Source organism: Thamnophis sirtalis, unplaced genomic scaffold (genome assembly GCF_051295495.1).
Source record: "Thamnophis sirtalis isolate CommonGarterSnake01/CBP01778 unplaced genomic scaffold, rThaSir2_p1.2 scaffold_11, whole genome shotgun sequence".
NCBI lineage: Eukaryota > Metazoa > Chordata > Lepidosauria > Squamata > Natricidae > Thamnophis > Thamnophis sirtalis.
The window spans coordinates 23391033-23535211 of NW_028261391.1; the positions used below are offsets into that span (position 1 = coordinate 23391033).

At 39.2% G+C, this 144179-nt stretch overlaps 1 protein-coding gene and 1 long non-coding RNA gene across 6 annotated transcripts; one reads left to right on the forward strand and one right to left on the reverse strand.

Moving 5' to 3' along the window:
• Positions 1 to 26408: 26408 nt before the first annotated feature.
• LEKR1 (leucine, glutamate and lysine rich 1) lies at positions 26409 to 107357 on the reverse strand. 3 transcript variants are annotated; one of them, XM_087725330.1, is made up of 13 exons: positions 107149 to 107357; positions 71906 to 71998; positions 64017 to 64231; positions 57284 to 57403; positions 56394 to 56569; positions 54142 to 54327; positions 43525 to 43606; positions 40970 to 41047; positions 40333 to 40536; positions 37093 to 37186; positions 32445 to 32600; positions 31189 to 31488; positions 26409 to 28107 (listed from the first exon to the last, which is right to left on the reverse strand). In XM_087725330.1, exons 2-13 carry the CDS (start codon positions 71951 to 71953, stop codon positions 27724 to 27726), a joined length of 2043 nt encoding a protein of 680 aa, XP_087581456.1. In that variant the 5' UTR covers positions 71954 to 71998; positions 107149 to 107357; the 3' UTR covers positions 26409 to 27723. The 3 variants fall into 3 exon arrangements, with proteins under 3 accessions (XP_087581456.1, XP_013912625.2, XP_013912626.2); XM_014057150.2 differs by lacking the exon at positions 107149 to 107357 and adding an exon at positions 75252 to 75335; XM_014057151.2 differs by lacking the exon at positions 107149 to 107357 and adding an exon at positions 75252 to 75335 and having other exon boundaries at positions 27976 to 28107; positions 31171 to 31488.
• Positions 84582 to 92176, forward strand: LOC148043557 (uncharacterized). 3 transcript variants are annotated; one of them, XR_015697998.1, is made up of 4 exons: positions 84582 to 84649; positions 86216 to 86377; positions 86976 to 87227; positions 89882 to 92176. It is a non-coding gene; the product is annotated as an uncharacterized LOC148043557 (long non-coding RNA). The 3 variants fall into 3 exon arrangements; XR_015697997.1 differs by lacking the exon at positions 84582 to 84649 and having other exon boundaries at positions 86142 to 86377; XR_015697999.1 differs by lacking the exon at positions 84582 to 84649 and having other exon boundaries at positions 86142 to 86377; positions 87059 to 87227.
• Positions 107358 to 144179: the final 36822 nt, after the last annotated feature.

Here is a 144179-nt window from a genome sequence, read left to right on the forward strand (position 1 = left end):
TGACTTGGGCCTGAAAGCTTAGTGGAAGCAAATGGAGATTTTAGGGCAGACCAGGACTGCCAGGTGGCCCAGCTTCATCTGAGAACTGTCTCCAGCTAAACTCTTCCATTCCATTCTCCAGAGAGGAAGGGTAGTTATTTTTAGAACGGTGTGTGAAAGCTAAAATCAACAGCCACAATGATTAAACTGGCCATGGGCTGAATGTGAAAACTGCACGACTGTTCACCACACCTATGAAATTGGCCCAAGTTAGCTGACATTTAATGTTTTATTGGAAATTATGTGCTACTTAATGGAGTAGTGATGGCGAAACTTGTCGGCACTCAGTGCCGAAAAGGGAGAATGTGTGCATGTTTGTCAGGGACGCAACCCGGAAGAGGAGCTGTCAGGTGTGCATGCATATGCCAGAAACTGTATGCGCGCCAGGCAACTCCTATTCTGGTTTCTGTCCCACGTGCACAATGATCAGCTGGCCAGCGCACATGCACGCGCGGAAACCGGAAGACCAGCTCTTCCAGTATCTGGCAGTGCCGCACACGTGAAGGCCAGCTGATTGTCACACATGCACACCAGAAACTCGGAAGAGCAGCGGGCGAGGCTGCACATGGCGGGCAACATGGCTCTGTGTGCCACTTTGGGCACACATGCCATAGGTTCACCATCATGGTAATGAAGTGTCCAAATACATGCGTACTTGAAAGTGTCTCTTTGTTTGTTCAGATCTGGTAATTTGAACAAGCATTTCCACTGACAAAATGCCAGATCCATTTCAGTTATAAAGAAAACAATTCACTGCTCCATAAATGCAGATTCTCTAGAATATACTTATCATCCTTTTGGTTTTGTTGTTGTTGTTATCTGTTCTATTATATACTAAGATACTAGATACCAGGTTTGTAGATTTGTTTTGTTCATTTAGATCAGTCTTCCTCAATTTTTTGCCTTCTAAAAGTGTTGGAGCAACAGGATTAGAGTATTAGTACAACACATTTAGTTACAAACTTCTTAATCACATTTTAAGCCAACCATAATGATGTCAGGTACAAAGGATCAGGACTGTACATTAAGTTGAATCGCAGAGGTTTTATTCAAGTTTATGCACAAGAATCTAGTCAACTAAATTTAATATTAAATTGGCACCAGGTAAGGGTTAATGGAATTCAAGAGGGGTTGAAGTTGGATTGTTGATGGCAACATAAAGATTCTAAGCTAAAGACACATTTAACTCTGCCCATCTCCACTTCTGCCTGGTCTTGTCCTACAAATGATCTCACTTCAAAATGGGTAACCACTTTTCTTGTTAAAAAGAAAACTCAGAAACTCTTCTCCAGTTCTCCAAAATTATTAAGTGTTTTCTTCTTCTTCCTTCTCCCCTCCTTCCTCCTCCTCTTCCTTTCTTGGAACAAGCTTAGACTGTAAGAAAAGCATCACCACAAGCACAGGCAAGCAAAATAGTGTTCTGTCATACTCATGGCTTAGAAAGAAGGAAGATGATATACAGTGGCTATATATAAAGAGAGAGAAAACTCTTCTCCCTTCTAGCACTGTAGATGTTACCTAGTTGGGTATTGAAATGACTGGCTAACCTTATACCAATTTAGGAATTCTGATCCCAGTGAGCACACCAACTGCAATGAACAGAATGTTTTTCTTTGTTTGGATCCTAAAGTACAAAGTTTATGAGTGACTCATTCACCTTATGTGGATTGTAGCTCATTCTCCCTTCTCCAGTTCTTAGCTGTATCACATGCATTGCTCATATTAGTATGGGCCTTACATTAGTTATTTTCCTGGATTTACCAATTCTTCAAATAAGATTATACACATAAGGAAAAAAATTAGCATACTTTTGGAGTATAAGATGCACCCTTTTCCCTCAAAAAAGAGGCTGAAAATCTGGGTGCATCTTATACACTGAATACAGCATTTTTGCCTCCCCAAACTCCGCCCCTTTACTAAAATGGCCGTGCAGAGCCTTTAGGAGGCTTCCAGAGTGCTCTTAAAGCCTCCTAAAGGCTATGCATGCCCTTTTTTTGACAAAAAACAGGCCACTTTTTTGCTCGTTTTTGCCCCCCCCCCCCGGAGTACTCTATAAGCCTCCTAAAAGATATTCATGCCCTTTAAAAAAAGGGCCCTTTTTTGCGAAAAGCGGGTCATTTTTGGGAGGTCTACAAAATGCAAAAAAAAATTAAAAAATTTGTCTCTTCAAAATCTTGGTGCGTCTTGAGAGGGAGGAGCCACGTTGCGATGTTACAACATGCGGTCTCGATACTCTGAGACCACCATTGACACTTTTGCCACTGGGGGGTCCATTGAGACCTAAACCGTCCCATAGAGACAGTGATCAGGAAGACAAAGCCTTGCTGGTCTCAGGGATATCGCAAAATCCCTGATAGACCCAAGGGCACTTCAAGCCCGCGGTAAACAGGCAGCCCCTAGGCTGATGAAGTTGGGACACTCCGGAAGGAAGGAAGTGAAAAGAGAAAGTGAGTCCATCTGGTGAGGTATTTTTTCTATTTTGCTAAAGACTGCCCAAAGAAATGTTTCTTTAAAGCCAAATTGATCCTTAAAAAAAAGAACTGAGTGGCGAAAATAATCCTAATGAGATTGCTGTGGAAAGTTTTTTTCCCCTCTATCATTGTAACTATTTTTTGTGGTTTGAAATGCTTGTCACGTTCTCCATTTCTCCTCTTAAAGTGAACGAATTTGTTTTTTTTTCTTCTGCTTCTTGTTGCTTTATTTTTTGACTTCTGGATTAAAACCTTCATTTTTATTTTAACAATTCTTCCTACTACTTGTTATTAATTCACACTAAAAGCAATCTAAAGAACTTTGTTTCCTACAGAAGGTGAAAATTAACTGCCAGTGGGAGTTTTTTTAAACAATGTATTTCTTTCTTTATTTGACTTCACTAACTTTGCAGCTGAAGGGTTTGCAACTGGTTTACAGAAACTGATAAAAAACCAAGGGCACAAACTGTTTTCACAGGTGCCTCTGAGAATTATTTTGGCAGAGAGAGAGAGAGAGAGAGAGAGAGAGAGAGAGAGAGAGAGAGAGAAAGAAAGAAAGAAAGAAAGAAAGAAAGAAAGAAAGAAAGAAAGAAAGAAGAAAGGGAGGAGAACAGAACCCTTCCCCTTTGAAGAGCATAAAAGAACTTGTGTTTAAGTCAATTTAAAATAAAAGCTAAGAGAGGCCTGAAAAACAAGACTGGCAGTCATTATTAGTTTTTTTTCTTTTTCTTTCTCTCTTCTGTTTTGGAAACATGGGTCAATACTTAGATGAAGAAACCTTAAAATTCCAAAATATCTTGGCTGGAATTCAAAATCTATTGAAAGGATATGGGAGAATTGAGAAGAAGCTGGAAAGACCAGTCTTCCTCACAGCAAAAGATGATGGAGTTGGAGCCCCCAAAATTAAAGGGGAGAATGAAGATATAGAAGATAAAAATAAGACAATAGATGAATTTATTAATGGAGCAAATGTGGGTAAAAACGGAAAGGAAACGTGGAAAAGGGAATTCAACGAATTGGAACTCTACCCCAGATTCCAGGACACAGAAGAGAAAAAAATACTAATGATGATAGGCGTAAGAAGGGAAAATTTTTCAGAAGCAAGATTGACAAACAAAGACAAGTTAACTTTAGTAGTAACTGGTGGGCAAGGAGATTATCTGAGAGACCCTTCAAGCAACAAAGTGAGGATAAAACCTATAAAAGTGATAAAAAGAAGACTGACTCCACAATTGGCAAGAGAGGTAACTGTTTTGTTACTGGAAAGATACAGGTTGACAATGAAAGTTGGTAATAAAAAAATAGTGTTTTTATTATTGGTAATTAATAAGTAGGAACTTTGTAACTCCTAGATTGTTTTAGATTGTTATTAAATGTTTACTCGCTAACAATTAATTAACCATAAATAATAATAATGAAATGATAATGGATACAGTGTAATGATATATACATGTATTGACAATTTAGTAAAAGAAATTTGGATATAAATTGTAAATTGTGACTTGGGAAAAAGACCTATAAATTTTATTAACAAATTTTCATTTAGATCTTGTTATAAAGGTGTAAGGTTTTTTGGGGGGTGGGGGCCCTGATGAGAGGAGATGGGGCATAAATAGTAAATGATTTTTAGCCAATTATAATAACAACAAGGAAATGTTAATGGACATTGTTTAACAATATATACATGCTATGGTATTGGCTAAAGTAACTTGGATATAAATTTTAGTCAGTGAGTTGGAAAAAAAAGGGACGGAAAGGCTTAGAAACTTTATTTATTGAATTTTACTTAAAAGATGCTATAAAGGTGTAATGTTATTGGAGGATTTTTTTGAAATAGCTAATGAATGCCATTATGTAGTTGTGTCTTTAAGTATGAATGATTTGAGGTAAAAGCATGTTCAAATAATTGTAGTCAAATGAGAACTGTGGTACATTGATAGTAAGATATACAAAGATTTTTGACTTAAAGTGTATAATCTAATATGAACTATAAGTAATGACTGGGGAAGAAATGCATGAAAGTTATCTGTAACCAATCGACATGCTTTCTATAAGATGTAATGAAGTATGATTCTTTTTTTGTGTTTTTGTTTAATTAAAATACTAAAAAAAATCTTGGTGCATCTTATACTCCAGTGCATCTTATACTCCGAAAAATATGGTATATTCTTGAGCTTCCTAATTGTTTCTACTCAGGAATGATTAAAATAGTAGAGTCTTTACGGTAATTTACCCAACAGAATCCATAGACAGAGGTCAAAATCTGCAAGAGAGTGAATTGCATACTATTATGCAAGTCTTACCCCTTTTTAACATTTATGCATGCCACGTCAATGCACACAAAATAGGTGGGGTTTGCATTGATTGATATTCAATTTACACCTAGGTATCTGTGTAAAAACAGCTGTTGGCTAGTTATGCTCCTCACCAATTGAAATGAAAGCCAGTGGGATGATGTTAGGAACTAGGTATTTTATTGGAGATAAAGTTGACTGACGAGCTAACCCTTCTCCCTCTGTCTTCTTGTACTTTTCAGGTGGGGACAATTGCTGGACCGTGGCAAGCAGTTTTTTAATCTGATTATGTGAATTAATACAATGTTACTCCATTACCTCCAGGCAGAAAATATGCCATAATATTCTTTAGTAAAGTATATATTTACTGATGGTCTATCTCATTATGAAGCACACTTTTCATTATCAGAACTGAGCATTAAGACAATTTGTTCTTACTCAGTTCAGACTTGTTTGTTAAGCATGATTGAAAGGATTCTAAATAACATTGGCAACCTGCTTGCTTGGCTAGTTTATGATTCACGGTCTTGAATGAACCCAGAAAATGGATTGATCCAGCACCAAGTTAAGTATGTCATGTAAATTCAGCAAATCATCCTGTATTGGTTTAGGGCAGTGGTTCTCAACCTTCCCAATGCCGCAACCCTTTAATACAGTTCAGTGGTGGGTTTCAAAAATTTTTGGAACCTCTTCTGTAGGTGTGGCCTGCTTTCCGGGTCCACTGGTGGAAGCTCTTCTAACCGGTTCAGTAGATTTGATGAACCGGTTCTACCGAATAGGTGCGAACTGGTAGGAACCCACCTCTGATGCAGTTCCTCATGTTGTGATGACCCCCAGCCATAAAATTGGTGTCTTGGTTCCCAAGACCATCAAAAATATGTGTTTTCCAATGGTTTTAGGTGACCCCTGTGAAAGGGGTCCCGACCCACAGGTTGAGAACCACTGGTTTTGGGTGTTTCCCCTCCATCAATTTAGAAATATGGAGAAGGATGCAGACTAAATGAATTAAAAAGAGGGAGAAAAGACATCAGTCTTATTTTAACCTTACATGGTTATTTATAGTTTAGAAGTATTTCCCAAATGTATACCAAAATTGAAAGCTAATTTAATTATTTTTATTTTTCCCTAACTTCTTTGGAAGTTAGGTTTGAAAATTTACCAGTGTGCTTTGAACTGTGATAGATATTAATGGCATTAGAGTTGTTTGGGTATAGTCCACAAACATTTTTAACATGGAAGTGTGGAATTTGCAATGTGTGCGGGGTTTTTTGCATGAATAAAGCACTTGAATTCTAACTGCAACCTGATGGCTAAAATGTAGAAGTTGGTGGACCTAGTTGCAATACTTAAAACAACTCACAGTTTGTGGTATTCTGTGCATGCAAGTTTCCACTTTTATTTCACGACATGGATTTTTTTTTTCATATCAGAATTTTGAATTAGGTAGTAAAGTCATACTATAATTATACATAAAAGGCAGCCAGGATTTCTGGAATGCAACCTTTCTAGCAGGCTTACAGTAGGTCGATAATGATAAAACAAGAAGCTAATAAACTTGTTACTAATGAATTTTGTCCTGTCTATTTAACCATGCAGGGTGGGAGGAGACACAGAAAATGTCAGTGTTTTATAAGAAAATGTCTCCTAATATGTTCCCCTCATTACAACAAATTAGATGTTAAGACTAGGAGATAAACAGAAGCAAATAAGTCCAATACTTATTTTAGAAACTGAGAAATGATGGAAAGTATTCTAGGAGATTTAATTCTCCGGCTTGCCAACCTACAAAGGTTTATTAGAGAATATTTTCCATTGATTCATTTTTCTGCCCAGTTTAAACTGGGAGTGTTTCCAACATACCCTTTTGAATATAGCCTTGGATAAAAGTATACCCAAACTTTCCTTTGCAACTGGTTATCTGCATTCTTGAATCAACTAATTTTTCTTTTCCATTTATCTGTCCTGTGCCTTTCCCTATACCTTTACTATTGGTTTCTTCATTTTTTAATGCACATACTACTGGGGGGAGGGAATCAAATATCTTATTGCTCGAGCACATCATGTTACCACCTATGTATAAAGAACACTTTAAAAATAAGTACTGTAATCCCTTCATTGAAAATAGTGCAATCAAGAAAGAAATGGTCTTCTGCCTCCATAAATTTTCATGAACAGAGTAGCAATTTTTCAGTTCATGTACAAAATGTATATTTGACTCTTCTTTGTTCCCTGGCTAAGCATTATATTAAGGACCTCCTCATAGTTCAAGGCTTTGTTTGATTCCTTGGTTTGATTTGGCCATAGAATTCTTCAGCCCAACTTGGAAGAATGTGAAGCTTTACCTTAGTCAAGAATCAGAGGCATCCACACAATTCAGTGGCTTCACCAAAATGATGAAAAGACATGTTGTGGTCTGCCGCCAGCCTGTGGAGCTGGCAGAAGAGTTGGACAGTGAGGAGATTGGAGAGGAACATGGGCCAGTTCTGGAGTCTGGGAAAGGCTCAGACGAGGGTTCTGCATCGGAGGCAGAGAGGGGGCCAGGACCATCTGGTAGTTATGTGCTGCCTCCAGAGCCTCCAAAGTTTGACATCAGTGAGGCAGAAGAAATGTGTGAGCCTGTTCCCAGTGCACGCTTGCGCAGAGCTACCAGAAGGCAAGAGCAGTTAAGACAAAAGGGGCAACTCGGGAGTAAGGCTTGAGGATGATTGGTCCTTCCCATAAGACATAAAAGAGGAGCAAACGGATGTGAGGCTTTGCAGGAAGCAACTTGGTTCATGCTGGTCGGTTTAAACACTGAAGTTCAGTTTGACTCTGTGCTTCATTTGGCCTTGCAAAAGTAATTGGTCTTTGGCAGCATTTTAAGGGAGATAAAGGTGGGTGCTTATCAGCATTATCCTGAAAGACTGTTTGTGAATCATTATGGGCTGTGAATGAACATAATTCCCAGCCATTTAAATAAAAAGAGGGATTTTGGGAATAAGCGTGCAATTTTTACTGTCTCAGGAAACCTAGATCAGAACACTATGTAAACCCATGCAACATCACAACATATGTGCAAAAAGAGCAATGTTTGCCTTATTCTCTATTCTGACCGGCAATAATTCATTGTCATAGGAGCTATGAAATCATTGAGCACATATAATTTTTAAAAAGATTTAAACCTTGACTCAAGCACAGCACTTCTTGGCTCCTAATAAAAGCAGGCATGTCCTTTTTCAGACTTCTATTCCAAGCAAAAAGAAAAAGAAAAGATGTTACCCCTTTTATAAGATTGACTCATTAAAGCAACTAATTTATTTAGTTTGTTTCAAAGGGAAATAGATATATTCTTTTATGTTAATTGAATAAGTCATATGAGGATTGATATATACTAGCTATGAAGAATAATATGAGCCAAGCTTAGTCTCCCCTAATTTAGTTCTGGCTGGCTATGAATTTATATGAGATGAGCATCATAATGATTTGTATAAATACAATTTATAAAATGCTTTTTAACTGTTACAGAAAATACTATAACAATATTATAATTCCTATAATAATGCCAATTGTTTTGAGTTCAGCATAGCCACATCAGAATGGCATTCCTACAAGAAATGAAACAGACTTGTATTAATTATCTTTCTTATAATGCACATTGTAATAAATTTCACACCTAAGTGTGGTAAATGTATATACATACATATATTCTTGTTCTCAGGGCATTTCCCAGATGCTCATTATTTCCCCCTTTGCATCATTTTAGTGTAACACCTGCCACAAGGAGGCAATTTTGTGGTCTATATAAAACAAAGAGCTCAATCAGAATCAGCATCCTGTTTGTTGCAAACCCACAAAAGAGTAATTTTGCTGGTAGCTGCACGAGCTTCTCAAAAATCAGGAAGGAGCTGGTGATTTATGCCTTCAGTGGATACAGTTTATGGCTTTCTTGTAACAAGGTTCTCATCCATGATCTCATAAGTCCTGGCAGATTTTACTGAGTTCTGGATGGGCATGTCTTTATGTGGCTCATAGAAATGTACTTATCCGGGTTTCAAGTGTGGCATCAGCCTTGACCCCAAGACAGGGAGTGAGATGGATTGATGCCTCTTGTTATCTGGGTGTCTCTTGTGGCTTTCAGAGACACTGTTTTGCAGAGAACATTATGTGAGATCCTGTTTAGGAAGTTGGGCTTAAGAGGACAAGTGGTAATGTTGCTCTGTACCTCCCTGCTGCACAGCAACTTTACTGCTTAGATGTTCAGTGGTGTGACTGAATTGATAGTGCAACTTCCTAGATTTATGGAACTGAAAGACTTCAATCTTCTTCCCTAAGTACAGAGTTGAAGTGGCTCAGGAGTTCATGGCCAACAAGGCAATCATGAATCTGACACAAATCATCAAGTCCCTGAAGCATGGGGTATGTTTATGTTCTGACCTATGTTTATGTCCTTGCCCCGACAAAAACCTTTTTTATTAATTTACTGTGAATTCTGCTCATTGACATCCAGCAAAGTCTTTCAAGGGAGGATTTACAGTCACCGACCTTATCTGGCTTGGAGAGCTGACCGGCCCATATCTGCAAAACTTGGCAAGGAGTCGCGGAGAGTCATCAACCAATTAAGTGACCTAATTGTCTCCTACAAACTCCACTCCCCTTTCGCTCCTCTTTTATTTCCTCTGGGAGGGGCCATTTGTTGTCCACCTGTGGTCTTACTCCCAAGTCGACCCCTGTTCTTTAGCTGTTCCCTTCATCTGGCAACTCTGCACATGCGCACACTGGGAACAGGCTCCAGCTGTTTTTCTGCCTCACTGAAGTCTGCCTCTGAAGGCAACTGATTACTGGCATACGGCTCTGGACCCCTTTCTGCCTCCGACACAGAGCTCTCATCAGAGCCTTCCCCAGATTCCAGGACTGGCCTATGTTCTTTCCCAACCTTCTCACTGTCCGAATCTGCTGCCAGCTCTGCTGGCTGCTGGTGGGCCACAACACTTTATGGGTTACACTTTGGATCTGTTTTTGTTTGTATGTTTGCTTCAGGCCAGGCGTGATGTGATCTTGGGAAGGATATGATTTTATTTGTTCCTTGTCATGAACAGATCATTCTTCGATTGCTTTGGCACTTGCCATCTCAGTTCTGCTTGCAGGGACATAAGGCAAGGCATGCAAATAATCATCGATTTGATTAGTGCACTGCAGATGCCCGATGGACAAAAGGTGGCTAAAGAGACCAGTGTAAGAGTGGTTCATGTAAATTATGTGATTACATCATGGCTAGCAGTGGCAAACACTCTATATGTTGAAGAGAGAGACTTCTCTCTGCAATACCCAACTCTAAAGGTGCTTGGAGAAAGTCATTGTTCAATCTTCCTGCATCTCCAACGAGTGTGTGCAAATTGTTTTACTCTCACATGTAATGAATGATGAAAATCCATACTCAGGTAACTATGGAAACTTTTTGCCATCTAATTAAGTAACACTTGGCAGCTTTAGTTTATATAAGACTTCAGCAATTAAAGAGTTCAAGACAGGTATAATATGATGTAATGTAATAGTTGTTACCTTTTTGGACAGCTTTCAAAGGAGTTAAGGTGAAAGGAATTCATGTAGAGAAAGTCCTATTGGTGATTACTGTTGATTACTGCTATGTAAAGAGACGGAAACCTAGAAAACATTGAAGAAAAAATGGGAGACATTTTCCATTCAGGTGGCTCAGTGGTTAAATGCAGCACTGCAGGCTACTTCAGCTGACTGCAGTTCTGCAGTTCGGCTATTCAAATCTCACCGGCTCAGGGTTGACTCAGCCTTCCATCCTTCCGAGGTGGGTAAAATGAGGACCCGGATTGTTGTTGGGGGCAATTTGCTGACTCTGTAAACCGCTTAGAGAGGGCTGAAAGCCCTATGAAGCGGTATATAAGTCTAACTGCTATTGCTATTGCTATTCTGCCCCTTCCCCCAAAAAAACCACTAGAGATGAGGGCAGGAAAAGTTATTTTTCCTAAATTGCCCTATTTGTTTCAGAATTACTGAAACATCTTTACAGCAGTTATTCTTGAAAAGCACTTGATTTGCATGAAACTGATGCAAAATGGAATGGGCTGTTTATTAATTATTGCAGTAATTGCTGACTACCAGGAACATTTTAAATATTGCTGTTGACATTTAAAACCCTTAACAGTTTAGGACCTCAACAGTAGTGGCGAACCCATGGCACACATGCCAGAAGCGGCTCACAGAGCCATCCCACGCAGGACACACAGCCTTGCTGGCTCCTCTTTCACGTTCCTGTGTACACACACACACACACACACACACACACACACACACACACACACACACTGGCCAGCTGCCCTTTGCGCGTGGGAATGCACCAAAACCCGGAAGAGCAGTGTTCCAGCACATATGCACACAGCGCCATCCGAACTTCCGGGTTTCCATCCCGCGCATGCACGATAGCCAGCTGTTCATCAGGTGTGCACCTGCGCTGGAAATCAGAGGTTCAGGTGCCTGCACGGGCCTGTGCACCAGAACGCTGCTCTTCTGGGTTTCGGTGCTCCCGCATGCTCAAAAACCAGTGAGGCCACACAGTTCAGGCGGGATGGTTTTACGCGCCATTTCCAGCAAGCAAATCGGTACGCAGTTAGCCATTACTGGTTTAGGGCTTATCTGAGTGGCTGTTCTATTTGCTGTAGAGACACTTCAAAACCTCAAGAGAGGCCTTTTCAAAGATGTCTTTGTTGCTAGAATACACATATTTTAGACATGCCTGGATAATAGGAAATAGAATCCTTCATATTTTTGTAATCCAGATGTAACACACTTAAGTGGAAAGGCATGAAGTATCAGGCTGGTAAAAACCAGAAAGCATAGCTGTAAAATGGAATAAAAACAGCAGTGGTAGCCCTGAGTAACAACAAAATAAAGAACTAGTATATTTGTGTCTAGGAAAGCCAGTTTTGGTATAATGCTAAAAGCACCAGGATAGAAACCTGGAGACCATGATTCCAGTCCTCCTTTAGGCAGAAAGTTAGTTGAGTGACCATTTGGACCATTCATTTTCAGCCCTAGAATGGAGGCAATGGCAAACCACTTCTGAAATTTTGCCAAAAAAAACCCTGCAGGGATTTGTCTAGGGGCCAAACTTGGCAACTTTAAGACTTGCAGACTTTAACTCCCAGAATTCTCCAGCCAGCTCCCAGAATTCTGGGAGTTGAAGTCCGCAAGTCTTAAAGTTGCCAAGTTTGGGGACCTCTAGGCCAGGTATGTCAAACTCAATTTGATTGAAGGCCACATCAGGGTTGTATTTGACCTCGGGGGATGGGTAGGGCTAGCTGGGATGGGCATGGCCAGCTCGACATCACTCGTTTCGGTACCTGTAGTGCCCAGAGCAGCGCTGGGGGGGGGGGATCCATTGTCTCCAGCAGAGGAAGGTAAAACCAGTGAGAGCGACAAACCCTTGCTGTGTGCTGGTGGCCAAGTGTTACGGCAGAACTCCCAATCGATTGCTGATGTCCATTTTGCTCTCCAAAATCATGGAGACCTAACCCTAACTCCAACTGGATTTTCCACAAATGGGATTTTCCCATGCATTTTGCCAGCAAATGTAGATAAGGCAGGATTGAAAAGTATGCACTCCCCCAACCTTACCCATGGGCTCCGAATCCATTGGTGATGTCCATTTTGCTCTATGAATTCATAGAGACCTAACCCTAAGTAGATGTTCCAGATTTCCCCATGTATTTTTCCAGGAAATATATCTAAGGCAGGCTCAAAAACTACACACCCGGGGATTAGCCTGAGGATTTTCTAGCATTAGGCCACTTTATAAAGCAGCAGAAGGTGAATCTTTCCCCTGCCATTTCTTCTCTTCTCTTGAAAAGGATTTGGAGATTTTGGACAAAAGCTGAGCATCTGTGTAGGAAAGAGTTCGCTTTTCACAGTAATAGCTGGAAAGAAATCCTGACCCATCTTCAGGTTGTTGTCCTCCAATGGTGGTACGTGCCAGGCCTCATAACCGGGACAGGTGGTGACTTTTTAAAATCTGTCCTTTTTTTAGTTCACGCTGACTTTCCTACTCAGTTCTCCAATTGAAAAGCCTAGCAGAGAAAAAAAATGACATAAATGCGGAAGACCTTTTTCAGCACCGCAGCTGGCCTTTTCATTTTGAATGGGTTTAATGTAATCAAATGCCTATTTACACGAAATTGTCCTTCAACTTTTGCTGCAATTGAGACATTCGCATCTTTGAAAAGTCTCCAGCTGTAAATATGGATCCTGCCCCACACCTTGGTGTCTGGAATAAATATGTGTTTCTCGCATCTGCGAGAACGAAACAAGACATTTTTGACCCGTAATACCCCCCCAAAAAGCCAGACTGTGTTATATTTTTTCTTTTCTTTTTGGACTATAGCCAGTGAAGACCTACAGAGCCTGCATATCTGACATGTTTATGGATCCATCGTGTCACCCTGGTTTTATACACGCTTCCAGCAACTCAAGTAACACATTGGTTTTTTTTTAAATTAATTGATTTACAAATGACCTTCTGTTATAATTTTTTAAAACATCAGACTGAAGGCACACTAGAGAACCTAGCAGACTGACATGATTTAAAAAGACAATGCTCCTTCTCTGATTTTCTATCAGATTCTGTGTTTTTGACTCAAATCCCAAAGGCCTGCTTTTAAGAATGATTGGGGTACATGTAGATCCGTGATGGAGAACCTATGGCACACGTGGCCAAAGTAGCACACGGAGACATGTTGCCTGACACGCATGGCGTCACCTGTTCCTCTTCCAGGTTTCTGGTCCACGTGTGTGCGTGGTGATCAGCTGGCCTTTCTGTGTATGGCAGTGCCGGAAACTGGAAGACCTGATCTTCCATTTTGAATGGGTTTAATGTAATCAAATGCAGCATGAGTATGTGCGCCGGCCAGCTGATTGCCGCGTGCATGCGCGCCAGTAACCGGAAGACTAGTTGGCCAGCACACATGCCCCCTGGCAGCTCTTCTTCCGGGTTGTGGCCCCGAAAAGGTTCACCATCACTGATATAGATGGATGCCACATTTATTTTATTTACAGCATTCCTGTACTCTATAACAATGGTTTTCTTTGGATATCTTAAAACAATAAACAAAATTCAGTATCGTTACAGATAATCCTCAATTTAGAACCCTTCATTTAGCAACTGTGTGAAGTTACAACGGCACTGAAATAAATCCCTTACGACTTGTCCTCACACTTACAACTTGTGCAGTATGGTCTCTATGATCACAATTTGATCAAAATTTGGACTCTTGGCAACTGGCGTCTATTTACCATGGGTCATGTGATCACCTTCCCAGGCAGCTGCTGAAAAGTCAAGTCTATCGGAAAGGCCAGATTCACACTTAATCAAAGTGTGATTCATTTAACAACTAGGGCCAAAAAAGATAGTAAAATTAGATGTTTCACTTAAAAACCACCTTGCTTAGCAATGGAGATTCTGGCCCAATTGTGGTAATCACTCAAGGATTACTTTTATTCTATAAACAATTGATTGAACCATTGATTAACTATTAATTATTAATGAATTAAGTGATTAAACCGGCAAACAGTTTGGTGTAGTGGTTAGAGCAATAGCAGTTAGACTTATATACCGCTTCATAGGGCTTTCAGCCCTCTCTAAGCAGTTTACGGAATCAGCATATCGCCCCCACAGTCTGGGTCCTCATTTCACCCACTTCGGAAGGATGGAAGGCTGAGTCAACCTTGAGCCGGTGAGATTAGAACCGCTGAACTGCAGATAACAGTCAGCTGAAGTGGCCTGCAGTACTGCACCCTAACCACTGCGCCACCTCGGCTCTTTCTAGCACCAGGCTAGAAAGTGGGAGATTGAATTCAAGTCCTGCCATGAAGGTCAGCTGGGTGACCTTGGGCCAGTCACGCTATCTCAGCCCAACTGACCTCACAGAATTGCTGTTGTGGGGAAAATAGGAAGAGGAAGGAGGATTGGTATGTTCCCTGCCCTGGTTTTTGTCTGTGAAAATAATAAAGGCAGGATACAAATAAAATGCAAATAAAAACATCCATAAACAGGCACGTCTTCCCCCTTTTTTATGGGGCTTATGGGGCCAAGCAAACAAATCTTGGAGAAGCCTTGCAGAACTGGGATGGTGTTTCTAAGAAGTTCTCCTTCTCTCCGACAGAAAACTGCACATACTTTTGGGACTTTGAGCAGGGAGTTTTCAGATATTAACTTTGCTGAGCAAGTTGTGCTAAGCAGTCGTATATGTGACCCTGGGAAGTAGGCAGTGCAGCACAGATTCTGCTAGGTTAAAAATGGTAATATAGCAGCTTTCCACATGGTCTTTTGATGCAACTTTTTAAATTCAGAAGACCCTGCCTGAGGTTAACAGCATTGTTAATATACCTTGAACCAGTTTCAGATCAGGATTTAGAGTTGCAAAAGTTGGAGTATAATATTTCAAATAGAAGAAGCTCAGAGGTGATATTCAGCAGGTTCTGCCCAGTTCTGGAGAACCGGTAGCGGAAATTTTGAGTAGTTTGGAGAACCGATAAGTATCACCTCTGACTGGCCCCATCCTCATCTATTCTCTGCCTCCCAAGTCCCAGCTAATCGAGAGGAAATGAGGATTTTGCAGTATCCTTCCCCTGCCATGCCCACAAAGCCACACCCACCAAGCCACACCACGCTCACCAAGCCACGCCCACAGAACAGGTAGTAAAAAAAAATTAAATCTCACTACTGAAGAAGCTACATAATAAATGCTCAAAGGTTGATGCTTAATCATTTATACAGCAAATAACAGAATGATGACGACAATTTCTTGGGCATGTTCAATATGGATCACTCCATGCATTTCTCTGTGAAGGAAAATTCATAATTATACATATTTTTAAAAAAACACGTTAAAGTCTTTAAAAAAAAAAATACAGGCACTCCAAAACTAACAGGATGTTCAAAACTAGTGCCTAAAGAGGAAAATTGTAAGAATAACTCAACCCTTCAATCTTCTTAATCCCCTGCAAGATTTTGTAGCCAACTCTTGTCGGCATTTTTATGTGTGAAGCAATTTGCTTTAATAACGCAGTACGCTGTGATCTTCCTGCTGATAGAGTCCAGAACTAGGTGTCTTTGGATAGGTTGTGCTGTATTACTAACCCTGAGGGGTCAGGAGTTTAGACAGCCTAATGAACAAAAGCAGTCTGTCCTCTTCTGTTACATTTGGTTCATCAGCAACACTCGGTTTTCTTTCCGAGACATTTGTCACATTCAGTCCATTTTCCATGAAGAAATTTCTTATGAGATCCCTGTGAAATATTTGTAACCTTACCACTCTTGTACCCTATTAAATTAATCAAATTAATATTTAATGGACAACTTAACTAAACCTTTGCGAAATAACATTACTGGGCTTTCGTTTGTATCCCTTTGCATTTTTTGTTCTGTTTGAATAATCAGGCAATTGTGTATCTGTTGGATATTCCAGCATGAAGAACTCTGTGTAATTTCTTGATAAGAGAATTTTTGCTGGTCTTTGGGTACAAAGAGAGGCTCCTGCTGTTCATTGGGAAGGCAAGGTCATTATATCCTGGTACCGAAATTAAATTTACAACAAAGGCAAAACTCTGGATGGAAAGCTCTTAATGACGGGAATGTTGGTCATTGAATTTATGCTCAGTGGGCAGAAGTTCTCTAGAGGGCCAAGAGGAATGAAAAGGTCCTTTGCCTTGTCAGGACAGTTTTATTTGCTTTAATAACCCTGGAGGAGTTTGTAACACACTGTCCAGCATGCAGATTAATCTTGCACAAATATCTCTAGCACACAGATATTTCAGACCAAATGACCATAGCAAAGAGTTTTCAACAAGGAAACTCTTAAGAAGATGTTTGAGTTTGAGTTTTATTTCATTTGTATGCCGCCCTTTTCCCTAAGGGGACTCAGGGCGGCTCACAACTCGAACAAGGGAAGGGGGATACAGACAATTTGACAACAACACAAAACAATACGTAGTTAAAAAGCGCAACAATCATACCATTCGAGATAGGGGCAAAGATTCTTTAGCCCCAGGCCTGTCGGAACAGCCAGGTTTTAAGGACTTTGCGGAAGGCCTGGAGGGTGGTGAGGGTACGAATCTCCACGGGGAGTTCGTTCCAGAGGGTCGGAGCAGCCACAGAGAAGGCTCTCCTCCGGGTAGTCGCCAGTCGACACTGGCCGGCGGATGGAATTCGGAGGAGGCCTAGTCTGTGGGATCTAATTGGTCTAGTGGAGGTAATTGGCAGCAGAAGAAGAAGATGGTGATGGTCGTAGTTTTATTGTCCTTCTAACATGAAGAAGAAAGCAAAAGTGGGCATGAATATACAGCCATAAAAAAATTGGCTTTTAGGACCTGGACAAAAATCTGAATTTGAAGCAAGTGTTACTTCTGAGCACATTCTTAGCAAAACCTCAAAACCTATTTAGAAAGAAAGAATTGAGACATCCTAGTATGACAGGCTTATTATCTATGACTTGTGGAATAATAAAAGGTTTGTTTGTGCAACTGTGCAAGATTTTATCCATGTATTTTTCAAATTCAATCCTTAGTATGCACAAAATTTGTCAAATAAAAGTAAAACAATAGAAATATTTTAAAAACAACTATTTAATCATTAACCCACCTTTAAAAGACTTTACTTTTACTTTACTTTATACTTTATTTGTATGCCGCCCTTTTCCCTGGGGGGACTCAGGGCGGCTCACAATTGGAGGGAGGGGAAAGACAGACAAGTTACAAACATAGAACCATACATCGTTAAAAACACAACAGTCATACCATTCGAGTGGGGTTACAAATCTCTAGCCCCAGGCCTGTTGGAACAGCCAGCATTTAAGGGCTATGCGGAAGGCCTGGAGGGTGGTGAGGGTGCGAATCCCCACGGGGAGTTCGTTCCAGAGGGTCGGAGCAGCCACCGAGAAGGCTCTCCTCCGGGTAGTTGCCAGTCGACATTGGCCGGCTGATGGAATTCGGAGGAGGCCTAATCTATGGGATCTTATTGGTCTAGAGGAGGTAATTGGCAGTAGGCGGTCTCTCAAGTACTCAGATCCAATACCATGCAGGGCTTTGTAGGTGACAACTAGCACCTTGAAGCGTACCCGGAGATCAACAGGCAGCCAGTGCAGCTCGTGGAGGATAGGTGTTACGTGGGTGAATCGAGGGGCACCCACGATCGCTCGCGCGGCTGCATTCTGGACCAGCTGAAGTCACCGAATACTCTTCAAGGGCAGGCCCATGTAGAGCACGTTGCAGTACTCCAGCCTAGAGGTCACAAGGGCACGAGTGGCTAAAAGGAGCTGTCAAAACTTTGGCTAAAAGGGGGAAGGTTATGGACTTACATGCTAAAAGCAACTCCCGGAAGAATAGATTGTACAGCTCAGGAATGGAGAAGGACATCTGTTTTGTCCCAACAAATGGGCATCTCAATGCAAGGGTGCCTTCAGAAGAGGCTTTCCTGCCCTTGCAGAGTTGTATCAAGAGCTCATGGGGTGGTGGGGTTGAGGATGGCATTCTTATCATTATTAGGATGAAAACTAAACCCTTGAATTGTGCTGAATCGTCAACTGAAAGGGCAGATGAAGCATGTTCCAGTTAGCAACTTATTTGCCACATTTTGCACAAATTAAAGGCTTCCTAAACTTGCCGAAGGCTACCTTGAGTGTGTTTCCTTAATTTGCTCATCAGAAGGTTTAAAACGGAAGTTAAAACCATATTGTTCTGTTCCCCCCATTGATCGCCAATAACCAGGTTAGTCAGAAAGCCCATCTGATTTGCATTTATGGTTTTCCACACTGAACGTGACTAATTTTGACCCTCCGTTTTTGCTATCAAACCAACTGGCTTATGAGTGCTCCTGAGTTGTGCTGTTGCAGGTGTGAATCTCAGAAACAAGTAAGGGAACATATGTCCCATGGAGCAAAGGACACTCTCCAACATATAATACAGGTTCTCTAGGAGCTGGCAGGAACCCACCCCTGCATCAGATGTTAAACAAGAACTTATTTGTCCTGTTCTTTAACAGGAACAGAACAATAACAGGATCTTCTTGGTTGTGTGAAGTACAACCAAAGCTAGTGCCACCTGCTGGCTAAATTATGTAATGGATAGGTATTGCCATACATTGACTGCAAGAAAACAGCTACTAAAGTCTATGAAGATTCTCAATTGTCCAGGTAATGGTTGTCCCAAAGATGCTTTTTCAAAAGGCAACTGGTCTTTTTTTGTTTTTTTCTCCTCGAAAATATTTCAGTTCTGAACTCAAGAAGCTTCTGGGATGAGAAGCAAAACGTTTTTTGGGGGGGGAGGGGCGAAATAAAGAAAGTCCAGTTTTCTTTTGAAAAAAAGCACTTTTTGAGACCTTTGGGGCAACTTTTGCTAAGCGAAGATTATTTCTGAGCAGATATTGGAGAATGATTTTAGCTACAGAAACAGGCACTGCAAGAACTCTACTTCCAGCTAATTGGAAAAAAAAGGGGGAAAGAAGAAAGGCTGCAGCAATGTTAAAAAGTCACAGAATGAAAGCAACTTTATGATAAATAGTTATCCCATGTTGGATTTTTTTTCATGAAATATGTAGTTAAGATGATTTCTTGTAACTAAATCCACTTACTGCCCAGAGTTGGGTTCCTACCAGTTCGCACCAGTTCGGTAGAACCGGTTCGTCAAATCTACCAAACCGGTTAGAAGAGGTTTCACCAGTGGACCCGGAAAGCAGGCCACACCTACAGAAGAGGTTCCAAATTTTTTTGAAACCCACCACTGACAGACACACACACAGAGAGAGTCTCACACAGAGAGAGAAAGAGAAAGAGAAAGAGAAAGAAAGGAAGAAATAAATAAATAAATAAAAGAAAGAAAGAAAAAGTGAGAGAGAGATGAAAGAGAAAAAGGAAAAAGGGACAGAAAGACAAAAGGAAGGAGAGAGAGAGAGAGAGAGAGAGAGAGAGAGAGAGAGAGAAAACACATGGCCGGCAAGCCACTCCCACGAGGTTACATGGCCGGCAAGCCACTCCCACAAAGGAGGTCACACCCACAGAGTAGGTTCGAAATTTTTTTGAAGCCCACCACTGGAATGTATATACTACCAGTGAGAGAATGATACAATGGATGAGATAAATATTTTGCTAGATTAGAAAACGTCATGTCAGTCAGTAGATATTAGTGATAGAATCTAGGTACGCAGTGCTTGGTGTTCGTCAGATATTCTGGTATGCACAGAGAGAGAAAGAGAAAGAAAGGAAGAAAGAAAAAAGAAAGAAAAAGAGAGAGAGATGAAAGAAAAAAAAGGAAAAATGGACAGAGAGACAAAAGGAAGGAAAGAGAGAGAGAGAGAGAGAGAGAGAGAGAGCTACTGATTGACATGTGCAATCTATGTAAAGCACGGCCTTCTTATACTTGTGCCATTCTCCAAGAAGGCTTGCAATGTTTTTGGAAGCCTCCTTAACAGCTTTACTTGTGCTGGCGGGTGAGGTGGGCAGTGGGGCTTTCTGAAAACCAAGGCAGTTTTGCTTGCACTGGTTGATTGGGTCGTTGACTGGGATCATGGGAGAAATTGGGGGGAGGGAGTTGCAGTGCCCCTGTGGCTGTAAGCGAAGGCAGGCTGCCAAGTGTTCAAATTAGCGCAGTGTAACAAGGGGGGGGGGGCGCATTACAACAGCCATAACTTCAGACATGAGTCATAAGTCCCCTTGTTCATAAATGGTTCTAAGTTGAGAACTTAGTCCAACTTAGTTCATATTGGTTTTTCAATGTAAATGTGTTTTTATTTTCCATTTTCATTTTCGTACAGTCACATATATACTGTGCATAACCGGGGCCATATAACATTAAACAATAAACAGAGCCATTCCTCTTATCAGCAGTACCCCCAAAAATAGAAACCCAATGTACCTCTTCGACCCTCCATACACCCTTTCTTTCGCCCCCCTCCAACTTTCCATCTTCCCTCCATCACACCCCTCTACCCTATTGGTTTTTAATCTGCGCTCCAAACTCAAAGTTTACAAGTGCTTGTTATCCACTTACAGCATTCAAATAAAAGGAAGTTTTCACATCAGCAAAGTTCGGGCTGAGCAAGATATTTTACTGAGCTTACAAAGTCTGATTAGTGGAAGGCACTTCACTAGGAACTTTGTGTACTCAGTAACTCAGCCTTTAGAATAAAAACATTGAATGATTTAAATGTGGGTTGAAATAGGTTGATGAAATAGGGGAGAGGATGACGTTTGATGGCTGCTAATCAACCCACATTTAAAGGCAACTCACATAACAAAATTGGTATTCTGAGGAACCTTGTCATGGAGAAACTTTACTCCATGATGAATGCTGCCCTACAGAAGAACCTTTCAGGGGCACAAGTCTGGAAAAAGAAGAGTCTAAATCAATGTTTGTCGAACACAGCAACTTTCATCTTGCTGGATGAAGAATTCTGAGAGTTGAAGTCCATGCAGCTTAAAGTTGCCAAGTTTGAAAAACATTGATCTAAATTAGCTCTGAACCACATCTCATAAAATCAGCTAATGATCTAACAAATATAGTGTACAATACCGCAAACCAAGACAAGGATAACTTTGACTAGTTTTTTTGTGCTTAACATATTGGGTGCCTGGCAAGTTAATGTTTTGATATATTACAAAAACCTAGAAAATGAGTAAATTCAAGGTTACAAATGTTATTTGAATATGGTTTTCATTATGAATATTATTCCAAAGCTATATAAATAAATGTGGTATATATAAGGATCGTGACCCGTCAAAACCGCGGTCCACAAAAGCGCGATCGACGAAAGCGCGCATTTGACGTCATCACAGCGCGATGAAAAAAATTAAAAATTGAAATAAAAATTAAATTAAAGCAAGCCGATTCACATAAAGGTAAGGGTTAGGTTTAGGGTTAGGGTTAGGGTTAGGTTAAGGGTTAGGGTTAGGTTTAGAGCGTTAGGGTTACGTTTAGCGTTAGGTTAAGGGTTAGCGTTAGGTTTAGCGTTACGTTAACAGTTAGGTTTAGGGTTAGATTTAGGGTTAGGTTAAGGGTTAGGTTTAGGGTTAGGTTTGGGGGGGTTAGGGTAAGGTTTTCGCTTTATTTTTACATTTTTCGATCACAGCGCGATGTTTTCGTCGCGCTGTGATGACGTCAAATGCGCGCTTTCGTCAACCGCGATTTTGTCGTCCGCGGTTTTGTGGTGGAACCTATAAGGATTGGGTCAAGATGCCCAGAGCAGAGACAATCATGAACAGAATCGTACCATAGAAAATCAAATTAATACTTTGCAGTGTTTGATTCTTCAGTTTCAGAATATTATAGATACTTATTCCATCCCTGTACTCTCAAACAATATGGAACAAGTCAACCTTCTATGACATTCCTTCAGGTACTTGAAAAGTGCATGTCCACTGTCATTTCTTCTTCAAGAAAAAACATATCCATTTTCCTCAGACTTAATTTCCTGTCACCTGATCATCCTGGCTATCTGCACCAGCCTTAGCTTTCCTTACTTCATCTTTACAGGCTGGGGCTATTTGCTGATATTCTGCCTTAGTTATGTTCCCCTCTTTCCACTTTTCATACTTATCTTTTTTGTCTTTCAATTTGTCAGAGAGTTCTTTATGCAGCCATGCTGGTTTCTTTTGGGAGCTGTTATTTTTCTTCTTCATTGGTATTGTGCTAGACTGAGCTTTTTTAATCTCATTTTTCTAAATTTCTCAAGCTTCTTGAGTTGTTTTCCCCTTGAGGATTCTCATTCATGGAATTCTTCCCAAGATCTAAGTTTATTGAAATTAGCTCTCTTAAAGTCCAAGACTCTAGTGTGACTTTGTTCTACTACTTGTGTTTGCATAATGTTGAAATCCAATATTGCATGGTCACTTGCCCCCAGGGTTCCTATGGTTTTAACACTTTCTATCATTTCCTCTCTGTTGGTGAGAATTAAGGCCAATATGGCTGATCCCCTTGTTCCCTTCTCTACTTTTTGGGAAACAAAGTTGTCTGCTAGGTTCGTTAGGAACCTGTTGGATCTTCCACTTGGTGCAGAGATTGTTTCCCAGTTGATGTCAGGGTAGTTAAAATCCCCCATTACTATTGTGGTGCGCTTCCTATATACCTTAGTTAACTGACTAGCAAAAAGTTCATCTACATTCTCTGCTTGGTTGGGTGGCCTTTATGGAAATGTCATTTCCCCCCCAACCTTTAATATTAACCCAAATGCATTCAAGATAGTTTTCATCATTGTTGTGCTCTATTTCTGTAGAGATGTAGTTATTTCTTATATATAGTGCAATTCCACCTCCTCTTTTATTTGGTCTATTTCTTTTAAATAATTTAAACCCTTCTAGCTGAATGTTCCATTTGTGGGTTTCATCCCACCAACTTTCTGTAATGGCAACAATATCGTATCTGCCCTCATTTACTTGAATTTCTAATTCACCCTGTTTATTCCTCATACTCTGTGCATTGGTGTATAGACATTTGAGTCCATTTTGATTGACCCTGTGTTTACTGTCTACATAATCTGCGTTATGCCTGACTGCCCCTATTTTCTTGCCACTTATATGATTCATGCACATGGTATGGCACTCACTATTAAATGCTTGGATTTGCTTGACAGCAGGAGTGATAATCTTACCCGTAAAAACATCTATGTTACATGCACTGATAACCCTATGAGTTTTAGATTGCTGGGGGCAGAAATGTTCTGAATCAATTAATTCTCTGTCCCTGCTGTTCAGTTTAAATGTTTATCCAGGAAATCTGTGAATTTAATGCCAAGTAACTCAGTCCCTTTCTTGGATGGGTGCAAACCCTCTCTTTTGTACAGTTTTTCATTGGACCAGCTGCAGGCATCATGACTAATAAAACCAAAGCCTTCCCTTTTACACCACTCCTTTAGCCACACATTAAACTCTGCTACATGCTGGGCCTTCCCTTTTTGTCCCTTATATACTGGTAAAACCTCTGAAAAGATAAGCCTACAACCTACACTACTAAGTTCATACCCCAAGCTCTGGAAATCATTCTTCACAGAAAGTACATCTTTTTGGGACAGATCATTTGTGCCAAGATGTATAATAGAATCAACATCACAGTCCTTACTTGCATTCTTGACTATCTTAAGAATACGCCTCTTGTCTCTGGTGGCAGTAGCACCTGGCAGACACCTGACCTCTTTTAAAACTTCCATATCCTGTCCTAAATTTACATCCCTTATGATTGAATCACCAACCAGGTGACTTCTCTTTTTGCATACCTTGATCTTCTTGTGAGATTGATACCTAGGTCCCCATTTCGCCTTTTCAAAGAACGTTCTTCATTTTGGACCATGATCCCCTGTTTATTTGAGTCATCATTATCACAACTACCCTGACCTGTCTCTTTAGTGTCCCCATTAAAGTCAGCAAGGGTGCTATATCTGTTATGCTGGGTCACAGCAAAAGCTTTGTGTTTATGGTTCACAGCTCTCACCCTTCCAGATCCCACGGTTGTCCAGACTGCTCTTTTCCTGCAGGATTTTGCGGTAGAGGGGGCTGATAGTGTGGCATCTCCATAGTGTGGAATGGCAGAATTGGGCACCTAATTTCTGCTTGGAGAGCACAGATTAGAGATTCTAGATAGGTAATCTGTCTATGTAGACTATGATCAGTGCAGAGTACAGCAGAACCATTATCTCCCACGGTTTAGAAAGTCAGCTATGCTTTTCCAAACAGCACCATATGGACATTTTTAAGTATATTATATTGGAGAGCTCTTTTCCCTATTGCTTCTGTTTGGGGGCAAACTCCATCCTTCAGTTGTTCTGTTGCAATTAGGAAAATCATCCCACTTTGTCTGTCATACCTGTGAAATAGTATTTGCCTAATAGTTTGAGGTCATTCTCTTTATTTTCCTGATTGGGAGCCACCTAGAGTTCAATATAAGATGGGTGGCTATATAAATGCTTTAAATAAATATACACAAATATGTTGAATGTACACTGTGACGATCACTAACTTTAAAATAACAGTGGACAGGTCCTAGCCTTCTTTTGCATTAGAGTACAGCCTTGTTGATGGGAGGCGATGGCTCAGTGGCTAAGACACTAAGCTTGTCAATCAGAAGGGTCGCCAGTTTGAAAGTGAGTGAGCTCCCATTACTTGTCCCAGCTTCTGCCAACCTAGCAGTTCGAAAGCATGTAAAAATGCAAGTAGAAAAATAGGGACTGCCTTTGGTGGGAAGATAACAGCGTTCCTTGCACCTTCGGCGTTTAGTCATGCTGGTCACATGACCAAGGAGATGTCTTTGGACAGCACTAGCTCTTTGGCTTTGAAGCAGAGATGAGCACCGCCTCCTAGAATCAGGAACGACTAGCACATATGTGCAAGGGGAACCTTTACCTTTATCACCTTGTTGATCCTTGAAAATGCCATTATAATCCTTTTTTCAAGATATCCATTTAAAGAGTTGACAGTTTTCCAAAGTTTTCACTGAGTGTAGAGGTGGGTTCCTACCAGTTTGCACCTATTCGGTAGAACCGATTCGTCAAATCTACCGAACCGGTTAGAAGAGGTTCCATCAGTGGACCCGGAAAGCAGGCCACACCTACAGAAGAGGTTCCAAAATTTTTTGAAACCCACCACTGGTCCTTGGATATGATTATTCTACACTATCATGCTCATATTTATAAAATTCAGTGCCTCCGTGAAAGGTAAGGATGACTACTGCGTTTGTGGTGCAATCAGAACATTGCGTGTGTTGAAGTTGTTTTAACGCAGACCAAAGATGCCTTTTAAAAAACAAGTTTACATCATATTCTTATGCATGCCAGTACTGTGTGCGAGGTAATTTAAGGTGGTTCTGACAAGTGTCGTCGGCATCTTAGAAAGAGCTGTGGGTTCTATGCTGAAGAATAGTTAAAATATGAAGAACAAAATAGACCTTTAGACAATTTATGAGCTTGATAGTGAATTGCTATCAATAGTAGGTGATTTAGTTCCATATAGCCTGCTTATGACATATGTAATTTGCTTTGCTTCCTATACATTTGCTGCTTTTTAAGGGGAAAAAAAATCAGTGCTTTTCTTCATGCTGTATTATTTTGCAATTTATATATCAGCTGGGTTTTTGCCTAAAACAACAACCAAAAGTAATAGCACTTCATGATTTTATACATTGGAAGTTAGCAGTTAACAAAACAATCCTCAATATCAATCTGGCTTATTGGGGGCATGGTTGTTATGCAGTTAACTACCCATTATGTCCAAAGTAACAACTGTGTACCTATTGCAGCCTAGGTGAGTGGAAGTGGATGGCTTTTGAGGGAGGGGAATCCCCACTCCCATCATTAAACCATTGCCATAGTTTGTGAACCTGATCCAAGTAACCTGGAGGTTACACCCCATTTCTGATGCAAATATGCGATGATCCATCTAGGCCCTCTTCTCAACCCAAATACTGTGGCTGAAAGTAATCCCTGGGGAAGATATATTCCCATAGAGCTTCACGCAGGAATATCATTGGCTGCTGGGCAAACATACCACTCTAGCTGAGACACGTTTGCTCTTCATCTGCCATAGCTGGCTTCTCTCTGCGGTTTTAGAAGAAAACTGGCAATTGTACAAACAATTCAGCAAGGTTTTTATTATCATCTTAATAATGGAGACAAGTGAATAAAAATACCATTCCAAAATTAAAATACCATTGTGTTTGTTGTGTGTGTTCAGGTGAGTCTTTGTCCAAGGGGTGGGGAAAGGGGAAAGGGAAAAAAGAAACAAAATCACTTAATTTGTTGTATTCCATACACACATGATGCATACTATATATTAATTTACATTGGCGATTCTCCTCTGACATTTCTCCTCAGCTGGCAGGCCCCAACCATTCACCCTGGACAACCCTCCACATGCTTCGACGCAGCCCATTACCCGAAGGAGGGTTTGTCCTGGGTTTTTCACCACCCAGGACAATTAGCCATCAACTAGCTGCCAATGCCAGCAGAAGGGCTGCAGCCAAATGGCTTTAGGAAAGCCAAATGCTTATTAGGAGAAGAAACAGGAGGGGGTGGAAACTCCCCTGTACCTGATTGTGCCTCCCTGATAAAGAACAGGAAAAATGGGGGCGGGGCAGTAAGTACGTCAGCTTCATCCAAAGGAAAGGGCGGGAGAGAAAGAGAGAAGGGAGATAAGAAAGAAAAGAAAGAAAAAGAAAGAAAGACAGACAGACAGACAGACAGAAAGAAAGAAAGAAAGAAAGAAAGAAAGAAAGAAAGAAAGAAAGAAAGAAAGAAAGAAAGAAAGAGGGAAAAGTGCCAAAGTGCATGGGATGGAGTGGCCGTGGCCCATTGTCCAGGGTGAATGGGTGGGGGCGTCAGCTGAGGAGCAAAATCAGAGGAGAATAGCCCAATGCTGGCAGAGAAGGAGGCGCAGCCAAGAGTAGGAGACGAAAAGTCCCATTCCGTCCCATTGCACGTAGAGGCTCTCATAATCATATGTAGCTAGGGAGGCAATCACAAGAAAATTTCTAGCTTAGTCTTGATGACAACCTATTTTAATTAGGTATTACAAAGTTAGACTGGGATGTTTCTCTATGACTTTTACTTTGCTAGATTAAGTGAATGTCTAACAGGAAGGAAGATATATGAGCTGGATCTTGCAGCCTGCAGTGGCAAGGCAGACGTTCCCTATTCTGAAGTCACCACCATTTTCTGATTGAAGTGAGGAATCATGATTATATAATAAAATTCAAATAGTTTGGTAAGCAAAAGCATGGCCTTACAGCTTAATAGCATGCTGTCAGCATAAAAAAAACGTTCATCCCTAAAAACATGTTTATTCCCAGAAATATATTTTCTTGTAACATTACCGCCTGAAGACTCACTTTAAGAAACTTAGATAATGTGCCAAGGTTGTTGAACCTGGGTAGCAATTCTTTTCTCATCATAGTTGACTCATTTGTCTTTTTATAACTGCTGAGATCCTTCTCCTGGATTCATCTAGAGATGTTCTCCTTTGAGGTGACTGCAATGTACGTATAGCAGGCAAGCTAACACTGAAGCTGTTTTGGTTCCTACCACAGACTACTGCTTTAGTGGTCCTTGAAATCTCAGATGTTATCCCTTTTGAAGCCTTTGGGCGCCTTTGACTGTTGATCAAAGTGGAGGAGGAAGCTGAACTGCCCTGACCAAGGGAACACTGTGTCAACGGAAAGTTTCCACCAAGTTTTTTTCGTTCCATGACTTGTTCTTTAGCTTGAACCAAAGCCTCAGTAAGCTCATAGCGTTCCTCACACTCCCTGCGTACAGTGTCCTGGAGAAGGGCATTCTATGAGAATAAAGAAAGACATATTTCATAAAACATTATTGAGATGACAACAAAAGATATATAAATATTGGGTGTTTCTTAGCATCTCAAAACATAGTGTACTCAGAACAGTGTGTGCAGACAACACATTGTGTTCTGAAACGCTTACAGCCATACCACAGATAACCAGCATATCCATGTGACAATTATTCTTATTAGTGACTGTGTTTTTCATCATGGGTGTGGTAAAAAATATATTGTGCCTGACATCTAAAGTGTTACTTTATTTTAGATATACTAAGCAGCTTTAAAAGTATAATTAGAATACCATTGCTTTATGTCATATCAGAAATCAATTTGCTATTTGGCAGTGCTCATATACCCAGTTCTTTAGATATGAAGGTAAAATGCTCTATTCACAATTACAATGACATAAGAATAGAAGATCACCATCGCATCAAAGCACATAGAAACATTATCTTTATGTTTACAGAGAGAAACACCCATTAAAACAAACTGGTTGAATAAGCCACTTGGCATTCTTCTTTAAATGAACAATGTGCAGCATGAAGGAATAATTCTTTTTTCTTGAAAAAAGGTTCATTTCATTGGGTGATCTAATTTGGATCTCTTATTCGATGTTTCTATTCCAATCTCTTTGAAAACTACACTGCTTTTTTAATTTCATAAACATACCTACATTTTGTCTCTCAAATTGCCTGTTTTATTTTCAACAGTTTTCCTCAACAAAGTATCTCAAAGATAGCTTTTTCCAATCTGATTCTTGCCAGATTGCTGGACTTCCCTTGCCAATTCCATGTCAGCTGGAAATTGTTGCAGTGAAAGTCTAATAATGTATGTAGAAGGCACCAGTTTGGGAAATTGGATTAAGTGAAAAAAGCAAAAATGTTATAGGAAACTATTCATAATTTCATTCATAAAATATTTCTCTTGCACTCACGGTGCAAAACTCAATAGAAAACATACTTTGTTTTATCTCAATAAAATGACACCTTGCTTTTCCATGACGGACAATGGCTTCAATGATTAGCTAACTATGAAAGTACTTCAGAGGTTGAATTCATTTAGGAATAGTCACTTTGCTTCCCGGGAAAACCACAGTGACCTGACATGTCTTTAGCACTGTGCTTCCTTCAAGCCTTAGGATGGAAAATTGGAAAAATAAATCAAGGTATCCTCATGGTAGCAGGCCTTCAGGGCAGAAGCCTAGACCAAATTTGAATATACCCACTAAAACTATTAAATCTGCCACTGAAATATTAATCATTTTAATTAAAAGTCCAAATTTATCTATGCACACTATTAGTGAACCACTTTAAAGGATTTAAATGCTTTGCATTTTAGAATGTTTTTAAAAAACTTATCAAGGGCAATTGTAAAGGCTCAAAAACAATGTGAACCCAATTTGACTAATGATTAATTCAAAAGAAACCTTATTAAGTAAGACATAACATCATTTCTTTTTTTAATGAAAGTAAAGGAAGTCATATCCAATATAAAGGGGTATGTAGCATAGAGGGTATATAAATTGACTGTATGTAGTCAATATAAAGATTACAATAATGAATGTATCATTGACAGATAAAAACTGAACTACATCCAGTGCTACAAAACAAAACAATGTCCATTTTTCAATTGTTTCTATTCATCTATATGCACAGCTTACTGTCAAAAAGATATAAGGCATGATTGCTATGACAAATGCATCTATTTTAAGATGCAATTCAATCTTAGAAAATAATATTCCAGAGGCAGATAACTAATTAGATTTTTCTTTCCCAAAAATCTTTTGAATCAGAGGGATATATCATGAGAAGTCTAGAGTTAGATTTGCTGTCCCTCTTTCCTTCCAATGTCAAAAAGTGCCTGAGGGCCTAGCCAGGGATGGTTGACTAAGGTCTAACTCCCAATGTACCAAAATTTTAGACCAGATTTCCAGATATTCTGAACGTATTTCCTTCTACTGAAAGGAAATCAACGAAAGTTAAAAAACAAATCAACAAATCAACAAAGCCAGGAGACTGTTCTCATTCTGTCCTGACAGTTTTCAGATAGTGGCGTTCTAGAAATATGTTACATATGGTTCCGAGGTTGGAGTTTTGCTACTGAAGAACAGGATTGCTTTTTCCACTACAGAATTTTCATTGAAGAAGCAACTGCTAAGATTTTTTTTTAATGGATAGGATAAAAATAATGCAAACAAACAAAGGAACAACTACATGTGTTAATTTTTAATAATTTTAACCACTCAGATGCAAATCCTCTTTGCACTTTTTTTCCATTAAAAAAAAGGTTTCACTTCCTCTTTTACATCTTTAAAAAGGTTACATTTTTTATTTTTCTTGATTGTTTTTCTTTAAGCTTTTTTGGTTTAATTTCTCAAATGCCTTTTGATTAAATGTGTTCCTATTCAGTTGCAGCTCTCTATTTTTCTGTTTTTTTTTCCTTTTGCCTTCATGCTCACTTACAGGGTAATTTATGGAACAAATTCTGTATGTTGCTTTGGAAATTTTAAATACTTGTATTGCACTGGGCATGGGGATCCAACCACTGAAAAAGTAATAGATATTTTATTATATTACATAAACAACTTGACAGGAGTGGCATTGTGTACACTCTGACTATTCCTAACTTTATATTCAAATCAGTTGCCTGTCTGTATGAAATATGTGGCCCATAAGATTCTCTTTCCCAGCAAAATTCCCATTTATGGAGAAGAGAATAGGGAGAAAACCCTACATATGCAGTACAGCATATATTTACAGAAAATGGTTTCGATGCAGAAAAATTAATTTGTTTATCACAATTCTCTCTTCCATGCCTCGACGAGAATAGCTTGCTTTAGACTTAATAATCTTAGACATAGAATGTGGTTTATTCAGCAGGCACTAGACCATGGTTTGATATCCTTGTTTGTAATGGGAAAGAGAGAACAACTGAAATGGTATTTGGACTTATATTTTCCTTCCTTGTCCAAATATCCACCATTCATTAGGTTGGATTTTTGTATCTCAAACAAACCAAAATATAAAAATGGGTATCACATAATGAACCAGGTCTGACCTTTGGCTGAGTTCATACCTCCTCTTGAACTTGATTCATTGTCTGAATCAATTGTTTTTGTTCCTCGCTTAGTTTTTCCAGTTCATGGGTCTTCTTTTTAATTTCTTCTTTCATGTCTTCTGTCACTGAATTATGAATGCTCTGTTCTTCCTTCAGCTGGAACTCAAGCTCAGTTATTTGTCTTCTGAGGATTTGCCATTCTTTTTCCCTCTTGTGATCTTTCTCATTAACCTTCCTCTCCGCTTCACGGAGTTTCTTTTCAAGTGTCTCCATTTCAACCTTCAGTTTATTAGTAGCATTACATATCAGTAGAGGTATCTGAAAACAAATTGGACATTCAATTCTTGTCAAAGAATCTTGGCAAACATACATTGATCAAGAAGATTTAAATAGGTTTAAGTGGTTTTGGAAAAAGACAAAGAGACATTACTCCATTCCATGTAAGACTTATAAAGAGCTTGTACTTAACATGAAATGAATATTAAAAAGTACTCTATAGTAATGGAATCCTTAGAGGACATAAGATTTGGAAGTGATTAAAAATGTTAGCTATGAATACATAAATGAAATAAATATTATAGTAAATCTCAACAAGGAGAGAACTTGCTTTTATAAATAAGTATTCTGGACAACTCTTAAAAAACCAAAACGAAACTTGACCCATGTTGGGATTTTTTAGTATGGAATAAATATAACTGCTACTTCTGTTTGATGGGGTTCTTAGTCCTATAAAAGATCTCTGAAGGACACATGAAATACCAGTAAGGAAAGATCTCTGTAATGTACTAAATAATAAACATCTAAAAAGAAATGGGACAACTCTGTGACCTTTTGTCATATGACATATAAGGTAAAAGTAAAGGTTACCCTTGCACATACGTGCTAGTCATTCCCGACTCTAGGGAGCAGTGCTCATCTCCATTTCAAAGCCGAAGAGCCAGCGCTGTCCAAAGACATCTCCGTGGTCATGTGGCTGGCATGACTAAACGCTGAAGGCGCACGGAGTGCTGTTACCTTCCCACCAAGGCAGTCCCTATTTTTCTAATTGCATTTTTACATGCTTTCGAACTGCTAAGTTGGCTGGGACAAGTTACAGGAGCTCACTCCGTAACATGGTGCTAGGGATTCAAACTGCTGAACTGCCAACCTTTCTGATCAACAAGCTCAGCATCTTAGACACTGAGCCACTGTCCCCCCACATATGACATACAGAGTAAAATTAAATGATTCTTGAGGCTATGCATTAAAAAAAGCTTGTTTTTAGTTGCTTAAACCTTTGTATGTAGCAACTCGTCCTGATCTTTCTGATATTTTGCAATTAATTCCTGATGCTTTTGTTTCTCAATATCTAGTTCCATTCTGGCTTCTTCTTTGAGTCTAACAATCTCATCTTTGTGACTGGTGTGCTCTTTCACTTTATCAGTTTCAACCTAGGAAGCAAACATTAGGAAATCAGTTAAGACTCTGTTCAATTTACATACACACAATGTTCAGTGGACATAGTGTACAATGTAACTTGTAGAAATAATGGGACTTAAGTTGGTCAAGACATGCAGCCTGATCCTTATATCTACAATTTTGGTGAAAATGTACAAATTACGCAAAGGTATACACGATTTCAATGATGGCTAACCTTTTTGGTGCTGAGTGCCCAAAATGCCCATGCCAAACCCCAAAATGCAATGCGAGCACCCCTGCCATGTATGTGCGCATGTCCCCTGTCCATACATTTTGCCCCCCCCCCCGCTCCTTGCCCATTTTTGCCTTTTAGATTGGTGCTGGAGGCTTTCCAGGCCCAAAACAGGACATGTGGGAGGGGGACTCATGCGGCATGCCCGCATCATGTTTTGGCTTGCAGATTGGTGCAGGAGGACTTCCAGGCCCAAAAGAGGGCACAGGGGTGCGCGAACCCATGTGAACCTCCAAAATACAATGTAAGCGTCCCCCATACGTGGTCCACCCCACGCATGCACAGCAGAGGCCCATAGAACAGCTGGACGGCAGGAGGCGCATGGTGGAGCTGGGCTGGGGCAACGGCTGGTGTGCCTGCAGAGAGGGCTCTCTGTGCCACCTGTTGCACGCGTGCCATAGTTCGCCATCACGGCACTATTTGATACTAATTACTTTGGAATACAAACCATAATAGTACAGAACACTATACAATTCATAAAAGCTTTAGAAAAAGAGGATTACCAGCAAAAGTGTTTCATTTTTAATGCATGAAACTCTCATCAATATATGTTATGTTCAATAAAGAAGAATATTTGTAGCTCAGGGTTGAAGTAAGAGATCCTTGGTGCTCTCTGGGCTTGGTTGTTTTTTTGCAGACGTTTCGTGACCCAAACTAGGTAACATCATCATCAATGCTAGTCAGCAGCATTGTCATAGTCAGTGGCACTGATGGTGTTGCCTCGTTTGGGTAATGAACTGTTTGCAGCAAAATAACCAAGCTCAGCGAACATGAAGGACCCCTCCAATAAGGTGAGGTCCAAATGCAGCCAGATAATTCGAAGTAAATGCATTATATCCAGAATCTAAAATTATTTAACAAGCCTACTGGTTTTCATTCTGCCTGTTCTTCTATCTTGTTCCCTACTGTGAGATTCTAAAATGTGATGTGATTCCTGAAATGGAAGCCTAGATGAAACAATCAACTTTCAGAGTACTTTACTGCACTTTTCCAACTTATTTTAAAGATGAATTTCTACAGTCGACTTGAAATAATGATTTCATTAATTGAGCTTTCAAACAAAGTGTCACACTTTGGGATTTTTAAATCTATGTATGAATCTCTGAACAGTTTAAAGAAAGTAAAGACATTATAACAAATAATGTTGTCTAATGTTGTTGTTGTTGTTTATTTGTTTTGTTGTTGTTTATTGGATTTATATGCCGCCCTTCTCCCAAGGACTCAGGGCGGCGTACAACATTTAAAAAGATACGTATTACAAAAGTTTAAAAAAAATTAGATAGAGTATCCAAAAAACAAACCCAATTAAGATTAAAAAAAACCCTTAGAAGTCTCTTCTTCGCATGCCACCTCTCAGGATCCCAAGATCCGTCATTAAGGAAGCGTCTTGATAGGCAAGAAGGCCATCCCCGGAAAGAGGGAGTTTCCAAAGGGAATAAAGTATAGCATAGAGGAGAGTGTGGCATCAACCAAACCGGGTGACATCACGGTTTGGTTGATGTATAGGGTTATTAATTATTTGCTTATCTTTTTTTCTAAATGTATAGTCCTCACTATAGTAGTTACAATTTTGTAAAAAAGCTTTCATAAAATGATAAAAGAAACTGTAAGTTCAGTTAAACCATATATCAATTATATTTAAATAATCACTCTCAATAAATATATAATCTGCATTGCAAAATGACATGGTTCAATGTACAATTCTGTCAGACACACACACACAAACCGAAAGAGATAAATGCTGTCTATCTAAACACCCCTAAAACACAACTGTTTGACAGCACTGCAATATTTACTAATTAATAAGGATAAGGATTTTTAATGATAGTTGAAGTATGAGTTCCTATCCAATAGAAAGAAGTCAAGTGATGCTCCAGTTGGGTTAAATGCCTCCTCCAGTTGTTTATCTTTCATTATTTTAGAAAATTAGAATATTTTTCTTTCATAAGAGAAAATAACTGCAAACCTGAATAGCTCTAAAATATTCAGAAAGAGCTTTAATATATTGTGGAAATTAATTATTACAACTCTCAATAGCTTCTAGTCATGATGGCTATACAGCTAATAGAACCGTGGTGGCGCAGTGGTTAGAATGCAGTACTGCAGGCTAAATTTGCTGCCTGCCAGCTGCCTGCAATTTGGCAGTTCGAATCTCACCAGGCTGAAGGTTGACTCAGCCTTCCATCCTTCCAAGGTGGGTAAAATGAGGACCCAGATTGTTGAGGGCAATAGGCTGACTCTGTAAACCAGTTAAAGTGGGCTGTGAAGCAGTTTATAAGTCTAAATGCTATTGCTATTCAATACATACAGTATTTCTTAATAATTGCTGATGGGTAGTTGTTAAGTCTTTATCCCATAAGCATTCAGAACCATGGTAAGAAAATGCTACTTTAGGTAACACAATCCATCATAGATGTTTCGTTCTTTTGTAGATACAGTCAGAGCATGTTCAATAGTGCTAGTCATCTCCTCAGGATGAGGGGAGAGGGATCAGCTAGAACATAATCTCTTGTGACTAGATCTGACCTTATGACATTGGGAAATTGGCATCTATTTAATGACACATTTCTTTCTGCTGCATGTTTTTCTACCCTGACCTCATTTTTAAGTACCTTAATCATCAATCATGACATGTGGCAAAAGTGTTTATTAAGCCTTGAGCACATAGATCATAAAGGGTCCTAAAGTACTCTCAAAACACTGTCAGCAGTGCTGACATAAGTGGATCTCAGAATGAAAATATTTCCCATTTAACCAACACACAAAATCCATGCAAAATCCATGCCATAATGAGCATTCTGAAAAATGTTTCTCAATTATCTTGACCACGTTGCCTAGCAACAATTTCTTTCTTCTTTTTTATGTAGTGTGTTTATAATCCAGGGAATTAAATGCCTAAACTCCACTTTAAGGAACTTAGTTTTGAAAGATATTTTTCCCTTCCATTTAGGGTATATATTATTTGATTCCCCTCCCCCCTTTTTAAAAGAACATTTTATTCCCATGTAGTGGCACAATGACCCAAGAACAAGACTACTCTGAGAAGAGCATTTCTGGAGCACTTGACATTCAGAACATGTTAATAGTTGTCAGCAAATATGTAAGTGCTGTATCTTATTCCTATTAGTTGGTTACCTATGTTGAAGGCCAAGCTGCATAACAGATACCACCTGTGCAAACAGACCAATTCATGATAAAATTATATCCTGTCTCTGAGAAACTATGCTGAAAGGAAAAACTGGGACATCTGAGAACCAAGTATTCACACCTGAGGTTTAGTGACCAAGCACAAGTAGAAATACATTTTTAAAGAAGCTAAACCAGGACAAAAAGACAAGAAGTAGGCAAGTACAACAAGTACCACTGGCTATATGAACTGCACTGTCGTCCTGCCTGCCTCTTCGGTGCAACTCCTTCTTCCCCCTCCCCCAATTCTCCTTGCCTCGCAATTGAGGGGGACATAATTGCGATATGGCCAGTTAGGATTAAGTAGGAATTTGGCAGGAAACTTTCTAGTGCAGATTGCCTTAGGTGCTAAATCCTTCCTGGCTCATCTTCTCAATGTAGGCAAGCTTCTGAGTCTAGATATGCATGTGAAGAAACCTTCAATGAAATGGCACAATTTTGCTGCTGACAACATCCCAGCTAAATAGTTTAACTGAAGAAAAGGAAGGGCAGTGATTATGGCACTGGACTAGGATGCAGGTTCGAGTTCATTCTCACCTGCTGAAATTCACTGGATAATTGAACTATTAATTCCATCTCAGCTTAATGCACCTTACAGGGTGGTTGTTGTAGAGATAAAATGAAGAAAGATCCCCACTTAAAGCACTTTGAGTTCTGAGAAAAGTGGGAAATAGATTAACTGATTAATCTATATTTTAGAATAAAATATATGAAATCTAGGAATGCCGTTATTTTTACATTATACAATGAAGAAAAATGAAATATACTTTCTATGTTTTATATAAATGATTGTTCTGTTTTTAAATATTTTAAATATTTTTTGTTTTAGAAATTTTAAAAGCTTTTAAAAATGTAAATATCCAGAGGATTCTGTGAAACAAAATGGAAGGAAGGAAACTCTGTTACAATATGTATTAATCCTAGCTTTGAGTAAAGAATACAAAAATAAAAGTATAAGAGAGCAAAAGCTTCAATGCATTGTCTGACAACTAAGTAAGTTACAGAAAACAGATAAACATGGTGATAATTAGAATACCTACTATTACCTTTTCTTGCCAATTTTTTTCATTCAGCACTTTCTGCCTTAATGTTTCCTGCAGCCGTTCTGTTATCTTCTGATGGGAAACCTGCACTGACTCCCTAATTATACAAAAAAAATTAATACATAAGATGTATTCTAGCCAAAGAGATTATAAAAACAGTTCTAAATGGGATTTCTTCTCTAACTTCTGATTCTGCTTGTTTTAAATTTGATTTTGCTGCTGGTGGGTCAATATTTCCCAAGGAGATGCTATAGGTACAGAAAATACTGATACAGTTTGATACTGATTCTCTTCAAATCAGGCATTCTCCTAACAGATTTCTGAAACAGTATAACACATTTATATCTAGAAATCCTCCCAAAATAAAAAAAAAATACACATCAAAAGGTACCCTAATTATACAACATCTGGAAGAATTTATAGCATTATGCTATTCCACAAAAAATATAAATGCAGTAATTTTGGAACATAGTCCTCAACTTACAGCAGTTCATTTAAGTGACTGTTCAGTTTCAACAGCACTGAAAAATGTGACATATGGCTGTTTTTCACAGTTATGACCTTTGCAACATCCCCATTATCATGGGATCAAAATTCAGATGCTTGGCAATTGGTTCATATTTATGACTGTTGCCGTGTCCCAAGGTCATATGATCAACTTTTGAAACCTTCTGATAAGCAAAATCAATGGAAAAGCCAGATTCACTTAACAACCATGTTACTAGCTTATCAACTGCAGTGATTCACTTAACAACTGTGGCAGGAAATGTTGTAAAATGGGGCAAAACTCAGTTAACAAATGTCTCTCTTAGCAACAGAAATTTGGGCTCACTTGTAGTCATAAGTTAACAACTACCTACGGTATATATAGTAATTACAGTAACTTTTTGCTGCATTTAATACACAATCAGAAGTAGTGCATAGCTGATCTAATTGTCCATAAAAATATTGTGTTAATGTGTATGCATTGCATGCTGTTTTCTTCCATAGCACCTTAAGGCAGCTTACAAAAGTATAATTAAAACAGAAATATGCAGTTCAAACAAATAAGAAAATATTACAAAAACCATGAATTTTTTAAAATTAAAGCTATTAAATACTTGTTAAAGCTTTATTTTTAGCAGTTAGCAGTTATACTTATATACCGCTTCCAGCCCTCTCTAAGCGGTTTACAGAGTCAGCATATTGCCCCCACAGTCTGGGTCCTCATTTCACCCACCTCGGAAGGATGGAAGGCTGAGTCAACCCTGAGCCAGTGAGATTTGAACAGCCGAACTGCAGAACTGCAGTCAGCTGAAGTAGCCTGCAGTGCTGCATTTAACCACTGCGCCACCTCGGCTTTTAAATAAAGGCAGCTACAAACAGAGATCTAAATTGGAGATCCAACTAAAAGAGAAGAAATAAACTGTTTCCATGCATTCCTAATCTACATTTCCTGCTTCAAAAATCAGAACACATTTACCCCAAAGGAAAACAACATATATGCAGGATCAGTTTAGAATGAGAAAAGAACACAGGTGATAAGATAAGCGCAGCCATTTGACTTTTGCCTATGCACCTGCTTTTAGAAAATAGTAGATATGGGAGAGTTATCTGATTGTACATATCATACCCTGCCCAATCTCCAATTAGTACACATTGTAATTTTATTTGGGAACACTTATGAAAGAAGATAATTATATTATTGAATCCCATCTATTGAAAAATAGCAATAATTATAAATCTTAAGAACCTATTTATGTTCTTGGATTAAAGAATATTGGAGACCAAGGCAAACCACACTAAGACCTATTAAAATTGTGGATAATGACATTTGATAAGTAATATACTGAAATACAAACATATGCATATTAGGATGGCATGCTACATAACATAACTGAATTAAGCAGAATCCCGATGCACTAATATTATTACATTAAGTTGCAATCTTAGGAAGCTGAACCTGTTGCATAGGTAATACAACTAAACTTAGCGGATTATGTTTGATATTTGTTTGCAAGCCTGTTTGATGATACCACTTACCAGAAAAAAGCAGCAAAGATCTCCCATAGGACAGCATATTTAGAAAAATACACAGAAAATTATTTTTATCATAAAATAATGATTTATTATGCCCCCCCAAAAAAATAGATAGGCATGCATTACTTTCAGAGGCATAATGTAGCAGAGAATTCATATAATGTGATGATTGTCTATAGTATGAAATAAGAACTACCATTTAAATCTCACAAAATCTCTCTCTAAGAGGTGATGCTCACCTCAATTTCTTAGCCTTGAGAGGCAGCCTTATCCAAAGACATTTTTGTGGTCATGTAGCCAACATGTAATATGCACTGAGGTTCATAGAAGACTGTTACCTTCCCACCAAAGTGATACCTATTTATCTACTCACATTTCCATGCTTTCAAACTGCTGAGTGGGCAGGAGCTGGGGCAAGTAATGAGAGCTCACCCAGTGCTTGGGTTTTGAACCCAGGCTGACAGCTTTCCACCTGACAATGTCAACATCTTTAAGCACTGAGCCATCACGCCCCAAGCTTAAATCTCATATTACTCTTGAATTCATATGAAATTCCATGTGAACTCCTTTCAATAGTACGGGAATCCAAATTAGTAAGGTAGGTAAGGAAATAAGTAAATAGCCACAGCTAAATAGCAAGTGAAATTGTGGGAAACCCAGTTTTGGTTCTTCAATGATTGCTCAGTCATCTGCCTGGGACAATTTGAACTCTACCTCTTGAACATTGCTGAGTAAAAGGCAGTGACAACATCTACTATACAGCCCTCTGTCAAATATTTGGGTAGAAGTTGAAATGTCAATGGAGATAACATATATTAAATGGTTTGGACATTTTCATTACTCCAATGTCCATAACAATAGCTAAGTATGCCATACCAGAGAACATTAATCATTCAGTCATCACAATAAAAATAAATGGAATTTTAAAAAATTGTTAACCTCTTCCATTGACCTGAATGGTACTGAAGCTTTATTAATTTCAATTAAAGCCACTATTTGTTATAACTCTTGGTTGGTAATGGGTTATGTATATACAATGCAGAGCTTGGAATTCAATGGAATCACTGATGAGTATAAGTATGCTTGAGATTGTACATTCTTTTATTGCACACTAACAACCTATGCAACTATTTATTTTGAGTGCGGAGTACTGCATGTGGAAAGAAAGCTTAGGGGAAACATCTACACCTGTATCTCTGGGTACGACAAGACAGTTCTAATTACCTGTCTTGCTTAAGCATGGCTATTTCTTCCTCTCGCTGTTTCAGAAGCTTGTTGATTGTTTCTAGTTCACTTTCCACAATCTTTATTCGTTTTTTAAAATTATCTTTCCTCTTTTCTTTCTCAATTGTTTCTTCCTGTAAACGTTGATACATTTGTTGGCAGGCAAGTAAAGATTGTTCTTTTTCTGTCACCATATGTGTAAACCTAAATGTAAAACAAATATATATATATATAATAACTGAAATATTCAGACACACATTCATTCTCTCTCTCTCTTTATAATTCAAATCCTTGTAATTAAAATAAACTTTTAAAAGTTGATTAAATGTACAAAGAGAAGATAGAGCTTTCTATAACAGATTTATAATCTGAATAAATTGAAAATTAGTAAAGGAAGTATAACAAACAGGTTAGGATCAGAGACTAGGAACCTAGTTTAAGAAAATTAGATAAACTTCTACAGTATGTTTAGCATTTTTTAACTATGTAAAAGCAGAGTAAAATGTAACAAATAAATAAAATTCATACAATATAAAACAATTATGAAAAGTGCTAGGAAACTGAACACAATTATTTAAGTAGAAGAAGTTATAAACGCCACCTGCATTTCATATATTTTAACCATTATGACTCATACCGAGATTTAGCTATTCCAATTTCAGATGACAACTTTTGAAATTCCATCTGATGGTCTTCACATTCTTTTGATTTCTTTCTACAATACAGAACTTTAAATTATTAACTTTATTTTTTTTAAAAAAAATAAAGAGAACTTTAGTAATAAAATGGGTTAACTTTTTATTGCTCGTTCTAAACCTCAGTAAAATAACAATAAATAAAGCTAATTATTATTTTAATATATACTTTCAGCATGAGAAAACTCACCATGTGTGCAAGCAAGCAGTATATCCTATATACTAACTAGGTGGTTTTCAAACCAAAATCCTACTATGTAAATAACTGAGTTTAGACAATATTAACATCCAAACAAAACAAAAATGCCAACTGCTTGTTTTCACTTTTGTTTGAACTGTGCAGAAGTATATAAAAGCTAAAATAGGGATAAGTATTAAACTATAAAAGCTTGAAAAGTATAGGCATAGTGGTTTTTGAAAAGAAGTTCTTTAATAAATTCCTCTCCTTTTTAGTGGGGAAAAACATAACATGTGATAGAGAATACCTCAGTAGATGTTATAACACTTCGAACAAGAAAGTTAACATATATAGTACCCTGTAATAGCTTATTCATGCTACAATAAAACAGCCCATCAATAAATCAGATAAAGAAGATACCAGTATAATCAGAAAATTATCTAAGATGTGTGTGTGTGTGTGTGTGTGTGTGTGTGTGTGTGTGTGTGTGTAAAGACTGGGATAGAGAGAGCCCTATTGGTTCTTTTTGTTATCTGATTCTATTTGTAGGTTCTTGACTCTTTTTTTCCAAACAACCTTTGGAGAACTGCTCCAGTTGCCAGTTGGACTCATGTTCTCATTCAATAGGAATCAGCTGATATTCTCCAATAAGCCAGAAAAGCCGATGCTTAGGACAGGTCCTTGACTTACAACCACAATTGGAACCAGAGTTTCCATTGTTAAACAAAGCAGTTAAGTGGGGAATGCCTGATTTCATGAACATTTTTGCCATGCTGCAATTCATGCAGTTGTAAAGCAAATCTGGATCTCCATCCCCCCCCAGGAACTGAAAAGGTCACATATGGTGATGTGACCCCAAGATGCTGCAACCATCATAAATACATGCAAGTTGCCAATTGCCCACTGTGACTATGGGATGCTGTAGCCATTGTAAGTACGAGATCATAAGTCACTTTTTTGAACAATGGCTAAGTGAAGTGAAGCGTAAGTGAAGGACTACCTGTATGCAATTTAGTAGTAGATTCTGGCCCAGGTGAATCGACATAGATATATACTATCTATACAAAAATGTTAATGAACCGTCCAAAGGATATTCTACAAATAGTTCTTGTTACACGACCATTCATCCAGTGATCATTCAAAGTTATGACAGCACTGAAGAAAGGGACCACCCAGTGATGGGTTCCTGATTCCGTTCCAACCGGTATGGTTGGAACGGCCCTGGTGTCATCCACATGGATGCATGCGGTGCATGCGCATCGTACTTGCCTGCGACGCTTCTGCAAGCCTCTGCAACGCTCCAGCTGCTCGGTGGAGTATCACGCAGGTGCCGTACGCACCATGCGCATGCGTGGAAGCGCAAATGTGCAAAAGGCTTAAAGCACAGGTAAGGAGCTCGGGCGGGCCCTCTGGAGCACCGTACCGGAACGGTACCCGGTGCTCCGGGCAGGCTTCGGTACGCCCGTACCAGGGCGTACTGCCTGCAACCCACCACTGTACCCATTCCTTGTAATTGCAACCCTCGCAGTGTTCCTGATTCAGGTGCTAGCAACTGGCTTGCAGTTAGGATAGTCACAGAATCTCGCTGTCACATGATCATCATTTGCAACCTTCACTTCTAACAAGCAAAATCAACGAAGAAGACAGCTGGAAGTCACAAATGGCGATGATGCGAGGATGGGACAGTCTGACCTTGTGTGGGTTTGTATAACAAAGGCAGATGGAATTGCCACTGCCATCATAAGTTGGCACTGTCATATTACATCACACTTTTACAACAGTGTTGCTTACCAATGGAGTTGCCAGCCCCAATTACCATTGTTAAGTGAGGATTACCTGTAAAGGCTTCTTTTAACCTTACCTGATCATGAGTACTATAATTTTCAAAATCCTCTACACTTTTCCCACTTTCACAGAAAAAATTGATTGGACTAGTCAATAATATTGTCACACTGTTCTCTCCACCAATGCATTACAGGGATCTTGTCTTTATTGCTTATCTGAAAACTATGGGGTTTCCCACTTATTGGGAAACAGTGATAAACAGATCTTAAGCCTTTAAGTCCTGTGAATGGACTATCTGGAACTATCCAGTTGGCCACTAAAGGAAACAGGCTGGGTCTTGGCTTGATTTGGTATTGGTATGTATATGTGTGAATACTTACACATGTGATACTTTTCAAACAAAAAAGCAGAATATAATAAATCATAAGATACACTCTGACTTTTTAATTACTGTATCATTCACTTAAATAAGTAATTACAAGCTGTTAAGCAAAAAAGAATGGTATTGTGTATGAATAAAATGAAGTGTCTTACATGACTAATTCTTTAAAATATGTAATTTCATCGGCAGCTTTCTGGAATTTGAGTTCAGTTGCCTGTATTTCATCTGTTAAATCTGTAACAACAAATTATTGTCTATCATTTTCATTAATTTAACCATGCCTTCTGCCTCAAGAGTTCAAGTCAGTTACAATATATTATAGCAGTTAATATTTTATAATATGAGTTATTTATAAAAATTATTTCCCATATTTGTGCTAATGTTGTAGTTATAAAATATTATAAGAAACAACATAAAATTTATTGTGAATGTACAATATAATAAAAATAATCCAAAATACTTCCTAAAGTTCTTGTAGGAGATAGAAGCAGATATTCAGTTGTATGGCATGGCTTTTACTTTCCTTCTCCATGTCTTCTCAAAATAATGCACCAGATGGTCTTCCAGATTTTGGGAACATTCTGGATTAATTTTATCAAGAGTTTTAAAATATAAGGAACGGTTTATTGTAATTTGTGGAACAGGTATGTCCCAGACCAATTTTTTATATTGATGCAATTTTCTAGAATTTCCAAGGCATTAAAAGTATTTTTGATACCATTAGGTAGTGATATCAGAAGAAAATGAATTACATAAAAGATAAACTCTGTAAACTGATTATCACTGGTTTTACAAATGGTTTTACACAAACATTTGACAATTACAGTGGGCTTCTGCAAGTATTTACTGAAAATTACTGTATACATACAGTAAATTGAGAAAATAAAATATCAGCACACATGGCTACATAGTGGTCTTACTTCTAGCTCCCTGCTGTGCATATAATGGGTGACCTGATAGCAGTGTTCCAATATCTAAGGGGCTGCTACAAAGAAGAGGGATCAACCTATTCTCCAAAGCACCTGAAGGCAGGACAAGAAGCAATGGATGGAAACTAATTAAGGAGAGAAGTAACCTAGAACTAAGGAAAAATTTCCGGACACTTAGAACAATTCATTAGTAGAATGACTTGCTTCTAGAAGTTGTGGGTGCTCCAACACTGGATGTTTTTAAGATGAAATTAGACAGTCATCGGTCTGAAATGGTATAGGTTTCCTTCCTGCAGGAAGTTGGGCTAGAAGACCTCCAAAGTCCTTCCAATTCTTTTATTCTGTAATCAATAGATTCTTCTGTAAGCCTTAGACTGCACATCTCTAAAACTTGCTGTTTCCCATGTTTGAGATCTTTCCAACTAATTGTGACTCAGCAAGTGGCAGTCCCTAGTTGTTCTTGGTGGATCTCAGAAAGGCTAAGCAATATTAGACCTAAAAAGCATTGGAATGGAAGACTGCCAAGAAATCCTTGGGTGTAAACCAAATGTAGGAGTTTAAAAAAAAACAAAAAGTCTGGATGGCAAATTACTGCTGCAATGATGCCAAAAGTTCTGCATGGATATATGTCCACGAAATCACCAGGAATTGAGCTTAAATGAAGACAATCTTTATTGCAAGAAAATATAAAAATATGTTGCAAGGTAAAATAAAAAATGCAAAACCATCCAAAATGTCAAGGCACAGTTCTAGGACATTTACAGAGAGAGTAAAAACACTTGAGAGCTGAATAGTCCAGAAATTAAGCAGCTTTCTTAGCAAACAATTTATATAGGCTTAAATACTTTGTTCTTGAATGGGAAAATATTTTACTTTTGGGTGGATTTTAATATATAGAACAGATTTTATAGAAAAAAATATTATAATAACTACATCAACAATAGTAGTAGAAAGACAAAGAAAATTACTGTGCAGAAAATGGCAACCAAAATAACTGGGAAGGATAAAGGATGCCTCTCCAAATGCAGGGAGATTCAGAACTGATAAACGAAGCATTTATTTTCAGAAATCATAACTATGGAATTCACTGCCAGCAAATTTGGTAATGGGCACCAATTTAGAAGACTTTATAAAGTCACTAGATAAATTGAGTAGCCTATCAATAAAGGTTAGTATTGATAAGTTCATTAACTTTAATCAGAGGTCACACACCTTAAATGGCGGTTTATGGGCCCAGTGTCTTACAGGTTTCATGTTCCAACTCTTTGATCTCAACCCTGGTATCGAGTCAGCTGACCCTCTGAAGAAAATCCCTTAAAGCTCACTTGTGCCAAGACAAGTAGTGGGAAACACAAGTAATTTGATAAGATGGCTCTGTTGTTTAAAACCTGATGCCTTCTCTTAGCCTTTTACAACAATATTAATTCTTTCTACTTTTGAATGTTTTGAACAACTTTATGATTGTTTTGTGTGCCACTCAGAGTCACATTGCATGAAATGGGTGGCCATATAAATATAATAAATAAATACTGAGAAGCAACAGAAAAAGCTTACCATCCTTCTATTCATGATTATGTCATGAACCAGTTCTGTAGAAATATCACTGCCCGAGAGCCAAAAGCAATAAGAAGAAACTTCCAGCTCTCGCCAAATTGCGGGTTTAAAATCAAAATGCAGTGGTGTATATTTTAAGATAATCTGATTCAGAACTGAAAGAAATTGGGTCTTCTTCAATAGTGGCGAATAGAAAAATCAATCTTCAATATTATTTGTCAGTTGGTGAAATATCACTATCACAATTCCGTTTCAATGAAGAAAATGTGGAAATCCCCCAAATCTGCTTGATTGGTCACTGAATAATCCAAAATACTGAACTAGATGTCTAATATCTACTTTAATAGAGATATTCTAGAATTATATTCTCACACATTGCCTGAAATCAAAACAAAAATGCTTTTTCAAGCAGTGCTTGCTGTTGTTATTCTAAACCAATTACCTTACTCTTGTGGATATTTACAAACTGTGACAATAAGCAACTGTGAAATCCTTTTTACAGAATAGGGAAATTTGGAACTGAGTTATAAGAGGATAAAGGGTTATACCTCTGTCATTATAATATTTTTTGCTCTACATTTCTCCACCACCATCCATATTATTCTTTTTTCCCCTTTGTTCCCTCCTTCTCCACCTTCTCCTCTTCCTACTCCTTCCTATTCAGGCTCTAATCTACATTCATCTGTCGTCTTCAAATCAAGGATGATTCCTGGTTCTTCATGGACATAATGGTAAAAGTTCCCCTCGCACATACGTGCTAGTCGTTCCCGATTCTAGGGGGAGGTGCTCATCTCCATTTCAAAGTTGAAGAGCCAGCACTGTCTGAAGACATCTCCGTGGTCATATGGCCGGCATGACTAAATGCCGAAGGTAAACAGAACGCTGATACCTTCCCACCAAAGGTGTACCTTATTTTTCTATTTGCATTTTTACGTGCTTTTGAATTGCTAGGTTGGCAGAAGCTGGGACAAGTAACAGGAGCTCATTCCATTACACAGCGCTAGGGATTCGAACTGCCAAACTGCCAACCTTTCTGATCGACAAGCTCAGCGTCCTAGCCACTGAGCTACCACATCCCTCTTCATGCACACATATCTGTTTAATTCTGAGCAACAGTCAGAAATGGATTTATTTATACATTCTTCAACAATGTTTTTTTTTAAACTTCTCAGTCTAGTCAACAGTCCTGACATTCTCTACCGGTAGTAGTTCCTATCCAAAAAATATTGAAGCCTGGCTTATTTAAGCACATTTTTATTATATAAAATAAACCTAGGTGGTCAACAACGCACAATAATAAAACCACAAGACTAAAACTCTACCAAACCATCAGTGCAATAACAGTACCATCTCTATAAAATAAAATAAAAAAACTGTTATGTTCACCTCCCATATTGACCCATACCCAAGGGAAGAACCATGTCTTCAATTACTTTTTACATATGTTAAAATGATTTTTATGTCTATACAGTGTATTAAGTTACATTAATTTAATCCCTCCTGGCATTCTTTATAGAGTACCTACCTAAAAGATCTGACAATGACAAAAAGCACAACTTTAGATCATGTCAAAAATGTACTGTCAACATCTATACCATAGCTGGTCACAGTGACCCTTTTGCTACAGGCATGGGAGAGTTATTACGGATGCCACACAATCACATCAAATGTAAAAATAATTTTAAAAGAACTCTTTTTACATCAAAATGCTGACCTCCTCGGTAAACCACATTTATGAAGAAATTGAATTCAACATGTAAAGAGCAGTTATATAAAAAAGATTTCCGTGCTCATTTCAATAATTGTTTCAATGTGACATAACAGATAATCCAAGTGGAAGAATTAATGTGTCATCAGATTTTGTCAAACATAAGAAAATTAAGTGTTTTAAGTTGTGCAATAAAAATACATTGATGACCTTTCTTAAAATTGCACAGTAATAAAATTTAAATAACCTAAAGCCTCTAGTATTGCAAATCCCACAAGCGCTTCTACGTTTGCTTATACTGACAGTTTCCACAAATTCTAACTTTGCCTAAAGTGATACTCTCCACATGTATTGGAATTCCAATGCCCATAATCCTCAGTGTCTTAGAGCTGTATCTACATAACTAGAAAGAGGCAGGTTGAGAAAGGCTATAATTATGCATCTATATTATTATGGCTCATCGTACAGTCAGCCAGATGTTCAGTCTCGATTTGGCAGTTTAATCCTTCTATCGAGTCCTTTCCAACGACCTGGCATAGACAGATTTAGATGTTTGATGGTGTTACAGATATTGTTGCAGGATGGAAGCTGTTCTGAGTAAAGCCACTTTTTGCAACTGACTGATGGTGACTTTGTCAATGCTGATGGAGTTCAAGTGATGTTCCAGTTGTTTTGGGATTGCACTCAAGGCACCTATTATTATTGGGACTACCTTTGCTTTCTTTTTAATAAATTTATTTGCCGCCTATCTTGCCATGGGGACACCCTAGATAGGTCACAACCATTAAACAATGAAGATATTAAAAGGAAGTTTAAACAAAGAGAAAATAAAATAGAACAAGAAAATAATCAAGGAAAAGAAAACAAAGAAAATACATGAATACGATTACTGGTAATTTTTTTAAAAAGATGAGTGGGGAGCAGAGAGCAGGGGGTGGGGAGGTGGAGTCTGCTATCGATTTAACAGCCACCTCCAGAGTTGAACTCTCCCTTTGGATCCGCAACCTCTTAGGATAGGAGGTTGGGAGCAGATCAGTGGCGGGTTTCAAAAAATTTTCGAACCTACTCTGTGGGTGTGGCCACCTTTGTGGGAGTGGCTTGCTGGCCATGTGACATGGTAGGAGTGGCTTGCCGGCCATGTGTTTTCTTTCTCTCTCTCTCTCTCTCTCTCTCTCTCTCTCTCTCTCTCTCTCTATCTCTCTTTTTCCTTCCTCTTGTCTCTCTCTCCCTTTTTCCTTTTTTTCTTTCATCTCTCACTTTTTCTTTCTTTTTTCTTTTTTTATTTATTTACTTCTTCCTTTCTTTCTCTTTCTCTCTATGTGTGAGTCTGTCTGTCTGTGTGTGTGTGTGTGTGTGTGTGTGTGTGTGTGTGTGTGAGTGGTGGGTTTCAAAAAATTTTGGAACCTCTTCTGTAAGTGTGGCCTGCTTTCCGGGTCCACTGGTGGAACCTCTTCTAACCGGTTCGGTAGATTTGACGAACCGGTTCTACCGAACTGGTGCGAACTGGTAGGAACCCACCTCTGGAGCAGATCTTACCCTGAAGGGCAGGATGGGTGGGTGCTATGGCAGAAAAGGTTCTTCTTTTGGATTCCGATAGTTGGAGTTCTTTGACCAATGGCATCTGCAGTAGACCCCCTTTACTGGCCCAGGTAGGATAGGCTAGACCAGGGGTGTCAAACTCAAGGCCTGGGGACCAGTTCTGGCCCACAGGGTGCTTAGACCTAGCCCCCGGGGCTGCCATAGAAATAGAACTGGCCCATGGTGTCTCTGCCAGCAGAAACAGAACTCGGAAGGGCTGCACACGGCTTTCTCGAGCTCCATTTTTGCTGTTAGAGCGTTGCAGGAGGCTGTCGCAGCAAAAAAATGGAGCTTGCAAGGGCCACATATGGCTCTCCTGAGCTCCATTTTCACTGGCAGCTGAAAATGGAGCTCAGGAGCCTGTTTTTGCTGGCAGAGTGCTCGGGCCACCACAGGCACCCCCGACATGAGTTACGTTGAAATGGCCCTGCACACCCTGGCCCCCTGAGGTCAAACACAACCCTGATGCAGCTCTCAATGAAATCGAGTTTGATACCCCTGGGCTAGACTAGGCAGGTCAATGTATTACATTAATGCTATTCTCTTAACTATTATAGAGATGCTGCAGACAAATGGAGGAAGATATATATCATCAAATCAGAAAAAGGAGGGCCCAAGAAGCCAGATAACAATTAGTCAAACAAGCATGCCAGAGGTGGGTTCCTACCAGTTCGCACCTATTCGGTAGAACCGGTTCGTCAAATCTACTGAACCGGTTAGAAGAGGTTCCACCAGTGGACCCGGAAAGCAGGCCACACCTACAGAAGAGGTTCCAAAAAATTTTGAAACCCACCACTGAAGCATGCTTACAATGTGCAAATACTTCGAAAATAGTGAATACTAGAAGTATTTGCTAAGGACATGTCTTAGACTAAACTTACTATATATATACTTCAACTCCCAAATAAAGAGGTAGAAGGATAATCTCAATGTTTAAGTCACAGAAACGTAGGTGAGACAATTTAAACATTAGCAGATGGTAACAAATTTCAACATGTTTTCAGTAATCTAGAAAGTGAAAAAATACCATTTCCTGAAAATAAGACCTCCCTGTATAATAAATCCTATCAGGGTTTTGAGCATTTGTGCTAAAATAAGCCCTCCCCAAAACTACTGCAACACAGCAGCAGCCATGATATGACTATGCTCCCGCCTTCTGCAACTCAAAAATAATAAGACCTCCCCGAAAATAAGGCCAAGCACTTATTTCGGGGATCAAAAGAAAATAAGACCCTGTCTTATTTTTGGGAAAACATGGTATAATAAAGTTTATTCGAAATAAATTTAAAAATCTCAACTCAAAAGCCAGTAAAGTCAGTTTGGTGTGGTGGTTAAGGCACCAGGCTAGGAAACAGAAGACTGAGTTCTAGTCCTGCCATAGTCATGGAGGCCCAGCTGGGTGATCTTGGGACAGTCACTATCTTTTAGTTCAACTTACTTCACAGGGTTGTTGTTGTGGGAAAAAGAGGAGGAAGAGGTGAATATGTTTACTGCCTTAAGTTATTTGTAAAAATAATAAAGGCAGAATATAAATACAACTATAATGTACAGCTCTGGGATGAGGAATTCTTGGCTTTGTAATAGAAAATGCAAAAAGGAACTTAGAACTGAAGTTGTTCATAACATAAACATAAGTCAACAGTGTGAAGGAAAATGCAATTTTTGGCTTTATCCAATTTGAAGCTTCCTTCGGAACCATGATAAAAATGTATTTTCAGCTGCATGGACCAACTAGGTCAAATAAAGGCAGTAAGAATAATCCAAAAAAGATTAAAATGAATTGGGAATGCTTAATTTTGAAAACAGTGCACTGAGTTTGGGCATGATAACATGTTTCAAATATCCGAAAAAGTATTCAGACTGACAGTCAAGATCTAATTTTCATCATTTCAGAATGATACAAAATTATACAAAAGAATTATCCATTGTCCATACAAAAGAATTATCCAATTATAACTAAATTGACTGAAATAGTGGGAGCACTTTTTTTTAACAAGGAATAATACTTCTTGTTCACATCTTTTAATTCTTCTAGCATCTCCAGTAGAAGCAAATCATTTTGAAGTTAAACTTCACTTTACAGACAAATTAAAATATATTTTGCCCATGAGTGGATAAAATACATTTGGGATTGTTGGCCCTTTTTTTCTTTTCAAAAGGTATTCTGTTTATTTTATTATTATTATTATTAATTGCTCCACTGCTGGTCATAGTATCTTTCTATTTACTGAAAATAGGAGAACATTGAGCTCTTTCTGAGGGAAAACAGAAATTCATTTTACTAATTTTCTGGTCATACTGACCTCAAAGAAGGGAGAGGCAGATTAGGAAAAAAAACAAGTTTTTTCATGCTTGAAATTTTAAAATTATTTCAGTGGGAACAAGTAGTACATCTTGATTTTCAGCTTGTCAGCCAAAACTCATAATGCAATGGCCTATTACTTAGTACATTGATAAGTTTAATGGAATGTAATTATTAGAATCTGCCTACAGAATTACTCATAGCTTTCATTCATTAAAATACAAGCTAGATTTTGGGATTTACTTCCTAGTTAACTGCTAAAACTTCAAAGAATAGTGGGATATCATAGGAATAAAAAAATGTGACAACCTTCAGTTAAATCCAAAATCTTTGAATTACTTGTTCCATAATGTCATAAGGCATTAATGAGAGCAGAACACATTTGGAACTGGACATGGGTTATGGAATACTTTTTTATGGTGCAATAATAAAATAGGTTGGGTGGGAAGTGGAGGAAACGGAATAACTTATCCATCTTTTCGTGTTTCTTTTATGTGGGGTGGAATTCTCCATATTTTTATGGGAACATTAACCACACAAGAAAACTGGAGAAGAAAAATACCATTCTGGAATGAAAAGAAGTCACAACACTTTAAGATGAAGTGTATTTATTTTATTACAAGATGACTCAGGTTTTTTTAAAAAGTGATCACCCAAGTATAGTTTGACTTTGTTCGAAACCTCAGCTTTCATTCTTTTTAAAATCTGGTCGCAATGTCCAAATGTTATGGGATTACATAGCTTTCTACTTAGGATTTTTTTTTTCAAAAAGTAGATATTCAGGAACATGGATCTGAATCTAGTCGCACACATTTTCTGTATGGAAGTACTGTCTCAAGGGCATTATTGCCATATTTGCAAACAAGTGGCAGCTTAAACTAAGCAGCAGGAAGATAAAGATTATCTTAAATTAAGCTCAAATTCTCACATGGACATTTGTGGTCACTAAGCTATTTACAGAAGAGTCTTTCTCCAATTGTTAATAAAATCTGAAGGAGTTGGCATTCTCCAGATCCTGTCAATAAAACAATGTCATCTGAAAGACCGAGGAGGTGTGCCTTCTCTGTGCCTGACCTTGTGAACAAAATCTCTCTCTCCTTAATATATAGTCTATTAAGTGATATAAGAATTTGCTATGTAATTAATGTAATTGACTAAGTTTGTTTTCCTCGGTAGGATTGTTCTTCTTCAATTTTTAAACTATTTTTAATTCTGAGTAAGTCACATGAGTTGATGGTGAGCAAGTAGCTTCACAAATTAAAAACATACATAAATAAAACCATAGTATTTCCCCATAATATTTCATTAGTTCCCCAGTCTAACCTACACACTTGATTGTCTCCTACCAAAGTACTGAACAGGTCTAACATGATTAGGGTTGGGGCAATTAGCCAAGGTCAATAGGTTTTGCCAATTCCTGTACTGCAGCAGCCCCCCCATAAAATAGAAAATGGTCAAAGTAAGGTTAAGGTTGCTGAAGGAGATGGTAGAATGATATTGCATAGATCTTTCATTTGGATTCATTTTATCTTCTATAATGTCAAGGACCCATTCAGTACACTAAAAACCAAAATAATGGGAAAGGTGATAATAATCTAGACACGAGGCTAGGGCAAAAAAAATGACTTGAACCCTAGAGTCCATGCTAGTGGGGAGGTGTTTTGGTCTTTGTTTCTTTTTTAACTTGTTGATTGTCTTTTTTGCACAGTATGTAGATGTTGTTTATGTCTATTGCTGGCCAATTTTTCAGAGTGCCAGGCTTCCAGGAATTATCTAAAGTTTTTAGACTTGGCTTGGTCTAGTACAGTCACAGGTTCCCAGTTGAAATTATGGTTAAGTCTGTCCATCTGTATTAAAATTAAAGAGTCTTCTGACTGCTAGTCGGTGTTCATGGATGTGTTTGTCAGTAGGAGCTGTTTCAGTCTTTACACTACTGTACACTTTTTTCATCTACTGCTTACTCTTTGCAAATAAATCATCTGAGATCCACAAAAATACAATACAAATATTATTTACATATCTCCTAAAAGAGGTTTTAGATCTCTTTATAATCCCTTTCAAGGCCCTACATCCCTTTTTTGAGAAATAAGATGAAGCGGGTGAGTGTATAAATATCATTTTGCAACTCTGGCATTTATTAAGGAAAAAACTGCCCACTAACTTTCAAAGGAAAGAAGCATATATGTGTACAACACAGAGAAATTAGTAAAAGACAAATATGAACTCAGCTTTAATGGTTGTTTGAGTGCCTTCAGATGTAATGAATGACCACGTTTTCCCACTTTATGCGGGAACTATTGGCTGGACTTTTCTTCTTTCCTCTTATATTGCTGTGAGAAAAGAAGCGTTAAGTTTCTGCTTTGGAGATTGCACTCTGGTGACAAGTTGGGAATTGTGATTTTAAAATAAGGCAGAATCTGAAAATATAATTCAACCATGGATTGTTCAAACTAGAAGAAACTATCGTTCATGTGGGGGTATAAATGTGAACTTTGGGTACTTTAAAAGTGAAAGTAACTGCTTTCATTAAAGCTATGCAAAAATATGTTGATGGAGAGATTGCGTGAATCAGTAGGTCATGTACATTTATGCACATAGTAGGAAATGTTACCCATTACTTCCATTATACAACGTCTACCACAATAATACATGTATTCAAAACATACTGTTCTTCACTTTAAAAAAATTAACATCTTACCTTGCATTTTCTTTTGTAATTCATTACATTTATTTTGTAATTCATTCTCCCGTGAAAGAGAAGCCTGAAGTTGCTTAGCTTCCAGTGCAGCTGCATCGGACTTTAGTCTTAGGTGTTCCATCTCTTTTTGAAGGATTAGATTTTTCCTTTGACACTCACCTAAGGTTTGGTTCAAACTGTACACTTCTGAAATGTGACAAAGGCCAGGATAAAAATATTGTTGTATCCATAACTACAACTTTTATAACATTTATGTACTCTGATTATATCATCCAAAAATATATTTATTTGTTGCTATACTAGTCTATAAGAAAACAGGGTGGGTATCTGTAGTTATTAAGATACTAGTATTATTTCAACTTGCTATCTAGTTAATTGATACAAACTAAAAGAATGGATTTACTCCTAGAAAAAAAAGAGACATTTTTTGACAGTGAGAACAATTAGTGGAATGGCTTCCCTTCAGAAGTTGTGGGAGCTTCATAACTACAGGTTTTAAGAAGGAGATGGACAGCCATTTGTCTGTAATGGTAGAGTGTCTCCTGTTTGAGCAGCAGGTTGGACTAGAAGACCTCCAAAGTCCCTTCCAACTCTGCTATTCTATTCTATTCTATTCTATCTCCAAGGTCTCTTCTAACTTGTTGTTCTGTTATTATTCAAATCTTTAATTCATAGTGAAAAGCTAAATATTACAAGCAATATACTGTTGATAAAATTCCTGTAAAGACTTTGCCAACTTGATTAATTCACCCTGCACTCTAATACCTAGGTAATGATCAAATGTATCTCCTAATAGTATTCACTTTATGCTAAAGTGTATGTTACTGTCTTGGGAAAAATGTAAGTTAACATTCACATATGTATATCCATTTTTCCCCCAGAAATACTATAAAATTAACTTTTCCTCAAGTCAAACTTGACTTTTATTGAGTAAAATGACTCCATACTGTTTTCTTGACAGTAACGTGATTTGTCATTGCTTTCTATTCAGATTGTTTGTTTTCAATATTTCATCATTTATTTTCACTAGTACTTTTTAGGAAATTATATAAATTATATATTTGAAAGACAGTTTTGTGTAGTAGTTGTAGTATCAGATTAGAAACCAGGGACCCGTAAGTTCTAGATCCAATTTTGCTTTTATTTACATTAATTGAGACAAGAGTGGATAATAATTTATCTGAACTTTGTTTCAAAACAGTCCTTTATACAGAGAGGCACACAATTGTGGATTCTTTAATGTGACTCAATATTCAGAACAAATCTCCTTTAAAACTGAAATGTGGAGGAAGTAAAGAGAAAACAGGTCTAAATTTATACCCTGTTAGCCCAAATGCTATTCAGTCTTTCCATACTAGTTTTTCAAATGTCAGAAAAATCCAAACACATTCCTATACTTTCCTAATTCCATGACCCTTCCTCTCTCTGACTTTAGGGGAAGGCTGGCAAGAGTGCTTCTGTAGCAGAAAATATTCTATGTTGGATATTATTTAAGTCATGTGACATTATAATACGCAGAAACAAATCAGTGGACAAACATTCAATGACTTTTAGCAAGTAGTATGGAGCAGTTGACTCCTGGACTTGGATTCTGGAAACTTTATGAAGCTCAGGAAGTGACATATTCTTTGAGGCTTCACTGATTTGCTAAACTGATTTGCTAAACTATTCTCTGGATGCTATGACCTTCAACATGTAAGGGGGATTTTAAATTCAGGCTTATCCAAGCAAAATACTCCACTCATATAGGAAAATCAATATCCAGAAGTGCATGTTCTAATTTTCTGTGAATAATTTTGTAAACATTATTTTGATATATATTTTTATGTACAGAAATATTCTATACTAGTTTCCCATTTTTCAGAACTTATATTTTATCCCTCTATCTCTACATCAATTTGCATCTTAAAAATCCACAGAAAAATATTTGGCACATTTATTTTTTTCAGGTTATTCTTAAAACAATTTTCCTATTAGGAATATATTATATATGTGATATTTCATTGTTATTTGCATTTTGTGGCACTTTACATAAGAAACATTTTTCTGTGCATATTAATGAAAAACTGTAGACCAAAATGAAATTATGTCCTGAATCATATACTGATGTGGATAAATTGCATCAACATGTGATCTGAAAATATTTTTCTAATACCTACACTATACAGTACCATAACCACAAATCTCAGTGAGAACAAGGTATCTATAAACAGTCTAAACCTGCTAGGAAAAGTTTTGCTTTGATAATCTACCTGCCAGTCGTATTTTATTAATGGTATTTAGTTGTAAAATTATTTCTCCTTTTAGTGAAATCCATTCTTTGAAAAAAACAGATGTTTCTTCTTTAAACTTCTTTAGCTCTTCCCTGATAAAGGGAATAATATTAAAGGCTATTCTTAGGATAAATTTATGTCGTTGCAATGTTTTCCTGCCAAAAAAGAAAGAAAAAATGGTTATGATTTTAAAATCAAAATAATATTTAGAAGAGATCCATTTGAAAGGTTAAATCAATATTTAAATCAATTTTAATGTAAGGAAAATAATTTTCTAATACAGTCAAAAACACAAGTTCAGATAAATACTTAAGTAGCAAAAGAAATGCCTGTTGTTAGAGTTTCAATGAAGACTTATCTCCTTTTCAAGTTGGCATAAAAGAGAAGAAAATACAATCATCTATGGCAGCGACCCCCAACCTTTTGGGCACCAGGGACCAATTCCATGGAGAAGTTTTTCCGCGGACCAAAGAGGGTGTGGTTTTGCATGCTGCCTGCATCCTGCAGATAAGGCTTCACTTGTTTCCACAGACCAGTTTCTGGCATGCCACGGACCAGAGCCAGTTCACCCCTGATCTATGAGATTCAGTGCGGTAAATACTTAGGGGGTATGCTTATGGTATGAACCATTAGAACTATTGCTAAGTCAAGGTCTTGCCTACACATTCTTAAAACATCAAGCCATTGATTTGGTCAATAAACCTGCATTTACACATTATTTCCTTAAACATACTACTATATTTTTTTAATACAGCTTTAAAACCTACCAAGAAAACAGATTTTTCAAGTAAATGACAGGGAGACAGAAATACAATTTTACTAGAAAATAAATCCACCCTCCCCAAACCACCTCATGTGGGAATTCTTACTGGACCAATTGTGATTGTCTCCATATATCTTCCTTTTCTTTGTGAAAGCTTCTCAACTGTTTGTTTAAATTCTCTATTGCAGTTTCCTTATTTTCAAGTTCTGTAACTAATTCTTTTATTCTGAAAGAAATAAAATATATAGTATTATCCTTTGCCTAAAAATATAATAATTAGTCTCATTAATTCCTGCCTTAGATCCCATATACCCTTCTGTTCAAGAAAAGCCTCTTTTTCATAGTTAAGACTACCTATCCTTAACAAGAGGGTCAGGGAATTCCTTCATCTTGCTAAATGAAGAAAATTGAGGGGGGTTTCATTTTGAGCATTTATTTGCACAGAATTGTTAACGTGCTTGTAAATTAAATATTTTACATATGTGCAAAGCATGTTATAAAAACTGGAGCATAACTAGTTCCTTATTGCAGGGTAAATCAAAATGACAGAATCATTTGCAGAGCACAACCAACTGGCTCAATTCCAATTTGTAGGTACTCCAGACATTAGAGATTGCTATGTAATATTGGTACATAGTTATTCATCCATTTCCAATTTCTGAGATTGTTAAAAGTATTTCATGGGATGAAGCCTGTTGACAGTTGACACCAGTTGACACCAGTCCTAGTAAATGAATACAGTATGTTCCTTGGATATATATTTGGCTCCATTATATTTAATAAGTTTTGTACCCCAAGATTTCAGAATTTCTTAATATATGCTTTACCATTTTTTTAAAAAAATATCACCAATTTAACTTGGTGTCCTATCCTATTAACATATTTTATTCTTAATACATTTAATCAATTATCAGCATTTTTAAATAATCAAATGATATGATAGCTTTTTATTCCTTTAGAAAAACATATGAATGCATAAAACAAGAGCTAGACAGCTTTTAATCTTTCACAACACAGGAACAGATTTAACCATAGTTTCACCTGGCAAAGTGTGAGTATCCTGGATCAAGCCAAATCCAAAATCACCCAAAAATTCTTCACTGCTATGGGACAGGTCCATTCCACCTATGCCGCCAGGAAAGGCATGCTGTAGATCTTGTCAATCAAGGAATTCTAACCAGTGGGATCCAGGAGAAGATCCTTCTCAGCTATGATCCCAGCCCTTTGGAACATCTTGCCCCCTGAGATCATGATTGGTTCAGCAGTACCTACAAAGCTAACTGAAAGATGCTTCAGGTTGAAAGGATTTTCTGGCAATAACACTGTTGCCTTTTCTATGGCATGCAGTCCAATTTAGATCTCCTCTCACTATTTCCTTCACCAACTTTCCAGTCACCAACCAAAAGTAGCACATTTTGCATTTATGTTCTGTCAATTCTTCCTTGAACTTGACATAAAAGTTCTCAATTGTTTCTTTTTATGCATCAATAATATAAATTTGAATAACCATAATTTTGTTTGCAAAATTTATTACTCAGTCACTGACCATTTTGTACCTACATACTGTCTTTGCTATATCTTTCCCATGAAAGATTTTTCTTTGACCTTTTTGTGATCTTCTGACTAACGGTATCCAATTTAAATCCTTTTCAATTTGATGATGCATAGGACACCAATATGCATTTAACTTATTTCATCTTTCACTCTGTTAAGTTTTCCTATGTACTTGCTTCTTACATTCTATGTTTCAACTGTAGCCTTTACAGCTTCAGATAACATCAGCAACTAATAGCCTGGAAACAAATATAACCATATCAAAAACATAATTAGCACTCTCAAAGAGTCTCACTCTTTCTTAGTAGTACATTGAGTGCCATCTGACTCAAGGGGCCCTTTATCTAGCAATATATTGACAATCACTTCATCTTGTCTATCCACATGGCTTCCTTGAAAAATAAGCTCTCCCCTAAAATATTTAAACACATGTGGAGACAGTCTCCGTCATTTCCTGGGGGGAAAGGAGGGGAACGTGCACCATGAGCCCCACATTCACCTACCATCCATGCGGAATGGCCTCATGGAAGCTGCCGCACCCCTTCCCTTAGTGCCAGCTGCAAAAAAAAGCGGCAGGGCCAGCGACATTAGTGCTGGCAAGAGTGTGCCAGAAACAGACAGAACTTCCAGTCCTCTCTGGATCAGCTGATCTGCGGGCCGCAGGCAGAAGTTAAGGGGCCTCCTGCACCTCAAAAATAATAAGATCTCCCTGAAAATAAGGCCAAGCTCTTATTTCAGGGGTTAAAAGAAAATAAGACCCTGTCTTATTTTCGGGGAAGCACAGGGTATATTTCTGCTGATTTTCATACCTTGGGTGTTCCTACTAAAAATATACTTCTGGTGTACTTCAGTCCTCCCTTCAGGAACATCCTCCTGCTACAATGAGGCATGTTTAAATACTTACTTATTAAATTTGAATTCATACTATGCTTCCTTATCTTTATTAGAATCTTTTTTTTCATTTAATATCTGCCTGCTCTGAGATAAGTTAAATCAGGATGGTCCAACTTCACCCAGCATTAGTGCAAATAGCCTGATAATTAAAGATTTAGCAAACCAAGCATTTCTAATTAATGCTGGGATTAGGAGAATAATATCTTAATACTACCCATCCTCAGCAGTAAACATTCTACTATTTCATAGGGTGTATATATATTATAGTGCCTTTGTCATCTTTTTAATCCTTAATAATCTCATGTATCACAATAGATATTACCAGAAACGATGTATAACTGATTGATAAAATTTAAAAAACCTAAGTCTACAACCTCATTTAACACTTTTCTTTCTCAATATACGACTCCTATTCAGTTCCGTTATCAAGATCCAGATACACAGACTCCTTCAAAGAACATTACGATGCTCAGAGCCCCCACTTCCCTTCTCCAATCCAATGTCACTTCCGCTAAGCATCTGAAATTATTAGATCTCCTCTTCAGGGGTGGATTCTGGCTGCTACTACTGCCAGTTCGCTCAGGGATGTGCTGTGTGTGTGTGCACACTTTGTGTGCCCATGTGTACGCTTGATGAACGCTGTGCATGCATGCACAGTGCAAAAAATGCTCTGCGCATGCACAGAAGGCAAAAACAATATGGTGGCGCCTATGGCGGTGTCAAGAAAACTGGTTCAGAGGTGTGGCAGGCCTGGGTCGCTGCCGGTTCCAGTGAAACTGACCACAACATGTTCACAATATGTCAACTACATCCACTGGCCTCTGTCCTAGATAAATTTGTGATCATATGCATGACCTCTTACCATGAGAGCCAAGCACTTTTCCAGGATCAGATACATCATGAGCACAGGTTGGTGGGAAACGCAATCAGAGTATTTATACTGTATTCATTTCCTGATTTCATAAGCATCTGTTTGGCCCCTGGACAAGCAGACTAGATTGTCTTTATTATTTAAGCGAGACTCTTTTGTTCCTAAGTCACAAAATGGCTAGAGAGAAAATGTGTAGATAACCTACATATATGCAGAGGATTACAATGCTTTAATGAAGCAGCATTAATTACAATGAATTATCCTTAAAATTTCCAACACAGCTAGTTTCTTTCGCTTGCAATTTTTTCGTCAAAATCTGAACTACAATCTTGGCTGCACTGATAATATTTAAAACGTGAAATCATGAAAACATCCTAAGCTCCACAGCTAATTAATTGCAGAAACTAAGAGGAAAAAAAGAAAGAACATGGTGATCTTTTCTGCACTTGTACATTTCACATAAACTGTGAAGCTGAATGTCTTGTTATCACAGCCAGAATATAGTTATTTGCTTAACAGAGGAAAAATCAAAGAGGGTGTGTGTGTGAGGGGAGACAAGAATAATGAATTGGAACATCAAAAAAGCCAATATGCATTCTAAACTCCTGTCCCCACTTTAACACTCTTAAAACATCACTTTGTAGCCCAGGCCCTATAACCGTGATGGCGAACCTATGACACACATTCCAGAAGTGGCATGCAGAGCCATCTCTCCGGGCACGCCATCCGTTACCCGTTGCTCTTCTGGGTTCGGTCTTTGTGCATGTGGGAGCACCAGAAAAAGGAAGAGCAGTTTCCGAAGCTTCTGGTTTTCGGTGGGCACATGCATGCCAACCAGCTGGTTTTAGCATGTGCATGTGTGCCAGAAACCAGAAGACGAGAACGCATGTGCACACCGGAAACTGGAAGCTAAGCTTCCTGCCGTATGTGCGCCTGGGAACTGCTCTTCCTGTTTCCAGTATTCCCACTCGTGTGCGCCAGGGACCTGCTCTTCTAGTTTCTAGCGCTTCTCTCCCCCCATGTGCACTCCCGTTTCGGCACCTGGTGCCAAAAAGGTTCACCAACACTGCCCTATAAGATTGTTTCAAGTTGATCCAGCCCACAACTAAATCAGTCTTAAATTGACTTTAGATGTATTAGTTTTAAATAATTATTTCAACCAAAAGCTGAACCTATCTCATTACAGCTTCAAGATATGCAAACTCAATTTGCCATGCCATCTAATCCAACTAATCCAACTATTGTGAGTTTAATCAGAGGTTTCTTTTAATAATGCTTGGAAGTACAAACAAACCTTCCATTGCTAGCCAGCTTCAACTACAGTTATTTTATCTCTTACCATCTGCCTTTCTTTCCCAAATTCTTTTTATACCCATCACCATTTCACCAAAATATTTTTGACACCAATTTCTCACCATGTTTCAGGTGCTATTTGCATCAAAGAATTGGAAAAAAGTCTATAGCTCATTTGTCAGGAAGCACTTGGAATCGAAATATTGAGTATTCAACAAAATTGACCAATAACCAATCTATGTATACAAAACTTATTCTTTTTAACTTTTTCTGTTTACATATTGATGCCCTACAATTTCTATTTTGCATGCACACAATAGTCAATTATATGCAAATTTATGCTATTTCTCCCTTGCTTCCTCAAAGATTTTTGATGGTATTATTTCTATAGATTATGATATCAAAGGAACTAAAAGTTTAAAACTCAGATAGCTACCTAACATACTCCAGGAAAAATAATAATTAGAATAGTTGTTTTACTCCCAATCAAGGTTAGAAAGGCAATCTGAGGAAATATTCATAATATAATCTTACTTTACAAACATGTTTAAGGAATAAAATGCTCTGCATATTGTGAACTTTGCTTATGGAATAGCACATCTTCTCTATCATCAAAAGATTGTTTTAAAATCTGATTTGTAACTGAGTTACATCCATATCTTATTATGATAAAAATATGGCTGTTCACATTAAGCCATGATTTACAGAATAAACTATGATGGCTTCATTATATATGATGCAAATCAGAGGTGGATTTCTCCTGGTCCTGTCTGGTACGCCAGAAGAGGTAGTGAAAATCTGGCGTACCGGACTGGTAGTAATGGTGGCTTGGACATGCCCCCAAACCTCGGTCAGAAGCTTTTTTTAAAGCCCTTTTACCCTGCTGGTTCAGGCAAGGGAAAAGAGGTTTTAAAAACTACAAGAGAGAGTGGGGAGAGAGAGAGAGGAAGGAAGGGAAAGGAGAAAGAAAAAGAAAGAAAAAGAAAGAAGGAATCTCACTTTTTAACCGGGATTCAGCAAAGTAGAAAAAAAATCTGTTGCTTTAAATCGGAACTGAGCATGCCTGGCTGTGGAATTCTGGGAGTTGAAGTCCACAAGTCTTAATGCTGCAAACTTTAAATTGAAACCTGCTTTAAATTGAAAAGCCCAATTTAAATTGAAAAGCTCAAAAGGAAATTTGCAAACATTCAGCAGTTTGTTTATGGGTCAACTGAACAACAAACTGGATAAAAGGTAGGATTCTTATATGGTTCTATGTTTTTGGGGTTTGTGCAATATGGGCTTTGTGTTTCTAAAAGGGTTTGGATCATACCCTGCTTGCGAATGGAACCAAACTTTCTATAGGCTCATTATCTCATTTTCTATCTGGCAGGCATATGGAATGAGCCTTTCTGGGAGTAATATTTTATTGGGGGGGGGTGCTTCCCACAGAGGGGAGAAAGAAAGAAAGAAAGAAAGAAAGAAAGAAAGAAAGAAAGAAAGAAAGAAAGAAAGAAAGAAAGAAAGAAAGAAAGAAAGAAAGAAAGAAAGAAAGAAAGAAAGAAAGAAAGAAAGAAAGAAAGAAAATCAGCATAGCAATTTAGGGCTAGAAGGCTATTCAGAGGTCATCTAGTCCAACCTCCCCTGCTGCAGCAGAAAACCTTACATTGTCTGGATTATTTTGGTACCTCTAACAGCGAGGAAAATTGCCAGAAAGGAGAAGGAGTTTACTAGGACAAGGCTGCCATGCAGAGGAAGGCAGAAATAGTCCTTGACTTATGACAATTGAGCCCAAAATTTTCGTTGCTAAGCAAGATCCTTGTTAAGTGAGCTTCACCGGATTTTACCCAATCCATGACATCTCCTGGTGAGTGACATCAAGTTGCCATGCCTACCCAGTCACATGACTGCAAAGCCACACTCACAGAATAGGTAATAAAAAATTTTGAAACCCACCCTTGATGCAAATTATAAAGCGTGTTTTATAAATTATAATTGCTTGGTTCATGCATCATATTAAGCTATCATTTCAGTACTAAAAATAACACCGCTTATATTACACTTGTTTCGTTAAGTAGTGAATAGTGGCTTCTAAATTGTACCTAAAACTATGACTGATTAACATGATTTCATCTGGAAATTATACCTGATGTAAGCTAAATCTGGCAAGACAGCTAAAGCATACTTGCTTCTGAATTATATTAACAGACATTAATTTGAAATACAAGAATGGCTAGTAAGTTCCAACCTTTCTGTTTTTGATTCATTAGCTGCTGTGCATTGTTCAAAATCTTGACTTAGACATTGTAGTTTTTCTTGCAGTATTTTCTCCCGTTCCACACTGCCCTCAAAAAACTTCATCTTCTTTTCCATTGCTTTTACTTTCTCATCCAGTAGCTTAAATTCATGAAGGATCAAATAACTGACTCCACAATATTTACACATTGTTTCATCTCGGGACATCTAAAAAATAAGCAACATGTACAGTGAAAAAAAACCTGATCCTTTTTAAAAAATTAATAAAAGCAACTTTTCATATGGCATCAGAACAGTGTCTCCATAGCACATTATTCCAGTGGTGGACAACAAATGTTCCAGCACAGAGTCTGAAGTTAGAATTCTATCATTCCTTATCATTACCAATGCTGGATGGAATTTCTAACATGTATAGTTCAATGTATCTGAAAGTACAAAATAACCTACCCCTGAATTATTCATACAATCATTTTTACCATTCTCCTTGGAAATTTAGACAAAATCTACATTCTCCAAATGGGCCAAATGGATATAAGGTTCTTAGGGGGCAAAATGAAAATCACAGTATTTACCTTGACATAGTGGAATATTTATCATTTTCAAAAAAATAGCTAGGTTAAGACCTGTATATAAATAGTTACCTGTTCTTATTAATAGCAAAGAATATTTGTGCAGAAATGTTTTTTTATAAAATTAAATAGGTTTATAGGTCTATTCTATTATTTTTATTACAAACTATGATAATCTACAGTTTAGTGGCGTATTAACAAGAATGCTGATGAGCTGGAATAGAAAAAGCAAATTCACTGAATACATAATCTAGTCTTCTCTCTACACCTGTGACTTGTCATAAAAAATAGAACTACAGAGACATTCCTAGAGTAAGGGGACAGAAGCAAATCTATAATCCTGGCTAAAAGTAATCAGAAATTATAGATTTTTTTCCATAATTTTTTCATTAAATAATGAAATAGTTTCATTTGATGACTCAGAATTATTTATTAAACATTTTATAGCATGACTCCTCTCAGTAACTGTAACTCAAAACTTAAAAATAATTTCTAATATAAAAAATTGCTATAACCACCAGTTTGAAAATGTGTTATCCTTAAAATAAACAGATTATACTGTTTGGAAAAAACATCACATGATGAAAAGCCACACAGAGTCATGATTCACAAAGAAACTATGAAATTTGGTCGATGTGAGATTATTAATCTACTGAAAACAAGATATATTTGAGGAAACAAATACATGTTTGAGTTAATGTGAATTGCATTGCAGAAAAAGAGGCAGACTTCATTCACAAGCTCTGTCAATTTCATACACAGTGCCCATTTTGTTAATTCCCTCCAATAAATCAAAATGCTTTGATTATTCCTACATGGGAGCATGTACAATAAAAATATGTTGAAATATTAATGAAGCACACAGGACTAATGGTAAGAATATCTGTGTCATAATTCTTGTGAACCAAGGACAGAAACCAAGCAGAAAAACAGGCATAATTTGTTATAATTGCCAAAAAGTTCCACTTGGGTTGTCATTTTCTTGCAACTTACTCTAAACAAACAAACAAATGCAGAGTGCCAGAAGCAGCTCAGGGAAGTCATAAGAAGAATTACAGTGAATGAAAATCAAATTCCAAAAAACAAAACAAAACCCAATTACAATGAAAAACTATTGCCCCATACAACACAAAAAAATTAAATCAACATTTTTCAAACTCTTAACAACGTTTCTGCAAACTATAGAATGCTGAAAATGGTCTAAAGATGAGTGTTACAACCGCCTTGCAAAAGGCTAAATTAAGCAGGATATAGCTGTGACCATTAGAATATCCCATGTATGGCAACTTGAATCACTCAATGGAATGAAGGCGAAACCTATAAAATAACCTACACAAAAAAGGTAAATTTAAATACTGTATTCTTAAAAGAAACTCAACCATACTATTAGATTAAATCTTTATTGTTAGTGAGATTCTTCTGGAAGTTTATAAACGTAACATAACTGTGGTCCTCTTCATATATTTTTCCACATGGACAGGTAGATATAAATAGTGGCTTGGTTATGATATGCCAATTTGAGGGTGAAGACTTTCTTGAATCCTACCTCTCAATATGACAAAGACCCCTGATGAGGGATGGAGCATGCTCCCATTGGACATAGAAGAACTTGGGGCCCGCGTGTACGTTTTTCACTTTAAGAAGTGAATAAAGTTGGTAATGATAACTGCTTTTTTGTCCCACATATGGCAAAGGTATGGCACAGGTAGATTCGTTTGAGCTAAAGTGGGTACAATAAGTGGGTGGGATATAATAAAATCATCGTAGTGAGCTTCTGCTGCCAAATATGACTAAAGTTTAATTCAAATTGCAATCAGTTAAGTGAAGGGCACTATGAAATATATAGTATAGAGGTGATAGAAAAAGCTACCTTAAATTGATAAAAAAGCCCAGTTATTAGATGTTAGGCATGAGACATAGGATAGCAACAGAAAAAAGCAAGATTCTTCTACAAAACAATCCAACTTGAGTTATTCTTGACTTTATGCATTATTTGCATAGCTGTCTTTTTTTCTAACATGAAGAGCAGCATAGCAATGCAAGTATTTGTAGGGGACTGGAGACTAAATCATATGACGAACAATTGCAGGAACTGGGTATGTCTAGTTTAATAGAAAGAAGGACTAGGGGGGAAGATAGCAGTGTTCCAATATCTCAGGGGTTCCCACAAAGAAGAGGGAGTCAAACTATTTTCCAAGGCACCTGAGGGTAGAACAAGAAGCAATGGGTGGAAACTAATCAAGGAAAGAAGCAACTTGGAACTGAGGAGAAATTTCCTGACAGTTATAACAATTAATCAGTGGAACAGCTTGCCTCCAGAAGTTGTGAATGCCCCAACACTGGAAGTCTTTAAGAAGATGTTGGATAGCCATTTCTCTGAAACGGTATAGGGTTTCCTGCCTAGGCAGGGGGTTGGACTAGAAGACCTCCAAGGTCCCTTCCAACTCTGCTATTGTATTGTATTTTAAATAAATGTATTTGTCTCTTTTGCTCTGAATTTTATCTTCCTAACAACTCTCGTCTCCTAAAGGAAGGATATATAGACTAAAACATAATATTAAATCCTGTCGCACAATCAGCTTAATGGCTATTTGAATATCTGCAGTTAAATTTCCCTACTCCTAGTTCAATACTGTAATCTATGCTGGCAGTTCTATGCCATATTCTTTTAAAATAACCAGTAGGCATCACAAGATAATCTAATCTGTCTAAATAAGTCACTGCACAACATTTTAAGACACCGGTGATTTACTAAAATGAAATAATGGTATTTGCTTTCCTTCAAAACATATTAAAAGTGCTTCTCATCAACCTATCAGTATTAGTATAGTCTTTATTGTCATTGTACAAAATAAATGCAACAAAATTGTTTGACGACACTCGGTGAGGCGCCAGGAACCCCTACTGCAGCCGTTATTGTGTGGATATACATCAAAATGTATATAAAAGAAAATATAGTAGATATCATGTTAAATTTACTTGCACAAATAAAAATGTTTATTGTACTACAATTGTGTTAATGTTATATTATACTGAAGACTTTAAACTATGAAACGAGTGAGACAAAATAACAAAAAAATGGGAATGGGTATGATGGATATTAAATAACAACCCTTCTTGAGAAAAGGAGAAGAAAAATATTCAAATATTACAAAAAGATTAAAAGGGGGGGGGAATCAAGTTGGTTTGAAAAAGACAAGCAATAAACACTAATCATATGTATTTATGAGACAAGCCATAATCTAACTAATTGGCATGTCTCACATGATATTCTAATTATTTTCTAATAAAAGTGTGTACCTGTGATATTGGGTACTGGTTTGCTACGCTTGCCTTTATTTTTCCTAACTCTTCTTTGCCTCATGAAGCCTGATCATAGTTACAGTGGCTCTGAAGGAAATGAAAAATTAATTCTATTTTTCCTGGCAGTAACAACCTGTGCCCAGAAATATGAAACCATCATTCAGAATAAATACCATAAGGTTCCAAAGTACTAAAATTACTTATTGAAAGAGGACAAACTGAACTGTAACATGAAGGAAAAGGAGAGACTGTTATCCTAAAAAGAACACGGTGATTTCTTGCAGCACCACCACTTTTGTATTTCAAAATAAACAATTTCAGACATTCCAATGTATGTATCCACTTTCACCAAGACACCGGACTGGATAGGGAGAAGGTTGGGATAGCGAGCAATTCTATTTGAAACCTATATAAATAATCTGAAAATACTAAATTCAATCCCGAGTAAGATACATTTTGTGTTACCAACCAGAGTAACTTTCAGCTAAGGAATAGAACCATGTGCTCATCTGTATTTCTTTCAAGAACTTATTTTGCCTTCTCTGGATGCTCACAAAATCACATAAAGCAAATGATATAGGATAATTGGAATACATTATTATCAAGATAATATTTTCCCATATATATTATATTATACTGAAGCAAAAGTGTATCACTGTGCTATATTGAAATGCTAATAAATGCTTTTAAAAAATAGAACACTTTGCCATAGCATTTAACTCTAGCTTCTTATGATTTCTGAATAAAACTCAGTAACCAGCATAGATAGACCCTTAGCTACATCACACACTAAACAGCAGCAGTCCAGCTTTGTCAGTGAACTGTCCCTAGAACAGTGCAGGAATCATGGTTACTTGACAAGTATCAGTATGATGCAAGGGTCTGTCTCATTGCCACATTATACAGGATGGAAATATATACAAATCTATAGAATCAAGGACAATGTCATTATTTTGATGACCTTCCACCTTGATTTTTTAAAATAATGCTTCCTTTTCCAAGTATTAAAATGTATCCCAATTAATTTCTTTTCTATCATCAATACATATCAATAAGTTTAAATTATTTGTCCATTTTCCTGCCTCTCCAACCAAAATAGGCTTACATGGGATGAAAACTGTTATTCAAGTTAAATAAAAATGCAATTGTGGAAATATTACTGACCTAAGGAAACATGGAACAGGAACGAGGGAGTGATTTCTTTAATTGCTGCACATCTGACAACTGATAAGTCAGAAGTATGTGATTGCTGTATAAGAGGGATGTCATTTCGGTACCATGGTAAATTACCATGAGTGATACATGTTAATAGATCAATCCTTTAGAATAGTAATATATTAAATATAATTTAAAACCACTATTATGTACTTTTACAAATTATTGTACTTTTACTCTATAAACTATTTTCAGAAGTCTATGTTGGCTTCCTCTGTACTTTAGATAAATGTTTATTCAGAATGGATTATATTATAAAAAAAGAGAATCACTGTGATATAGTGTTTAAGTTGCAAGGAGCACAGCGATCCAGATTCTAATCCTCTCTTATAAACTAGGTGACTTTGTGTCAATCATTCTCCCAAATCACCATAAGAAAGAAAGAAGTGCATTGATAAGAGCATCCAAGTATAACAACAAAATAATTAAATAATGCAGGCAACAGAGAAAGAAGACTGTGTCCTTTGTTCTTAAGGGTATCAGATGCATAGAAGTTTAATAAATAAAGAAAAAATAAAATTAATGGAAAGTCAAATGGGGGAGTCATGAGAAACCAAAGAAATATATCTACCTACATGAAACAACAGTGCAATAAAGAACAATACTAAAAACATCACATCATTTAATAACAATCTTTTATGTAGATTATATTGTGTATGGAGGAAGAAGATTATCAAACCTTTGTTACAATCTAAATTCTATAAGCTTATCGTTGTAAACCAGGGCTAACTTCAGAGATCTCGTGGCACTTAGCCTTGTGGCTGCTGTTGATTCTTTCACACTGTCACTAATGACTAAGCATTTCAAGCTGAAACAGGTTTACTTAGAAATAAAATTGCACTCCCTGAGTTTAGGATTTCATATAAAAGCACTATTGGGTCAATTAACCATTGTGAGCTATTTTTTTCAAAGAGATGCAGAAATTGAATAGGGAACCGAATTAAATATTATAAAGTCAAAAACCATCAAGGTTGCTCTTCTTAAAATATACAGCTTGCATATTTTGGCTGTCATTTTTGCCATTACTTATTCTCTAAGAATGTTATTTTCCTTTTTTTGGGGGGGAGGGGGGTATTCTCTACACTCAGCCACCTTATCTATTTGGACAACAATACTATATTTAAACTAAGTCCCACTGAAATGAAAGATAAATCTGAGTTCAAAGGAATGTTATTCACTAGTTAAGAATGCATGTGATTTGAGATTTAATTGTCTGCTCTCAGTTATCTAACAGGTTATTGTGAAAGACTTTTCAAAAACTTAGTAATGGACTCATGCCAAATAGAGTGTCATGCACTGTATATAGATAAATCTGATGGAACATCTGACAAACCCTGGGAAAGCAGAGGAAGAAACATGATTGTGGCATCTCAGCTCAACAGAAGGGGAAAGCAAGAGACTGAGATTAATTATGCCAGATATAAATTCAGTTTATATCTAGGCTTTCAAGATTTTGCTACATCCCACTCCCCCCAGTGCAATAACAATCTGTCCAAATATACAAATGATTCTTGTTTTCAGTTTCCCATCTGATTGCATGATAACATTTAATCTCATTATATGAATAGCACTTTCAGGATTCATTCAATAAATATGTATGTTGTATTATTAATGTGCTGGAGTAACAAACACTTTTCTGAGTAAGACTTGATCAGGTTGAAGAAATCTCATACATGACATGGTAGTAAAAGTGTAGTTGAGATTTTCATTTGGGAAACATCTAAAAGCACATACCTCATTACAATTAATGGTGTGGAAATGAGTTTACTACAGATTGTACATGGCAAACAAGGAGGAATTGGAAGCAATGGAACCAGACCCAATTTTGTCAAACCCATTTGCCTATCCTTTTTCAGGACCTAATGCTGTTGGAAAATCACAGCCATGAATGTGGTGTAACTTTTCACCAGTATAAATAGTATAAATAGAACCTCCAAAGCTGACACTTCTTCCCTAAACTAGCAGTGGTGGGAGATACTAAGCATCCAAAAGATTAGAATTTCTCTGTTTATATCTGTATAACATGTGAACATAATGTACTCTGACATCAATTGTATTAATTAACAGTAGTTTTAATGCAATTAATATAATTAAAGTCATGGCACACTATGTTCATTGACTCAGCTTCCATCCTTCTGAGGTCGGTAAAATGAGGACTCAGATTGCTGGGGGCAATATGCTAACTCTGTAAACTGCTTAGAGAGGGTTGTAAAGCACTGTGGTATATAAGTCTGCTATTACTAAGTGCTATATGCTTTCATAAAAGAGGCTTATAGATATATAAGTTATATATGCAGTTATAGGCCAGTTATTTTACACAAAATCTGTTGCAGTCTGTGCTGCATTCTGCAATCTGAAAACATTGAATGTTCTCTGAAAAAAACCTTCTCACACAATAAAAAAATATCATTCCTGTAATTTTATGGACATGACACCTATTCTACCCTAATCCTAATCCTAACCCTAACCTCCCTGTGTTATCAAGCCGTTTAATTTCATATTTTTCTTAGCAGAAGTTATATCTGTCCGTTTCAGAATTCCTCCCCTCCCAAGATTTTTTCATTTTTGTATGCACGTATGTATGTGTGCGTAAGTCTTTTATATAGGAAAATTCATTTTTCTAAAAAACCCAACTTTTTCAAGAATAGCAGCATGCGCCTGAGGAAAAACACACTAATATTAAAGTTAAGCAGAAAGAGGAAAAACATTAAATAAGAATGTATGTAAAATTGTGGCTTGATAATAGCTGCAAACAGTTTAGAAAACCGCATCACTTTTTCTTTCAAAATCATACCTTTCTTATTTCTTCTGGCAAAGGATACACAGGAATATGCCGATCCATTTCTTTCTATATTTTTAAAGAATTATCAGAAGACAGTCACAAAGCCTATTAACAAATAAACACACAAAATAAAAATGAATTAGGGGATTCAAGAATACTAAAAGTTTTTTGTTCATGTGATAAACCAGAAAAAATACCTTCTCATTATCTGCAGGGTTAAATGGCACATTTGTTTCCTTCCTGCATTACACATGCTACAAAGGCTGACTGTACAACTGTAAAAGAAAATAAAGGTAATAGAGGCATAATAGTCTATCTCCAGATTATCAGAGAAGGGAGGGATTTCTTAAATTGAACACAGAAAGTACTTCCTGAGGGAGAAGGGTATCAAAAACTATCCTAAAGATGCAAGAAAGCGAGGCAGACAAAGCACACTTTTTTTTACAAGTTAGGGATCCAATGTTCCCTCATGGCTCTTAGATTAATAGGTTTATTTCTGGAACCTTACATTCATTTATGTTAATATTTTTATTCACCTGGATTGCTATTCCCTCCTTATGTTAATTATGTTAATGGTTTTGCTTGGGTCAATTAGGACAGAGGACCTACTCAAGGAACATACTAAATTAACTAGAAATTGTGAAGCTCTTCTCTTTCTTGCTTCATATATTACTATCCTAAGATTTTCTGCAAGTAACATGCCCATCGTTTTCTTCCTTGGATCCTCTTTGTTCTTTGGGAAATCATGAAGAATGTGTAGAAGAGTAAAGAAAAGCAAATGGTTTTTTTTCCCCCTGCCTTTACACATAACTTTCCTCAAGCAGCAGAAAAGGGACGGTGTAACCTTGCTTGAACTTTGAAACAAATTTTTTAAACAGTTAGTTTGTCAGTGTTTTAAAAAGAACATATTGCTTTGCAAGGTTTATAAAGTGCATGCTGTGACAAATCAATTTGAATTCTTTTTCTGATATAATAACTTGTTTAGTTTAATATGGGAATGTACTGAACACAGTATACCTGGCTTAAGCAAAACATTTGACAAAGACTTCCATGAGTTTATTTGAAAAGATTGCAAATTATGAACTGGGTATGCTATTATTCATAGATCCACAACATTCTAGGTTACACACATATAAAGACAGAGAAACATCAAATGGAAGAAAGTATTAAGATTCAGTTGGAATAACAGTCAGAAACCAGCCATATAAATTTCAACAAAACATTTAAATGCTATTTATTTGAATAGGGGGGAAAAGCATGAATATAGGAAAGGCTGCATATGAATACATGCAAAAATAAATACATGGATAATAAGATAAGTAAACAGTGTATAAAAAGAAAAAGAGATGCAGTCTTTGGCTACATGAACAGATCTAGAGCAGTGTTTGTCAACCTTGGCAACTTGAAGATGTCCGAACTTCAATTCCCAGAATTCCCCAGCCAGCATTCGCTGGCTGGGGAATTCTGGGAATTGAAGTCCAGACATCTTCAAGTTGCCAAGGTTAACAAACACTGATCTAGAGTATCAGGTCAAGAGTTGTCATAATTTCTCCCAGTTCTACATTGGTCAGATAAAAATTAGAATATTGTATGCAGTCTACGCACTGCACTTTAGGAAAGACACTGGCAAATTAGATTATTACAGAAAACAGTAATCAAATGATAAGGAGCTTGGAATGAAAAATGAAAGATGAATAGTTAAAGTAGGTTGAGTAGAGGTTTTCTTTTACCCCAGTATTTCTTCAGAAAACAGAACAAGATACAACAGATGTAAATTACAGATTTTGTTAAGACATCAGGAAATTTTCCAAGTAGTCAGAAATATTCAACAATGGAACAAATTGCCTGGGGGGGAGAGGTGAATTCTCTTATGCTGCAAATGTTTAAACAGACTGGTTAGCCCTCTGTTAAGAATACTGCAATACTGGATTTCTGCGGAGGAGGTTGGACTAAATAATCTCCAAGATCTCTTTAAACTGTTACATTTTATGATTCATGAAATGTCATATTGTTTAGTAAAGCATACGCAATCCATAAGCACATTTCACAGGATTAAAATTAGGTGTAGAATTTCTCAACTCAGATCTATCTAAATAGGACAATTCATTGAAAAAGAACAAGCTTGCAAGAAGGGGAAAGAACTATGTAACTCAAATAAAATTCTGATGGGTGAAGAATTTCTCTTTAAAAATACAAATAAAAGGGGAAACAATGTTCTCTCAGGCAATTTTCCCCTTCTAACCCTTTTGTCCCAGATTCTGTATACAGCAGGAGGGATAAGTTATAGGAGTCTACCAATGTAACTTTGAGAGTTTGATGAAGATAAATCTCGGAATAATTTGCTATATTTGGGGAGGTTACCGACTGTTACTATTTGTTTAACATTTGAGGAATACTATCCCCACCCTTCTTAAGTTCAATTGCTGAACATGAGGACTAGGAAGATTAGAAGAAATTGAATGTTTGTGTAGGAAACATTCCTACACTTCTAGTAGCACCAATTCACCAATGAGGTCACTTCTAATAGCACCAATTCCTAGGCAGTTTGTGCAGGGAGCACTCGGCTCCTCCATTCCTTAGCATGAAATCTGATTAGGCCATTCTGTTATGTTTGGTCCTAATGATGAAGCCTTGCAGTTCAAGCCAAAGAGGCTATCAAGTTATTTCCCATGAAGCTGAAACGTGCCCTTTCCTTTTACAGAAATTCGGTCTTTGGCCATTCTGTTTTAAAAGATCTCAGAGTAGAAGAAGCAGGGAAGAATTCCCCCGTGGAAAGCTTTAACAGTCATAGGTGGGCTCAAAGGTGCTTTTTCAAAAGGCAAGTGAACTGTTTTTGTTTTTTTCAATAAACAGTAACAGAGTTGGAAGGAACCTTGGAGGTCATCTAGTCCAACCCCCTTCCCTTGAGGAAGATGACAATCCAATTGCCTTTTTGGGTGAGGGGGAAGCATCTTTGAGAGACAACGATGACACGGGTAAACATTAACAGAGTTGGAAGGGACCTTGAAGGTCATCTAGTCCAACCCCCTTCCCTTGAGGAAGAAGACAATCCAATTGCCTTTTTGGGTGGGGGGAAGCAACTTTGAGACAACGATGACACGGGTAAACATTAACAGAGTTGGAAGGGACCTTGAAGGTCATCTAGCCCAACGCCCTGCTCACGCAGGAGACCTGTACTAGCATCTCCACAGTCACGGTTGGAGAAATAATGATCTGACTCAAGGGAGGGTTCAAAAATGCACAAGGGAGCCAGACACACCGGGACCTCGTATATTCAGTCCAGGGGGTTGACGGATTAGGGTGCGGAGTTAAAGGCAACGGACACCAGCGGTAAAGGGACCCACACGAACTCACTCACCCCCCCAAGCACAGCTAGCAAAACACCGCGGGAAGCAACGACAGCCGCGCAATGTTGTCAACGCCCCACCCAGGAGTCTCTCCGCTTCTTCGTTTCCATAGCAACCAAGGAAGCATGCCCGGCAAAATCCCGGAAGTAGGGCAGGCGCGGAGACCGGAAGTTATTTCTTCGGGGCTCGGCGTTTCTCTTCCGGGTTCTTTTTTTTGAACTGACTTGACTTGACGGCTCAGTTCAGGCAGTCGCACGCGAGAGTTATGCGTGGAGGGGCTCCCTCCACCCCCACGGGTGCTTGGCGATACTTATGCGTTAGTAAGGGTATGCAATCGCTGATTTTTTTTTTATTTACAGTAATTGATTGCAGTGAGGTTTAGCTCACCATCTGAATAGGTTAGTGTGATGAAGTGTGTTGCTCAGTTTTGGAGAAATCGCTTTTTCAGTTGCCTATATCAATTTAATTAGTACAGGTAGCCCTCCCCTTAATAACAGTTCGTTTATGACTAGTTTATATTGCTATGAAAAAGCAAAAAGTTGTGGTTTGCTGATTTTTTAAAAATATATATTTTATTTTGATTCAAAATCATTTTCCATTAAACTGTGTCATCCGGGTATGTATATTTTGTGAAAATATTTTATACAATTACAATTTACAGCCATATTATTTTATCTATTTTTAACTTAATACTTATATATACCATACCTAATGCTATAACAAGCATTTTCTCTATTTCACTTCTCTGTTTTTTTCCACTTTTCATATTCTCTAACCACTAATGAAATAATTCCCATATGTTATAATAATCAGATTGTTCTTTCTCTGTTGTGGTTTGATATTAATGCCTTATTTAGCTTTTTTTTCCCTTTTTGCCAACTTTTCCACACTTCTCTTCCCCCCCTTCCCTCCCCTTCCTGCTTTCCTATTTACTCTTGTATTTTGTAACTTATAATCTAATAAAATGTTTAAAAGTTAAACCACGGTTTAGTAACCGAAGTTGCAATGGCACTGAAAAATGTGATTTATGACTTTTCACATGAACGTTGCAGCATCTCCATGGTCACTGTTCAAAATTTAGACAATTATATATAGCAATAGCAGTAGACTTATATACCGCTTCATAGGCCTTTCAGGCCTCTCTAAGCGGTTTACAGAGAGTCAGCATATTGCCCCCAACAATCTGGGTCCTCATTTTACCCACCTCGGAAGGATGGAAGGCTGAGTCAACCCTGAGCCGGTGAGATTTGAACCGCTGACCTGCTGATCTAGCAGTAGCCTGCAGTGCTGCTTTTAACCACTGCGCCACCTTGGCTCATATTGGCAACACACTCATATTTGTAACAGTTGCAATGTTCCTAGGGTCCTGTAATTCCCTTTTGCGACTTCCTGACAAAGTCAATGGGGAAGCCAGACTCAGTTAACCACTGTGTTAACTAGCTTAACAACTGCAACAACTCATTTAACTGTGGCACAAAGATCATAAAATGAGGCAGTTAACAAATATTTTGCTTAGCAACAAAGATTTGGGGCTCGATTGTGGTCGTAATACTCAACCTGTAGTAGAGTTCGCTGCGTTCGGTATTAATTAGGCAAATTACTAATACTGTCATTAGTATACCTCAATCATTGCATCATGCCATGATAAAAATACATATATGTTGTCCCATGTGCCATTTCAATTTTAGTAGCATGTGGAAAAAAATTAGAATGAAGAGTTTCATGATCCTTTAAAAGATGGTCTCCAAAACTACAAAAGTAACTCCCATGTTATATATTCCTACAAAGGACTGTTGGGATTGATCAAGCCTTACTAGAAAATACAGTCATAAGTCACTTTTTTCAATGCCGTAACTTTGAATGGTCACTAAGTGAACTGTTGTAAGTCGAGGACTACTTGAAGTGTGACAAATATATTCATTATAGGTGGTGAAAATGTGTGTCTCATCTGGTCTTGCTATGTAAATTATGGTATTATTCAGCTCTGAATAGCATTAAAATATTGCTAAATCTCTGATCTCTGTACTTGCATATACGGTGGGGCAAAAAAGTATTTAGTCAGCCACCAATTGTGCAAGTTCTCCCACTTAAAAAGATGAGAGGCCTGTAATTGACATCATAGGTAGACCTCAACTATGAGAGACAAAATGAGAAAACAAATCCAGACAATCACATTGTCTGATTTGGAAAGAATTTTTTTGCAAATTATGGTGGAAAATAAGTATTTGGTCACCTACCAACAAGCAAGATTTCTGACTCTCACAGACCTGTAACTTCTTCTTTAAGAGACTCCTCTGTCCTCCACTCATTACCTGTATTAATGGCACCTGTTTGAACTTTTTAGCAGTATAAAAGACACCTGTCCACAACCTCAAACAGTCACACTCCAAACTCCACTATGGTGAAGACCAAAGAGCTGTCGAAGGACACCAGAAGCAAAATTGTAGACCTGCACCAGGCTGGGAAGACTGAATCTGCAATAGGCAAGCAGCTTGGTGTGAAGAAATCAACTGTGGGAGCAATAATTAGAAAATGGAAGACATACAAGACCACTGAAAATCTCCCTCGATCTGGGGCTCCATGCAAGATCTCACCCCGTGAGGTCAAAATGATCACAAGAACGGTGCACAAAAATCCCAGAACCACACCGGGGGACTTAGTGAATGACCTGCAGAGAGCTGGGATCAACGTAACAAAGGCTACCATCAGTAACACACTACGCCGCCAGGAACTCAGATCCTGCAGTGCCAGACGTGTCCCACTGCTTAAGCCAGTACATGTCTGGGCCCATCTGAAGTTAGCTAGAGAGTGTTTGGATGATCCAGAAGAGGAGTGGGAGAATGTCATATGGTCAGATGAAACCAAAGTAGAACTGTTTGGTAGAAACACAACTCATCGTGTTTGAAGGAGAGAGAATGCTGAGTTGCATCCAAAGAACACCATATCTACTGTGAAGCACGGGGGTGGCAACATCATGCTTTGGGGCTGCTGTTTCTCTGAAAAGGGACCAGGACGACTGATCCGTGTACAGGAAAGAATGAATGGGGCCATGTATCGTGAGATTTTACCTTCGAGACCGCCTGCTGCCACATACCTCCCAGCGGCCAGTAAGATCCCACAGATTGGGCCTCCTTCAGATGCCGTCAGCCAAACAGTGTCAGCTGGTGGGCCCTCGGAGGAGAGCCTTCTCTGTGGCTGCTCCGACTCTCTGGAACCAGCTCCCCCCGGAAATCCGGACCATACCCACTCTCATGGCCTTCAGGAAAGCTGTAAACACTTGGCTGTTCTGGCAGGCCTGGGGCTGTTGACCTCACTGTTGAGGTCCAGTCCCGACTAGAATGAATGTATGAGGGTGTTTGTTGTTTTTAAATTGTTTTCTTTTATCATTATGTGTTTTTTATTTCTTATATTTTTTATAAGCCGCCCGGAGTCCTTCGGGATTGGGTGGCATATAAATATATTTAATAAAATAAAATAAATAAATAAATAAATAGATTTTGAGTGCAAATCTCCTTCCATCAGCAAGGGCATTGAAGATGAAACGTGGCTGGATCTTTCAGCATGACAATGATCCCAAACACACCGCCCGGGCAACGAAGAAGTGGCTTCGTAAGAAGCATGTCAAGGTCCTGGAGTGGCCTAGCCAGTCTCCAGATCTCAACCCCATAGAAAACCTTTGGAGGGAGTTGAAAGTCCGTGTTGCCCAGCAACAGCCCCCAAACATCACTGCTCTAGAGATCTGCATGGAGGAATGGGCCAACATACCAGCAACAGTGCCAACCTTGTGAAGACTTACAGAAAACGTTTGACCTCTGTCATTGCCAACAAAGGATATATAACAAAGTATTGAGATGAACTTTTGATATAGACCAAATACTTATTTTCCACCCTAATTTGCAAAAAAATTCTTTCCAAATCAGACAATGTCTGGATTTGTTTTCTCATTTTATCTCTCATAGTTGAGGTCTACCTATGATGTCAATTACAGGCCTCTCTCATCTTTTTAAGTGGGAGAACTTGCAAAATTGTGGCTGACTAAATACTTTTTTGCCCCACTGTACTTTCAGGTGTAGGGTAAGCAACTTGTTGCCTTCCACATGTTGTTGAACAACGCCCAACATTGTCATCCTTGGGCCTTTTGACTGGGTTTATGAGAGTTGTAGATAAACATTTAGAAGGACAAATATTGTTCACCCTTAGTGTGTAGTGCATGATTAATAACACTGATTCTGCCCTGAACTACTTTAACTGGTTCAAGTCAATTGTCTAGTAAAAAAACAAAATGGATCCCATAAAGCTGCTCACAATTGCTGCAGATCACATTTGCTTTGTCCACAATGTATTTGGAGATAATAACTGATTGGAAAGAGAAAAAAAATCAGGAACTGCATGCACTTATTATTTTTTGTTCTATTTAAGAGCTTCGGATAAGCCTTCAAAGAACATTCATTTCCCCTCAATTGCAATTTTAAAAAACCCTGTTTTGGGGTATTGTGTAATGAGAGTAAATGCAAGTAATACTTAATTTACACATAAGCTGTGGTCCACATAAGGCACAATTGGCTGAGTTCATGTAGCATATTATAAACCAGAATTTACAAGCCTATGTCTGGGCTCACAAATGTGTGAGGTACAGCATAATGAAAAGTGTATATCAGTTCTAGCTAGAGCTCTTGCCTTCCTTAATAGGAAAGTGCTTATCTAAAGGGGCTTATCAACATTGTAAAACCAAGTACATATTTGTTGTAGGCTTTTAAGATACTGGAATGTATTGTTGCTATTTATGTTGTATTTTATTTTGTTCTAACAGCTACTGTAATAAAAGGTTACAGCAACTAAGTGAATATTTTTCTCATCAAGTGCTAATAATTACTGGCACAGAAGAACCAGGAAATAGTCCTCAATTTACAACTACAATTGAACCCAAAATGTCTGTTGCTGAGACAGTTATCAAGTGAGCTTTGCCCCATTTTAACAAGCTTTCTTGCCACAATTGTTAAGTGAATCACTGCAGCTAAGTTAGTAACACGATTGTTAAGCGAATCTGGCTTCCCCATTGACTTTGCTTGTCAGAAGGTCATAAAAGGCGATCTCTTGTCCACGGGAAACTGTAACCATCAAAAATACAAATCAGTTGCCAGGCGTATGAATTTTGATCACATGACCATGAGGATACTGTAATGGTCATGTGATCTGTAAGTGAAAAACGATCATCACTTTTTTCAGTGCCGTTCTAACTTTGAATGGGCATTAAATGAACTGTTGTAAATCGAGGACTACTTGTAGTTGTTCCAAAAAAGGTCTTCAGGTCGGGGTCTCTTTTTATTCTTCATAGTAGCCATCTCCAGTCACAGAATACCACAACCATTGTTGCTCAGCTGCCATTCAAGTACTGAATTGCAATGAACCAAAAAGCCACCGAATGAGAATGAAGCCTAATTATAACATTTTTTTTAACTTGCTTTAATTTTTGGGCCAGGCATGCTGTCATCTCTCCTGGCTGTCAGGATATTCCGTGCAGTCGAATAGACCAGTGGTTCCCAAACTTGGCAACTTTAAGACTTGTGGACTTGAGTTGAAGTCCACAAGTCTTAAAGTTGCCAAGTTTGGGAACCATTGGAATAGACTGTAACATCCCAGTATGTACTTTTGGAATCCACAGCCTCTGCCATGTTTCCAGTTAAAATCGGTGATCTGGGCTTTAAGCAGGCACAGCACTTTCAGTTACAATAGGAGAAAAGGCCAGGAAAAGAGGCATCACCTGATTATTTGAGGTTACTGAAATCAACAAGCAAGCCTGATTTCACTAGAACTCTGTGACCCAGGAGCTGTCTGTTAGAGCTAGCTCAGTGCCTCTAAACTAGGACATCTGTTTACCCTGTACTTGAACTGCCTTTGCTCATCCAGCTCTGGCTGAAAGCTCACTCAGAACAAAATACAACACAGGGGATAATCCTGAGAATAAGCATTTCTGTTGTGACTCCTTCCCATGGAATTAATCCCCCCTCCCCCATGATTATGCTTTTCTTTCATCTGAATGAGTCTTTACTATCCTACCAAGAATAAGACTTGATGACATCCTGTTTTTTTGTTCAAGCCTGCCTTGCTCTTACAGCACCCTTTTAAACAAGGCTGTTTAATTACCAAAGAGATGGAAGTTGTCATAGGTTTCAGTGAAAAAAACTCATCTGGCTTGCCCCCACCCAACAACTTTTATGAGCAAAGAACTGGGTATGTGGTTTCGGTCTTTCTTTATAAACACCATCATAATGGTCAGTTGATTTCTGTAATCTTAAGGAATGGGAGCTCAGTCTGTGAATTGATTTCAAATGCACACAGTGCATTTCAATCAGATGATATGAAAATGCTGCCCCTGGTATGTTAGAAATGGCTTGAATATCCCACCTAGACTTGGAAATCACACTGACAATTGGTGTAGATAGCACTGATATACTCAATGGACCCACAGCCTGATTTAGTAGCTGGATTTGCACACTGTGCTAAGTGGATTAGTTTGGATTTCACTTAGCATATTATGCTAACTCAGCCACTGTTATTTGTGACCTTGGCCTAAGGCTTTATCCAGTTGTGTTTGTCAATATATCATGGTTAAACAAATCAGTTTGGCATGAATTGCCGATCTAATTGGAACAAGGCAAATTGCACTGTTCCTATAAGCATACTTCTGTAAAATAATTCCACAATGAATATACAGTGACCGTGGTAATTGTTTTTACAATGTTCAGTTTATATTATAAAGTCTCTTACTGATTTTCTTATTTTTAACAAATTGATTATATAAAACAACTCTTGATCAAACATCTGCTCCATTCAGAATTGCAAAAAGCCTTCAGCCGACATGAAGCAAGGGAAATTAAATATTTCACAGGGATTATATAATGCGGTCCTCAATACACAACACATGAGCAGACTTTTTTTAAAATTAGCCCTGTGTAGGACATAGAAAGAGAAGCCTCTGCTGAATAGTCCATACGTTCTAAAACATAGTGGGGGGGGAAACATTGTGTCCCATTTTTTCTAAATCATGACTCTAATATAAATACTTTAAAAAGTAAGATGAAACCCCATAGATTTATTTATTTTCTATTCTGCCTTCTTTAAGAAACAGCCATGATTTTCCCTTCCAGTCTCATCTTCCTTCTTCCATTCTCTCACTATAGTAACTCTATGAGGCTATGAGATAATCACTGGCTCAAAGTCTGTACAGATTCTCAGTCATCCAGGTCATGGTTGTCCCAAAGGTGCTTTTTCAGTAGGAAATTGGACTTTGTTTTTCTTTGAAAATGTTTTGCTTCTCATCCAAGCAGCTCAGACAGCGGAGAATGGAAGGATCCTGTCAGAACTGAAGAAGCTGCTTGCATGAGAAAGTCCAATTGCTTGCTGAAAACATACCTTTGGGACACTGGCTCAAAGTTCTTTAGATAAATGGGGATCTGAACCTGAACTGTTCCAGTTCTAGTCCAATATTACTGGATATATCTAATCCAACATCTAATTCCCACAGTAGCCAGTTGGATGCTTCCATTGTGATTTTAAGCAGGGGTCAAATAGCCTTCTGGTGGCATTCGCTATATACTATTAACTTATCTTTCCCCTATCTGGTGCCTATCAAATTCGAGCCATCAGTCTGTACAATTCTGGGAGTTGGCCTCAGCCCATTAGGTTGGGAAGCATCAAGTAGCTGATTAACTCTGTGACTAATTCATGGTTCACTGTTTCCAGCCAGTAAGTAGAACTCCATGATATTGTGGGGAAAAAAATGCTTAAGGCACTGATCCTTCCAAGGTGATTACAAGCCAAGCCAACCTGGTTTGAATGAACGTCATCAATAAATCACCGCAATGTACTTTTCCCAGACTTGACAAAGAACCACTAATGCCAAAGCAGATCCCTAGCAAAAAACCAAAGTGGGAAGGAAAAGAAGAGGAATGATGCCCACATTATTTTGTTACTTTTGTGCTTCTTTCTACTACAAAGCACTAGGCTAGCCCCAAGCATAGAGAACGCATGCAGATTATACAGACCATTTTCTGACCACAGCATCTTTAGACCTAAAATGTTGGTTTCTAGTGATATTGAAGTGGGGGGAGGAGAGGCAGCTTATTGGGGTTTGGGGGAGCCATATTGAAATCAAGAAATACTATGCCTAAAACATTTGTGGTTTCTGAGTGGTTTTCAAAGCAGGTCCATGCAGAATAGTTGCATTGTGCGCACACATTGTTTAGCATTCCAATGATATAGGCCTGTAATGGCGAACCTATAGCACACGGAGCCATATCTACTGGCACGTGAGACATCAGTTCCAGTGCGCATGTTGGGCTGGCCAGCAGATTTTCGGCCTTCCGGAAGGCCGGGGGAGGGCAAAAACGAGCCCAATGGACCAACCAGAAATTCTGAAACAATTCATTTCCAGCTTCTGGAGGGCCTCCTGGGGGCCCATAGGAGGACGTTTTCGCCCTCCTCAGGCTTCAGGAAAGCCTCTGGAGCCTGGGGAGGGCGAAAAACAGGCCCAACAGAGGCTTTCCTGGAGCCTGGGGTGGAAGAAAACGGACTCACACGGCTCCCCAGAGGAAATACCAAGTTCAGCTTGGAGGCGAGTAGTGTGGTGCAGGGGGGGGGGGGGCTTTTGCATGCATGTGCATGTAGGGGTATGCTTTGCATTGTGGGTGCTGGCGTATGTGCACCCTCACATTTTTGGCACCCAACCACAAAAAGGTTAGCCATCACTGATATAGGCTTCCATTTTATGAGAGAAATCCCTTTTGTGGAAGGAGGCAAAGTTCCTCTTTGAAGAAGGCATTTAATCCTGGAATAATTGTGTCCGTTTGTAATTCTGAAATATCCTGGGAGATAAAAGATAAAACAAATCTTGTAGTGACCTTTACAACTTCACGAATATCACAGGAAGGTTATATTTAAATAACAACAATAATAATAACAACAACCGAAGAACTACCAATGAAAAGCCTAGATTCTGTAGAGGCTCTCGGGGCGCCCATCTTTTTTACACGCTCACCCTTTGGGGCCAAAAGGGTATTTTATGCCGCCGCTTACGAGAGGTGAGATCCGGTCAAAACAACTCCGCCTTCCGATAAGCGCGGAGACTCCGCGTTCCAGTTTCTGCAGCGCTCCCAGGACGAACGTTCCCTGCTCGTCCCAAACTGCCCCGCCTTGGATTAGCAATTAGGCATCTCCTGCCAAGCGCGAAACCTGCAAAGCAGCTCCGCGATAGCAAAAGGAAGATGACGGCGGGGTCACTAGGACAGGGAGGGAGCCGCGGTGTGCGTGCGCGCTGCAGCGTCAACCCGCTGATCCCGTCGCAAGCACGCAAGCCCCGGCGCTTTGGAGGCAGGAGCAGCTGGTATTGCGTGCCAGTCGCACACGCGAGGTACTTGGAGGAGTCAAGGTCCAGCACGGAAACCGCGGGCGCTTTTGGCTCCGGCTCCGCCTTCCTTGTGCGTGTCAAGGCAGGCAAAGCGACTTGAGGGTTGCCTCTTCTCCCCCCCCCGGGGAGCTCCGGCGCGGCTTCGCACGGTGTGATTCAACCCAGGGAGGGAAGTGGCTGACGCTGCTGCAAGCGATCGTTGTCACGATCTTGCTTCCCTGGGAGACGCGGCCTCAAAAGCAGGGCGCACAGGACGCCCTGGGGGGAAAGGGAGCGCAGTTGTACCGCAGGGCACGACTCGAAAGTGGGAGGCGGCAGAGAGAACAGAGAAAGAAAGGGAAGGGAAGGAAGGAAGAGGTCATCCCAGTGATTACGGATCACGATCGAAGAGGACGCAGTTGATGTTGAAAAGGCTAAATTGTGACGAGGCTTTTTCGATCCACGGTGGTTGTGTATTATATAGAAATGTTAGATTATAGCAGAAGTCTCCAAACTTGGCAACTTTAAGACTTGTGGACTTCAACTCCCAGAATTCTCCAGCCATCTCTCTAGATTCTCCAGAGCTGCCTGGAGAATTCTGGGAGTTGAAGTCCACAAGTCTTAAAGTTGCCAAGTTTGGGGACCTCTGGGGTATAGTGTCAAAGGATGCACAGGCCTAGCTATCCTGATCTGACCTGGTTTAAATTTCTATCTTAGTTTTGTTTTTCTGACTGGCAAAACAACACTTTTAGCACAAAACAGACCATTTGTACATATTAATTAAGCTGACGAGTTCACACAATGCAGTCTCCATCCAGCTTGTTACACGTGCAAATCCAATCAAGAGTGTTTCCAGCCAGAGTCCTACAGTGACTAGGTTCACTGGCACTTTAATCATCATTTATTGAATAAGCCATAATCACACATCATGCATGACCAAACCAAAAAAGCTCACATTAAGGATGAAGTACAGCAGAAGAGCCGTGTTACTGTTATTTCCCACAATTCTTTTTTCTATTCCCCATGTTTAGTTATTCAAGAAAAATCAGGGAGCTATCACTTGCCTCTTCTTTCTGTGATGGTAGGCTGAAATTCAACATAGTTTCTTTTTCTTCTTTGTATTGTTGTAGCGTATCACTACATCTGTTGAACTTCTACCCAATTTTTTGGGGGGGTGGTATTTCATTTTTGACAATTCTACCTAAATGGAACACTCAATTAAACAAGAAAGTCCCACTTCGCTTGGTATGGGGACTAGATTTTATTATCTTGGAAAGAAAAACAAAGAGGCATCCCTCTTGCATTATTCTAACTGCCCTTGTTTAAATTGTTAGAAAAATGTTGGAATCTAAATAGAAAAAAACATAGGAAAGAATGTTGGAAGTTAAAAACCTCTCTCCATGGAGATTCTCAATCATCCAGGTCATGGTTGTCCCAAAGGTGCTTTTCAAAAGGCTTATTTTGCTGCTTATCCAAGAAACTTCTTCAGTTCCCTCTAGAGAAAGGGCAAGGGCCCTCCCCACCATTGGGATCATATCCTCCTGATATTGTAGGTGTTTTGGAGCAATTTCTTAATCAACCTTTTCTAAGCTTTATTAAGGTTTGTATGCCTCTCTTGATGTTCCCCTTCTTTGGTATCTCTTCTGCAAATATTTAAATGGAAACGATGCTGTGAGGCGAATACTAACAGAGGAATGAATCCAGGCAAAAGAGGAGAAAAAGTATGCTCAGGAACAAGTACCAGGATGGCTGGTAGGATATCTCATTGACCAATGTTGGCCCCCATGAGAATGGCCCAATTTGGTGGCTTCCCCAGCCGGACTGGAGGACCTATTGACTGAATCTTCGCAATCTCTCATGGAGGGAGAATATGGGGAGCGGGGAAGGAGGGTCGTTGACAAGTGGCCTCTATTGACTGTTGTAAAAAACCAAGCCTAAAGTTGAGAGGCAGAGGGGGTCTTTCCCCTCTTTGTGTGGAAAAGACCCAGGGGAAGCAACTGAGAACAACTGATGGAATATTATTCTTAATTTTTAGAGTACATGCTTTGTAGAAAGTTTATGACTGTTGGCTGTACGTGAATGGGATATGGGGAGGAGTGGAAGAAGGGTTGGTGCTGTGTGTGTTGTGGTTTGTTGTGTGTCAGGATCTGAGTGATTTATTTTTATTTTTATTTTATTGTTGCATTTTGGTTCTAGACAAAGGACCAAGGGCATAAAGTTTGATACGATTCTGTATAATACAACTTAAGGTCTAATAAAGCACGTGTACTTGGAACTTCCTGCTACTGCAAAAGAGGTGACAAGTTATTGTTAAATGTGTGTACTAAATGTGTTGTCCTTTTTCTTGAAGCCAGGGATAAGTTCCAGCAGGCACTACTGCCGGTTTGCTGGATGCGCGCGCACTGCAATTAAAATTGTTCTGCACATATACAGAACTGAAAAACAAGATGGCACCGCCCGAAGAACTGGTTTGGGGGCGTGGCCAGCCTGGGTCGCTGCCGGTTCCAACACCCCAGGCCGCCAAACCACTACCAGTTCGGCTGAACCGGTCTGAAACAGTAGGAACCCACCACCGCTTGGAGCCAAGTAAAGAAGGCAAAGGGTTAGCTGAGTTGTTTTTTTTTTAAGGAGAGCCAGTAATGGTTAAGACACCAGTCTAGAAAGCATGGGGCTCTGTGTTCAAGTTGTGCCCCAGCTATGAAAGCCAGCTGGATGTTTTTGGACTAGTCATCCTCCCTCAGCCCTAAGAAGGAGGCCCTGGCAGGCCACTTCTGAAAACGTTGCCAAGAAGACTGCAGGGACTGCTCCTAGTTCCTAGGAGTCAAGATGGACTTAATAACATAAAAAAACATCGGGAGAGAAACCCCAGCTGTTGTTGTTTTCCCCCCAGGAAAATGTTATGAAGAGTTTCCTATTTCCCTTATGGTTTGGGGGGGGGGGGGGTCATTTTCTCAAACCAAGAGTCCTGATGTAATTTTTTATTTCTTTTTAGTCTGCCAGACTTGGAGGAGTTGCAGGGAGCTTGCTTCCCACTCTAGTACAAAAACTGATTGTAGTAAATGAACTAGACTTTAAGCCCTTTTTTTCAAAATTAAACTCAGAGCCTTTTGCTAGAGCTGCTACAATAAGGAAAAGATAGTTGCTTCTATAAAAAGACTTAGCTGTGAGGGCAGGGAGGCATAGCTTTTGTCTTCCCAGCTGCCCTACTGCTTTACCTGCTGTGCTGCCCCACAAGAGTGATTTGCATATCATCTGCCTATATACAAAAGCATTCCAGAATTGTTGGCTTAATCCTGGCTGGTGAGGGGGGTAAAAGGGATGTGTGACTTTTTACCTGTGTTTTACCTTTATAGCCTTTCAGCTTTCTTGAGAATAACTTAACATTATATCTTTATCTCTTAACATTAAATCTGATAAGGGTGAAAAGTGGGGAGGAAAAACAAGGTTTGATAATGTTTGATAGAGCCTCCATGGACTGATATGATCTATATGAGAACATGGCTTGGGACATGCTAAGCAATAGCCAATACTAAGGAATTGCTTTCTGTTTCAATACAATGATCAGTCTCTTTCTCCCAAGAAAGCATCTTTCATAATGGAATTTGGGTGGCATTCTCAATATGTTCCTGCTTCCCTGCCCAATGCAATAGCAATAGCAATAGCAGTTAGACTTATATACCACTTCATAGGGCTTTCAGCCCTCTCTAAGCGGTTTACAGAGTCAGCATATTGCCCCCAACAACAATCCGGGTCCTCATTTTACCCACCTCGGAAGGATGGAAGGCTGAGTCAACCATGAGCCGGTGAGATTTGAACTGCAGAACTGCAGTCAGCTGAAGTAGCCTGCAGTGCTGCATTTAACCACTGTGCCACCTCGGCTCTTTTTAATGCACACCCACCTACCTAGGGCAGATCTGGGAATGTCTCCCATGCCATCAAAAAATGGAACACCACAAATCAAAGGCAACCCTCCCCCCCCTTATGACAATCCAAATTGATCAAAGTTATGGTAATCAGAATTTTTAGAAATCTTTTTATCAATGCATGGAATTCAATATCTTATCCCTGCACAAGGGGGGAATGTTAGAAAAAATGTTAGAATTTGAACAGAAAAAAATATAGAAAAGAAGATTGGAAGTTAAAAGCATCCGATTTGACTCCACTCCTCTTTATCAACCCTCTAAACTGCCGTCAAACCTCGGAATGAACATAACAATCCTAACATTTAGACTAGCACCTCACTAGCTCCATTAAAAAAAAAAACCACAGGCATCCCCTCAAGATAAGGGAAGATGCCAGACCCCTTATAATAATCCACACCTAGGGAGTATCTTCCTTCCCAGTCAAAGAAATATTCAATACACATATTAACTTACACCTCATGATCAAAGCAGGAGGCAGGGTACCTCAATCTGCATATCTAAACATCAAAGACCACTTGTCATGATATATACCTCTACTAGTAGACCCCTAATGATGTAGGCCACCTTCAACCATTGTACGTGGTTGAATGCATAAACTACTCTGCTTCTAGCAGCTGCCCATTTGTGTTTATTCGTGACCTGGCTCAGAAAATTGGACCAAGGAAATTCTTCTAACAAAATCAGAACTAAGCCCTTGAACATTTATGAATAGTAATGGCCAGCTGCCCAGATCTATCTGATACTTACAGACTTTTAGGTTAAAAGATTGAACATGCTTTAATCTTTTTGCTAGGCCATAAATTGTATTAATGCTAGGAAAGGTCTGTGTTTTTGCTAAATGAATTTCATTAAGCTGATTTGCATTGATTTTATGAACAACTTTGATTGTGCTCTGACTATGCAGTCTCCTCCCTTTGTGTTTTGTCAAGTGGAGATAAAAAAGGGGATGCATTTAGAGGCTGCAACTAATCTATAGGAGATTCAGCTCTGTGATTAGGAACAGAAGTTGAATCAGGGTATGAGGATGTGCGGAGAGGGGGGGAGGGAAACAATGTTAGCTGAATGTTCAAAGTATTAAGGGTTGTGGTTCTACCGTAATTGGATGGAATAGTATTTATCTAGTAATTTATATGTACTTATTTTTGCTTGCATTTTAAAGATAATTAATTTTCAGTAAAGCTGTGATTTTTATAAAGCTCTGTTTGTTTAAGTCCCCTTTTAATCAAATTGCACAGCAACCTATCAAGCTGTGAACTGCAGAAAGACAGAAAAGCTATTCAGCATAGTCAGACTCTTAATGTTTTCTTCTTGGATCTGTTCCCTCTGTTATCAGTTGGACTGCAGTTGCATAGAAATCCTCAGCTAGAGAATGATAAAACAAGTTTCCTGACAAGGGCACAACCTACAAACAATGAATTACGTACAGCTCTAAGGAACGAGGTTCCTGCCTGGATCCAGATGGCTCCCATTCTGCTGTTGTTTCGAAGAGCTGACTTTTCACCCAGGCCTTTGGCTTCATCACACTTGCCATCTTTTATTTATTTATTTTTTTTATCTTTCATTTAATTTGTTGTGAGCCTTCCTGTCTTGCTGAGAGTTGAGCAGCATACAAGTTTAACAAATTGCTATTACTATGGTTGGTTGCGCAGTCATCCAGATGTGTAAATTGGATGTGCATTTTGTCCATCAGTCGAGTCCTTCCCGACGATCTGGGACAGGCAGACATGGTTGTTTAATAATAATAAAGGAATCGTCACAGGACACAAGCTGTTCCAAACAAAACTGCATTTTACAATTGACTGATGGTGAGCTTGTCCATGCCGATGCTGTTCCAGTGGTGTTCCAGATGTTTGGGCATTGCGCCCAAGCTACCTATTAGTACAACCTTTGCTTTCTTTTGCCACAGTTATGCTGCTCCTATTTGCAGGTCTTTATACTTCATGATTTCCTCCAGTTCTTTCTTTTCATCAGATATCGCAATGTCAGCTATCTGGACTTTTTTCCTCTTTCTTTATAATAAGCTCATATTAATTCCGTGGATGAAATTGATCACGACTATCCAAAATTGCCCTGTGGCTTATGAGTTGCGTAAGGCGATGTATAAAGAGTTATTTCTCTCACTTCTAAAGAAAATGCAGATGTGTGTGCATTTAAATAATGTTGACAAAGCTGGCATGCAAAGCAGTAATGCCTCACCACTTAAAGAACTCCAAGTAATCCAAAGATGCTTTGGGAACCTGTGGAGTGAAACAGAGAGGGGAATGCCCCTTCAGCTTTTATGCAGGGAATATTTCCTTCATCCTCATTACTGGAAACTGGTTCTCATTCCTGTTTATTTCAAGTTTGAGGGAAACACTTTCTGATCAGTTGTGACTTCCAGCAGAGCCCTCCTTTTGGCTGCTAACATTCCCCTCTGCGGCCAAGATAACAACTTGCGCTTAAAGCCCCAGGCATTCCTCCAAGTCACACATGTTTCTTAATGCAGGGTGGCAATCCGATTCCTGCACCGGGTTCTCCCTTCAGCCATCCTGTGCCACTGTCCTTTTCCATTGTATTACTGCCCACATTATTTATTTTTCAGCTTTACTTTGCACATTCAGTCCAGATGACAGCACATATCCAACCCTCACCCCTCTCTCCCTCACCCAGCTTGGAGACAGGCTGCTGAGAGCTTTGCGTGCGGAACTAAAAGCTGGCCCTATGACTTGGTTAATCCTGAACTTGGCAAAAGTATTGTGGACCAAACCCCTTTGATCTCCCAAAGGGATTTGCAGCGGCAGGAGAAAGGAGGAGGCAGAGAGGAGGAGGAAGAAGCCCTTAGAGTCTGCTTTGCTGGAGGTGCCAAAATCCCTCCGATAGCTGGAGGCAATGTTTTCCTTTAAGCTCCTGCTTTCTCGCTGCATCCTGTATTGATGTAAGGTTTTCTTCTTCATTTTTTTTTAACCATTGAAGCCGACAACCCAGTAACTGGAGTGTGTATGGAAGCTCGCAATTTTGTTTCAGCCAATTAACTTTACTGTTTTGGGTAGAAACAATCCGAAATGAAGGGGGTCTCTTAATAAATCTCTTAATAAATTGGAACTTTGAGGAATCTTTTGCCTTGGACTCTGATTTACCTTTGGATGCCATTTGGAACCCTGACACTGCCTTCCATTGAAAACCTGTCTATTGCCCAAGTTAAAGAGAGGGCCATGAAAATATTTATAGACCCCCTTGCATCCTGGACATAAATTGCTTCAATTCCTACCCTCAAAATGACGCTATAGGGCACTGCACACTAAAACAACTAGACACAAGAACAGTTTTTTTTCCCGAACAGCGAATGCTGTTAAACAAATAATTCCCTCAACACTGTCAAACTATTCACTAAGGCTGCATTACTATTAGTCTTTTCATCATACCTATCACCCATGTCCTCCCACTTATGACTGCACGACTGTAACTTTGTTGCTTGTATCCTTAGGATCATATTGATTATTTCCTGGTGTGATTTGATTGCTTATTTGTACCCTATGATTATCATTAAGTGTTGTATCTTATGATTCGTGACAAATATATCTTTTCTTTTATGTATACTGAGAGCATATGCGCCAAAGATAAATTCCTTGTGTGTCCAATCACACTTGGCCAATAATTCTATTCTATGTCTTTTGTGCTAATTCAATTGCAGTCAGGCAAGGGCAATGATAGATTCTAACTCTGTGTCTTAAATTCAGTGACTTTTTGTTCAAGTTTTTTTATCAACATAATTAAGCAAAGCCAAACAAGGCTTTCACTGGTTCAGTGCTAAGTAAACCCAACCTCTGTAAAAAGAGTCTAAAATGAGAAATGGCACATTTTGTTTCATTCAGAAGGCTTTAAAAATGAATTTCACAGCAATAAAAACAAAATTCCCAGCTCAGTGCTATAAGCTTAGAGATCTCTCCATGGGGCAGCAAAGCAGATATTCCTGACATTATGAAATACATTACAAAACCGGAGGCCTCTAATCAAAGTCCCTCATATACTAACACTATTCATTGACTCCCCTGGTGCTCTTTTAACCTTTCGTCTATGTTACACTCGATCCTAGCACACTGTCCAGCTTTTGCATTCTTGTAATGCCAGCAGTGTTACTGGCTTCACAACAGCCTGCTGCCCAGATGACTTTTAATAACAACTTACAAAATCTGACCTGCACTGGTTCAACAGAGGAAGCTCCTTTGCTCTTGGAATGTTCCTATCAGCATTACTGTCCAGCACAGAAGAGAACAAACTGACTTCCACACTGGACGGATGGCACCTGGTTATTTGAGGAAGCCCCATCTGTTATGGTTCTGCCCGTCTCATAAAATCTGGCAAAGTCCAGGGTCCTTCAATTAATGCCATCTTTTCAGGACCTATGGGGCATGCCACCTGGAATAGTATTTACTCAAAAGATCTCTGGTTTAGGTTAGGTTTAGCTTTAGGTTTAGTTTAGTTTAGGTTTATTGTCACTGCACATCGTACGATGAAATTAAATGCCATCTTCAGTGTACATTATAACTATAAAAATAAAAAATCCTTCACATGCTATACAATTGAAATTGAAAACTTGATCTTCCATTAATATTGCACTATACTCTAGAATTCAATATAGTTACTGCCCTAGGATAGAAGTTGTTTTGCAGCCTATTTGTCCTTGTTTTTATTACCCTGTACTGTCTGCCAGCTGGTAATAGTTTAAAAAAAAAAAGGTGCCCAGGAGGAGGTGGATCTTTAAGAATGTTTTGAACTTTCTTAAGGCACCGGGAATTATAAAGGTCTTCCAAAGTGGGGAGAAGGCATCCAATGATCCCCTGGGCAATGACGTTAACACTCTGGAGGGCTGTCCTATCTGCCACTGTGCAATTGGCAAACCATGCACAGCAGTGGTGAGTTGCTAACTGGTTTACTACCTCTTTGCTCGTGCATGCGCAAGGCTTCTGCACATGCACAGAAGCGTTCGGGCGGGTGGGCAGAGCAGTGGTGGGTTTCAAACATTTTTAGAACCTCTTCTGTAAGGGTGGCCTGCTTTGTGGGAGTGGCTTGCCGGCCATGTGACTGGGTGGGAGTGGCTTGTCAGCCATGTGACTGAGTGGGAATGGCTTGGTAGCCATGTGACTAGGTGGGCATGGCCAACTTGTAAAATGTGGTGAAACTCACTTAATAACACTCTTGCTTAGCAACCAAAATGTTCGCTCAGAAACTCTGGCATTTGAAGCACGCAAGTTTTAAAGCTGTCAAGTTATAAGACCCTTGCACCTCTAACCCTTTAGAAAAAAACCCAGGGGTGTTCAAACTTGACAGGTTTAAGATTCCTGGACTTCAACTCCCAGAATTCCTCCTACAGTCATGTTGGCTCAGGAACTCTGGCATTTGAAGCATGCAAGTCTTAAAGCTGTCAAGTTACAAGATCCTTGCACCCCTAACCCTTTAGGAAAAAAACCCCAGGGGTGTTCAAACTTGACAGCTTTAAGACTTTAAGGTTTAGATAGGACTCTTAGAGGTGGGCGGGGCGATTGGTGAGCCAGCCAATCATTGAGCGGCAGGCGGGGCAAGCGTGGTGTGGACGGGCAGGGGGAGGGAGCTGGAACCGGTGGTAGATTTGTGGAACGTCTTCTATAGAAGAGGTTACAACTGGCAGGAACCCACCCCTGGGACAGAGCCTCCCACCACCATCACCACTACCAGTTCAGCCAATCTGGGCGCAGCCCACCTCTGATACAAATGTGCAGTAAATTAAAATACTCTCTATGGTGCAGCGGTAGAAGGTCACCAGCAGTTTTTCATTCCGTTGTTATTTCCTGAGAAGTCTCAGATAGTATAATCTCTGCTGGGCCCTTTTGACCAGTGCTGCAATGTGAGCACCCCAGGTCAGATCCTCTTTTATGATTACACCCAGAAACTTAAAACTGGCCACTTGCTCCATTGGCCTCCTTTGTAGGGCTCTACCCTGATATTAAAAGTTCCTTGATAACCTGACTGCTCCCTCAAATTGTGCAGTAGTGTGTATGCTGGCCTCCTGTAGAATTTTATTTTATTTATCTTTGTCTTATTCTACACATGCATGGCTTGGGTTTTTTTTAATTGTGTTTTCCTATTTGTAATAATATAAGCCACCCAGAATCTTGCAGAATTATAGAAATAAATCAATCGGGAATATTCCTGTAGTTTTCATTTTTTGCATTTCTGGATAAAATATAATTGAAGATACAGTAAAAAAATTTGCAGGCAGTACCTTTTTCGCTACTTTGCACAAGGAATAATGGTGCTTTTCTAAGGCAACCTTTTGTTTTAATTAAAAGTAAAAAAAAGTATTACGAACAATTCACTCCTACTGGTGCACGTCAACCTTTCTCATTGATCAGTTGGAGGGTTCAATGCTAGGGCCCCAGTGGCACTTGTACAACATCTGTTCCATAACTTTAACATCAGTTCCCAATGGAAAGCCAGAAGGTTTGCTGAATGCCCATAGAAAGACATATAAATGGCCCTACAAAAAAAAAAAAAAGGCTTTGAACTATCAAAGTTATGGACAATCCTGTGTAGGATTTTCACCTCAAATGGCATCTGCCAGGACTCTTTGTATAAATGGGGCACCGTATCCTCCCCTCAGTGTGACTGCAGTTTGACCCATGTCAAACTGTAAATCACATTGTGACAGGCTATAAGAATATATCTGATTTTTTTTTCATATACCCGACACTATGCTTCAATGGTCAGATGGCCTAGCCATTAGTATTTGGACATAGATCTTTTCAACTTTTATATTTTACTGTGTTCTACTAATCAAGGTGAAATGTTAATATATATTGCTAGTTCTTGTATGATATGACATATACTGAATAAATGTTTAATGTTATTTACATGCTTCATGTCAGATTTGGCCACTTTCCCATCTTTATTAGCATTCCAATACAGCTGATGTGACAATCAGAGTTTTCAACTAGAATTACATTTCTGTGGCTGTCAAAGGTTTGTACGCAATTTGGTTAACGCACCATGTATTTTACGGAATCGTATATTTTATCTACAGTGGCTAAGACTCTGAGCTTGTATATCAGAAAGGTTGGCAGTTTGGTGGTTCGAATCCCTAGCGCTGCGTAATGGAATGAGCTCCCATTACTTGTCTCAGCTTCTGCCAACCTAGCAGTTCGAAAGCATGTAAAAATGCAAGTAGAAAAATAGGAACCACCTTTGGTGGGAAGGTAACAGTGTTCCATGAGCCTTTGGTATTTGGTCATGCTGGCCACATGACCACAGAGATGTCTTCGGACAGTGCTGGCTCTTCGGCTTTGAAATGGAGATGAGCAGCGCCCCCTAGAGTTGGGAACAACTAGCACATATGTGCGAGGGGAACCTTTACCTTTACCTATATTTTATCCAGCAATATGATCCATTGAAGTCGGTGGGACCTATTGTGGATTAATTACAATAAGATTGAAATTTATATTTCTATAATTATTTAGGGGGAAGTCTAATGAGGTCAGTGAAATTTTCCTCCAGGCAGATGTGTATGGTTGCCGCATTAGTCCTACTTTTAAGCAAACTAAAATGCTCAATGTTAACAATGGATTTTCTGTAACAAGTAGTCCTTGACTCATGACTGTAATTGAACCTGGAACTATGGTCATAAGTCATCCTGATCATTAAGCTGGTTCTCACATGACCAAGCCAATTTTGCAACTTTTTTGTGGCAGTTAAGCAAACCATGGTCATTAAGTGAATCCAGTCATTAAGCGAACATAGCAGTTATTAAGCAAACCCATTGTCTGCAAGTAAGTTGTGGTCATGTGGCTGCAGAATTCTGCAAATAGTCGTAATTGTAAGCTGGGGAAACAACTTCAAATCCAGGTCATAAGTACCTTTTTTGAGTCTGTTGCTACTTTAAACAGTTGCTAAGCAATCGGTTGTAAGTCAAGGACTACGGCACTGGTTCAGCACATCTCAGGATATCAACATAGGGTGCCTTAACTTCTCATAATGTCCTTCTCATAAGGACATAGAATTAAAGATGATCCAAAACTGAAATATGGTTTTATGGAAAGCATCCATAGGTGAATGGACATATGATCTTAGCACGCATTACTGCAACACTGTAATTTTAGCTGAAAGATAAGGCCACCTGCTCCTGTTTTACACCCCCCCCCCTTATATGGTTATTACTTTAACTTACATAGCAACTAAAGGGAAACATGTAAGCTTTGTGTATGTATGCACACCTGTTGCTTTTATATGAGATTGGGAGATTGGTATCTGCCATTTAAAGCAAGATCAAATACACAGAAACAGCATATGGTCTATCATTCCTGCATTTCTGCCAGTGGAAATGTAAAGTGTTTACTGCCATGTAAAAACATAAAAAATGCCCGGACAACAGCGATAAAATCCTTTTGTTCAACTTCCCTTTTCTGCAGCGAAGTTGATTCAACCATATAACTCCTCCTAAAAGATATACATACTTATTGTAACATTTCAGTTTATTGAATGTGGATTGCCTAATGTTTCTGAACATTGATAGCAATCTGCACATTCTCCCACCAGAAGGTCCTAGGTAACATGACTAGATTATCTCATACCTCCTTCCCTGTTTTGCAGATCCCTTTAATAAATCATCACTTTTAAAGTGCTGCTTAGCACTTGTACAGTTTTACAAGGTGAAAGTTCATGTTCTATTACACAAGAAAGCTATATACACTCAAAAGGTTAACATCGACTGCTTGAAGCTTTAGAAAATGCTAACCCAGAAGGCAGGATTTGTCTGTCTCAAGATGGATAATATTCCTGGAATTCCTTTTAGAACAAGGGTGGAAAATCTTACGAATTCCAGATGCTTGTGGACTATCAGTCATACATGTGTCCATGTTGGTTTAAGCTGATATGTTTTGTAATCTTACCCCCCCCTGCCCCCCCAGGAAATCAATTTCTGGTTCTCTCCAACAACTAGGGCAGGGGTCGGCAACATTAAACACTCAAAAGTCCCAACCAGAAGCCCCCCCACCCATTCAATTCTGGAGCCAACCGGAAGTCCAGTTTTCCCACCAAAGTCTCCTCCTAGTGCGTTGTCCTTTTTCCTTTACCTGTCCTAACCAAAAGCCCCATCAATTGTGGAGCTGACGGGGAAAACCTGTCCCTTGCCATAGAGCAGTGTTTTTCAACCATTTTTGTGCAAAGGCACACTTTTTTCATGAAAAAAATCACGAGACACACCACCATTAGAAAATGTTAAAAAAATTTAACTCTGTGCCTATATTGACTATATATAAAGTAATTTTCCCACGGCACACCTTACACTATGTCACGGCACACTAGTGTGCCACGGCACAGTGGTTGAAAAACACTGCCATAGAGTATCCTCCTGGTGTGCTCTGCTTCCTTATCCCCTTCACTAGAAGTTCCTCTCAAAATTGTGATGCTGACTGATTGGCAACAGGGAGCCGCAGCACAGGGACGAGGGACGCATGTGGCTCTAGAACCGCAGGTTGCTGACCCTTGAACGAGGGGATGTGTTCAAAAAAGAAGGCACCTTAATGGGATAGGGGGTCCTCCTGGGCTGAAATGATTTATCCAAGCTGATTCTACTTGCTTTCTCGAGAATTGAAACAAACGAGATTCACTTCCCAACAGGCATGCTTTGGGTTGGCCTGCCAATTGGCAAGCGTTTAACCATGGCATAAAATTGCTGGGCGGGTAGAGGCGGCACTGAATGGCGAGTAGTGTTTAGGCAAGCAAGGGCGGGGCTGGAGTTGCAAACAGACGGTGCTTCCCGAATTAACTTGAGGGCAAACTTTCGCCGAAAGTTTCCGATTGCGGCAAGACGCCGGTAATTGCAAGCAGGCCCCGACGCCTGACATGCTGTTAGCCAGATGGCGTGCAAAGAAACCAGGTCACAAATTGAGCAGCATTACCATAATTATTTTGTTGTCCTTACCCCCCCCCCCACACCACCACTATTCCCCACCACCCCGGGAGGCTCCCTTAAAGCAATTCGGAGCCTTGAATGCATTACAAGAGAAGGGAGGAAGGGCGAGCAAAGAGAAGCGCCGGGCTCTTTGATCGGCATGGGGGAAACAAAGGCGCTCCTGCCATCTCTACGTTTGATGTTGCCCTTTGAACATATGTTCCTCTCCCGCGTGAGCCTCGCACGAGAAGCCGCTTTCGGGGAGGGAGAGGAGGAGGAGGAGGGGACCGAGGGCAGAGAGAGCACGGCTGGACGCGAGAGAGGGACGCTGGGGACAAGTCCCCTCCACGCAGCCTTGGCTCTTCTCACGCTATCGCCGTGCGGAGTTCAGGCGAAGGGTGTCGTGCAGCTCGGCAGCCAGATCGGTTTAAATAACCGCAGCGGTGGGGTGGTGAAATGGGCTTGTCACGCAGAAGCCAGCCGGCAGCGCTGCCGGATGAGAGGAGGAGGAGGAGGAGGAGAGCAGAACAAAAGCCCGCCCGCCCGCCTCTTCCCGCCGTCTAGGTCGGGCGAAATCGACTCATTACGCACGCGAGCGCCTTTCTTTTTTTCCCCCAAATTGAACCCAAAGGGGAACCACGCTCGCCTGGGGAACCTGGGAACGGTGACTCAAAGCGGTTGCGGATCGGTATAGAGCAGAGTGTAAAGCGTGAGAGGTTGCAAACTGGGGGGAGGGGGGGAGAGGAGGAGGTGGTGGTGGCGGCAGCCCGCAGAGCAACGTAGTGAGCGTGTGCAGTCGCACCAACACGCAGGTTGCAAGAAGCAGCTGCAAGCGCCTCTGTGCTGAACGCGAAATGTTTTCCCTCCTTTGCTTTCTCCCGTCTCCCCCTCCTCCCTTCCCGCGCCCCCTACCCCGTCTTTTATAATTCAGGCAACTCGCTGTGAGCATTGAATGAGAAAAGAGTTGCAGAAATAACCGCGACTTCGTCCCTCGGGACCCCCTGAGCTCCCCCTCAGTTCTGCAACATGTGGGCAACCACACTCCTTCCTTACCTAAAGCTCTTAACTGAATACTTAACAGTATCAGAATGACGCTGAATTTAGCAAGAAGTCTTATTACAATTTATCCAAACTACACAGCTCTAGAAAATAGGATTTTGCACTGAGGATACAAAAGGCTTGTTCCTAGGCAGGAACTGTAAGGGACCTCTACAGGTGAACTGCGTGAACAGGGGATTGGACTAGATGTCCTCCCAGGTCCCTTCCAACTCTGCTACTGTTTACTCTCATTGGTGGATCTTAGGGATACAAGAGTTTGACTTGAGTATTCTACATTATTCCCATTTTTAACCAAACTACAGATAAAACAGCAAAGCGGTTTTATTTTACATCCTCAAACCCCCATAACTTTAACCTTAAACTGTCTACTGTGGACCTCATCCCATTCCTAAGGGGGCGTGTATAAGCGCACCAATGTGCCTTCCCTCCCTGTCCTACTGTCACCATTTATTCGTGCCCATTTCTTGTGTGCATGTCCATGTTTATACTTATACCTGTTATATTGTACATGAATAAATAAATATAAATAAATAAATAAAACGGCTAGGAAAAACAGGTGCTGAAGAAAGGGAAGTATTCCAGATTATTCCCCTTTTTAACCAGGCTAAAGATAAAACACCAAAGCGGTTTCATTTTACAGTAATGCTATTTATTATGTTCTCAAAGAATACAATGTTCTGGATTAGGGATCATTTTTTTAAATTCAAGTTAATCTGTGTTTGGATTTGTGACAATATATATTGCAACATGACCCGGCTTCTGGAATTAATGTTGATGAAACATCTTTTTAATTATTGGAAACAGAAACTGTTTCTAAACTCTTAGCTGTTGACCATAATGGGATGAGAATAGCTTATCGTAACTGGGTGAAGAAACTGATGTTGTGAACGCCAGTAGTTACATACTACAGCTTCTGCAAAAAGAAAAAAAAATACATATATATAGCATAGTCTTCCCGGAGTTTTATATTACAGTCCTGTGCTAGCAAGATTCTTGGGAGTTATAGTCTCAAGATACATACAAGGTGCCATTTTGGGAAGGTGGCTCCAGCTACAAAACACTAATGGATGGTGCAGTTCCACTATACTCAGACTTTGCCAAAAAGTCCCAGTATTGATGTATCTGGATAACTTGCAAAACTTTCTCCCAAATTTGTTGTGTTATTATACAGTGGTGGCACTACAAAAAGCTGTCAACAACCTGATGCTCTTCAGATATAAGAATGGCTTCTTCAAATTGTACAGTGTATTTGGAGTGACAACGATAGAGCAGCGACTAACCGTTTCCAAATGTTGAGAACAATTACCTCAACAAATCCCAGCTAACTCGGTGAGAATGGCCAAATATCCATTACACAGAAAAAGGCAAGAGGAAAAAGGATAGAGTTTAGATCAGTGATAGCGAACCTTTTGGACACCGAGTGCCCAAACTCTGCGTGTGTGCAAGCACGCAGTTTGCACATGCACGCACAATCACACATGCGCAGCAGAAGCCCAAAGACCAGCTGGCCGGCAGGAGGCAGGGCATCCCAACACCAGAAGCTTGGCAACAGGTAAGATATTTTTCTTTCATGAGCTTCGATTTCATCGTTTGCAAGGAAATGAAGCTCACAAAAGAAACCCAATAAAGTTCTGAGCTGCAGCCGCCAAAACCAATGCAGTCCTAAACTGCATTAACAGAGGGAGAGAATCAAGATCACGTGAAGTGTTAATGACACTTTATAATGCATTGGTGAGATCACACTTGGGAGACTGCATCGAGTTTGGGTTGCCACAATACGAAAAAGATGTTGAGGCTCTACAAAGATTGCAGAGAAGAGCAACAAAGATGATTAGGGGGCTGGAGGATAAAAACTACGAAAATGGTTGGATGAATTAGGTATGGTTGTGTAACCAAAAACAAGGACTAGGAATGACATGTGTGCTAGTTGTTTCTGGCTCTAGGGGTGATGCTTATCTTTGTTTCAAAGCCAAAGAGCCAGCGCTGTCCAAAGATGTCTCCATGGTCATGTGGCTGGCATGATTAAATGCCAAAGGCGCACGGAAAGCTGTTGTCTTCCCATCAAAGTGGTCCCTATTTTTCTACTTGCATTTTTTAACGTGCTTTTTGAACGGCTAGGTTGGCAGAAGCTGGGAGCTCATTCCATTACATGGTGCTAGGAATTGGAACTGCTGAACTGCCGACCTTCTGATTGACAAGCTCAGCGTCCTAGCCACTGAGCCACCCTTTATCTTACAAAGCACTCGTCAATTAATTACTTTCTGTTGATTATACATATTGTGTGAAACCCAACTGTGACTTAACATGTTGTAATGTCTAAATTTCGCCTACTAATTGTTTCACGCTTTATGTAACAGCAAGTTGCTTCCAGAAACTTTCCCCAAAACCATAGCCAAACTAGATACTTTTGGTTATGTTCATATGGATCACTTCAACATTAAACCCACACAGTTTTATCGAAACTCTGTTTTTAAAAGTAATGTAAGACTCATTGTCAGGAGTCGCTGTTAGGCAATCTAAGAATCTGAAATGCATGCTACAACAATTCATTTTCTCACTTCTATTGTTTTCTCCTAAAGGAAGCTTTACTCTTGCTTAGCACTTAAACCCACACACAAGGTCTCCCACTGCATTTAAGGAATCACGACTCAGAGGGCAAGCGGTGCATTGGAGGAATTAAGGTAATAATGTATGAAATCATGGCCTGGGCGCCAAGAGACCTTTTTCAGAACTGCTTCCCATCAGCTACAGGATGTCTTTTTCTCATTATAAACGAAACTGTGTGCACAGAGCAGGTATCTCTCAGCTAATGTTTTCTCCTCTAGTACAAGATAAATTTGCGGTAGTGTGTTATTATCATATTACTCTCAGGAGAGTAAGACAAGAGAGTAAGAACATAACGAAGACAAAGAGGAAATTTTTTAAATCAAACCTATTTTATAAGGAGAAGATCGTGGAACCTTTTCAGTCCTATAAAGAAGGAATTTTTTAAAATTATTTTTATAGGATTTTTTTTTGCTTCTTGGAGACAGAACAACCTTTTATGCAAATATTCCTGCTATTTGTAAATTTTAGCAAAGATGATGTATGATAACTATTGTACTGCTACTATGTATCTTAGTGTCATATTGAGATGGGGATTTTTTTCCCCTTTAACAAAGCAGATTCAGTACATTTATTTTCAACAAGTTGCTGGGGCCTGAAATCAGGCTGTATTCGAATCTCACCTGTGAAGTTGTGTGTGTGTGTGTGTATGTGTGTTAAAAATGAATAGAAAAAAGAGAGTAGTACTTTGCATCAACAGTGTACTGTTACTGTTGGCAATACACTGTCACAAATTGTGTTTAGGTGTGGGATAGAATTTGAAAAAATTCAAATCAGATAAGTTAATTCAGATTAAATTGAATTTTGTCTCGTGTCACGAACTTCCTTGCCACAGATGTTACGTGAATTGCTACCGTTTTTAAGTTAATTATATGGTAATTAAGTGAATCTCACTTCCCCATTGACTTTGCTTGTCAGACAGTACACTGCAATCATTATAACTATGAGTCAGTTGCTAAGCGTCCACATCTTGATCATGTGACTAGAGATGCTGCAATGGTCATAAGTGTGAAAAATGGTCATAAGTCACTTCTTTCAGTACCGTTTTAACTGAACAGTCACTAAGAGAACTGTTGTAAGTCGAGGACTACCTATACTGCTTCTGTTCTTTCTTATCACCACTATGACTTGATCACTCCCAATAGTTTGCAGTTTAAATTTTTTCACTGGATTAAATGGCAGAAAATTACATCTTTTTTTTCCAGATTTTGGCAGCCCAGATACAATACCTTACTTAAAAAAACCCTCTTGGTTATCCTCTCTTTATTTCAAATTGTGAGAAACCATTCCTGCGTCTTTTGGGAACCTTCCGTGTAGTCGTGTAGTTCAAAAAATTTAACAACTGGTCCTCTGCCCTAATGGCCAGCTGGTTAGGTGTGGCTCGGTGGTCATGTGACTGGGTGGGCGTGGCCAACTCAATGTCACTCATGTTGATGGGCGCTTCGTCTTAGCTGTTACAATGTAATAGGGGTTAACCGGAGAGGCAGTTTCTGTAAGCAGGGCAATAAAGATTAGGCTAGAAACCACACCAGAATGTTTCCTTCCTGTCTTCCTTATAAGATTAAAGTGGAAAAAATCCAAAATGAGATTTCTTCCAACAACCGGTTCTCTGAACTGCTTAGAAAGTTAACAACCGATTCTCCCGAATAGGAGCGATCTGACTGAACGCCACCACTGTTTCATGCTTAGTGAAATCCTGAGCTTCTGCTCAATACAGTACCGCCATGGATGGTTGGGTTGGGTAAGGAATCACTGATGGAATGGAGAAGCCAAAATGCCCACTTATTTACTTGCTTTGAAATTGTTATAGCTGCCCAGTTCCAATGGATTCATTCAGTGCTGTTATTATTTTTTCTTTGTGGGGGGAGCCAAACCAATAAACCTACGGCTATGGGAAGAACATTTCCCTGGCCCCTCCATGTGCAGTGGGTAACCAGGGGTTAGTCAGTCAGATGGGGAAGAGCTTGCATGCTTTCAATTTGCAAAATGCAATCCTTAAAATTTTATGACAGGGTGCTGTTGGAAATCCTGGAGAAGTGCTCTTCATCTGTCCATCAAATGTAGGGTGGAAAGCACAACCCACAATGCACAGGCCACATCCACTCCCAAACTTTGTCTGTCCTTCTTCAGGATATGTTGCCAACACTCACAAAACTTTAGAGATGGAAGCAGCCAGTTTAAACTACTAAGTCCAGACTCTTGCTGTGCTCAAAAATTAAATCATGCTTTTAGCCTCTGCTTGAACATATACAGTGAAGGGGAGGTCACCACCTCTGCTTATAATTGGTTCAACTGTTGAACACCACCACCCCTCGCGCCCCTGTAATTTAAAGCATTGAAAGAATCTATAACCCAGCCAGCTACCCACCCACTCCAAAGGTGCTGGGGAAGTTATAACTGCTGAAGTTCTGCATCTGATGGCCAATTATTGAAACACACATACCAAAACAAATAAGTTTTCTTTTTCCCGAAGGAGGGGAAAGTTGTCTTTCTTTGGCATAGATTATACTGAGTTAGGAATACCTCCTAGTCTGAAGCAGATTTAATCATTTAAAAAACAGGGAGGGAAGTGTGAGAGAGAATGCTGAGCTGGGGAAAAAACTTTGGAACCTTCCCAGTGGCTGGGAGGAGGAGAGCATATGATTCAATTAACAAGATAAAAGATAATTTGAGCAGTGATTTTGATGAACTCAAAAGGAGATAAGATAGAAATTCTAAGAAAAGCCAAAAAGCTATTCTGAGTGGGATATGAGGTACAGGGCGGGGCATAACCTTTTCCTAGGGGGTCACAGCAACACTTGTAATAACAACACAAATAATTCATACACCATTCGAAAGCCCATCAAAAACTGAGTTTATTGACACGATTTAATAGTCAGTATGACCACCATTAGCCCTTCGAACAGCATTCAAACGAGGTGGATAAGAACACAACAAATCTTCAAACAGTTCCGTTCGATTTTCCAGATTTTTCAACACAGTTTCCAAATTCATTCTCAAAGTTTCAACCGAAACAAATTTAACATTTAATAGCTCATTCAATTCAGTTTTTTATGGGCTTTAAAATGAGGTGTCGCGGAAGTTGTAAACTGCTGTTGATCTTGCTGTGACCCCCTAGGAAAAGGTTATGCCCCGCCCTCTGGAAAATCGAACGGAACTGTTTGAAGATTTGTTGTGTTCTTATCCACCTCGTTTGAATGCTGTTCGAAGGGCTAATGGTGGTCATACTGACTATTAAATCGTGTCAATAAACTCAGTTTTTGATGGGCTTTCGAATGGTGTATGAATTATTTGTGTTGTTATTACAAGTGTTGCTGTGACCCCCTAGGAAAAGGTTATGCCCCGCCCTGTACATACAGGTAGGCCTTGGATTTTGAGCACAATTGAGACCAGAATTTTGATTGCTAAGCAATTCAGTCATTAAGCGACCCAATTGTATGGCCGTTTTACCATGATCATTAAATGAAGCATGATTCTTAAGTGATTTATGCAGTTGTTAACCAAACCCAGCTTTCCTGCTTGACTTTGTTGGAAACCAACTGGGACGGTTGCAAATCAAAATCATATGACTTGGGTTGAAAAATGCTGCAATCTTTGTAAATACAAAACTGGTTGGCAATCACCTGAATTAATTAATGATGTGATCACACGGGTGGTGCAACAGTTGTAACTTCATCAAGGAAAGATCATAACTCACTTTTTCCCCCCAAAGCTATCGTAACTTCAAACTGTTGTTAATGTTCTTACCTTGAGGATTACCTGAGACTCTTCAGAACATGTGGAGGAAGAAAACAATTGATGAGCACATTAACCCAAAAGAATTAATATCAAAATTTTTGAAAAGGGGGGGGGCTGCAGTACACAAAAAGTGGGTGAGAAAGAAAGATGGGAAGGGAAAGAAACCGACAGGAAGCACATATTTCTCCAGGTCATTCATTCATGATTTAATGATTGATTGATTAAATTTATTCACCACTCATCTTGCTGTCCTGCGATTGTTGGCGGCTTACAATAAAGCTATATTTTAAAAGATTAAAACAAGATAATAAATACATCGAAATTAACAAAAAAAAACCTAATATGCCAGAGGGTATAAAGTAGACTGCAGGTGGGATCTTCAATCCAATGCTATCTCCAGGATAATCCATTCCAATTGGCAGAGCCAGGTTTTAGTTATAGCATCTTATAACATCACCCAGCCATCATTTTATTTGTTTATTTGATTTTTATCCCATCTTTATTACTTTATAAGTAATTCAAGATGACAAACATACATAATACAGTTTTCTCCTATTTTCCCCATAACAATCTTGTGATGTAGATTGGGTTGAGAGAGGGACAAGCCCAAAGTCACCAGCTAGCTTTCATGCCTAAAGCAGGACTAGAACTCATAATCTCCTGGTTTCTAGGCCAACACATTAACCACTAGGCTAAACTGACAAAGTAAAGCTCTCTTTGTTTTTTAATAACTGGAAGATGCTGTAAAATGCTGTAAATCACAAGTGTGGGAACAACTGTAGAGTTCTTATTGCTATACTTCCAAAATATTAGATGACACCATATTCTACCAATGAAAAATCCATTGAAGCTTTATTTTCCATTAAAATAATTCTATGAAGCAATTTCTCTTCCATAAAAATCAATAGCACCTGGTATGGAAGCAATTGCATAATTGCTGTGCTCAGCAATGGTGGTAATTCATCTAGTTCATAATAAAAGAATAAAAATGATTTGAATCCATATTTTTTTATTTCCACAAGAGGTTTTCTGACAATATATCAATGGTCGACATCGAGATATGTTATAAATCGAGACAGTTATGAATTCAAGATTGAAAGACTCCAACTCAGTCTCAGAATACTGAATTCTGGGTCACACAATAATGATTTAGAAACTTACAGGGTGATACAACCTTATAATGCATGTACTCATTGCCTATTTCCTCATATGCCATCTATTCGAGTGGCTATTGCTTTTCATCAATAAATGTACATCTGGAATTTGACATGTGCATTATGTCATCTACTCAATCTCACCTTTGAGTCACATATTCAGATTTGACACGTTTGAGCCACATATTCAGAGTTGACACGTTTGAGTCACATTCAGATGAACATTTTTTTCAAATCTCATTCCTCTGCACTTAGGTTTCCCAATGCATTGTGTACTTGCCCCAATTTGCAATTGTCTTGTCCTTCCTGCTTGCCTTCCTTCCTTCCTTTTCACAATGGTCCCATATTTGGGGAGGGGGGTGTCCTGGGGGTACAATCAAAAAGTAAACCTCTACAATGGTGTGATAAAAACTTCATTTTTTTATGAGCAACTCTTGTGGCCACCTTTTTGACTTTTTTTTAAACTATACCCTGTGGTCAGCCACACCTGTTCAGCATTTGAACTGCAGATTCTACCTTTGCTTTCTGTTTAAATTTCTGAACTAGTGACCCATCTTTTAGTACTTAATCCTCAATTTACGTCCATTCATTCAGTGACTGTTCAGAGTTAAAACAATACAGAAAAAAATAACTTACCAGTCCTTAAAAGTTCCAAACATTTCAGCATCCCTGCATTCACATGTTCTCGATATGGATGCTTAGGTGCCTTGCTTGTGATTATGATGCCATAGCCGGCCATATCACATGATCATCATTTGCAAACTAAGAAAGATGGGAGTTCTGAGAGGTGATTCATGTATGCACACCTACCAGCAAATAAGTGGCACTGAATGTGTGAAATGACCATTAAGGATGAAATAGCACCAGCTAAGTTTTCATCATGATTTTTAATGGGTTTTTTAAAAAAAAAAAAATCAGAGGACATGGAAGATGAGAATAGTCACCTTAATAGATCTTCCCTTGCCTAATGAAGAGCCGAGGTGGCGCAGTGGTTAGGGTGCAGTACTGCAGGCCATTTCAGCTGACTGTTATCTGCAGTTCAGCGGTTCTAATCTCATCGGCTCAAGGTTGACTCAGACTTCCATCCTTCTGAGGTGGGTGAAATGAGGACCCAGACTGTGGGGGCAATAAGCTAACTCTGTAAACCGCTTAGAGAGGGCTGAAAGCCCTATGAAGCGGTATATAAGTCTAACTGCTATTGCTATTGCTATGATCCAGCCTGGCCTGAAATATAGAGAGGATCGAGCCTCTGCCATATCTTTATAATTTGCAACTTTGATCCCAGATCCTGAAACAACACTACAACCTCTGAATCTACAAAAGGAGCATCACCATGTTGAGGATTAGGATAAAGGAGGTCATCAGAATACATTTGATTGTATTTAATTGTTAAGCTGTTAATCCCTCTGATAGATCATTCATCCTCTCACTAGCCTAAGATAGATTTCTTTCATATCACACAATATTTTTTAAATCAATCATGCTTGGCAATATATATTGCCATCAAGCGTTATGTTACTCAGAATTGAATTATTGTGAATTCACACTCATGTGTATCAATCCTAAAGATCTGGCCAAGTATGGAAGATGATTTCCATCTTTCCTGTAATGCAAGTAGTCGAAACCATTGTAGAATGGTGATGTGCAATCCCTTTGTGATTCTCAAGAGCAGAAGTGCTGTAGCAAGTGCTTCCTGAAACCCTAGGATGCAGTCACCAGAGTCTATCCACAGTATTATAATTCTGAATGTGACAAAAAGGAAAGCAGATTTTTCAGATTTGTCATTTCACTGTTTGCGCTTAACCAGAGCACAATTGTTCCTTGAAAATGGCAATTCTCTAAACACTGCTTTCATGTTATCTCCAATCTCCAATGTTCCAGATGGATATGAGTGCAGTAGTTATGGTGCAGGCACTTCATTTCCTCTGGTTGTCTGGAAGTTGAGTCACTGTGACTGGACTTCCTTTTTTGTTCATCGACATATTTCCTCCGATCTCTGGCCAACCTCTTCCAGTTCCATTCTTCTGTCTACTCTCTAAGGAACTGTTTTAACTAACCATCACTTCCCTTCTGTTGCAAACAAAACTACATGTTCTTGTTTGCCCATTTCTTAATCTCACCGGAGATCCTTTTTAATGCATGCTGGAGTTTGGCACAGAGCATTTAACTTTTTCTGCGCTAGTTCTTGCATTGTGCATGCTTGACATTGTGCCTACTACATTGTGCAACAGCCCCTCAAACCTCTCTTTGAAGTATTACAAGTGATTCAGTCCCTTTTAGAAATCCTCACTGATGCTGCCGTAAATACTTCATAAATTGTGTATTTCGACTCAATAGGGTATGGGAGCAAGGCAGCACAAAGCAGCCTAAAGATTGGTATCTAACAGAGCCCTGGAGATTGGCAACTGCTTTTTTTTTTTAAACAACTGGTGTTAAACTAAAGAGGAGGAAAGTAAAAAACGAAAATGACCAACTGTTTTGTTTATCATGCATTGCACAGAACACTATTGTTCTATACTCAGCAATGACTAAGAACAGATACACTTACAATGTTAGGACTGGCAGTGGAACAATACATCTCACTGACAGGTATGGGTGGATAGCACTGAAACTCAGCAAGGGGAGAGGTACATGGGGATTAATGATGCTAGCTATATCTGATACACTTATATTAAATGAAACAGTTTTTTAGTTTGACTTCCAACTGAGGACCAAAAACCAGGGGTCTCTGAAGAGAAAGGAAAACTGGAGTATGTTGGCTGAGAAAATCCCCCCCCCCCACCAAGGTGTGACGATGAAGGAAATTCCTTGCTGGCAGTTCATATGCTGACTATTGCCACCTCTGTGCTGAAGGTCTTAAATCATATCCTAGTGCAATGATGGCTAACCTTTTCTGGACCAAGTACCTGTGCATGCACGCATGCCCCCTGCACACTCCTCCCACATGCGCATGTGGCACCCCACATGCACCCCGTCCATGTGCGGCACATACCTGAAGATCAGCTGGGAGGCGGGAGGTGCGTGTACATGCGCAGCAGAGCTGAACTGGGGCAACAGCTTGCCTGCCCACATAAAGGGCGCTACAGGCCACCTGTGGCACGTGGGCCATAGGTTCATCACCACAGTCCTAGGGCATCAGATACGAATATCAGAATGCAATATTTATTCCTTTAAAATGATTTAGTCTGCTTTGAATTTCAAAGTGCCACACAATTAAGATAGCCATTTTAATGAAGGAGTAAATCAGGGCTCCACTAAGACTCACGTTCTGTAGTTTTGAGTAGAAATGAATCAGCTCTCCTCTGCCTGCTGTCCTTGGAAATATGTTGGATGAACATAGTCCCATCACCCCAGAGCAGCATTGACTATTTCTCTGGGTGAGATATCACTTGCATACATGATACATTTAGAATCCAGATTGCAGACAGGTGATCAAAATCAATCACTCCTTTGTTTCATTGTTTTGCCTTGATATTCTTTGATTTGTTCCTGATGACAGAAAATAATGATTGCAGCCTTTTGATATAGTCAGGCAAATCTAAATAGGTGATAACCTGGTGCAGAAGGGCAGAACAGGGTGTGTTTTTTATTATGTGCTTTTACCGGAACTGTGACCTTCTGTGTCACAGCTAGAAATAAATATTACCCAATAAAAATGGACTTGTTTCAATTTGGCTTCCAATGTCCACTGATACTGTAGTGTTTAGCTGCAAATTCTTGTGCGTACTTTATCTGTATTCTAATTAACTGGGAATGTTAGTAGCCAAATGCAAGTGATTCCTACCAGAAGAGAGACAGAGTGAGAGATTCAGACACTTTCCAGATATACTACTGGTATAAACAATTAAGTCTATCTAGCAACCGTACTCCAAACAGCATAGCTGGAGTAGAAAACCCTATTTCTTTGATTTGTGGTAATTTCAGTGTGTAGGAAGTTATCACTCAGCCCTCTCCCAGAAAAATGAAATATCCTAGGAAATACTGAAAAGGCAGAATATTATGTTTCTCTGGATGTGAAAAGGAAGAAACATGTTTCAAAAAGACAAGGCAACTCTCCCTGCAGCTTCCTGCCCCCACCCACTTTGTCCATGAGCCATTAAAGCCTGAGCTAGTCCATTTACATAATAAAGAGTTCTCCCCTTCAGCTCCAAGGGGATGGGATTAAGGCATGATAATATTGGCTCTTTACTCAACTGACCACATGGCATCTGAGAACTCAACCAAACCTGGATTCAAAACTCAGCCTAGAGAGTTGCCCCTGCATGGCCCCATGTGAGTCTGACAACCAATCAGAACACATTTCTTGCACAGGAGCAGGAGGCAGATAGGTGGGGCCGAATAAATTATAAAAAGCCCTGCAAACCCCTCCCTCGATCCTTCTTCTTCACCCAACATCTGGAAGCATGTGATCACCTTTTTTCCCCAGGACCTCCAGCCATGCGGTCCTGTCCACCATTAAAACATTAAACCAGCTTTCTAAGCAGCCTCCATGCCTCCAGTGTCTTTTTCCCCACTTGGAACTGAACCCAGAAGGACATTTCTTCCAACAGTTGTTTGCCACTTAGCAATTACATTTTACACTGCCCAGAAATGAATAACTTACGGAAACTTGTAAAAAACACTTCAACATTTTCCTGAGGTGCTTGAAGGAAGTGTCAGAACCAACATTTTATTAAGAAAATGAAAGATGTAGGTTTTGATTTCTCAATTAAATCATCTTTAATTTTCCACATTGAAGAAGTAGCATATAACTTTTAGATTGATCAAATATTAATACATATTCCATCAAGTGTTTTCCACATAACTAATGCTAGCTCTTGTGGGTGATTCAGATCAGGTAAATAGCAATAGCACTTAGACTTATATACCGCTTTATAGTGCTTTAGAGCCCTCTCTAAGTGGTTTACAGAGTCAGCATTTTGTTCCCAACAATTTGGATCATCAGTTACCAATCTTGGAAGGATGGAAGGCTGAATCAACCTTGAGCCAGTGAGAATCAAACTGCTAGCAGTCAGCATGATTAGCCTGCAATATTTTATTCTAACCACTGTGCCACCACAGCTCTTGTTATTGTTAACTTTGATAAATGTTCATATTAAACTCATAATGAATCAACCAACAATATTAAGCACACCTGGTCAGAATATAGTTATAGTAAGTGTTAGAGAAAGATCGTATTAGTGGCCTGAAGAGCTAGAATGATACCAGTTGTACTTCTAAATTATAATTTTATAATGAGAATTTTTTGTGCTTGAACAGTCTCATACAGCTGACATTACTGAATAGTTAAAATGTGTTGGCTTTCACAAAGAGCATTCTGTACCTTGGTGTTAATTATTTTGCTTCAGCTTTATTTCAAAGGTAAAGAAAATTCATTATATCACTTTTCAAACTTCCTCATTATCTAAGTTTTCTAGCTCCTAAGGACCATCCTTTCTGCTTATTTAAAACATGCCACAAAATTGTTATATAATCACTCCTTTTGTCAACATGTGCTTAATTCTAGCCAGGGCCAAGAAAACAATGACTTCCTTGGCTTCTCCCATGGACAATAAGTCACAGCTACAAATACTTTACAGTGCCAATTTCATGCTCACTATAATTCCATTGTTTTAACTTCAGCAGAACACCAAAGGGGCAGATCCAGTCCATTGTCTCTTTCATGATTATGACATTACATCAGTGTGAAATTCAAGTTTTTACTACAGGTTCCAGAGGGGGTGGCAGGGGAAGGATATTGCAAAATCTCCATTCCTTCCCCACTCCTGGAGCCAGCCAGAGATGTTATTTGCCGGTTCTCTGAACTACTCAAAATTTCCACTACCGGTTCTCCAGAACCTGTCAGAACCTGCTGAATTTCCCCCCTGCATTACGTGATGGGTGGATTCACAGATGTAGCTAACTTAATATGTCTTTGCTACTTGAAGCAATTAAAGTGCTATAAATTTGTGACATTCAAATACGGTGTAAGATAAATTTCTTATCTCTGACTACCATATAATTTTCTAGATGGTTAACATCTAACTGTTGCCAAAACAAGTAGTTTATATCTGAAGCTAATAAGAATAGTATTGCACATGTACTTGGGGGGTGGGGGGAGAATCACAAATGAAATTTCTGTTTTGGGTGCGCAGCCAAGGGCTACATGTGACCAATAAAACACTATATTTGTTTATGTTTTGGCCCTGGAGCCTGGCCTGATCACCAGAATCCAGTGGCATAATTTGCTTCTATTGTGACATAAGAAACAATCAAAGATGTGTAATAGAAGCCTATGCATGCAGACTGCTCTGCTTCTAAACTGACTGAATCAATGTGCTGTCATCTTCCTAGGCAGCTGAACCACTGAGTCTTCATCACTGGAAGTTGGAGGCGATCACTTTTCCATTGATGGGAATTCTAGTATCTAGGCTTCATATTGTGCTTGAAAATAATAGTAATAAAAGTTAGAATTGGAGTTGGAGAACTGGTTTGCTGCATATTTTTGCAGGCTTCTCTTGGTCAGTTGGAGGGGAGCACTGTTAGCCCTACAAGCCCAGAGAATGGCAAGAGTGAGGGTACTTGCAGGATGTTCCGATAGTTTAGGGATAGGTGGAAGGTGGCTGATTGGAGATACTCATAGCTTTTCAAAGGCTCCAAACATTTTCAACAAACTCAAAGCTGAATATACTACCTTTGGACATCCCAAGTCGGGATGACATCTATTGCAGCCTCAACTCAAAATATAAAATTGAGATTCTCACATACACACAATAGCTTATATTGTATATATTTCTCCTTCCTTCCCATTATTTGGGATGCCTTTGGGGTGTCTGGGCATGTGCATTTTAAGATTTTGAATGGAACTCTCTGTCTTCACAGGTTCCTAATCGTGACACAGATTTGTTCCGGCATCCTCTTTTTGTGCCACAACAATTCCCCTTCCTCTGGCCCTCAATTAATTCCAGAGGCCAATCCCATAAGAGACAAGGGCTACAAAGGAAAATGGGAGAGAGGGTGCCACTTGTATGTCTGCTAATTCATGGCACAACCTTCCCAGATATGACAACCATCTTTGATTCTGCTTCTGAGTATTTGAGAGGGTGCTTCTCCCAGAGTTTCCACCCCTCACCTCCATGCTTCAATAAGGAGGGCACTCTCTAAGTCCCTTCCTTGAAACAGCGTCATCTTATGGGACTTAGAAAATGTATCTTCTGGGCAATGGTCCCAATTTTATGGATCAACCTTCCTCCTGAAATTATAGGTGTCCCCAATCCTGATGGCCTTCAAAAATATTGTCAAGACCTAACTCCTTGCTTGGGCCTTTATGATGAGTGGTGATGTGCTGGAGCCTTAATTGGATGATGGTGTTACTGTTATTTGGATTACCATTTTATTGGGTCATTATTATTTGTATGTATGAATTTTTTATATTCTGATTGAATTTTGCCCTTGATAAGCTGTCCAGAATCACCTTGGTTAACTTGGATGCCCGTGTTCTAAATAAATAAAAAGGTGTTGAACTGGCTTCTAAAATAGCACTGAACTCACATTAAAAAGCTGCCAAACTATTAGCTGATATCAGGCAATAGTCTGGAACACACCTGCACAAAACATTTGTGCAAAACCAGAATGATTTGTGACAGATGGTTAAACTCACTGCCTAATCATCTGCAAAAACTCACCTCCTCCCCAGCTCTGACCCACATTAAAGGAAAATAATAGATAGATGTTTTCCTGAAGGATCTTGATATTTTAGGGAGGGTGAAGAAAAAGGTGGGGTAACCCACCACCAACCTCCATTTCTTAACATGCAATGGCAGCAATTTTTGCTGGTGTTATTGGCGGAGCAGCAATCATTATGTTTTTATAATTTCATACTACTGAAGGACTGGTGGGTAGCTCTTTAATGTGCCTAGGAAGAAAAATCTTAAGCCATCTTGACTGCTGTTTTACCAAAAGGAAAATACAAGTGTTTTAAATAATTCAAATCAATAAATCAGTAGCTGACCGGCAATCAAAGTAAAGACAAACAGTTTTCTTCTGTTCAGGGGCTAGTGTGGTTGAATCCAGGTCACATTAAGATGCTTTTGGCTGGTTGCCCTGGATTTGAGGTCATTAAAGGGTCAACTGCATGCTTTAATTCTTTCATATGCTTAAGGCCCTCAACTTGTCTCTTAAAGGCCCTCCATGAGAAAATCAGCCCAAATATTTATGGAGGGGGGTGCTGAAAGTATTTTCAAGAGCTGACATATGAAACTTAAAACACTGGAACACACAAGGAAAATTTTTTGCGCCTTATCACCTCTCAACTCCAAATCCCAACCTCAAAAGCTGAACTAAAAAGTTCAGCGTATCCATTCCAAGCACACTAAAAACTGCAACATAATACAATACAATACAATAGCAGAGTTGGAAGGGATCTTGGAGGTCATCTAGTCCAACCCCATCTAGTCCAATTGTTCTAACTGTCAGGAAATTTCTCCTCAGTTCTAATTGCTTCTCTCCTTGATTAGTTTCCACCCATTGCTTCTTGTTCTACTCTCAAGTGCCTTGTAAAATATTGACTCCCTCTTCTTTGTGGCAGCCCCTGAGATATTGGAACACTGCTATCATGTCTCCCCTAGTCCTTCTTTTCATTAAACTAGATAGACCCAGTTCCTGCAATTGTTCTTCGGTGCTGAAATGGTTAACCCTAGGTCAACTATTTACAGCAACGGGAAGATTGGCCTAATGGCAGAGGGTGCTAAGAATCACCAAGTTAAATCAGACTGACTTTGGACATAGGGTGGGTCGACAACATCAACAAGTATTGGCGGGCTGAATTGGCAAAAAGAAAGCTCAGGGCCACGTTGGTTGGAAACATGCGGAAGAGGCCTTCATCCTGCAGTGGATAGACAATGGCTAAAATGATGATCATGATTCTAATTATTCATTTGTTTTTGACATTTCTGAATCACCCGTTTTCTCCAAAATATTTTTTTGAGGTTGCAAGATGTCCACCAGTGATCTGGTAATCTCATTAATCCAAATTTTAAAAGAAAAGAAAAATAAAATAGTCATCCCTCCCTCCAGTCAAAAAACTCAGTAATAAGAGATATGTGAAAAATGATTACAAACAGGTGCATACAAGGACAGGGAGTTTTAAATATAGAAGAAGAAGAAAAAAACCTTCATTTCCCTTCCACACACACCCAGTGTTACCAGAAGAGTTACGGTAGCTGAATTAACTGCCTGGAAATTGATTCAAAGTTGTCAAATGGGGAAGCCACAATCCTTCTGGACTGGCACGATATGGGTGGGTTCAATTTTCATGCCGAGTAGAGCAGGTCTATATTGGGAAATCAGTTACTTGCCGGGTGTAAGGTGGGCTGAAATCTGCTGGAGCTTTTCTTTTTCTGCCCCCAAACATTTGGCTGCTTTTCTGTTTCCAGTTCTCAGGCTCATGGATAATTTTAGAGATTGGCACATAGTGGTATAAATTTTATCAGCCTACTGAATGGCAGGCTTGTAAAAAGCAGTGAAGGAAGCCAGAAGGGGAAAATCTGAGAACATTTAAGACTATGGCACGTATTGTTTCTAAATTCACAACACTGCTCTCAGCAAGACATAGACAAGCACAGGCTCCTTCACAAAATGGGAGAAACTTGTTGTATTGGATGGTCCATCTCACTCAGGGTTCTCAAAATCAATGAAATTGCTTTCCTACTCCTGTGGTTTCAGAGTAGACTTTCCTAACTCTAGATTTTTATCTCCTTTCATAGTCACTCTTGCAGAAAGAATTGTAAAGTTACTCATCTGAGTCCGTCTCCTTTTTTCCCTAGATCTGCTTCAGGAAAGCATGAGATTAAAATAAAAATGGCAACAAAGGTATTTTCACGATACCAAAAGAAGAAAATATTTGTAGCTCAGCGTTGGACGGTGGGGTCCTTAGAATATAGAATAACAGAGTTGGAAGGGATCTTGGAGGTTTTCTAGTCCAACCCTCTGCCTAGACAAGAAATCCTATACCATTTCAGTTATCCAACATCTCCTTAAAAACTTCCAGTGTTGCAGCATTCACAACTTCTGGAGGCAAGTTGATACACTGATGTTCCACTTGATACTTACAGGTGTTTCATTATCCGATTTGGAAACATCATCATCAGTGCTGGTAGCTGTTCTCTAGTCAAATATTGAAACATCTGCAAGAAAACAACCAACCTCAGGGAACACCATGGACCCCATATTTTCATCAGCCCCTCTAGGAATCAATCTGTTAAGATTAGGGTTTTCTCCCGGGAAACTATTAGGAAAACACAACTGACTAAGGAAAAACATAACTGTCCCAAATGATTCTGGAGATTTGAGATCTAAAACTAATCCATTTAGGATAAGTTCATTGGATCGATTACTAGGGCTGGAGTGTTAATCTGACACAGACCCTTCATGATCAGCTACATGTGTTACAGGCATTTGAAGCATGTGTTTGTCATAGAAATAGGGCATTGCTTTATCTACCAATTTTTCCAAGAAATCACCCTGCTGTATAAATCTGGGAACATGATGCACACTTTTTCCTAACATTGCAGTATAATACGCTTTTGTTTGTCAACTTTGGTTCGCTTGTTCTGGGGAACAATGGCCTATGAGATTTCACCCACTTCTGAACTGAAATGCTGTACACCCATCTTTGAGTCACCAGAAAGTTATACTGGCATGAAATGGTTGTCCCTTTGATGAGAACTGCATTGTTCTCAATCACTATAGCGCCCTGACTTCCTTTCAAGATAATGGGTGTGGAGATAGAAACTTTGATAAAGAGATTAATTTAAGCAAGTTGTGAGCATAGGGTTATAGTGTCACTCTGAGACATTATTGGAGGTTATATTATGATTCCTTGCTTCCTATAATAATTTATCAAAACTAGTACTGTATGGAAGATGGGAAGAATGGATTTACTTTCAATATTCTATTCTAACTCCAAAATTCTAACCCCATTCCAAAATTCTATCCCACGATAAAAGGAACAGAAACTTGTTTTAGTGAAGAAATCATGAATTCCACCCAGTGGAGTTTGCCTTTAGTCTTGTGACCCAAAAAAGAAGAAATATGTATACGCAATAAACTAAGCCACATTTAAGTGTATACGTGTTAAGCAAAGACTTAAATGATATGACTGACTTTACAGATGGGTCTCAACGTACAATCACAATTGAGTCCAGGATTTCCCTTGTTAAGCAAGACAGTTGTTAAGGGAGTTTTGCCCCATTGGATGGATCTTTCTTGCCACATTTGTTAAGTGAATCACTGCAGTTGTTAAGTTAGTAACATAATTGTTAAGTGAATCTAGCTTCCCCATTGACTTTGCTTTTGCTTGAGTTTGCAAAAGTTGACCAGATGACCATCATAACCATGCCAGTTGAATTTTGATCGTGGGACCATGGGATGCTGCAATTATAAGTGTGAAAAACAGTCACAAGAAATTTTTTCCAGTGTCGTTGTAACTTAAAACAGTCACTAAACGAATGACTATAATTCAAGGATTACCTGTACTTTGTGAGAAGCTGACATCAGAAATAACTCCAAATAATATTAACAACTTGTTTATTTACTATGGAAAATCACAGGCTAAATGCAATAGGTAAGCCAATTTTTTAAATTAAATATTCTAATTAAATCCACCCCAGGAACCTTCTGGGTGGGAAAATTCAAAAGTAGTATCTGTGATTCTGAAAGTATCTTTGGAGGCTAATAAACACTTGGAGGCAAAACATTTCACTGTAATTTGTGTAACTTGATTTATTTGCTTGTGTAATAAAGCTTATATTATTTGCTTGTGTAATAAAGCTTATATTATATTATCATTTAGGTGCATCTAATCAGGTATACTTAAGAAGGAAGAAATGTTCCATGAAGAAAAAAGACAAAATGAAAACATCTGAAAGGAATCTTTTGAGGAAAAAATGCTATGGAACAAAATATCCTGATTTAGATATAAATCTGTTACACTCTGGTGGATAATGTATTGCTCAATAATTTTTACGCAAATTAAAAAATAAGAATCAAATCCCTTCCAAGCTTTGTAACAATGGATCATTTGTTAAAGCAACTAGCATGATAGTGAAATTTTAATAATAGTGTTACCTCCAAAACATGTTTTTGAGTGTCCAGTATCTGAAATTGGTGCCAGATTTTAAACAAATTAATATTAAGACGTATTATTTTTTGCTCTGTTTTGGGTTTAGTTTTATGTTTTTCTTTTCCTATAATGTTGTTTGTAAATCTTGATATATTGTTTCAATACAATGATATTTACTATGCAGTATTATAGTATACATAAATTCTATTGTTTAGATAACTCACGATTGAGTTCCAGCCCCGATCAGACTGGGTATATGTTGTGGTCTTTTTAATCAATGTTTTTTGTGTTTTTAACTTCTATTTTTAAATGTATTGTTGTAAGCCGCCCGGAGTCCTTTGGGATTGGGCGGCCTATAAATTTATTAAACATCAACATCAAGAGTATTTGAAGTTTAAAAAAAGAAAGAAATATTCTACCATTATTAATTATAACTCAGGCTATCAGTATTACAAGCATAAAGTGACTTTTCATACAAAATTGAATATGTATGACATTAGAAGAAAAGAAACTGCTGCAGATCACATCAAAGTATTTGTTATTCAATAAAGGACTTAAATTGGTAACTTAGTATTGATATCTCCAATATATAATTGTGTAATCTGTACTTTTTCTGTTTAGTTGTGTTTGATTCTTGGAGACTGTCTGCAATTTTCTTGGCAAGTCCCTGCGGTGTTCTTGGCAAGATGTTTCAGCAATGTGTGCTACATTGCTTCTTTCCTAGGGATTAGCAAATGAGATTGGCCCAAGGTCACCAGATGGCTTTGTGCCCATGCTGGGACTAGAACTCCCAGTTTCCCAGTTTCTAGTCTGGTACCTTAACCATTACACCCACTGTTAGGTTATAAGCCAGTGTTTCTCAACCTTGGCAACTTGAAGATGTCCGGACTTCAGCGGATGCTGGCTGGGGAATTCTGGGAATTGAAGTCCAGACATCTTCAAGTTGCCAAGGTTGAGAAACACTGTTATAAGCATTTACATTTGCCATACTGCGTAACATATTGTATTTATAGGATACAATAGAGTGGGAATCACTCTTGCTTATATTTGCTGGCATTATGATGTCAGTTTTGCCATTGCTACTTATGCTCCAAGTTTAGGTTGACAATTAAATATTGTCAAAATAGTATCTCTCTTCCAGAGTATTTGACATTTTAGACTGTGAGTAAACAAGCTTCTAATTTTCCAAATATCCTTTTTCAGGAAAACAAATCCTGAATGTTAGAATCGAATAACAGAGTTGGAAGGGATCTTGAAGGTCTTCTAGTCCAACCCCCTGCTTAGGTGAGCCAAGGTGGCGCAGTGGTTAAATGCAGCACTGCAGGCTACTGCTAGATCAGCAGGTCAGCGGTTCAAATCTCACCGGCTCAGGGTTGACTCAGCCTTCCATCCTTCCGAGGTGGGTAAAATGAGGACCCAGATTGTTGGGGGCAATATGCTGACTCTCTGTAAACCGCTTAGAGAGGCCTGAAAGGCCTATGAAGCGGTATATAAGTCTACTGCTATTGCTATTGCTATTGCTATTGCTTAGGCACGAAACCCTACACCACTTCAGATAAATGAATATCCAACATCTTCTTAAAAATGTCCAGTGTTGGAGCATTCACAACTTCTGGATGTAAGTTGTTCCATTGATTAATTAGTCTAACTGTCAGGAAATTTCTCCTTAGTTCTATGTTGCTTCTCTCCTTGATTGGTTTCCATCCATTGCTTCTTGTTCTGCCCTCAGGTGCTTTGAAGAATAGTTTGACTCCCTCTTCTTTGAGATATCGGAATACTATCATGTCTCCTCTAGTCCTTCTTTTTATTAAACTACACATACCCAGATATACCCGTTAAATGTGTCCCTCTCTTCCCCAGCAGTAAAAATGTTTTTGCATTGAAACCCTGTGGCAGATTTAAATACCTGCCTTATATAAAGGTAGAGATGTGAAGCCAGCAGCAGGTGTTCCTACAAGGCACAAGATCTTCTGTTCCTTATCAAATATGGGGCCCTACACATCCAATATTCTTCCAGCCAACTCATGGCTGATTCATGTATACACACACACACACACACACACCTAAGTTAACTTGCTTTTATTTTGGGATTTCTCATAGGTATCAAATTGTTACCAAGTCTAATAGCTGGATAATGGTGAAGGCTGGCCTTTGATCCTACCCACTGGATTATTTTATTTATTAGTCAAATTTAAAGGCTACCCAGTCATAACAACTCTGGGTCGCATACAAGCTAAACTCCTTTATAAAGTTAAAACCAACAACAACAATCCTACAGAAAGATTCCATGCCAACTGTCTCCTATTTTTGGAATTCCAATGAAGTTTCTAGCAGCAACTCTATTGCAACAAATATGTTTTTTCTGATCTGCTAAGCAATATGTTCCACCTAAATTGATTTTTAATTTAAAGCATTGGTGGGAAACTGACAGACCATGCCTGTCTTACCAACCATCTTATAGTTGACTATAATATGTTCTCCAAATTCCATATATGCCCACCAGGCTAAAAAGATTGGGGAGCTCCTTACTAAACAGTTGACTGTCATTTGCAGAATAAATAAGTTGTCCAATAGCTGTAACAATAAAAAAAGCATTAAGTACATAGTCTACAAAACAGCCTATGCTCTGGAGCGATTGGGGTAGATTGAAGTGACTCTGGAAGTGTTTGCATCCTCTTGGCAACAGCAGATATGGTGTGTTTAGCCAATGTCTGCCATTTTTGGAGGTGCACTGATTTAGTGGATGTCAAAAAGAAGAGAGGAGGATGAGGAGGAATTTGTACTATGATAGAACCCAACATGGGTTGACACAGAACTAGGACATGGTCAGGGACGTGCAGTCAGGGGAGGCAGGGGAGGCAGAGCCTCACCACTGTTATCATGAAAAAAAAAAAAGGTAAAAGGAAAAAGGCTGAGCTAGTTGCTGCCAGAGTCACCATGGATGACTCTGCTTAGTGCTTAACTGTTTAAAAAAGCCTCTAAAAAAGTGCCCTCTACAGGAGGCGGCAGGAGAACGAGATGCCTCATCTAGTCTGACTTTATGATCACTCGAGCAGAGCTAAGCAAGGGTTAAAAGTTGAAAAATTCCTGACGTAGATGAGGCACGTAGCTCGCCTGCCTACTGTAGAGGGCTTATTTTTTTGGAGGCTTTTTTAAACAGTTAAGCAGAGTCATCCACATGGTGACTCTGGCAGCAACTAGCTCAGCCTGACCTCAGTTCTTGCCTTTTTCCTTTTACATTTTTTTTCTTTTCATGATGGCAGGCAAGAGCAGAGTTGAAATCCTCTGTGAAACAGCTGGAAAAGGTACGTATACGTGTAGGTTGGAGGGTGGGGGAGGAATTCAAACTTCATCCTCCTGGTGCAACTTTGTGTTTGTGTGTGTGTGTGTGTGTGTGTGTTTGAGAGAGGGGGGAGGGAGCATATTGAGACAGTTCTTTATGCACTATGTAACACTCTAATACTATGCCTTTGGGTCTTCTGAGATTTTAATTATCCAATCATAAGCAAACACAATGTTTTCAGTAGAATGAATTTCCACTTCTACTTACACCTGCCAGCCAAAATGCTGCTAGTGGTATTGCTAACATGGACTGAGGATGAAAAGCTAAATTTTCTGAATCCTGGTGCAACTGTGTGTGTGTGTGTGTGTTTGAGAGAGGGGGGAGGGAGGGAGAGAGGGGGGAAGGAGGAAGGAGGGAAAGGGGGAAGAAAAAGAAAAAGAAAGAAACTTATTTAGCAAATAAGTTTAGAAAAACAAATGCTGTCACTTTAAATTGGAACTGAGAATGCCTGGCTGTGGAATTCTGGGAGTTGAAATCCACAAGTCTAAAAAAAAATGCTGCCTCACCAGCCATAACCCTCACCGCAAGTCACTGGACATGGTAATATGCCTTAATGCAGATTTAGGAAGGATCTCAAAAATACAATACAGCTCTGCAAACTGAGATGATGTATTGTCAAATAGCTACTGTAATGTGCCTGTTTAGTCGACTAAACCAGCAAGATTGGCTAAAATGTATAAAAATAGATTTGCTAAATGTTGGAAATGTAATCAACCATTAGGTTCATATTATCATATGTGGTGGACCTGCCCAAAAGCTTAAAAAAAAATTGGATGAAAATACATACTTGGTTGGAAAAAATGATAAAGCAGCATATTGACCTGAAACCCAAGATATTCTTGTTGGGCATTCTACCAGAAAAATATGACCAAAAGGCTATATTTTCCATATATTAACTGCAGCTAGAATTGTGTTTGCACAACAATGGAAAAATAATGAAATACCATCAGATGAGAGTGCAATTAAGAAAATATTAGAATGCGCAGAAATGGACAGATTAACTCTCATTATTAAGGATAAAGAAGAAACTGAATATTTCTTGATGTGGGATGTATTTTACTAATAGTTAGACAATAGAAACAGAAGTTAAAAAGGAGTAGATATTTTAAAAAGAGGAAATGTTAATGTGGAGAGAATTTGAGGATGAAGATGTTATGTACTATTGTAATTATATTGATATATAGCCGTATATGGCGAGCTTATGGCACGAATGCCACAGGTGGCACGCGAAGCCATTTCTGAGGGCATACAAGGTGTTGCCCTGTCAGTTCCAGCTGATTTTCAGCCTTGCTTTTCGGCTGTTTTTCAAAAAAAAATGGCCCAACGGGCAACCCAGAAGTCCGTTCCTGAACTTCCAGTTTGCGTGTTGGGCTGTTTTTCGCCCTTCCCAGGTTCCTAAAATGCCTCTGGAGCGTGGGGAGGTTGATAAATGGACCTATTGCCCCCCCCCCCCCCAGGAGGCCATTTTTGCCCTCCTGAGGCTCCAAGAAAGCCGTTCGTGCTTTTGGCACCCGAGGCGAAAAAGGTTCGCCATCACTGATATATAGTTATATTATTAATATTATTGTGATGAATATTATAACAAATATGTGCATTTTGATTGTCTAAAACCCAGGTCGCACACTGTTCGGTGGAAATGGAGAGTAATATAAATAAAATAAAGAAAACATGAAAAAAATACAATATAGCTCTGCAAACTGAGATGATGTATTGTCAGATAGCTGCTGTAATGTGCCTGTTTAGTCTGCTATCCATGTAATTGCTGGTGATGGAGTACTTCAAGATACTTGATGCTCTTCTCCTATAGTTTAAAAAATGGTCATTGACTGAAGATCTTACAAAGATCTCCAGATAAAAAGCTGTCTTCTAACAACCCTTCAAGCAGAGAGAAGACTGCTACACTGTATATTCTCCTGAAAATGCTAGGAATAGGAGGTTTTTTTAGTTCCTGACTCTACAAATAGAAAGCATAGCTTGGAGCATTGAACATTTCCCTTCATTTTTCAGCTGCAGTCCCTAAAGCACACTCAAACAATCCTCAGGTTGTATTTTTCATGAAATGTCAGAAATAAATGGGCATCAATAAGCCACGTTAAGGAAGAAGTGCAGTTCTTGAAACTTTTGAAAGATGTTTAAGCACCTCGTGGGAAGTCTATTTTTCTATTGCTTTCAGTACTATTATCACACGTCAATAGGTCTTACATTTTTCAGTTTTCTGTAGAAGTTTTCAGTTTCGGTCATGGTTCAAATGTAATTTTATTTTTGTAAGAACACTGGATTTTTTTTTCAGTGCCACTGAAATGAAACACTTTTTTCCGGCTTTTTAAAAACATAACGGTGCATTTAAATATTCTCTTTAATTTGGGCCCAGGTACGTCCCAGCAGTCAAAAGAGTAAGAGCTTGACTGCAAAAAGAAATGAAGAATTTACTTTCAATAATTAAAAATTTCCCAGTGAAAAAGCACAGGGAATTGCTAACCCAAAGTAAAGTTTGTACAATTGAAAAAAGTAATCAGGATTACTCTCAATAAATTTTGTTACTCACAACATGTATCACAATATAGGTAGTCACTGACTTATGATTACAATAAGGGCTGGAACTTATGTCACTAAGTGAAGTGGTTGGTAAGTGAGTGCCACCCAATTTTATAATCTTTTTTGCTCAGTTGTTAAGTGAATCATATGGTTGTTAAGTGAACCTGGCCTCCCCAGTTGACTTTGCTTGTCGGAACCCAGCTCAGAAAGTTGTAAATGGTGATTATATGATCCCAGGATACTTCAACAATCATAACTATGTGCCAGTTGCAAAGCATTTGAATTTTGATCCTGTACCTGCGGAGATGCTTTATAAATGTGAGGACCAGATGTAAATTGGGGTTTTTTTTGGCTAAATGAATGATTACAAATTGAAGACTACCTGCATCAACAAGAAATATAAATTCACATCATTATCCATTTTTAAAAACCAATTAATTGTAGGGGACACAGCAAAGCATGTTTCAAATAAAGTCAAAGTTTACATGAATCAAACTGTATTGATTCAGTAATATCCATTATATCAGTATAAAAATATACTGATAGCATAAATACAGTGGGTGAACAAAAGTCAAGGCACATATAGAAATTTTTATATAAATTCAAACTGGCTATTTTTTATAAACACTTCTTTGCCCATTTGACACATGACCTTTAACATGCCTAAGTACAGTACCCTTTTTTTCTGAAAAAAATGTTAATAGAATTACACATGGTGATTGCCCTGTGGGCCTGACTTTTGGCACACTCTGTATTTATTCCAATATTGAAAACTGTTGATCCAGTATCTACATAGGGGCAAATTATTGTAACCCAATGCTGTTAGCAGCCCTCATGCTTTTTCCCCCAGCAGCTCCCAGTTTGGATGGTTGATGGTTGTAGGAGATAACATGAACCAAATCACCCATTTTACTCTTCAAAACTCTAGAGCTTCCCTCTCCATGTGGGCCCTGTCCCAATCTGTTTTGTAATGTGGTCCTCTGTTGCACGCAGCCTTGGGAACCGATGTTTTTTTTTTTAATAAGTTTATTTATAGGCCGCCCTTTTCCCTGAGGGGACTCAGGGCGGCTTACAACTTATGTAGGAGGGGGATACATACAATGACATATAGGACAATACATAATTAAAAGAATAAAGCAACATTCATCATTCGGGCGGGGATGGATTATAATCTTTAATCCCAGGCCTGACGGGATAGCCAGGTCTTGAGGGCTGTGCGGAAGGTCTGGAGGGTGGTGAGGGTACGAATCTCCACGGGGAGATCGTTCCAAAGGGTCGGAGCTGCTACTGAAAAGGCTCTCCTCCGCGTAGTTGCCAGTCGGCACTGACTGGCAGATGGAACTCGGAGGAGGCCCAATCTATGCGATCTGATGGGTCGCGAGGAGGTAATTGGCAGGAGGCGGTCTCTCAAGTACCCAGATCCACTACCATGAAGGGCTTTGTGGGTGGTAAGTAGCACCTTGAAGCGCACCCGGAGATCAACAGGTAGCCAGCGCAGCTCGCGGAGGATAGGTGTTATGTGGGCGAACCGAGGTGCACCCACAATCACTTGCGCGGCCACATTCTGGACTAGCTGAAGTCGCCGGATGCTCTTCAAGGGCAGCCCCATGTAGAGCACATTGCAGTATTCCAGCCTAGAGGTCACAAGGGCACGAGTGACTGTTGTGAGAGCCTCCCGGTTCAGGTAGGGTCGCAACTGGCGCACCAGGCGAACCTGGGCAAACGCCCCCCTGGTCACAGCCGACAGATGGTAGTCAAAGGTCAGCTGTGGATGTTACTAATTCACTCACATTTTTTCCCCTTCCTAAACTGAAAAGTTAATTCCTTTGGTCTCAGATGTAAACCTCAATGCATTCAGACAATACAACCTTACTCCTAAGAAAAAGATGCATTAGGTTACAAGCAGAGGTGGGTTGCTCCTGGTTCGGCCCGGTTCAGCCGAACCAGTAATGGAATTCAGGCCTGGGTTGCAGAACCGGCAGCGGCTCAGGTCTGCCACGCCCCGAACCGGTTCCCTCGCCGCCACTGGGTCGTCACCATTTTGGTTTTTAGTGCTGCGCGTGCGCAGTTCACTGTAAATTATTCTGTGCATGCACACACAGGGGTTGCGAGCCAGTAGTAAAACCAGCAGCAACCCACCCCTGGTTACAAGTACTGGTAAAGTTCTTCCTTCAGTTTCCAACCTAAATTAATGAAAAAGGAAAAAGACCTAAATATAATTCAAGATGTCCCATTTTTCTGAACAACTTGTGAAATGTGGGTATGGGAAATGACATCGGTTGACTTATATTTCCTGCTCAAAAGAAGGAACCTTTAATTATGATGTCCAGAGGGTGGTGGTTTCTTTCCATTTTAGGTTAGGAAATGTACATTCTTCAGTTGGCATGTTGCTTTCAGAGTGACATAATTCATCCATGCACAACCATGAGTGGTCTAATTGCACGTAGAGGGAAAGAGGCTGCTGCAGCAGTCCTTCCTGTTTGTGGAAACTACATTTTCTGTTTTTGATCCTTCCCGTGAAACAGCAAAAAGTGAGGAATTCTTGGGAAAGCTCCAAAGTGCTTTTCCAAAGATCCTTTATTGAAACCTGCCTTATGCCTCAACTTGAAATAAGCAGTTTATTGGCTATAGACCTAACCCTCTTTCTGAAGTTCAACAACTGCTTTGATCACATTAAATTTGTCTTACATGGGAGGTACAGGGACATGGTGGCTCAGTGGTTAAGACGCTGAGCTTGTCGATCAGAAATATTTAAATCCCTAGCACCGTGTAACAAACAGAGTGAGCTCCCATTACTTGTCCCAGCTTCTGTCAACCTAGCAGTTCAAAAGCATGTAAAAATGCAAGTAGAAAAATAGAAACCACCTTTGGTGGGGAGGTAACAGCGTTCTGTGGCCTTCAGGGTTTAGTCATGCCGGCCACATGACCATGAGGACATATTTGGACGTCTTTGGCTTTGAAATGGAGATGAGCACTGCCCCCTAGAGTCGGGAACAACTACCACATGCAAGGGGAAACTTTACCTTTATATGGAAGGAACTACTCCAAGAACTGAATGAAAAATATATTTCAGAAAGCTCTACTTAGGGTGGTTCTAACCCCAGGTAATTTTTTCTTACAAGTTCAAAATGTTAGGCATTCTTCATTCATGTTTTTTTCTTTCTTTTTTTACCATACTAAACTTATCAATCAAAAAGCGAAGTAGCAATAGAATATCAATGTAATCTCAAATATGTATAGCAAGGAAAAAAAGACATAGAAATATTACGTATATATTGAACAACAACAAACACTTGGATCATAATGTTTGAGATTTTTCTTGCTTCTTGTGGTGGAAAAAAACTAATTCAAATGTTGACAAATAATGCATTACAATAACACCTCGTAACTCTTCTAATTCATCTATGGCTCTTCGACATCTTGGTGGGATTCAAATACTGGGGATATAATCAAGATGAACATGTGCGTATTTCACATGTAATAGGGTATCTAAAGTGGTATTAACAAATCTATAACGTTAGTCCCAGATAGCACAATAATTGAATAAGAACAAACATGTCAACTCAGAAGTAAGTAATCCCAATTTATTTTGGAGCGTAGCCTCCCTAGGTTAATTTCTGCTTACAACAGGCCAACATGTCTGCTCTATACAAACCAGAAACAGGTTCAAGTTAGAAGAGCCCACTGGCAAATAACCTCCTAGATCAGGGAGTGAGATCCATAGTGGTGTTTCCCTCATTTACTTTCTCACTAATCCATTTGCTTCTGGCTTTAGCAGTTGGCAATAGCTGGACATACAAAGCTTGTTTGATAACTTTAGTACCTATAACATGCTGGAAAATTATTACATCTGATCCAAGTCCCCAGGGAAATTGAAATTTCAATTTTTAGTTATCGCCAATGCAACCAGATAATCTCATGGTCAGAGAGCTGGTTGGATGGATGAGTCAGTAGCTAGAGCTGTCACATACGTCTGCTGCTCTCAGATGCCTGATGGAACTGTTTCTGCTGTCAGACTTGCACTGCATAATAGCTAGATTGGAATTTAACTCCTAGGTCATCTAAGGTCAAATCTGTCTCCTGCTTCACACTGAGTTCTATATTTATTTTCCATCTGTGTTGGCGTTAAATGGATGTGGAGCGCTGTTCAGTTCAATGGTTCAAACTCTTCTATGGGATAACACACCAATAAACTGAAGAGAGATATTTTAGAGGGAAAGTATTTAGTACATTCTCCAGGATATGGCATATTATACTGTATTATGAATAGGGAGAGAGGATAATTTTAAACCACACTGGTTGATGTCTTCTTCCAACGGTTTGATGTCTTCTTCCAACGGTTTGATGTCTTCTTCCAACGGTTTGCTTAAAATTGTGATTATTGCTAAAAACTGTCGGCCAAATCTCCTGACGGAAAATTCTTAGCTGTTATACCAAGGATTTCTTCCTTTAGCCCAGCTGTAGAAAAATATAAAGGAGGGTGTTCTGGAGCCACTATTTAGAATTAACTGAGAAAGCCTTCTTTGTTCTTCCTTCCTTCCATTCTCCCCCCTCTTTTTTCCTCTTTAGGGGAACAGAATTCATAATTTTGTATGATGTGGATCCCCCCCCTTCCTGATTGGTGGGGTGGAGGGCTGAGAGACATGAGTAAAAATTGTTGTTGTTGTTGTTAGTTGCAAAGTCATGTCCGACCCATCAAGACCCCATGGACAATGTTCTTCAAGGCCTTCCTGTCCTCTACCATCCTCTGGAGTCCATTTAAGCTCACGCCTACTGCTACAATGACTCCATCCAGTCACCTCATTTTCTGTTGTCCCCTTCTTCTTTTGCCCTCAATCTTTCCAGGCATTCTACTCTTCTCCAGTGAGTCCTTCTTTCTCATTTGGTGGCCAAAGTATTTAAGTTTCATCTTCAGGATCTGGCCTTCTAAAGAGCAGTCAGGGTTGATCTCCTCTAGAACTGACCAGTTTGATCGCTTTGCAGTCCAAGGGACTCACAGGAGTCTTCTCCAGCACCAGAGTTCAAAGGCCTCAGTTCTTTGATGCTCAGCCTTTCTTATGGTCCAACTTTCACAGCCATACATTGCAACTGGAAAAATCATAGCCCTGACTATACACCCTTTCTTGGCTGCAGTTTCTATCTGTGGTGATCTTGGAGCCCAGGAAAATAAAATCTGCCACTACCTCCATTTCTTCTCCTCCTAGAATGACCTAGGAGGAGTATATACTCCTCCTAGGGTGACCTAAAGTATAAAGGCTATTTCAGTTGCCCAACTAAAGGAAGCAGATACCTGTAATAAGCAGCATCAATATAGGAAGATACTGGAGGCAGGTAATCACCTTAATGAAAGCAACATAAGCATCATTCCATACTGTGTGGGAGAAGTCAACCGTAAACCATTCCTGTATATTACTCAGAAAACCATATGGGTAGACGAGATAAAGTGATTGATGATAGGGGCCCTCAATTTCAATGATACTCAACCTGCTTCTAGTGTTTATAATGTGACTAGATTAAAACCTTCCAGGCATCTAGTTGCTGATATTACCATCCAGGTAAATAAAACCTGAAACTCCAAAGCAGAGTTTTAGTGGGAACGTGGAATATAAAAAGCAATAAAGATGAGAAAGCTCAATGCATAGATGAAATTAATTTTGTTGACATCTTGAGTATAAACAAATTCAAGTTGATTGAAGTGGGACACTTTCAGTCAAAAAATCATGTATACTACTCAGGATATGAAAAATAAAGAATGAACAACCCTGCTTTCATAGTACAGAACAACACAACAGAGACAGCTCTTGAGTTATACAGTAAATGGCTAAACAATATCAATTAGATTTTGCAGACAACTTGTTTCTACATGGAAACCACTTCTGGACTTTGTGCTTGAGGTAGGAAAAAATGAAAATTTAATTTTGGGCTTTATTGATTAAATAGATGTGGTTAGTTAGAAATGGCTAGTTTAAAGTGCTATGTAAAACTAAAAAGGTGTGGTTTGATACCCTATTCTACTGCTCCAAAGGGAGTCGGAAGTCAATGTCTTTTCTTTCTTCCCCACCCTTCTTTTCCCCATTTTCCGTTCCCCTTTTCCTTCCCTATTTCTCCTTCGTTTTGCTTTTGTATATATTTTTTGTATGTTATATCATAATGAAATAAACATTAAAAAATAGATTTTTGCAGACAACCCTTTAATATTATGACTATTTGAGTTTATGCCACAGTCATTAGTGTGGGGAAAAATATTGATGAGTTTTATGACCAAATTCAATCTGAAATGGATAAAACAAGCAAAATTGTATTACCTCTAGTTGGAAACTGGAATGCCAATGTGGGAAATAGTAAGAAGAAGCAATTGTGTTGTATGGATTATAAAACAGAAATGAAGCAAAAAAAAAAAAACAACTTACCAACTTGCCAGCCTGATAATTTCTTCATTGATAACACATTTTTCAGTCAAGCCAAACCGTACCTGCCTTCTTGGAGCACATAGGAGTCAAATTGATTGTATTTTGGTAAAAGGTAAAGGTTCCCCTCAGACATATGTGCTAGTTGTTCCCGACTTTAGGGGGCGGTGTTCATCTCCATTTCAAAGCTGAAGAGCCAGCACTGTCCAAAGATGTCTCCATGGTCATGTGGCCGACATGACTAAAAAGCGCACGGAACTCTGTTACCGTCTTTCTATAAATCTTGGTGTGTGTGTGTGGAGTGCTGGCTTTGTTTCAGTAAGTCGATTGATTGGATATGTGGCTGTATCATGATTGGTAGATTGATGCTGATTGGTGCTGGCTGTGGGTCCGTTGTTGTTTTGTGTTGTGGGTGGTGGGTGGGGCTCGTTTGTTTACCAGGGCTGATTTCCAGATGTCTGGTAAGCAGGAGGAAATCTACCAATCAGGATGCAACTACACAGCCAATCAACCCACTTACAGCCACAAAGCCAGCACTCCACATATACACACCACACATTACTTGCATAAGCACGAAGCTGAAAACACCAGCCTGAAGATGGCGAGTGGGACCTCGCCGAAACGCTGCCAAGACAATCTCAATCTTACATGGGAAAAGACCTGAATACAACAAGACCCGAATACAACCAGCATACCTACACCTGTGAAAATCTACGAAAACAAACAAACAAACACACACACACACACACACATATATATACACATACATACATACATACATATATACACACACACACATACATACATATACACATACATACACACATACATACATATACATTCACACATACACATACACCACACATATATACATATATTCACACATGTATATTCACACATATACATACACCATTTTCAAGGAGAATATCAGAAACTACAATATACTTCTGAACCTTATTGATAGGGAGCCAGAGGAATTGTGAAATTAAATCAAAGGATATCATAATGCATGGGGATGACCTTGGGAAATAAGAGGCAGCCAAAGGCAACTTAGATCACATCAGGTATGTGGGCAGGGCAAGCCGTTTAGAAGGGACCCTCTCCAGCTTCTTGAGCTGTAAAGTCAGACTGGACAAGAGACAAAGTTACTTTCAGATTTGCAAGATTCTGTTACTGTAACCTTACAATAAAGTAGAATTAGCTCATCTGGCCATGCTTCCTGTCTGGTCTACCTCAAAAGACTGACAAAGAAATTGTTAAAGATGAATGTGAAAAGATATTACCACAGACCCAGAAACAGAAGACAGGAAACTTGGTGTTAAAAGAAATGCTAGAAATTATCAAGAGGTGAGAAGCAAAACCAAGAAAGATTGCAACAAACACAGTTTAGGTACCCCATGGTTTGTGGGTGTTAAACTGCATCTGTTTCCAGTTACTTTATGGGTGCAATCCAAGGTGTCAGTTATTAAAATCTGAACGACACAAGGCCTGGTTATTTGTGTAACTTCCTCTCCTCAGAGGAATTTACCTTCTCCACCTGATCTGATGGGATGGATGTGTTCCAGCTCCCTTCCTTAAAGTTGGACCTTCTCAGTGCACCTACTTGATAGCAGCCACTGCTCTTTGGAACACTCATTCTCCTGAGAAGTTGCAGGACATTATCCTCCTAGCCTTCCAAAAAGCTAGCTTAGTAGTAGTATGTCACTGGAGCCCAGAAAGGTTGTTTGTTGGACATGAACGGGGTACTTTTTCTTATTTGCTTATTGCTTTTCTTATTGTTTCTAAGCCAGGGCTTTGTAAACTAGATCGATAAATAGACAGACAGACAGATATAGATGTGGAAGGGAGGGAGGGAGGGAGGGAGGGAGGGAGGGAGGGAGAGAGAGAGAGAGAGAGAGAGAGAGAGATCAATTTAACATCTAGTAGAAATGGTTGCCAGTGAATTAGACTATGGAAAGGAGTCCACTTGATACACTGGTGTGGTATCATTTGCTCTTTTTACTAGATATTTCATCAATTACTATAATACAATACAATAGCAGAGTTGAAAGGGACCTTGGAGGTCTTCTAGTCCAACCCCCTGCCTAGGCAGGAAACCCTGTACCATTTCAGACAAATGGCTACCCAACATCTTCTTAAAGACTTCCAGTGTTGGGGCATTCACAACGTCTGGAGCCAAGCTGTTCCACTGATTAATTGTTATAACTGTCAGAAAATTTCTCCTCAGTTCTAAGTTGCTTCTCTCCTTGATTAGTTTCCACCCGTTGCTTCTTGTTCTACCATCAGGAGCCTTGGAAAATAGTTTGACTCCCTCTTCTTTGTGGCAACCCTTGAGATATTGGAACACTGCTATCATGTCTCCCCTAGTCATTCTTTCTATTAAACTAGACATACCCAGTTTCTGCAACCATTTTTCATATGTTTTAGTCTCCAGTCCCCTAATCATATTTGTTGCTCTTCTCTGCATTCTTTCTAGAGTCTCCATATCTTTTCTACATCGTGGTGACCAAAACTGAATGCAGTATTCCAAGGGTGGCCTTACCAAGGCATTATAAAGTGCTATTAACACTCCACATGATCTTGATTCTATCCCTCTGTTTATGCAGCCTAGAACTGTGTTGGCTTTTTGGGCCGCTGCTGCACACTGCTGGCTCATATTTAAATGGTTGTCCACTAGGATTCCAAGATCCCTTTCACAGTTACTACTGTTGAGCAGGGTAAAACCTATACTGTACCTGTGCATTTCATTTTTGTTGCCTAAATGTACAACCGTACTCTTTTCACCATTGAATTTCAATTTATTAGATAGTGCCCAATGTTCAAGTTTGTCAAGATCCTTCTGTATCTTAAGCCTATTTTCTGGAGTGTTGGCTATTCTTGCCAACTTGGTGTCATCTGCAAATTTGGTGAGTTACCCATTTATTCTCTCATCCAAATCATTGATGAAGATGTTGAAGAGTACTGGGCCCAAAACAGAGCCTTGGGGTACTCCACTGCATACTTCCCTCCATGTAGATGCAGTTCCATTGAGGACTACACGTTGAGTGCAGTTGGTCAGCCAGTTACAAATCCATCTGATGGTGATGCTGTCTAACCCACATTCTTCTACTTTATCTAGTAGTAGGTTATGGTCTACCTTATCAAATGCCTTACTGAAGTCCAAGTATACTATATCGACAGCATTCCTCTGGTCCACTAATTTTGTCACATCATCAAAGAATGCAATAAGATTAGTCTGGCATGATCTGTTTTTGACAAACCCATGTTGGCTTTTGGCTATTACTTGGTTTGCTTCTAGGTGTTCGCTAATTCGTTGCTTGATTATCTTTTCCAGAATCTTTCCTGGTATTGAGGTCAGGCTGATAGGTCTGTAGTTTCCTGCATCTGTTTCCCCCCCCCCTTTTTTTTGAAGATGGGAACCACATCAGCTCTTTTCCAGTCCTCTGGCAGTTCCTTGGTGCTCCAGGATCTCTGAAAAATATAGTTCAGTGGTTCTGAGATCTCGTCTGCCAGTTCCTTCAGAACCTAGATATAGGACATATGAATATGATGAGCTGATGCTCTTTCCGTGTCCCACATAAAGAGCAATTAGACCAATGGTTCCTAGTCTGTCACACGCTGGATTTATTGGGAATAAAATAGCCAGAATGCCTGGATAGCATATCTGATGTGGGTTGAAGTTGTAGCCTATCTAGAAATGAAGGCACAGTTAGACTCTAATTATAGTTAACTTCAACCAAGTCTATAGCAATAGCAATAGCACTTAGACTTATATACCGCTTCATAGTGCTTTCCAACCCTCTCTAAGTGGTTTACAGAGTCAGCATATTGTTCCCAACAATCTGGCTCCTCATTTTACCACCTCAGAAGGATTGAAGGCTGAGTTAACGTATGGAGAAGAACTGATGATTACTATTTTGTTTTTTCATATAACCTAACAAAGCCAATCCAGTAAAATGAGATTGCCTCAACATATAAAAATATTTTAGAACAATAAATGACTTTTAAATGTGCAATGCATGTATGTCAGCAGTTCTCAACCTATGGGTCACGACCCCTTTTGGGGTTGAATGACCGTTTCACAGGGGTTGCTGAGACCAGCGCAACTTTAAAGTTTAGACTTCACCTCATGTTCCTCGAAATCCCCGCAGATGGCAGAGGGAGTGGCCACGCAAAGCATCGCCACAGCTCCACACTGTAAAAAACATATGTGTGCGTGCACACCCTGTACAATTAGCCTCGGAAACTTCGTAATGGAGGGAAGTGTTCCTACGAGAGAGGAAGGGGCTTAGGTCCTGCTCCGGGCTGTAATTATGTGGTGTGTGCGCAGCGGCTATGTATTCCACACCGCTGCCAGGTACTTTTAACTATATTTAAATCCACACCAGACCTGTCATCAAGAGCCAAGCTCAGGAGCCTGAATTGGCCCCATTCACACAATGAAAACTTGCTTGCTAAAAGTACCATAAACCATGCACAAAGGAAAAGAGCAAAAAAAAAAAATGCAATGCAAGAAAACAATTAAAAAATGATACAAGTGGAATTATTATTAGAAATAAAATGTAACAGAGAAAATGATATGTATGAAAATATAAAGTTGGGTTTCTTGAAATGCCACCCCGAGAAGCCATCAGAGAAAGTAAATAAACAAGGGCAACAACGGAAAGGAGGAAAGATGAGGAGGGAAAGGAAGAAAGGGTAAAGCAGAGGGAGTAAAGGAGGGGAATCAAGAGTAGGTGAGAGGGGAAGAGGGAGGAGAAGAGAGGAGGAGAGGAAAGAGAGGGAAAGAAGGAGGGAGGAAGGAGGAGGAGGAGGGAAAGGAAGAAAGGGTAAAGCAGAGGAAGCAAAGGAGGGGAAGTAAGAGTAGGAGAGAGGGGAAGGAGGAGGAGGAGGAGGAGAGGAAAGAGGGGGGAAGAAGAAGAAATTTTATGATTGGGAGTCGCCACAACATGAGGAACTGTATTAAAGGGTCGCAGCATTAGGAAGGTTGAGAACCACTGATGTATGTGAACAGAGCAAGTTATGCAGGGTGTATACCAATTCTGAAGGACAGAGAGTATATTTCAAAGAAGATCATCATGCTTCTTTCTGTCTCAACCATCATCACTTTTCCATCCTGAAAATAATTAGTTTTTCTCTGATAATCATAACATGTTTATAAGGTTTAAGATGCCCATCAGACAAGAACAGACAAATAACACAACATTTCAGAGTCAAATTAAACAAATGTTTCTGTAATATTAAAGACTCTTCCCATCATCTCCAAGGACCAGGCAGCTATCGTTTGATGCAGAGTGTTCCATGACATTGAGAATAATGAGAGGGAAAGAAGATGATACTAAGCCACTGTTTCTGAATGTTGCCTACTTTAATATGTGTAGACTTCAACTACCAGAATTCTGGGAGTTGAAGTCCCCATGTTTTACAATGACCACAACTGAGAAACACTGTATGTGTTTGTCATATGTTTATTGATAGACTTTGGGTTTAAATGCTTGTACTATGGTGACACAATAATTTTTGAGTTTCATGGATTTCACTGTTTTTGTACTTTTAATGCTATGAGTAATTTGGTCATCAACAACCCAGAGTATTTCACCTACTGGCTAGATCACAGATACAATAAAGAACAAAAGGAAACTTGCATGTGCATGCTTAGCAGTCCTTCCTTATAGTACTTTCATCTGACTTTGGCACAAATGTGTCCTGGCAACCTCATTTTTTCCCGTCTCCAGTTCTGATATTATCTTTGTCGGATCACCATCAGACTTACTTCATTCTTAGCTGCATCAGTTTTTAAGAAATATTATCCCCCTTTTTAATATATTGATTTGTTTAAAAAAATGTATATAGCCATCCATCTTAAGGAACTCTCAGTGGTTCCCAATAACAATAAAATCAATAAACAAATGGTCATAATACGGAAAAAAGGGTGAAACAATAAAAAAGGCAGTGCCTTAATTGTCTCCTTGGGAAATCATGCAATACACTCAGCTGCCCTTCCATACTTTGTAAGGTAAAGGTAAAGGTTCCACTTGGACATATGTGTTAGTCATCCCTTGCTCTAGGGGGTGGTGCTCATCTCTGTTTCAAAGCCGAAGAGCCAGCACTGTCCAAAGAGGTCTCCGTGTCATGTGCCCGGCATGGCTAAACACTGAAGGAGCACGGAACGCTGCTACCTTCCCACCAAAGGTCGTTCCTATTTTTCTACTTGCATTTTTACATGTTTTTGAATTGCTAGGTTGGCAGAAGCTGGGACGAGTAAGGGAAGCTCACTCCACTAGGGATTTGAACCACCAAACTGCTGACCTTTCTGATCGACAAGCTCAGTGTCTTAGCCACAGTGTCCCTCAGCCACAGTGTCCCTTCCATACTTTCTGCTTAATAATATTCTATTTTAATACTTCAGTAACAAAACAGGTCGTCTTCTTCTTCTTAATGGCTTTCTGAAAGGCTAGAAGGGTCAGGACTTGTCAAATTGCTGATAGGAGGGTGTTCTACAGAGAAGTCCCAGTACGGAATGTGCCTACCATACCTATTGCAATGGGATAGGTGGGTATTATTAAGGAGAGGCAGCCCTACAAATAACCAAGTCCCATGCCATGTAGGACTTTAAAGATGATAACCACACCTTGAATTGTACCCTGAAGAAAACTGGGAGCCAGAGCAGCTCACACAATGAATGTGTAACATGGGTGAATCATGGGCATTCAATACTGTGTGCTCTGCTACATTCTGCACCAGTTATAATTTCCAAACGGTCTTCAAGGGCAGCCCTATGTAAAGTTCATTGCAATAATCCAGCTGCGAGGTAGCAAAACAGTGAATGACTATGAGCAAGTCCTCTGGGTCCAGAAAAGAATATAACTGGTTCACATGATGGATCTGTGCAAAGGCCTTCCTAACCCTTATCCCAGGTTTCGTCGAGAATAAAATCTGACATGTTTAAGAAACCAGTCGGGTTAATGGTGACCTCTAGGGGTTGAGATCATCCCACTCCGCATTGGACCCTTAAAACTGTGGTAGGCATGTCTCCTTCCCTCTAGTCTCATGATGGGAAACCTATGGCACATGTGCCAGAGGCGGCACTTAGCACCTTCTCTGTGGGCACACAAGCCGTTGCCCCAGTTCAGCTCTGCTGTGCATGTGCTCGCACCACCGGCCAGCTGGTCTTTGGTTCTCTCCTGCACATGTGCCGGGCCATGCAGGGGGCCATGTATGCATGTGCAGGGGCACATGTGCATGTACGGGGGCAGGATGCATGCAGGGTGGCCACACACACATTGCATTTGGGGGGTTCAGGCTTTGGGCACTCAGTCCAGAAAAGGTATCACTGCTCTAGTCCCTAAGCACTATCTTTTTGGGCCATTTGGTTTTGGGCAATGGGAGAATCCTGCTCTTAAAACTGGACTGTTTTTTCCAGATCTCTAAGCCAAGTCCTTATTCCAAGGCCTCGTCAGCCTGATCAGCAGTTAAGCACTGGTAGTGGTAAGGTTAACTGCATGCTAAAACAACTAAGTGATTGCTTTCTTTCTTAATGTGTTTGTTAGCGGTGGTTCAGGCTAATATGAATATAGGTTCAGTGTCTTCTGAAACAGGAGGATTCCATCTATCAGCTTTGAACACACCCAAACATGCCTAACACTTGTGCAAACCAGAACAAGTTTTGACAGATGGCTAAACCTGCTAATCTAGCCATCTATCAAAACTAACCACTTCTCCAGCATCATCTTCTTCTTCACCATCCCATGTGAAGGAGAAGGATTGGCGGGTGTGCTTCCAGGTGGCCGATGACACTTTGTGGGAGGGAAACAAATGTGTTTATAACATGAACACTGTCAATAAAGATAGTGCCATGTCCCAGCATCCTAACTGCAGCAAGATGGGAATCGCCATCTACTTTCTGCCAGTTCAAGGATATTGGATTGCTCTTTAACTCATTCATAAGGGGGGGAAGCCCAGGACTCAATAAAACAACTAATTTTCATCCTACTTGTGTTTTAATAAAACAGTCTTAAGTTAATTTTGACAGGAAGGGAGGTGGAAAAGAAAAAAAAACATGGCTACCCTTTGCTTGGTAAATTGGACATAATGTTCCCACTTCTTCAACGATTGAGACATATTTGGGTTTAATCAAATAGTGCTGCCCCCATGTCTAGGTGATCCTTATTCATTCTTATTGCGTAAGAACGCTTTCCTTGATTTAATTTCCATCCTGCTGCATGGAGTGAAAAATTGTTCTGTTTCATTATCATTTTGAACATCAGAAACCATCAATCTGTCCTCTCTTAATTAGATCCCCTTAAGCTAAAAACACACCCAGCTCCTGTGGTTGGGTGTCATCCAAACCTTCTTTACAGTGTCATCTAAATATTTTCTAGGGCAAGGTAACCTGATTTGTGTTGGTGCTAATAAAGACATTACTAAACTTTGGATTTGGGGATTTCCCCACACCCCCTTCGTGGACTAATAAAGCTGTATTGCATAAATACTGTATACGATGTAGGTGAGACTTTTGTAGAATGAGAGATTTACAAAGCAGATATTATTAAAATATTAAAAACTGAGCTTACTGGATCATGTTAAACTATCTTTTTTAAAAAAGAATTGTATGAAAGAATCCAGCATTCCCCAGGAGGTATTTGGATGCCCAGCCATCAAAATTTGGCAGCCAGTCCATTAATTTATCACAAACAACCCATAGGTTATGCTGACTCTAAATATCTTATTTCTATGACTCCTCAAAAGTTTTCTGAAGTCTCAAACCGATTTCCAAATTGTGGTGCTCGAAATAGAACCCCAAGGTTGCTTAAAACTGAGCATTTTATCTTATCTGGGCCTTATAGGAATTGAAGTCTTCAGAAGGCACCAAATTGGGGGAATTTTGTTTACATTTAAAGGTTTTGAAGGTGCCTGATTAGATCATCTGGGTTAATTTTATGCTTGGAGATGTGATTTAGCTGGCATAATTTAGCCTTTAAAACGCTGTTGATCTCAAAAGAAGAGAGGAATTAAGCACTTGTTCTGCTATTCCTAACATGGTTTTGCAAATGATTAATTGTGGTTTCAGCACATTCATTGTTCCTAAGCTAAAATGTATAGTAAGAGACCAATACTTGCTATTGTTCATTAAAAGGAATCAATCTCATATTTGAAAAGAGAGGCCCTACCTTTTCTTTTCCACCCAAACAGGATGTCTGTGCTACATCCATCCATCTGTGCTTTGGGGCATTTCCCCCCCCAACTGCCTTTTTGAGAACATTAAACAGGAAATTGGTGCCACTGGGTATATTCATTCTTCCCATCTTTTTTGCTTGCAAAAATTGTACAGATTTGCTGAGGCTAGACTCACTTCCTGTGGTACACTAATATTTGCCTCTCTTTCTACAGGCTTTCTGTTTTAACGCAAAACATGTTTTTAAAAAAGAAGACGAAGAAGACAGAGAAAAGGAGTGGGAGATGGAAAAGCCAGCCTTTGGTCTATGTTGAAATAGCACCAGTGTTTCTAGCATGAGAATGCACTAAAGACTGATGCTTGTTCTAAATCCAGACCAGTTCAGGCAAGCTGGTAAATTCTATCAGGAAGTCTCCACTCCTTGGCAGGGACAAACTGAAAAGTTAGAATTGTGTCTGGTATTTGTCCACCAAACCTAAGTAGGGAAGGGTGTGAGCAGAGGTGGTATTCAGCAGGTTCTGACCAGTTCTGGAGAACCAGTAGCGGAAATTGTGAGTAGTTAGTTCAAAGAATCGGTAAATACCACCTCACACTGGGCCCGCCCCCATCTATTCTCTGCCTCTCGAGTCCTAGCTGATCAGAAGAAAATGCAGATTTTGCAGTAACCTTCCCCTGGAGTGGGAAGCAAATGGAGATTTTACAGTGTCCTTTCCCTGTCACGCCCACGAAGCCACACCCACCAAGTCATGCCACACCCACCAAGCCACACCCACAGAAGCGGTAGTAAAAAAATTTGAATTCCACCACTGGGTGTGAGCCCTTTTTAATGCTGAAAGAGATCTGGACAAGTAGGGAATAGGAAGTACGGGCTTCTAAATTGTTTGGTCTACCTTCTTACCTTAAGTTCTTACATTCCATCTCAACAGAAGTAATATTGTTATCGACTTGTCTGGCTATTTTGCTGCATATATAGCTTGCCATTAAATGCTAATTGGCTTCTTGTTTTCTAGTTGAATTTTTCATCCCAATGAAATTCTTGGGTTGGAATAAAGAAGCTCAGTTTCTTGTGATACGTATAATGAACTTGTCCATACTTTTTTGACAATACAATACAGGAAGTTCTCGACTTAACAAGAGTTCATTTAGTGACCATTCAAAGTTACAGTGGCCCTGAAAAAAATTGCCGCATCACCGTGGCCATGTGATCAAAGTTCAGATGTTTGCAACTGACTCACCTGTATGACGGTTGCAGTGTCCACAGTGCATGTTGTCCCCTTTTGCAACCTTCTGGCAAGCAAAGTCAACGGGGAAGCCAGATTCCTTAACAATCGTGTTACTAATTTAACCATCGCAGTGATTCAGTTAACAAATGTGATAAGAAAAGTCATAAAATGGGGCAAAACTCACTTACCAACTGACTCACTTAGCAACATACATTTTCAATTGTAGTTGTAAGTTGAGGGTTACCTGTACTATGGAATTGGTTTGCTTATTCTTGAGGAATGGGGGTATTCCTTAGCCTGGTCAACATCTTGTTCTTCTCTAGAAAATTCTCAGAAAGTGCTGACTTGGACTGACTTGGTCTGACTCTGCCCCTAAATCTAGACGGAGCCAGCCAGCAACTGTTCCTTCTGCTTGTAGAGGTGTCTTCAGGTTATAATAAAAAGAAATGTGAACCTCCAGCTGTTTTTTATGTGGTACCTATAAAAAAAACAGGTTGAGCTTTGATCATCCCATCAGATAACCAGGTAGATTGCATTCTATTATATTATCTTTTTTACTGACATATTGATTCTAAAGTTTTACCTAACCCTGTAACCTGAAAACTAACATGCATATTTACAGCTTTAAAAATAGTGAAGCAATAGAAAAGTTGGCACAATAAAATAATAAAATACACTGTCTCCCAAAGCATTAAAAAGAGTCTCAGGTCTCAGGCTCATAGTCTAAAACAGTGTTTCTCAACCTTGGCAACTTGAAGATGTCCGGACTTCAACTCCCAGAATTCCCCAGCCAGCATTCGCTGGCTGGGGAATTCTGGGAGTTGAAGTCCAGATATCTTCAAGTTGCCAAGGTTGAGAAACACTGGTCTAAAATGATATGCCATTCCAAGAAACAGGAAGCCGGGGGGAAAAAAAGGAAGCGGTGGAAAGCTTATTACTCAAGGCCAGAAAAGAAATGATGGACCTAGACTAGCATCTAGCCAGGCAAGCTGTCTATCTCTCCCTTCCTGGAGTTTTTGTTTAAATTTCCTAACTAATGGATGGCATCAAAACATGCCATTCTTCAGATTTTCAGTCCACAACAATCTCAATATTAGATTCTGAGAAGTCCTTGGTACTCTCTGAGCTTGGTGGTTTTCTTGCAGATGTTTCATTACAAAAACTAAGTAATATCATCAGTGCTACCCTGTTTCCCTGAATATAAGACCTCCTCGGATAATAAGCCCAATTGGGCTTTTGCGCGCATGTGCTAAAATAAGCCCTCCCCTGAAAATATGTCCTCCCCGAAAATATTGAACATAGCAGCAGCCATGAGGTGACCATGCTCGCTGTCTCCTGTACTTCAAAAATAATAAGACCTCCCTGAAAATAAGACCAAGTGCTTATTTCAGGGGTCAAAAGAAAATAAGACCCTGTCTTATTTCTGGGAAACAAAATAGTTTGGGCAATCAAATGTCTGCAAGAAAAAAAAACCTAGCTCAGAGAGCATTTCAATCCTGACCCACAAATAGTCTCCTTTATTAGCATTAATTTCCTATATTACTGGCCTTTGGTGGGAAATACAACTATTGTTCCTGAAAGAGACACATTTTCAAAAGAAGTCTGACAATTTTGCCCATCTGCAAAGAGGTTTTTTGTTTGATTTTTTGCAGTGGGAAGTCAATGAGACAATTGCCTCAGGATTTTCACCCCGTCCAATTTAGTTTGGTAGTTGACATCATGAGGTGAATTAGCTTTTTTCATTAGAGAAAATAAAGCTGCCTAGTTAAAGTAAGAATTACAAGAGACACCAATTTCAATAGACAAAAAAAAAATCATATTGAAAAAAATCCCACTAAGCTTTTAGGTGGGAAGAAGTGAGCCAAACGTCCATTCTTCCCTTGGGCCTGTCAGTGTCTTTCCAAGCATATCATTCCTTTAATGGAGAATTAATTTGACATCTAAACTAGTCTTTTCTAACCTGCAGTTCTCTTGAGTTTATTACTTCCTAAAGAATATAAGCATTAAAAGTATAAATTGCTGAAAGTGGGAATAAATTGTCTTGCTTTGTTATTGTGGCAACCATTCTGAAAACAATGAATAGAGCAATGAAGAAACAGAGGAAGGAAGAAATGGAAAGAATTTCAAGGCCCTTGTTTTCTAGTTAGTTTTCATTCCTACTTTGTGAGTTAATGAGGTGGGATTCTGTTCTCTATCATTTCTTATTATCTATTAGAGATACAGTAGGCCAAATAAGTAGCTGAGCAAATTCTACATGTGACAATTTTTAAAAAAGCAAAACAGGACCCAAGAAGACAACTGAAAACAAACCTCGGACCAGAAAAAAAAATGACAGTCATAATTGAATTGAATTGAATTGAATTTATTATATTTCTATGCTGCCCTTTTCCCC

What these genes read in the sequence shown, in the direction of transcription:
- LEKR1 (XM_087725330.1), bottom strand. Translation starts at nt 71,953, where the DNA reads ATGGATCGGCATATTCCTGTGTATCCTTTGCCAGAAGAAATAAGAAAG. An exon ending in TAATAAAATACGACTGGCAG is followed by an intron (nt 54,328 to 56,393) that starts GTAGATTATCAA and finishes GTCACATTTCAG; the next exon opens with AAGTGTACAGTTTGAACCAA. An exon ending in ACGAGTTGCTACATACAAAG is followed by an intron (nt 31,489 to 32,444) that starts GTTTAAGCAACT and finishes ATTTGTTTTCAG; the next exon opens with ATACCTCTACTGATATGTAA.